General features: G+C 32.8%; 8 protein-coding genes across 10 annotated transcripts; 4 read left to right on the top strand and 4 right to left on the bottom strand.

Moving 5' to 3' along the window:
* The first annotated feature begins 1458 nt into the window (after positions 1-1458).
* Positions 1459-3213, top strand: LOC122596325 (protein transport protein Sec61 subunit beta-like). The gene is made up of 2 exons (XM_043768876.1): positions 1459-1577; positions 2810-3213. Exon 2 carries the CDS (start codon positions 2811-2813, stop codon positions 3060-3062), a length of 252 nt encoding a protein of 83 aa, XP_043624811.1. The 5' UTR covers positions 1459-1577; position 2810; the 3' UTR covers positions 3063-3213.
* Positions 3214-4485: 1272 nt separating this feature from the next.
* Positions 4486-15193, bottom strand: LOC122597177 (CCR4-NOT transcription complex subunit 1-like). The gene is made up of 25 exons (XM_043769806.1): positions 14632-15193; positions 14417-14545; positions 14121-14333; positions 13918-14016; positions 13734-13798; positions 13532-13637; positions 13352-13447; positions 13115-13267; positions 9650-9758; positions 9236-9255; positions 8763-8872; positions 8119-8269; positions 7906-8031; positions 7721-7801; positions 7323-7418; positions 7190-7219; positions 6969-7115; positions 6834-6895; positions 6572-6701; positions 6290-6481; positions 5955-6059; positions 5728-5862; positions 5250-5489; positions 4941-5042; positions 4486-4822 (listed from the first exon to the last, which is right to left on the bottom strand). Exons 1-25 carry the CDS (start codon positions 14659-14661, stop codon positions 4670-4672), a joined length of 2880 nt encoding a protein of 959 aa, XP_043625741.1. The 5' UTR covers positions 14662-15193; the 3' UTR covers positions 4486-4669.
* Positions 15193-16384, top strand: LOC122597176. The gene is made up of 2 exons (XM_043769805.1): positions 15193-15561; positions 16219-16384. Exons 1-2 carry the CDS (start codon positions 15193-15195, stop codon positions 16333-16335), a joined length of 486 nt encoding a protein of 161 aa, XP_043625740.1. The 3' UTR covers positions 16336-16384.
* Positions 16385-34149: 17765 nt separating this feature from the next.
* LOC122598086 (putative F-box protein At4g21240) lies at positions 34150-35627 on the bottom strand. The gene is made up of 2 exons (XM_043770693.1): positions 34684-35627; positions 34150-34547 (listed from the first exon to the last, which is right to left on the bottom strand). The coding sequence occupies exons 1-2, from the start codon at positions 35302-35304 to the stop codon at positions 34521-34523; spliced, it is 648 nt and encodes a 215-aa protein (XP_043626628.1). The 5' UTR covers positions 35305-35627; the 3' UTR covers positions 34150-34520.
* A 33915-nt stretch (positions 35628-69542) lies between these two features.
* On the bottom strand, positions 69543-71667 carry LOC122597885 (squamosa promoter-binding-like protein 8). 2 transcript variants are annotated; one of them, XM_043770465.1, is made up of 3 exons: positions 70954-71667; positions 69915-70066; positions 69543-69780 (listed from the first exon to the last, which is right to left on the bottom strand). In XM_043770465.1, the coding sequence occupies exons 1-3, from the start codon at positions 71643-71645 to the stop codon at positions 69755-69757; spliced, it is 870 nt and encodes a 289-aa protein (XP_043626400.1). In that variant the 5' UTR covers positions 71646-71667; the 3' UTR covers positions 69543-69754. The 2 variants fall into 2 exon arrangements, with proteins under 2 accessions (XP_043626400.1, XP_043626401.1); XM_043770466.1 differs by having other exon boundaries at positions 69543-69761.
* Positions 71668-92040: 20373 nt separating this feature from the next.
* LOC122596469 lies at positions 92041-99323 on the bottom strand. Its single transcript, XM_043769049.1, has 5 exons — positions 99175-99323; positions 97372-97462; positions 97044-97305; positions 92913-93067; positions 92041-92299 (listed from the first exon to the last, which is right to left on the bottom strand). Exons 2-4 carry the CDS (start codon positions 97453-97455, stop codon positions 92919-92921), a joined length of 495 nt encoding a protein of 164 aa, XP_043624984.1. The 5' UTR covers positions 97456-97462; positions 99175-99323; the 3' UTR covers positions 92041-92299; positions 92913-92918.
* A 3276-nt stretch (positions 99324-102599) lies between these two features.
* On the top strand, positions 102600-106081 carry LOC122597992 (malate dehydrogenase, cytoplasmic-like). The gene is made up of 7 exons (XM_043770597.1): positions 102600-102842; positions 103339-103497; positions 103590-103762; positions 104219-104496; positions 104636-104771; positions 104844-104955; positions 105854-106081. The coding sequence occupies exons 1-7, from the start codon at positions 102704-102706 to the stop codon at positions 105961-105963; spliced, it is 1107 nt and encodes a 368-aa protein (XP_043626532.1). The 5' UTR covers positions 102600-102703; the 3' UTR covers positions 105964-106081.
* Positions 106082-116785: 10704 nt separating this feature from the next.
* On the top strand, positions 116786-128991 carry LOC122595597 (E3 ubiquitin-protein ligase BRE1-like 1). Of its 2 annotated transcripts, XM_043767990.1 has the most exons (20): positions 116786-117289; positions 118112-118165; positions 118592-118753; positions 118837-118936; positions 119078-119311; positions 119397-119558; positions 120424-120614; positions 120724-120807; positions 121340-121459; positions 121535-121721; positions 121814-121974; positions 122057-122128; positions 124763-124839; positions 125008-125202; positions 125302-125374; positions 126020-126106; positions 126420-126557; positions 126689-126891; positions 128239-128404; positions 128566-128991. In XM_043767990.1, exons 1-20 carry the CDS (start codon positions 117167-117169, stop codon positions 128695-128697), a joined length of 2721 nt encoding a protein of 906 aa, XP_043623925.1. In that variant the 5' UTR covers positions 116786-117166; the 3' UTR covers positions 128698-128991. The 2 variants fall into 2 exon arrangements, with proteins under 2 accessions (XP_043623925.1, XP_043623926.1); XM_043767991.1 differs by lacking the exon at positions 118112-118165.
* Positions 128992-144179: the final 15188 nt, after the last annotated feature.

Genomic DNA, 144179 nt, shown 5'->3' with positions numbered 1-144179 from the left:
ATGGTTGGCAGAGGCCTTACAACTTATCAATTACAAGTATGTCATTGAAAGTCAGCCTAGTGATCAAATGTACTTTCAGTTTTATCTAAGGTTTTGAGTTCGATTTTTAAGGATGACGAGAGTAAGTACCCGCGCGTTGCGACGGTGAGATGGTGGGTTGATATGTCATAAAGTGTGATAGCCAAATGTCTTAACCGTACGGGTTCCGTCATCGGATTTAAAAATTCGTCGAAAGTATATTGAATGACATCTCTAATGAAAGAGAATGAAATTTTAAGAACACCCATAAAATTTTTATAATTTATCGATGTACGGTTTGTGAGATAAAAGATTTTGAATGAATTGGAGGAATAAATGATTTATGGAGGAGAGAGAAAAAATATGATTGGTTGAGATTTGAGGAGAGAGAAAGGGTATTTGATAAATATATAATTGATAGTTTGGGCATTTTGAGGAAGTAAATGTTGAAACTTAAAATGTTAAACAGAGACTTTTTGCTTTATAATATAGTATAGATAAAACTTTGGGGGTTTTCTCTTTGAATATCTGTAACGACTCATGGTCAATATCTCAGGTTCGTGCAAGGCTTCATTATTATAGGGCGAGGTTTCCCCGATGTTATATATCGACTTAATGTTAAAAAAAATTGGTGTCATAAAGGAACACACAAAAAAGTGCATCAATGCATCATGGATGGGGTTCCGGGGAAGGGATGTTGGCTTGGAGACTAGGGATTGGATCTCAATTTTCCATGGCTTCCGGCATTTACCTCTTTGGACACATGCGAGACGTGTTATCGCACCCTTGGGCTCTAAGAGTGCCTTAGGGTTCCAACCTCTAGGATACTGACCGCTTGGGTGTTACTGAAAGGGCTCGAGCCACTAACCAACTATCACGTCGTTCTAATGAAAATAATAAATAACAAGGTTTCTTTTTAAACAAATTTTAAGAATTTAAAAACACATTTTTTAATTCAAAAAAAACTTCTTATATTTTTCAATTTTCAAAATGCATTAAATACATTTTTATTGGTACCTATAGAATATATATATTAGAAAAGAGAGATCATATAAGTACCACAACTTTTAATATATGTAGTTGAGTTTGATCTTGATGGATGATATGTTTTGGGGTTTAATCCCCAAATACTAGTAACGGATTATGATCAATATCTTATTGTGTAGGTTACGTATTTATTCTAATGTAATATCACGACTGAATAGTAGGAAAAAAAAGAACAAATGGTAAGAAAAAAGCCCTTCATTTAGTATATTTATATCAAAGTAGATGTGGGCTAAATAAAATATATGGTATTGAATTACCTAATCTAATTCTCGGGCCTGAAGGCCCAAATGACTATCAAACAAAAAAATAAATAAGAATATCCACGTGGTAAATTCTAATTGGTCAGAGTGATGTGTCAACCCAGCTTTAGTTAAAATTTAACGTCAAAACTAAACCATTTACGCGTCTCTCTCGATCAGATCAGATCAGATCTTCTTCGAACGCAACGATTTTATAATTCCTTTCATCTTTCTCATTCTAATAATTCAATTCAATTCAATTGATAAATAAAGGTTAGTTTCTTTATTTATTTTTATTTGAGTTTAATTTTATCTTTTATAATTTCATTAGATCTGTATGTATGTAATCACATCTTATCATTTGGCTCTAATTGACATTTTCAATCGTTAATCGAGTGTGTGTATGTATATATATATAAATATATTAATATATATATATATATATATATATATATATATATATATATATTAATACTTGTTGATTTTTAGGGTGTTTGTATTTATCTTATGTTATTAGGTTTATTATTATATCTAAGTTCTATATAAGTTTGTCGAAACAAATAATAATTATAATAATAATAATTATAATAATGATTGTAAGGTTACATTTCTTTTAGTTTGTGGTGTTTTATGGATTTAGTTATTTTGAAATCATGGAGAAATTTGTATTTATATATTTAGCTAAAAAAGTACTATTGTGTTTTGATTTGCTATCATTGGTTTTAGGAGTTATGAGTTTTAGCGGCGATTGGCGAATAATATACAGGATATGATTTTCATTTATTTTTGTTGTGCGAAATCGCGGAATTATGGAACTGATTACTTAGGACAACTGTTTATATTGATGCTTTAGTTTGCTAATCAATTAACGCATTCTTGCTAGGGCGGGTTTATATCTAGGATCAGGTTTAGATGCTGAAATACCGCAACTTTTGTTAGTTTAAACCAGACAAAATCGTAACTTTTTCATTGTGGGATATGCGCATTTTCTTTAGCTTTTGTAGTCATAGAGATTGTAATTGGTATTTTTTAGGTTTGCTATGTAGATATACTCATAAGTCATTAGCTTGATGGGCTACATAAGTTTTCACATGCTAAAAACCAGATTTGGCAAAGTGGGTGGGTTGGGTTATGGGTTAAACTCGGTGGTTTTTAGGTATTGGTTGCAATGTGTGGATTCTGGTTGATTTGAACCAGTTATTGGTGAAGAATTATTTAAATTGTGTGAAGTGTGACTGGAACATTTGTATATATTTTTTCAATAATGATACGATTTCTTGAAGTAACGATTTAGGAGGTTGTATACAGCAAGTATGACTTTTTACCTGCTTAACTTTGATTCCTTTTTAATTATATGTTTTAATCATTCTGCTGGACCATTCAGAGTAAAAAGTTAACCCCATTTTGATCTATTCAGTAACTGTAAAAGGGGTTGAAATTACCACCTATAGCTGAAATCCTAAATTCAAAGCTAATGCTCTTGGTGTCTACACTTATTGGAACAGAATGGCTTTGAATGGGGCAGCTCCACCAAGAGGAAGTGCAGCGGCAGCTGCAGCTAACTTGAGAAGGAGAAGGACGAGTGGAACCGGAGGGGCAACAGGTGGAACCGCTGGGAACATGCTCCAGTTCTACACTGATGATGCACCTGGATTGAAGATCTCGCCAAATGTTGTTCTTGTGATGAGCATCGGCTTCATTGCTTTTGTTGCTGTACTTCATGTCGTGGGTAAGCTTTACTTGGTCCGTAAAGAGTAAAGCGAGTATTATGTTGTTGAAAGATGAAATCAGTGACTAGGTTTGGTTTACTTGGTCTAGTTTAACTTTGTGCTTGTCAAGTGGGAACAGATTTTGTATCTTTTTGTTTTTAAACCGTTCAGATAATATACTATGATATTTCTTTCAAAAACAGTTTGTTTAATTCATTAATGTTGAGGTGGGATGTGTTAACGTGCCTTACAACAGTTAAAAACATTTAGATGTTCGAGAAAAATAGCAGCGTTAATAAAAAATAAGCACATTATCAAGCGCTTTCGATAGTTTAGCTGCACGAGAATTGCATGAGATGCCGATTTGGCACATTGGTTAGATTGTGTTACATGTCGAGTTAGAACCAACCGCAAATGACAATGGATGTTTAAAAGTCACGTATACCTGGTGAACTTGCTTTCTGTCTATAGTTATCCTTTTTGAGGCACTAAAAAGTTTCAGATGGTCAACACATCAAACACTTTTTACATTGTTTGGGGAACTTGCAAGAAAATCCGAGTCCACATAGGCCTCAATTTGTTCATCATTAGAAGGTTGTCTTGGACTTGATCAACTCTTAACTATTATCTGTGAGCTTACCTGCCAAAATTCATCGATTTTTATGCTTGAATTTGTAAGAGAGCCGACTCCCCAAGCTTCATGGCTATGTCCTTCATAAGCATTAGGAAGTAGCCTAGCACAAACACTCCCTTAACTACAACTGGGTAATTGTTTTAACTTGATACAAAAATGTTTTTCAGTTAGCGGAACTAGTAACAAGGAATTTCGGTTTGTATTAGGCCATCAGGAGATGGGTTGGTTTATTATGTTTGCTGTTTGGTGTGCGAAGTAGGCACACCCCCTATTCCACTTCCACCAAATGGTAAAAGGGGCATTATGTGGTACAATAAGAATCATCACATTATAAACAATTAAACATGTCATTGCGATTTTTGAAAGAAGAATAACCTAAATATGACGAATCAGATGATGAAGACTTTGGCTGTCATACAGTAAATTATCTCTGAGTGTCTTGAAGGTCTTATAACTGCCCTGGTTTGAAAAAGGCTCAGGAGTGCCCAGGAAATAGGCAATTCTTGGCATTTTGGTTTGTTCATTGAGTTTAAATCTTATATTTTTGGTTTGAAAGATGAAATCAGTGACTAGGTTTGGTTTAAAAAGGCTCAGGAGTGCACATTTTGGTTTGTTCATGGAGTTTAAATCTTATATTTTTGCTGTACTAAAAATATTAGGTTCTCATTTTTTTTATCGACTTACAAGTTTGACTAGTCTGTTTGGTTGAACCGAAATTAGTAATCTAATCAGTTTTTAAAACATTGATTTAAACCAGTTTATTTTTAAATATCAAGATCTGCACAATTTATATACTCAGTACATGTATTATTCTCGAGCACATGAGCACACATAATCATAGATCAAAGCTCTCCAACTTGAATATGTATGTATATAAACTATTAAAAAGTCTAGAAATTTTAATGCATACACATTTGGTAAAGTAAATACGAATTTATAGCACTGCACATATATACATCATACACTCGGTTCTGGCTACCATGATATGTTTGAGGAACTACATTCACAAGTACAAATAGCTTCTAAGGCATCTTTTCAGGCACCGTTCCAGAAGTACCAACGTCGTCTTCCACTGGATTCGAGCTAACAAGGTATGATGTAACTAAGTTGATGATTCTTTTGATCTCAGGGTCACGCGTTGTAAAACTTAAGCTCCAAAACTTGTACTTAGGATCCTGTTACAAAAATAAATATACGGAGTATTACTACAACAGTACAACTGCTTTCTCATAAATTTAAACTCAATAAAGGGATGAACCTAAAGAGTGAATGAGTTTTGAAACATTTGGTTACTGTAGTAAGGTCAAGGAAGGTGACAAGAACGCCCCATGGATGTGGACGATGAGTGATCAAATAACCCAATAAAACTCTGGTTATCTGTGCCTGGATTACCTCCTGCTTAAAAGTAAACATATACTATTATCTACCATACAAAGTCTATAGAGATTCAACGGCCCAAATTTTGAACCAACGTAAATGATCATTATTGTAAGACTAATGATATCAGATTAATTATGCAATGAGTTGGCTCAAACGCTGTAATTCTCACAAAACGAATGAAGCAAACTAGTAACCGATTAATTATGGAGAGAGTCAACTTGCCTGGTTAATCTTGCGAAAAAAGTAAAGCAAAATGAATTTAAAGTAATTCGTGTGGTTGTTGGGATAACGAAGATTGTTTGCAACTGCATTGAAGAAAGCATAACGCCCTTCTGTATCTAAGTCCAGTATTAATGTTTGGAAGATATCTAAAGCCGAAGCAGCATAGAAGACGATCAATGGAGCACCCTTAGCTGCGGATGTTGAATGAGGAGTTGTACTGGGATACAGCTGCTCAATTGCCTGTCATAGCATGTAAGCATATAGTCATGAATATATCACCAATGCGTATACGAATGACTCTGACACACAAATTTTTCCTAATGATACTCATTTAATAAAATAATGCTTCAGGTCAACCCGCACACATTTTGAAGTTTGAACTGTATTCTGGAAAAACATATTACCCATGTTGACCCATCACCTAATCCAGCTAATTCTCAACCTCCAGACATATGAAGAGGAAAACTTTTGAATGTACCTTTGTTCCAACATAAAGCACAAGTGAGTTGATCAAAGGCACATCGTATCGTGTTCCAGATCTTTTAGCTTCATGTTCCCGAAGAAGAAGTTTATTCTTCAACTGAGAAAGAAATGGCAAATCTTTTTGCCTCGTCTGCAGTAAGAACCAAAAAATACATACTAAAAATAAGTAGCTTCAATCGATTGAATTTTCTATCTTCAGTTACTAACTAAAATCATACATACCGTCAGATACTCGTCCACTTCTCTTTTCATATTGCTGGCTTTCAAAGAAGCATCAAAATCGGAAAGAATGCAGGGTGGCTGATTCATCTCAGCATACAGATTTACCTGAAAAATAGTATATATTTTGCTTTTAGAACTTCGTTAAACATAAACCTTTTTACTATTAAATTTGAAATGATGTTTGACACATTAATTTCTTTAGAAAGAAAACAAAAGGAAAAACACTGTTTCGGGTCAGCCTGAACGTACATAATGATCTGTTTTAACCTGTTACCCAACCCCCTCAAATTGTATACTAGTTTACATAGTCAATAAAGGTTAGTCACAAAATTAACCTTTGAGTCAGTGGTGTGATGATCTGGATTCCTCATGTTGCGCGGGATTGCACAAAGAATTGCATTCCGCAACTCTACACATTGTGAAGGGATGACATCACACAAGCTGAAATGGTAACAACAGAGGAACTCTGGGAATTCTTCAAGCAATGCTAACAGCAGCCTGCATGTTTCTTCATAGAGAAGATTAACCTGAGCGGTTCAAGAAAAATACATGCATTCTGGTTACTAAAGGCTTAAATGGTTAATACAAGATTCATTTTGTTAGTAAAAGATACACACCGGCTCTTTTTGTTCAGGGGTCCTAAATGAAGGCTCCATGAACCGCAAAAAGTCTACCAGAAGGTTTAGGAAATATTGCCATCTACTCTGATCATCTGCATTGAGCAGTTTTGGCATGAAATCTTTGTGACTGATTAGCTCAAACATCAGAGGCACAATATATCAAAAGATAAAATGACAACACAAGTATTTACCCTCGGTTTCTAATCAGATGTTCTTTCTGCATTCATTTGTATTAATTTGATATATAAGTTGCACGAACCCAAATGCAGGAACTTTAGCAGGCTGTAGGGAACGAAGTGAATTTGAGATGGTCTTCAGAACCTGTAGAAGGGAAGGAAATTAGTAACGTAATACAAAACGAAACAATTAAGCTTTTGAAGGCAATTGAGGATACCTTAAAGTTTGTATCGTCAATAATAGACTCCAGGGTGTCAATGTGAATGAAAAAGTTGATAAATAGCCTGGAAAATGGCTTAGGTCTGAATGAGTTTTTCTTTTCCTTTGCATCTCTGATAATGAATGTCACGATCACTTCTAAGACCTGTATGGAGAAAACTGTATTATGTTTTGCAATTACAATTACCAGACAAATTAATAAAAGTTTTGAATCCATACCTTTGACAAAAGAAAGAGCTTGATTGATCCCTGGTCCACATGATAAAACTAGAAAAAATAAAGTATAGATCAAATAAACTGCACCCCATATATATAAAAATATATAATAGACTACACAAGCAGTGACTCCTACCTTCAAGCTAGAAAAGACAAGATCCGTGTATCTATCAATGTCGTGGAAAGATGGTGGATCTTCATGTTGATGACATTGCCCTGATACAGCGTGCTCCTGAAGATATTGAGCATGGTCAAGTTAGTTTCTTTTTCCTTTGTATATCTTAACATAAAATAACGCATATTGTGGTTGCTTTGAGCGTATGAAGAATAAACTGAACAGGACAAGAGTCGTAATAATCACCAGGAGAAGGTGGAAAAAGTTGCTGAAAATCTCCCCCTAGTCGTTTAAACAAAGTAGTAAATTCTCATCAATTTCTCATAACTTAGAATTATATAAAATACACTACTAAGAATCAGCCATGAAGTATCATCGCTGAAAATGAAAAGCTGACATTAAACTTCCAACTTTACTACCTGTCCATGGAATTCAGGAGCATCTGGTTCAGAAGACTCTGGACCTTTGTCAACCGTGCCAGATACAGAATGAGTATCCGCCTGTCCAAAATAAAAGTTGAAATCAGCAGTACTTACTGAAGGTTCAATAATAATATCATCCTTTCCGACAGAAAAAACCACACATTGAGAAACCAAACTCAAACCTTCTGCGAAATAGACTGGTATTGATCTGATGCACCACCAGTACTTACTGAAGGTTCAGTACTGTTGCTTGTAAAAAGATCGGGAGCTGATGGTTGAAATGAAGTCTGTTCACGGACTTCAAAGTTCTAGATCACAGAAGACACGTTTTACAGATATTAAGGCATACTTTAAAACCTATTAACTTGAATTATTGTTTAGAGAGTTTCACTTACGTTTTCAGCATTCGAAGGTGCTGAATTTTGTGGTTCACTATCAGTACCCATTGATATATGAGTATTCCGGTCTTGATTAAAACTTTGATGGTAGAATGAAGCAAAATTCTGAAAATTAGTAAGAATAAGAGGATCTTCAATTCTATAAGTACTAAAAAATGATATATAATATCAACTCTTATATTATGAACTATAAAGGATATGATTCTACCTTAAAACTTGTTGTCTGGGAAGATAAAGTTGGCCAGATTTAAGATCAAACTCTTCAGAAGTAGCACTTATGTTAAGTTGAGTAAGTTAATGAATCGGTTCCTCTTATTAAGATTAGTCCCTGCACAAAATGCAACTAATAATAACATCCTGTCACTAAAAAAAAATCCAAGAACTCTTACTTTGAAGATAACTGCATGTAGTATTCAGCAGTAAACCAAAGAAGTAAAGAATCTATACTTGTTAAGAAGTTGACTGGATTAAGACATTATTTGATTAGCATATCCTGATTAAGACTGGATCTGAACCAATTCTTTCCTCAACATTTTTCTGACACCCTTTCAATGTTTTGCTCAAATAAGATATTTAGAGATAGCTTTACGATTTTGAATTCTTATTCTATACCTTAACAGACTTAAGATCCGGGAAGATACAGTTGGCCAGACTTGAGATCAAATTCTTCAGGGGCAGCACTTATGTTAATTTTAGTAAGATGGCGGATAAGTTCCCTTCTTACTAAAATTAGCCCCTGGACAAGATGCAACTGTATATAACATGGTGTCAGTAAAACTATGTCTGAGAATATGGTATTAATTAACCGTCTGAAAATAACTGTATGTAGTATTAAGCAGGAAACCAAAGAAGTAAAGATTCTATAGTTGTTGACGAGTTGACTGGATCGAGACATTTTTTGATTAGCATATATTCTGATCTGAACTAATTATTTTCTTACTGTTTTGTGACACCCTTTGAGTGTTTTGCTCAAATAAGATATTTAGAGATAACTTTACAATTTTGAGATATCATTCTATACCTTAAAAAACTTATGATTCGGAAAGATACAGTTGGCCAGAAAATCTTCAGAAGCGGCACTTATGTTAATTTAGCAAGATGGTGAATAAGTTACCTTCTTACTAAGATTAGCCCCTGCACAAGATGCAACTAATTAAGTATAACATGCTGTCACAAAAAAGAAGTCCAAGAAATTGGTGTTGACCATTACTTGGAAGATAACTGGATGTAGTAGTTAGCAGTAAACCGATGAAATTATAGTTGTTGAAAAGTTGACTGGATTAAGACATTATTTATTTGTGTGTGTGTGGTAATTATGGGTGTCATACTCGCTTTGTGAGTAGACTAATCCCAAGAGCTGGCTCGCTAGAGTCAAAGCAGGTGAGCCTCTGTTGATTAGCATATTCTGATTAAGAATGGATCTGAATTAATTATTTCCTTACCGTTTTCTGACACCATTTCTGCGTTAAGATATTTAGAGATAACTTTACGATTTTGAATTCTCATTCTATACCTTAAAAGACTTAAGATCCAGGAAGATACAGTTGGCCAGACTTGATATCAAATTCTTCAGGAGTAGCACTTATGTTAATTTTAGTAAGATGGCGGATAAGTTCCCTTCTTACTAAAATTAGCCCCTGCACAAGATGCAACTAATTAAATATAACGTGCTGTCACTAAACAAAAGTCCAAGAAATTGATATCAACCATCAGTTTGAAGATAACTGCATGTAGTATTTAGCTGAAAACGGATTAACCAATGAAGTAAAGAATTATATTTGTATGGAAGTTCACTGGATTAAGACATTATTTGATTAGCGTATTCGGATTAAGACTGAACCTGAACTAACTATTTCATTCCTTACCATTTTCTGACACCCTATCAGAATAAGATATTAAGAGGTAGCTTTACGATTTTGAATTGTCATTCTATACCAAACTAGAAAATTATGCAATTTATAATTATATGTATATTGGTGAGATAGGATGAGTCATCCTTTTATGATCACCCTCATTTATATAATACACCCAAAGTATCTTGAATAGTCATCATTTATATAATTGTCTTCATTTTCAAAACTTTTATACCCGTTGTTGGAGATATCATCTTAGTGGACCACTGGATCACCAGCAAAGTGCCACTCCTTCCTAATGGCAAATCAAGCCATGACATAAAAAAGACTCACAAAAGAGGAGGAAGCCATTCTATTCCACCATCATTCTATCCGGTGCAACCAACATACCCTAAATTTTTCTGTGGGATCAACGGCATGTAACCATTGTGTCACTGATCAACATATTAGATATTTTGTGTCAAAATATCTAAAGAAAATAGGCAGGAAAAGTAATACCTTAGAAAATGCGGAAAAATGGATGTTTGCATGAAAAGTAAATTCTCACGTCATAAAGTACAACATAAGAAGAATGACTAGGTTGAGGATGACAGACCAAGAAGAGACTTTGTTCACTGCGCTATGAGGAAGGCAAGGCATGTAAACTTGTCCATCACAAAATATTTCAATGGGTGAAATTTAAAAGGAGACGTGATCCTTTTAAGTATTCCACCTGGATTTGAGTTTCACTTCTCACATTTGTAAGAGTGGATTGTTGGAAGGCGTTTTTCGAAAGTTCTTAGTTGCATCCTAGGCATTCGTGTAGTTTAGGAGTAGGAGTAGAATAGATAGTCGTTTAAAAAAAGACGTGATGATCAAAACAAAACTTTTCAACTTAAAGAAATATTTATTAAATTTATTTTGGGTACATGAAAAATGTATGATAGACAAAAGGTGTTATATAGTCTGTGTATTATGGAGGAATCAATATGAAGTATTACAAGTTTGTGGCCGTTATCAACATGGAGTGCATCCTTACCATGATACATGCGAATGGACAAAACAAGTGTGTAATCAAAACATCAAAATCTAGTAAGGACTTATTTGCAACATGGTACATGGATACATCATTGCGATGGAACTAGAGCAATTCACATCGATTGCCATAGACAGTGCTTTAGTTGGAGTGTTGGACACACAGCTAAAACTATCCACTATGGTGATTTTTGATTGGATTGGGTTAACAATGTTCTAACATTGATAAGATAAATTATGTTTAATGCCTCGACCTGGTGGCTGGAGCAACCGAGGTTGCAACCATAGCACACACAACATGTGGCTTTTTGATTGGGTTTGTTCAATTTTCTTTTTGTTTGTTTGTTATATTTAACTAATAAAAAAATGGTTTATCTTGGTTGCTGATGGGTATAAAAGGTTGAGTTTGGTTGTGTTGTTTAAATGGAAGTAAGAAATTAAATTTTTCTTAAAAATGGGTTAAACTAGCTGTAAGTGTAGATGGTCTAAACTAGCAACAATCTAGTAGTTTTTACTAGGATAATTCCTATGGTAACAATTTCCATGATTGTTTATGTTAGGCTGACAATAACCATTATAAGTTTGAGATTCAAATGGAAGCACAAGATAAAAACGGAACACAAAAAGAAGCCAATTGTTTTTGAATGTGATATTCATACATGACCAGGCCACCTTAACCTTTTTGGCGGACCTAGCCAAATCAATTATGGAGGCCTTTTTATGAAGACTCTAACAAAAAACCCTCCTCGTTTATCAAGGGGACCAACATAAATAAACTAAAACTAAAAATACGTGTGTACTAACGAAAACTATGAGGCGAATGTCAAGATTTACATGTTTTATTTCCTACCTAGGGCACAAATTCTTGTTCCTTTTAAAACCTAGTCCAAAACATATACATATAGCCAAAACTGAAGATATTCAAGCCTAAAAAGTTGAATAAGATTGAAGCCCTTAGCATGTAGATGCCTTAAGCGGTTGCTTGACCCTTCAATACTATTGAGTCGCCCTAACAATGATCAAGACGCTGAAAAGGAATGTAGATCTTAGTGATAGACAATGAGATTTGCATGTTTTAGTGGCAAAAACCAAGCAATATATGATGTTACAGCTATTAGTAAATTTAATACTGTAATAAGATTAGGAAAATATTAATAGATGGTTTCGGACGTGTGCGGGCCGTGTTATCGCACCCTTGGTCTCCAAGGGTACCTTCGGGTTCCAATGCCCGGTTGGATGTCACTGCTAGGGTTCGAACCACTAACAACCTAACACGCCGTTCTAAAAAAAAAGATGTACATATTAGACCAGGATTCAAGCTTTGACCTTTTATGGAACCGATTGAAGGTGTTAAAGTAAAGCAAGGGGAGTCAACACCCCATAATTGTGTATTTTATCAGATATCTAATGCTCTAGTAGTAGTAAGGGAGTGTATTTCAACTTTGTTTAATGGATTTACGGATGTAAGGATACGGGATAAGTTGAGTCTAGTTGATGTGGGGTTAAGTTGAGGAGACTAATGATTATTTAGAAAACTAAGTATAGAAAGTTTATTTGAAGTTATTTGGAAAGTAGTACATGGATTGGAAGTATGGAAAGTCATTTAGACCTATTATACAAGTAAGGAAACTTCTTGCTCACAATTCACTTGTAGCTAAAGTTTCTCAAAATTACAAAGATACTCGTATTTTGTATTCCCTTGCCGCACATGCTTTCAGGAGCCATCATACAGGACTTTATTAGGCATAAGTCACAATTCGGATCCATTCCTAACTCCACAGGGCGGTATTCAAAGATAGGTGCTCATAAGCTCATTGATTGGGGTTGCGGTTCTTGGGGAAAGGTCATTTGGATCCAAAGTACCACTGGGTCAGGGTTATCAATTTTAAACCTTCTTGCTAGAGATATAGCCACATACATTCTTGTGTCATATGGTTCTTATGATCTTGTTTATCTGTGTTGGTCTTTTGGTTATTGTGTGTACATCTTTTTTTGTGTATATGTTTGCAGATTTTTGTGTGGGTGTACTTGCTATTACCCAAATTTCTAACACTATTCAGGAGCAACCATTGTATATTTGATGATTAAAAGTTGACATATTTGTATCTAATGGTATTATATCAAACCTCCTCCATTGCAGCCTTTTCAATTGATGCACAACCCAAATCAAGATTCTCGTTAATAACTTGTTGCATGACCGGTTCAAGATATTCACTAGAAATATTCAAACCCAGCAAAGAGTTTCTTAGCTGAGTTGACATCTGACTTCGGAGCCGTTCCTACAGCAAAGGGAGAACAGAGTCAGTAATACAGTATTATACAATTATATACACAGTGACTCGATTACACAATTAACATTGAACCTTGCAAGTCACATATGATAGATTTCCAGCAAGCTGAGCAACCATGAAGCTTGATGCACTGTGTATCGAGTTATCATGTGGATCAGTAACATAGTCCTGCCATTTAACATACAAAACCTTAAGTGGTCGGAAAATTCAAAAGCATTGCCTTAAAACCATCTAACTAAAAATAACTGACACCTTTAAAACAAGGTTAATTGTTGTTTGGGTTGCTATAGAAACAATCCTTTTAACGACAGTAGAAAGTAGTTTTTCCACAGCTTTTTCCATAGCCATTGAAAGCACACTGAAAAGTACATAATAATAATAAAAACAATTAGTATATAGCGTAAGAATTATTTATTATTATTTCTATCTGAAAACGACATGAGAATAGTAGAACCTCCGCATATGCGTTATCAGAAAGAAACATTGGAACTGGGGAGCATTGAGTTCTGGTGCCGGTAGCTGCGAATACAATGACCATCTTAACTTTGAAAGTATATCAACTATTTCAGGAGTTTGTTGGATTTTCATTACATTTACACATAATACACAAAAATATGATCTCTAGTCACAAAACTGACCACATATGGATTTTGTGCAACTGGAAGTCCTTGAGCAGATGAAAGCTGATTATCGGGCACACCTAAAGTTATAGCAGAAAGATGGAGTTGACCAGGACGCTATCCACATAAACAGAAGGAATTATCAATTCAGATACTGATGGGAGTCATTGAAGGCATTTAAGCTGTTAGAATACTTTCAAAAACATAAATAGATAACAAACCTGGTACGATGTATTTAAAAGACCACTTTGATAAGATAGTCTGACAGCTTCAGGTGATAATTCAACTTGATTCACAGATGATCTCACCGAAGATATAGCATGATTAACTTGCTGAGAAAAATCAGGGTTTCCTTCGATTATCCTTGCCCTGTTGTTAAGAAGAGATGTTGGACAGACCGACTTAATATCCACATCGAGATTCTTAAACAGTACCTGAAAGAGCATACCATGAGCATATATAGAGAGACACAATTATATAATTTCAGTTTTGATTTATAATTCAGTTGAATTTATACTTCAATTTCAAACTTGAGATACAACTTGAGATTTGGCATTGCATAAACTTCAGCAAGTAATTCAAGAATGCCCATGGTCCATGGATTCGGTGGCTGATATGCTAGACTGTGTTTGCATGATTCCAGAATCTACAAGTGAAATGAAAATTAGCCATTATATACTAACGGTAGTTATTTAATTTAACGAGCAAACATAAACCATTGGAGTTGCATACCTTGGAGATAAAAGGAATCACTCCAATCATTAAACCCTTTTCATACCCCTACGCAAATAGATAATAAACTTAAGGGATGAAGGCATGGAGTGTACCCAACTATGACCAAAAGGCTATGTAATGTACCCATCTACTCGACTTGCTACTAATGTAACCAACTTTGTTTTTTGGGTTATGCAATGTGAGCGACCGGCTACAGAAGGTTTCCATCCGGTTATAAATGCCACGTCATTCCATTCATCTTCACTTACCGTATCTTATTATATCTATCTCAGACTGTATCTATATCTATGAAATTTCCAAAGATAGCCACAAATATTCATATACAAATGTGTAATTACGAAGCTGATTGATTATTCTTTACTGGGAATGGGCGATTCACTTTCCTCTTAGCAGCTTTCTTTTTTATTCAATCATGGAATCAGAATTTGTTGTTGACCGAGGAAAACCCAAGAAAATTTCAAAGAAAAAGGCAACAAAAATCTCGATTCTTTGTGAAGATTCAAACCAAACAAAATCCAAATCTGACTACAACAAAAATCAAATACTTTCAAATATTTTATGAGATCTAATTTCCAATCTGATGACCGTATGGAGGATTTCCCCCCATTAAACCCTAACTCTGTCGCCGCTACTGTTCTGCCGGCTGCCGCCACTGTTGACTGGAGCTCCGGCCTCGAGGACATCCCTCATGGTGTGACTAAGGTAACCGTAACATATAGCTCGAAAAAAGATTTGGAAGGGGTGGAGCATTCTTCTGCCGCCGTGCAACCTCCACCATCCACCTCCAGGCTGGCGGCTGACCATGAACAGCAACAACTTGGTGCGACCAAGGGAACCAACCCCTCAACTGACCTCAATGAGCATTGCAATGAAGATAGGAGGGCTGGAAATTCGCGCTTGGATGATAAAATAATTTTTGCCGTCATGGTAATGTATATATATAGAGAGATTGTGTATATATAGATATTAAAAAAATTTTATATTCTTAATATCTGTAACAAGTGACAATTTTTTTAACAAAAAGGGAATAAAATTGAAAGTGGTAACCTGCAACTTGTTTCCTAGCCGGTTCCTTACATTGCATAACCAAAAAAACAAAGTTGGTTACATTACATAGCAAGTCGAGTAGATTTGTACATTACATAACCTTTTGGTTATAGTTGGTTACACACCCGTGCCTTTATCCCTAAACTTAATATGCTTCTAACAAAAGTCAAGATATATCTCATATTAAAATGATATGATACACCTAAGTTACCTCTACGATTAAGGATTTAGGATCGATATGTTTTGCTAGTAGAACATGATTTCTGCCGATTGTAAGCTTCCCGAGCCACCCTCCAAGATTTTTCAGCAACTTACGCTCTTCCGCACTGGTTTTAAGAAGCTCAGACCTTAAAAGAACCTGTTGCATTGCCATATTATAGTACTGCAAACTTTTACAATAATAGTATCATCTTTAAGTGCAGAAACAATTAAGCTGTAAAAGAATACCTTGCAGTTCTCGTATGTTTCGTGAATGATTTCCTTGGTAAGATGTTTTATATTACATTTCTGAAGAAAACTTATATATAACATGTGCAGATTTGGTTCCATGCTTGCTCTGTCAACATAATCAGTGATTCAGAAATAGAAACTTCCCACTTGCTGCATATGAGTACTCAAAATGTAGTTCGTCGATATAAGTTTCTCACCTTGTAACAACTAAATAATTTGCAAACCAAGGATAGAATTTTGTTTCAAGAATCTCCTTAAATTCGTTTGCCTTTGAGTCTATGTTGGCAGTAGATAAAACATTGGTAACGAATAATATCTTATCCTGAATTTCTAATGGCGGGACTTCAATAGGTGTTTCTCTATTTTTGGATGCAGCAGTCAGTGTTTCGTTGGTTATTGAACCAAAACCTGCAATGCAATAACCAACATAAACCAAAATGTGAGAGGTTGTGCATGTAAACAAACAACATAAAGCTTCTTGCTACAAGTACAGGAAACTTACTGGCTGCGGAAGCAACTGGTACTTGTCTTGAAGTAGACACGTTTTGATTTGTTTCTCTGGAACCTTCAGTCCTCTGTTCAAGCTGGATTGGAGAATTTACTTTAGAATCAAGATATGCACCATCGTGTCCACTCAAACAGGAAGATGAAACCGGCATCTATACACGAAACCAAAATGAAGGATTTTTGGGTCAAACTTTGTGATATTGTGGTAATGGCAAAATATCGATTAAGGTTTACTCGCACTAGAGAGCTACAATAATAAGAGCTGACCTCAATGTTTATATGATTGTCACAAACTTCAGATTTTGAAGTATTGGGATGTCCAATACAATCCTTTTGTGGACTATTGTGTGTTGACGTCACATACAAATTTTTCATTTGTTCGGAAAGTTGATCAGTGGAGATGTGAGCACACGCCTGAAGAAACAATAAGTAAAGTGTGGATTTTCAGCATTTTATGAATCAATAATAACTGAAATTATTTGGTGATACAACCAAGATAAAATTAACCTTTGGAACGACAGGAGCTGTCTCCTTGTACACATTCCAAATTTCGCCAGTGTTTGTATGCTTGTCATTAACTTCAGATTTTGAAGTATCAGGATATTCAATAGACTCCTTTTGTGGACTATTGAGTGTTGACATCACATACAAACTTTTCATTTGTTCGGACAATTGATCAGAGGAGATGCAAGTACACGCCCGAAGAAACTATAAATAAAGAATGCATTTTCAGCATTTCATGGATCAATAATAACTGAAATTATTTGGTGATACAACCATGCATGATAAATTAACCTTTGAAACTACAGGAGCTGTCTCCTTGTACAGATTCCAAATTTCGCCTGTGTTCTCTTCGACCTCTTTTAGGAATTTAGAGCACTCCTGGGATGGTAAACATGTCTGTCAGCCTAAATCTCATATTTTTCAGACCACATATGCAGGATTTCAAAAGAATCATATTTGAAACTCTGACTTTTAAAAGAAGAGTTTATATTATTTGGACAGAGTGGGTTGGGTCCATTCAATCTGGCGATACAAAATGTTAAGTGTTTATACTTTATTCCCCTTACCCAACTCGTCTGACCCGTCCATTTTCCCGTCATTAACATATAACATCAACGAGCTGCATATTTATACCCGGTACGCAAAGGTAGAAAAGTATAACAGCTGTAATTTACCTCAAACAACTCGTCTTTAGATTCGTCTAAATTACTGCTCAACCATTGGGTCAAATCTATGAATTCCTTTTGAGATGCGATTGCAGCCAGTCTAATTCCCAGAGATATTGGTACCAGATCTAGTACATACAACAGGATCTGTAAAGCATAGATATTAGAATAAATATAGCACGGCAACACATAATTAAAGGAAATAAATCAAAAATGAAAATCTGACCTCCAACTCGTAAAATACGTCTACAAATCTATTCACATTTAGGGGTTCATGTCGGAGAATATCATCTACTGCTCTTGAAAATAGGAGAGGATTGGCATACAAAAACTGGAGTATAATTCCATTATTGGAAGCATCTTTAATTAGCAGAGGTAAAACAGTTGAAGAAACTTCACGCTGAATGAGATTAGATGTGGTCTGTATATAATAACAAAAGTTATTTCCAAGAAGATTGCCGAAATCAAAACACAATAATTATTAACAGTGAGGAAACATTACAATAACACGGGCCATCCCAAGTAGAAGCACTTCGGGGAAATTCCTAAGATAAAACTCGAGCAATGACCGAACAGAAGTAGCATGGCCTTTTTCAGCTAACTCACACAGCACCTCGAGTAAGTCTAGGCAAAACAGTGGTTGAACAGCTTGGTTAGCTTGAAAGTAATGACCATTTACGGCATCCTCATCTTCCTGCAGATAATATTTAACAGAGAAATACAATTATATCCAACCAGATCATATATAAAACCCGCAAAGCTTATTCAGCGTACCGGTCGTGTACTGCTATCTGCAAACGTAAATACATCAGGTGTTGCTGACATGGCATGTTTTAGAAACAACATCTGTGCTGCAGTATTCTCCCAAATATTACAACACACGGCAGCAACTGGAAATGGATCCTGCATTATCGTCTCATAATTACTACCAAAATTCCAACCAGTGCCACTTTTATGACAAAGTAGAGCTGGCAATTTCAAACAATTCCCTTATTAATGCGTTAAACATAAATATTTTTTTATCTCTAACCAATTAAACCGGTAAAACAACAAATAGCTTAAAACGAAGTGGGTCAGAAGGGTAAAAAGCCATCGAGACAATTAACAAACCTCTTTAGTCATTAAAATTAAAAAGTGTTTCGTACCAACATGAACAAACACGTGTTGGTCCATATAAAACCACTTGTTACCCGACCTGCCAAATTTACACATTTATTAATCAATTACCAAAATAAAAACACAACCTGACATGTATTTCTATAGCAGGACATCAATAAAGAAAATGCTACATGAGAACGAAGTTGAAATCCTTTTGCCCGAAGTTCTCTACAATGATAACAAAGCTTATTCCAGGAGCCTGCAGTTTATGGATTTATTATTAGCAAAATTGTCCTATAATATTTTCCATTGTTAGTAAAAACTAAAATTAAGTGAATGAAAAAAGATAACAGTCATGCCTAGCATCCTCGCGAAGAGTAAAACACGTGTTTCATTTTCGATTTCAACATGCTCCTGTATCTGAAATTCCACCTCGCTGATCATTTTGGAAATAAAACAAAAAAAGGGTCCCAAAGAAAAATAAAGTCAGAAACCTTACAAATTATGACTCACAAATAAAACATAAATAACAAAAATGTACATTTGAAAAGAAACGTGTTGTAAATTCACCTGTCTAACTTCCGATCATGTTCATTCTCTGAGAGAATAGAACATGTATTATCATTCAACCAAACCTGTACCATCATCTGCATAATAGAATCAAGATGCTTGGAAAACACTTCTGATTGCTCAAGAAATTGTAGAGCTTGCAGAATGCAATCAACAGATTTTGAAAGAACAGTGGCATCTGAAGAGTCAGGAATAGCGCATAATTCTTCACATTGTGACATACAAAAGTCAATTCCTGCAAGCAGCAATATACATATGGACTTATAAAGTTATAAGTTCACATCAGTGTAAAGAAAATAGAAAAGGATAGCTCACCGATCATTTTCTCATCACTGTCATCTGAATCTGATAAAACAAGACCAAAACAAAGTTTATCACAAGCAGATAATTGCAGAGAGGTTGCTGGTTCCTCTGTAAATTCGATATACTGCAAAACAGAACAGTTGCTCAAGTTTAGAGCTGGTTATTAAATGTTCCCTTTCTTATATCAAATCATAACTATATAGAAGGTTTCAATCATTAAGCCATGAATTAATCAGAATAGCTAACAAAACACACTTTGAATTATTTCGACGTCAAATACACACACACACACACACTACTATATAATTACTTTAGCATTGTATTACCATTTACTTCCCTATATCTTACACCACCACCAAGAGAAAAAAAATCCCAAAGGGGTCAAAATTAAAAAATCCATAAAAAAAAATAGATCTAAAACGGGGCAAAATGTTAAAAAAAAACCTATTGGAAAATTTTAAGAATCTATAAAATTTTTTTTTTAAAAATACATGACAAAATCTAAAATTTCCAGGGGGCATTGGCCCCCTTGCCCCCCATGTGGTACCGCCTTTGACCACCACCACCACCGGCCAACATCTAAAGCTGGCCATATTTTATCTAAACCAGATAACCACCACACATCGTGCGGGTACAATTAATAGATCCAGTACTAAAATAATCCGCTCAAACGTAATCAAACAAAACTTTACTTAATTTCCATTGATAAATAAAAGAAAGATTTTTCTATTAATTTCGCATTCTAAGAACGCGCCAATTTTTCAAAATTTTGAAGGAAAAAAAAAGTCACCATTGTTAAATTTTAAATTCACACATACATAGCTTGTGTCCCTCATAAAATTGTGCTTAATACTCAAATATAGCAGTATTATCATTAAACACACATATCAAACCCCAAAAAACCCCAAAAAATTTCAAAATTAACTAACCAAAAAAAAATATAATAAGTAATATAATTTAACAGTAAAAACCCTAGCTTAAAAATTTTTCATTTTAAAGATCCATACATACATAACGTGCACTTTCTAAGCATAACAATAGTAGTAATAATTTAATTATGGTTTTTTATTTGTATATTTTCATTTTCACAAACACTTTGCTCACAAATCCACAATCTATTGATTTGACATTTTAAACAAATTTCACAAAAGCAAATTGAATAAATGAATATATATAAATATCGGATATATATATATAAACCTCAGATAGTTGTTGAATCACTGAGTTGTAATTTTCTTTGTTCAAGCTCCCAAGTAACTGCCTAATTTCGGCGGATACGCTCTCGGGTGACAGATCCATGAGATTAACAAATGGGTTTAGTTTGATAAACTGATTATGAAAAGGATTTGAATTAAAGGTGACGATGTGAAAGGAGAGATTTTTTAGTTGAAGATGGAAATGAAAAACATATGAGTGTGAAGTCTTTGGGTGTTGACGTGTGTGTATTTATAACTAGTGCATGGATAGTGAACAAAACCATTTAGGATATACCAACTTTCCTCCTTTCAATCTTAAGTTAATACAAATTTGATCCCTCTTTTTTCCAATTTTTGTTGATTTTGATTAAAAGATTTAGGTTTTTTTTAGGTGGAAGTGATCGAGTGGGTTCTTGGAAATCTTAGTATGTTGTTTTGAGGTGAATAGAAGAGCAATGGTTTCTTATCGATCCGTTTTGTGGGATACTTTGAAGTAGTTAACGAATCTGCGCGGGAAATATGTGTTTTTAACAGTCACTTCCAACTGAGTATGTAACGATATTGAATTCACAAATTAGGAAGATTTGTAATTATTAAGGACTAGTTACTGTACAAATTGTGTTAACTATTGGATGTCACGGGAAAAAGGGAGAAAATAAGTGTTGGTGTTTACATCGGCGTCGTTTCTGCTAACATCACATAAAGATTAGTTTATTTGGTGAACGAACTCGTGTAAAATCAGGTTTATAACTATGGTGACAAATTCATGGTTGTGGCCAACATAGATATGAAAATATGGATATCATTGTTAGGTGGATGAGCTAGCCGCATTAAAAATGTATGAACTCCGGAGCTAGGTTGTATACTTGTATGATTTCCGTCCAAGTATAAGCATATATGGTTACATAAAATCATACTTATAGTTATTGTGACCAATTCATGGTTGCACCCAACGCAAATATGGAAACATGTAAATCATTGCCAACTGAAATAAGCTCGTTACTACAACTATTTGATTACGTGAAATTAGGCTTTTGATTTTTTAGAGATATAAGGAACTGTTTGTGGCTAAGAGTTTATATTTTCTAAAAGGTGCTTATTTTTAAAAGGATGGAAGCTTAGGGCTTTAAATTTTAAAAGTCTCTTAAAACCCTGATCAGAGTTATAATAAAATAAAATAAAAAAGTAAGTTCCTAGCCTAGCTGTGTGCTCTAGCCTTCGTATATCCATTCACAACTTTTTACAAGTTTATGTTAACCGAATTAACACAATCGGCTCGTTAAGTAATTAAGGTTGATTGGTAAGAAGTTATGTTAAGAATGGATATATATGTAAGATGTCAAATACTCAAAGGTTCGTTCTTGTAACTTGTCAAATGCTAGACACATATATCATAACATAACATATTAAAATAAAATAATGAATGAAATGACTATAATACAATTTACCTTGTAATGAATAGGAGAGTATTAATAAAGTTGTTATTCATCATTTATTACACACATAAAAAACATTTTAGACATTAAAAATCAAACTTTAAATTTTTGTTTAAAAAAATATAAATTTTAATGCACTCAAATAATTTATATTGATATCCTTCAAATAATTTATATTAATATCCTTAAAAACACTTATTAACAAATCCCATAATATTAACACTAATAACAATATCTTAGCCTGTTATATACATAAAAAAATACTCGTATTACTTTATATATTAAAAATCATCTCGTGAATTTTTACATTAGGTGTTGTCATTAACAAAACCCTAACAATAATAATATAACTTAATGTACACCAACTAGAGGGACATCCGTGTAGTTTAACAAGCTTGAATATGCCATGTAAGGGGGAGAGGTGTAGTCGGCTAAAATCATCGGCAAAAACCATCGGCAAAATCGGCAAATCGGCTACACTATAGCACGTGAATCGGCAAGTTTCGGCAATCACAATCGGCAAGTTTTGGCAAAGAAGATCGGCTAGTTTTGGCAAAGAAGATCGGTTAGTTTTGGCCGATGCATATTAATGTTGGGAGCGTTTGAAAGTGACCGTTTTTTTTGTTTTTATTTTTAAAAGTGAACGTTGGGAGCGTCTGTGATTTTTTTTTTCCATTTTCAACTTCTATATATATACATACACATTTATCACATATTTACTATCTCAAACAACAAACATCTATACTATCATCAAACACCAAACTATCTAATTTCATAAGGCAAAATGTATGACGATGAACTATCGTGTATATAATTCCTGAATTCTCGTCGTCGTCATCGTCATCGTCTTCTGGTGGCTTCGAGTTTTTGGCGTCTGTTGCTCTTGCAGCCTTAGAAGAAGACACTGCATCTTCTTCTACACACTCACGAAGATATATTTGGAGAGATCGGCACTCGGCTCATGAAAGATTGATGAACATGTACTTTGTGGATGAGCCGATGTTTGAGGACGATGTCTTTCGCCATTACATGTTACGTCGTGATATTACGGATGTTTAGTGATCTTGTTTTTTATTTTTAAGTATTTGTGTGTTTTATGTTTTAAATAAATGTAATGTTTTAATTAGTTGTATTGTGTTTTTTAAGTTTAATCAAAGTTTAAGGTTTGTTTTGTAAATTTTTTTCAATTGGCAAATTGGCAAGAATTGACACTATAGCATGTAGATTGACAAGTTTTTGGCTAATTTTGAATCGGACACGTATCACCTTACGATTGGCTAAAAAGTTTGTCAATTTACCAATTAGCCAAATCATTGGCACTACACCTCTCCCCTAAGAAGGAGTTGTTAAACCTTTTGCTAAAATATAGTTGCAGAAATAATTAAAAAGTTGGACTAAATATATAAGAAAACAGGAGATCGAACACTAGCTTGGATTTAAGATCTCGGAGTTGAGTAAATATACAAAGTAAAATAGATCTAAATGAGTTTATTTTAAACATTCTCTGTAAACTAAGAAATTATTAAAGTATTAGTCAATTAATTATATGCGGTATTAGAATTTCAAGGATGTAATGCAATTTTCCCTTTTTAGAATGTACGTACAATAGTATTTTTGGAATGCCGTATGAAAACATTTCGTGTAGATTAACATTAAAAGTCCATATGTTGGGTCTATTTTTTATGTTCAAAAAAACATTAAAAGTCAAACCATATGAATGTCAAAAAAATCACCGTATATCATTTTTTTTGTATAATTTTTAATTTTTTTTTCATGTAATTTACTCGTAATATTTTTGTATTCAATTTTTTTTTTTCATGTCTTTTATGTTTTTTTCTTCTACCAATTCTTCACTATAGATTCTTCTTCTATTCACAAATGTTTCATTTATATTTCTTTTTAATATTATTCTATTTACTTTTAATATATATAGATAGATATATCTTGGATTAGTATAAAATTTTTAAGCTATTTTTTATAAAGAATTTATCATTTTGACATTGTAATATGTAATAATGTAATATGTAATACGAGTAATAGTTTCAATACACTTTAGTTGTTTTTACTATACCGAATGACCAGAAATATTATACGGTTATTTTACACAGTTAATTATATATATTTAAAAAAAAATTATGAAATTCTACATATATTAAGCAAAAGCAATTTTATTTCATATGGAATTTTTTTTAACCATAAACTAATTTAAAAAACCACATATTTTTATAAGGACCGGCCTATCAACATATTCTATTTAAGTAATAAATTGAATTTGATAACATATATTAATTTTTTTAAAAAATGTTAAACACACCCCTAAAAGTAGAGTTAATGACTTAACGTGCATAAAAAAAATATGTCTAATTTTTGAGTTTTATGATAAATGTATAATTATTTTACGCTATATTTAATAAGACCTTAATATCTGCATTAATTAATTGGATATGCTACATGACATGTATTTATTTTATTTATTTTTAATTTAAATTGACAATATTTATATGCAATCAATGTGTAATATATGAGCCATATCTATATGTCTTTTAAATTTATTATATTACCACTTAGATTACAACAATGATTACTACGATTAAATTAATTAATTTAATTTAATATATGAGCTTGTTAAGATTTATTAATTTTCATATTTAGAATCCTGGAGAAATATTAACTATATTAATTACCATGTAACATATTTGATTTCTTAATATTGACTTTTGTTTTCAATTTTAACTGTAATTTACACTTTTTTATTTTCCATCACAAATTTACACTTTTTATCGAAAAAAAATATAATATAATAAATATTATTTCTTCATAATGCAGAATAAGAATGTAATACGTCATTTGTAACAATAAAACAAATAAAATGACATTGATCTATTATAATATTGTAATATTCAAATATCGATAATTATATCATAGTAAACAAGTTTGATGAAACTATTTTAAAAAAATATTTTAATATAAAGTTTAAAGTTTTAATATGGATCAATTTTTTATTAATAAAAGTTTTAAACTAACTTTTAAATTATAATAAATTAACATCTAATATTGATAAAGTCATAAACTCCTGTGTATTGTACACATGCCTAAAATCTAGTATTAATTATATTACGATGTAACATATTATATATTATTAATTACATCAAATTAACAACAACAAAAAAAATTATGTACCCATAAATGTCTTAATAGTTTTCTAATCATCCTAAATTGCATACTGAAAATTCGTATTGATTTCAATTCCTCTAACATAACACTTATTTTCCCAGGAATTTTTTTCTTCTAAGATTTTCCAATATAAAATCCATCAACATCTTTGGTAAGTTAACGACTGTGTTTTGTTGAGAATTTTAAGGATACATATATAGGTTATAGGTAAAATAAAACAAATAATATAAAAAGTTTTCTTTTACTGAAAATTACCGTGCATCATGATAATCATAGTGCATCAATTTATATACTTGTGTTTCGTTCATCAGTTTTATCATGATCTAAAGGTCAAGATCTTGTCTTATTTAATTGACCTTAATACTTACTCGTATCTTATAATAACCAACCCATACATATATAAGTGTACTAATTAATTTATTTATTTGACCTTAATACTTACTCGTATCTTATAATAACCAACCCATACATATATAAGTGTGCTAATTAATTTAGTGTAGTTCGTAGGCTACATGGTAATTTAACTAATTTTCCCTAAGTTCCTAAAAAGAACAATTAGTTTCTTTTGAGTATACAAGAGCAACCTCCGGGGTTTGTCAATCCTCAATTTTCCAAATCTTGTATGCAAGCTTTCTAAAGCCTTATATGGCCTAAAGCAAGCTCCTCGTGCCTAGTTTCAAAGACTAAGTGTTAAATTACAAGATCATTTCCAATTCTTGTGTATTTTGGACTTATGGTTTATGTTGAGGTATTTGTAGGTACTTGTTATGTACAAGGAAGAAGCAAGAGGATTGTTTATGTAGATACTGGAACTATAGATAGCTTGGGAAGAAAGAAAGAAGATTAGGGGGCTTAATGAAAATATAGGCTATGTATATATACTGCTTTATAACCCAAATTAGGGTTATCAAGTTCAATCATCCATCTGCTGCTTCTCATTATTATCTCTCTCTCACACATTGTCTGTATCAAAAGTTCATATTTATATTTCATATTTTCTGTCAGTTTGATATTGTAATCTTGGTATTGTAAACAAACTCAAACTCTATTCTTAATAATAACATCCATTCGACTTATGGTTGTGTTCTAAATTAAATCTGTGATTAGATTATCTTTGATTTGATTGTGGTTTCTTACATGGTGTCAGAGCCATGATGTTGATTATGTATTACTTGTTCGGTTTATTTGTTCATTCAATCAGATCTAGGGCGTATTCCGGTTTGGAACCCTAAATCTTGATTTGGGTTCTTTTCGATTCGATTGATTTAGGGCTTCTTCTGGAATCTCCTTTCCAAAGGTTATCCGCTGTTTCTATTTGGCTGATTTGAGTTGTTTTATCTCTTGACTAAGTGAATCAAGAGTAAAACGAGGGGTTATTATTGTGGTTCCAGATCCTGATTATACTCTTGACTAAGTGAATCAAGAGATAGTTAGGGTTCCTCTACCTTCGGCCGTATTGCACTGTATTGTCTCTCTTTTCCATTCTATCTTATTATTTGTCTTTTTAATCTGCCTATATTCTCTTCTCAATTAATTTTTTATATATATATTTATCACTTCTTTTTCTTGGTTCTATTCCTCATAAAAACAATTGTACTAATACTTGACCTACCTTCATATGAGAGATTAGGAATCCTGTCACTGGTACCTTTGTGAGGATAGGATTTATTTTCTGAAAACCTTTTTTATTGAGAAGACAATATTTGTTGATTACATGTGCTTCTTTACTTGTCTGATTGGTTGTTGGTTCTTTGTTACTTTGTTGTGTGTTTCTATTTCTTTTCTTGTTATCTGCTGCAAGTGTATGGTTATTGTTACTTGGTTGGTCTATTTCTTTGTTTAATATTTATGTGTAATTCTCTGTTGAATTATTTTTGATTGAAAAATGTCAAATCATGCGCCTGTTCATACTGGTAATACACCTCCTGCTACACCTTCACACTCTAGACAAACTTCTAATGAATCTGAATATGATGATGTAACCAGAATAAGCAAACTTGACTTTGGAGACCCTCTTTATTTGCATGCTAGTGACACTTTAAACACTCCTTTGATTGGTTTTAAACTGTTAGGTACTGAAAACTATAAGGTGTGGTCTTGTGCTATTGAATTAGCCTTGGAAACTAAAAACAAAACTGGTTTTATTGATGGTCATGTATTAAGTCTGATGAAGATCCCATTCTTGCTAAACAATGGGATAGATGTAATGCAGTTGTGTTAAATTGGATTCTTGGTTGTGTGTCACAAGAGCTATATCCAGGACAAATATATTCTAAAAATGTTGCCATTGTCTGACAAGAATTAAAAGACACATATGATAAAATTGATGGTTCTGTGATCTTTAATATACATCAAAAGATTAATTCTCTTGCTCAAAATGGATCTAGTTTGTCTGAGTATTACCATAAATTGAATTTTGAATTCTTTGTGGAAACAATTTAATGCTATTGTTAAATTGTCTGCTTGTTCCCGTAAAGCTGCCAAAGAATTACAAACTCATACTGATTTAATGAAATTGATGCAATTCTTGATGGGGCTTGATGATGTGTATGTGACTGTTAGATCTAATATTCTTATGAGAGATTCTTTACCTTCTGTGAAAGTTGCTTATAATATTGTTTCCAGAGAAGAATCCCACAGGGGAGGGTATAGTGAAAATATAAATACTAATGGTTCTAATGCTACTGCATTTGTTGCTAAGGCAGGTTTTTCAAAAGGTTCTTCTTCTAAAACCAATACTTATGATTCAAAAAGGACTTTTGATAATAATTTTGAGTCAAGGAGGACTTTTAATCCAACTCAAAGAACTTATAGACCTCCAAATCCTAATCTTAATTGTACACATTGTCACAGAATGGGTCATACTGTAGAAAGATGCTTTCTACTTGCAAACAAGAAACCTGGGCAGTTTGGTGGGAAATTATCTAATAATCATGCTAATGCTATTGCTAATACTAATAATGCTTGTTCTGCTAATTCTGCTCCGGTTCCTTCTTTGACTGCTGATCAACCATCTAGGCTTCTAAATTTGCTTGATACAAACTCTGTTCCTACTTCTGTGCAAGCCAATATGGCAGGTATACCATTATGTAGTAATTCTTGGTTTTGTCTTGTAATTCATTCTTAATTGATGCTATTATTAAGTGGATCATTGATTCTGGTGCAAATCAACATATAACTGTGTCTGAAAAAGGTCTGACTGATGTTGTGGACATTTCTGATTTGAATTTAAAAATTGGTCATCCAAATGGGACTTGTGCTTTAGTTCAAAAAGTTGGCAATTTACACTTAAAAAATGGTATTATTCTATTTGATGTCTTGGTTGTTCCTGATTATAATGTAAATCTAATGTCTGTGCATAAAATATGTAGAGATAATAAAGTGTTAGTAGGTTTTGATGTAACAAGTGTTATATTCAGGATTCACCTCAAAAGACTCTTCTGGGGACTGGTAGTGAACAAGGTGGTTTGTATGTTTATGATGATGTTCCTATGCCTTATTCTTATGTATGCAACTCTGCTTCTTTACCATGTGAGTCTAAACTTTTGTGGCATATGAGGTTTGGTCATCCTGCTAATCAAGCCTTGTCTATTATTTGTACTAAATTAAATGTGACCTCTGGTTCCGTTGGTCCTTGTGATGTTTGTCATAAGGCAAAACAAACTAGAAACCCCTTTCCTTTAAGTGAACATAAATCAACTTGTTTGGGGGATCTCATTCACCTTGATGTTTGGGGACCTTATAAAGTTTCTAGTAAACAAGGATTTAAATATTTTTTGACAACTGTTGATGATTATACAAGAGCTGTTTGGACTTTTATGATGATTAATAAAAATGAAGTGTTTTATCACTTAAGTGGTTTTTTAAATATACTTTTAACTCAAGTTGGTGCTCAAGTAAAAACTGTTAGGAGTGATAATGGTTCTGAGTTTGTAAATAAACAAGTTGGTTCTTTGTTTCATTCTAAATTAAGGTATTATTCATCAGACCTCTATTCCTTATACACCTCAACAGAATAGGGTTGTAGAAAGAAAACATAGACACCTTCTTAATGTGGCTAGGTCACTTATGTTTCAGGGGGGAATACCTCTTTATCTATGGAGTGATTGTGTTCTGACTACTACTTATATTATAAATAGGACTCATTCCTCCGTGTTAAAAGGAAAAAACTCCTTTTGAATTGGTGTATAATTCTGAACCTTTCCTAAATCATCTTAAGGTTTTTGGCTGCTTATGTTTTGCAAAAAAGTTAAATGTTTCTGATAAGTTTGAAACAAGATCTGAAAAATGTGTCTTTGTAGGTTATTCTAATGATAAAAAAGGATATAAACTTTATAGTCTTGAGTCAAAAAGTTATCTTTTTTCCAGGGATGTCAAATTTTATGAAAATATCTTTCCATTTACTATGAAAAAGGACTTGATTAATACAATGTATGACAAATCTGTTAATCAACTTAATTTCTTTAATACCTATGATACATCAATTGTTGAGGAGAATTCCATACCCTATGATGAAGAGGAAGGTGTTACTACTGATCCTAGGGTGGGAGCTAGGTGGACCACATTCCTCTGGCAGTCATCACAGAGCTACTAGGATACATTCCTCTGGCAGTTCTAAAGATTCTACCAGGAATGATGAGTCTGCAACCACCTCTAGAGATGATTCTGAAGATTCCAACTCTGAAGGGTCTAATAATAGCTTAAATGATAATGAGAATGTTCTTAGGAGGTCAACTAGGCAAACTACTTTGTCTAAAAGATTAACTGATTTTCAGATTGAGGGAAAAGTTAAATTTCCTTTAAGTAAAGTTGTTAATTATGCTCATTTGCCTGTTGACTTATTCTGTTTTGCTACTAATACTAACAAAAGTATTGAACCTACTTCATATTATGAGGCTTCTAAAGATATTCATTGGATAAATGCCATGAATGAAGAGATGGAAGCCCTAAATAAAAATAATACTTGGGAAGTTACTACCTTACATGTTGGTAGACAACCTATTGGTTGTAAATGGATTTACAAAGTTAAATATAAATCAAATGGTGAAATTGAAAGATATAAAGCTAGACTTGTAGCTAAAGGGTATAGTCAAAGACTTGGTATTGATTTTAAGGAAACTTTCTCTCCTGTTGTAAAAATGGTAACTGTTAGGTGTCTCTTACTGTTGTTGTATCTTATAATTGGCCTTTATATCAATTGGATGTGCATAATGCTTTCCTTTATGGTGATTTAATTGAAGAAGTTTATATGGACCTTCCTCAAGGTTACTTTGATCATGGTAGTAACTTGGTGTGCAAATTAAACAAATCTCTATACGGTTTAAAACAAGCACCAAGACAATGGAATGACAAACTTTGTAGTGCTTTGATAGAATTTGGATTTAGCCAATCCAAATGTGATTACTCTTTGTTTACTAAATCTGAAAACAATACCTTTGTGGCATTACTTGTATATGCTGATGACATTGTGCTAACCGGTAATGATACTGTTGAAATGGAAAGAGTTAAAGGATTGATGAATTCTAAATTCAAAATTAAGGATTTAGGTAAATTAAAATATTTCTTAGGTATTGAAGTGTTAGAAAATGAAACTGGTGTTTGTTTATCACAAAGGAAGTATTGCTTAAAACTCTTGAATGATTTTGGTCTCCTTGGATGCAAACCTATGAACACTCCTTTAGAGATGAATTTAACCTTAAAGGGTGATTCTTCTAAACTTCTTGATAATGTTACTGGTTATCAAAAACTGGTTGGAAAGTTAATTTACTTAAATTTAACTAGACCAAACATAAGCTATGTTGTTCAGTGCTTGTCTCAATTTATGCATGCTCCTACTTAAGATCACTTCAATGCTGGTCTGAGAGTTCTTAGATATCTTAAACAGTCTCCTGGAAAAGGTTTGAGTATTCAAAAATGTGAGAACCTTGTTCTTAAACGTTTTGTGGATTCTGATTAGGCTAGGTGTTTGGCAACTATGAGATCTGTCACTGGGTAAAAACACTTGTGTCTTGGAAAAGCAAAAAACAAAATACAGTTGCTAAGTCCTTAGCTGAGGCTGAATATAGGATTATGGTTTCTGCAACTTGTGAAATTATTTGGCTTGTGAACCTATTAACTGATCTGGGTATTAAAACTTCACTTCCAATTAATTTATTTTGTGACAACAAATCTGCTCTCCAAATTGTTGCTAATGCTGTGTTTCATGAGAAAACAAAGCATTTTGAGATTAATTTACATTTTATTAAAGAGAAAATCTGTGCATGATTGTTAAAACCTTGTAAAATAGATTCTAATCTAAACATTGCAGATTTGTTAACCAAGAGTTTAGGTTCCAAGCAACATTCATATTTGTGTAATCAATTAGGTCTGTTTGACATGTTCCAGAAATGATCTTGAGGGGGGATGTTAAATTACAAGATCATTTCCAATTCTTGTGTATTTTGGACTTATGGTTTATGTTGAGGTATTTGCAGGTACTTGTTATGTACAAGGAAGAAGCAAGAGGACTGTTTATGTAGAAGCTGGAACTATGGATAGCTTGTGAAGAAAGAAAGAAGATTAGGGGGCTTAATGGAAACATAGGCTATGTATATATACTACCTTAACCCAAATTAGGGTTATCAAGTTCAATCATCCATCTGTTGCTTCTCATTATTATCTCTCTTTCTCCCTCTCACATTGTCTGTATCAAAAATTCATATTTATATTTCATATTTTCTGTTAGTTTGATATTGTAATTTTGGTATTGTAAACAAACTCAAACTCTATTCTTAATAATAACATCTATTTGACTTATGGTTGTGTTCTAAATTAAATCTGCGATTAGATTATCTTTCATTTGATTGTGGTTTCTTACACTAAGCACATTTCTTACTCCTTACGGTTTCATATGCAGCCGTGCTGATCCCTCACTATTTGTCTATGTTCGTGAATCTTGCATCATGTACTTACTTGTGTATGTTGATGATCTCATTCTCACCGGAAACAATGAGTCCATTATTACCATCTTCACCTCTTGTCTCAATTGGGAATTTGCAATCAAAGATCTTGGAAATTTAAATTATTTTTTGGGACTTTAGGTAGTTTATACGGATGATGGGTTATTTTTAACGCAAACAAAGTATGCTCGGCACATCTTTTATTATACTAAAACACAGTTGCTCTAATAACTTATCGACCAATCATAGCTCTCGATTTCTTAATGTTGACTTTTGTTTTCAATTTTGACTTTAATTTACACTTTTTTGTTTTACATCACAAATTTACACTTTCTACCCAATAATTTTGATATAATAAATAAATAATAATATCTAATATATATCCGATACAAATTTATCATATAAATCCATATTAGCTTATCTCCGTACTCTTCTCTACAATTGCTAAGTAGAATAATATGTACATTTAGATACTCATCGACGTCGCGTTACACTGTTGTCTACCAAAGCAGCATCAAACATGGAATCTATGATGGGATGCTGACTCATTGCAGTTAGCAGATCAAAAAAACAGATATTGCTATTGAGATGAATTCCAGTCCCAGAGACTATACATAGTCAACTAAGAAAAGTCAAACATCTTAAATTGAACCTGAGTGGTCAAGAAATGAACATGGATACAAGTACTTGTTTTAAATATTGAAGGTGTAAATACAAAATACATTTGAAACAACACTGTTTAAACTACTAAATCATAATTTGTAGCTCAATAACAGAAACTACAACAAAATTAGGAGATATGTTGATAGCTATTGGTACTTCCTTACCAGATGTTAATCTAGCATTGTTTCTTGCCGTGTTTTCAGAGAACCTGATCCCTCTTTATTTCTTGTAGCACTTTAAACACACTACCAACAGCCGGTACATGAAAAAAATTATTATTTCAACCCCAACAAAAAACAGGCCTATGCATGTGAACATTTTTACCAGAAAGCAGCATTAATGCAGAGCAATAACTTGAATTGTTCAAGAATTGGTTCCAAAATAACAGCTAAGGAAACTGTTATGGAGCATGCCATCAGACAGGATACGCTATGTGTGACATTTCAAAATACAGACAACTATTTCACTATAAAGCTTTAAAGAGGTGTGCCAAAGGATCAGAGTGCCTTTGTGGTGAGAGAGCCGATTATAGATGTCTTTTTCAGATGGCCAATCTTGCACCAGAACCAATGGCAATGCAAATGATATCCCCAAAGAAGTTTGGGATAAAATCATAATAGAAAAAAAAATAACAATTAAATGCACATAAGCAAGCTTTACCACAGAGATGTATCATGGAACATTCTCAATCACAGCAATAAAGACAATGGACAAACTCAGAAAAGCAACATTATCATAATCTACGATACTGAATTTATGTTATTATGCAGTCTTAACTAATATGTATGCCCAAATAAATCAAAAAAGTAACAATAAGCATGCATCATTTCCATAAATTTGCAAGAAAAGACTCAAATATTAGGAATGCAACATTGACGTGTATGCACTCTGCGAGAGCAATAGTACATATCCAATGAAAGCAGTAATGAAACCAAAAGGAGATGAAAGTAAGATCTCTACCTCAATTACAACGTGGACATCAATCAGAGTCGGCATGAATATGACAATCTGCTTGATCAAGCAGTAGTAGAGTTTCCACATAAGGGCTTACAAAGAAAGAAAAGGGTTTTCCATTAATCCCAAGCTTACTGATGTGTTCTGAGCACGGTTCATAAACTTCAAGTGTTCCTTCACCATGATACTGTGCTTCCATTATAGATTCCCCACTGTTTCTAAAACCTAGAACGTCCTTCGTTGTTGGATTTGGTGCTTTAATGGCGTATCGCTTTGAGAACGATTTCGTTACAATATCTTCCATAACCCAAACGACATTAATTTCCATGTTTACGCTCATGAATTCAACCACAACAATTGAGTCTCGCATCTTAGAAAACTTTAAGAAATTGGCGTGTGATAAGGTATCTGGGAGTTGTATGACATCAAACTCATGAATAGTCATATCAAATGATACAATCAAATTGACATTCTGAGGTTTTGCAACCTTATCAACAAACCTCCATTCACGAGCATTCAAATAAATAAACTTATCTATAACTACCTGAGAGCCTACCCCAGCGGATGGCAGATTAATATTTCTACGGGACAGATTGCTCGACATGAGGCTCCTCCAAGTCCCTGAGCTCAATGTAAAAACTTGAGCTTTCCAAGGTAGGCTAATGCTGACAACAATAGGGTCAAAAGTGACGGGGCAAACCCCAAAACCAGCCAAAACTCTTGTAGCAGAAGCAGTAGTAGAGGGCGGCAAAACAACCTGAACGGATTTTTTGATTAAAGGGTTCCAAAGAATAGCAACGCTTGTTGATGGATCGTGATAATGAGAACCATATAAGCACACCAAGCCAAGAGAGCAGTCAACTACTTTAAGATCCATAAGTACTTTACTCAGACCCTGAGACTTGGGAGTAAAGTCTTGTCGGTAGAAAGAGTCGTCGTCGTCAAAAAGCGTAACATAAATGTCAACGTCTGATGGGTTTTTGCACCAAGCAAGTAGACGGGGTGGCTGGTGGTGAATGTTGCGACGGTGATGAGCGATAATAAACTCGGAACTTCCGATGTAAGAATTCCATGGTTTTGAAACAAGTCTGAATTTTACGGCTGACTTGGCAGGAAGCCTTTTGATGATTTCAGTTTGGATTTCAAAGGGAATGTATTCTGACATTTTTCTTTCCAACAAGAATATCTATATCTATATCTATATCTATACTTCAAATTTGAGCAACAAGCGAAACTATTACTTGAAAAATTAGGGCTTTTTTCGCTTAATTTGAATTATTTGGGGGGAAATTAATTAAGAACAATATACCGTGATTAAAAACAAAAGAGAGAGAGAACAGAAACGAACCTTGATATGCATACAATCGCACAACTAAATGAATGTGATAAACAGTTTGCAGCTATTTTGATGTGTTTACGGATCAATTTGGGGAGTAATCAGGATCCAATATGCTATACTGTATGTATTTGGGGTTACATGGTTTGGAAAAATCGATTTGGCTGATTTGGTTTCTAAGCTGGATGACACAAACTTGGGCTCGGGATGGCAACAGACCCCAAAAAAACCCTTAATCAGCGGATACCGCTATGAACAGGTAATTTCAATAAATTTCATCCGTGGATACATAAAGGGTATAAATAAGTATTCGTTTGCGGATCACGGATGGGTAATGGATATACCATATCTGTCAATCTGTCATGAATGTATCCGTCCCGTGAACCTGTGATACACATTCATAAGATCCGTGGATATATCCATAGGATAACCCGTCAAACACGCATACTATTTTTAGTTTTATATAAAGATTATATATATGATACATATTAGTAAACTTTAAAACTCAAAATATCAAATCGTTTACATATTATGTTTAGAATTTTGTTCCAATATTAATGCTTCATTGCTAACTTATAGCCTATTGATTATTTGTTTCCAATTTACACAACATTATTACTAATTTGATCGTCCGTTTAAAATTTTTAACATTTTACCATTATCATCTCTTTCCATCATTATCACAATCTTAAGGTGATATACAATCCGCAGGTCTACCCGTGAACTTGTATAACCGCAGATGACGGACATGGATCATATATTTTACCCGTTTGCGGATACCTGCGAATTGGTACATCAAGAAAAACCCGCAAGCATGTGTAACACCCCACCAAGGCGGAATCATGGTGTATCACAAGAAAAGCACAGCACGACATGGAAATTATGTAGAGCAAGTCTAAATGCATAAAAAGGATCAAGTAATCCATACAAACCATTCAATAATGCAAGTATCCGGATCACACATAAGCATAACCCCTAATTCGGGAAATGAATCACGGATCCAAGAAGTCCAAGTCCAAGTCTAGCATGATCAAACAATCAACCATCCAATACGTCTATGAGCTAACCTGTTCACCTGAAAAGTGTACTAACACGCATCAACATAAAGTTGGTGAGTTCGTAGGGGCAAGTAATAGGAAACAAGTGTGTTAGGATAACAACCGTTAACGATATACGAGGATTAGAATACCTAATCACGTTCAAGGAAAACCCTAAAAGGGTTTCACGTCATCACAAATCAATACAAGTCAACGTCAACGTTCAATAATCGTCCATACATATATATTATCGTCTAATAATCGTCCATACATATAATATCGACCAATAATCGTCCACATTTATAATATCGTCCAATAATCATCCATATGCAGGTTATACAACCCGAATCCACGGTTATGATCATGCCGGGTGTGGATTCGTCAATCCACCGTCCACGTCCACGTCCATATATATATAGAATAAACTTTTTAACAAAATATTGTTATAATGTGGCAATGATCATACCGGGTGTGGATTCGTCAATCCACCGTCCACGTCCATATATATATATATATATATATATATATCAATGTATATAATATAACGTCCAATAGTATGCAATAACGACTTTCATCACACATACACGTCCATTAACACGTATCACAACATATCATCCTATATCACATATAGCGTCCTTTAACACGTATCACAACATAACGTCCTACACCACATATAACGTCCATTAACAAGCACCACAACATAACGTCTCGAATCATATCATAATGTATCTAGTTAACGACCACAACATGTATTCATAACAAAAGCAAAATCTACCAAGTGATAAGTCAATACGTCCATAGAACAATCAATCAGTCAGTCAACGATCAAATAAGTTTGTACACTTTTCAACCCGAATCTCAATTGAGTAGGGGGTTACGAAACTCACCTTGAGCGGCTACAACAAGTTAACATAACGCTAAGAATGTCCAACGGTCATCAAGGGTCCACAACCAATCTTCAACAACGATCACAACCTACTTTACAATATCAAAATATCACAAAGGCATCCCAACGGTAAGGTCTAACTAGTTAAACTATGCCACAATTTCCAAGGATGATCTAAAAGTGAACCAAGAATGCTTAAACCATATTGAAGAGTTTTAGTTAAATACGATTTAATGACTTAATTAGTACCAAAATTTGACGTAAAAATCAAAGTGTTTAAGAATGTGTTTAATCAATTTTGTTGACCTTAAAATGATGATATAAGACTAATAAACAAGTTTTGGATCATTAAAAGTCGACTGATAACCGAACAAAAAACTTGAGGAAAAGACAGAAAAACTGCGGCCGCTCGCACGGTCGACCGTGTGAGCGTCTGCAGTACGGGAATAACTGGGCACGTAGCATGGCCACAAGCACGATGCGTCTGTCTAAGCGGCCGTGCTCCGACTGGGCAGATTCTTGACTTCAAGATCGACTAAGGAAGCTCCAAGACACATTTTTATACATAAATCAACATATTTTAACATCATTAAACATAACCCACATCATAATCTTGATTCATAACATCAATCTTGACTCAAATCGTTTGTTGACCTAATTTTAGTAACATAAACCCTAATTTTTGCCCTAAGTTAACTAATTATTAACAAAACTCAAAGATTTAGCCATTAATCAACAAGATCTAGCTATGGGTTACCTTTAACAACGTAAGTTAAACATTTTAAGAGTGAAATCACTTACCAATTCGTCCTACAAGTATAAAATCCGAATTTGGAGCTAGGAGGAGGATGAACACTTTGAAACTTGAGAAAATCTTGGACTTTGATGATGTAGGTTATTATTGCTAAGAAGTTTAGTTAATTTAACACTAACCACTCAATATTTGCAAGGATTTATCATGAATTTATGGTAGTGATTTTTGGTAGATGAAAATGGAATGAAGGAAGTAAAAGGGAGAGAGAGATGAGGAAGAAATGAGATAAGGAAAAGAATTGTGGGAGTGTAGTGGGGGAGTAGGGGGCCGGCCTTGGTGTCCAAAAAGGAGGCTCCCGCTCCGCTAATTCCAACCAATAGTTATTCGTTAATCATTTAAACGCTAAAACGAAACCGTTGCCCCATTTAACTCAACGTTAAGTTAAAACATGTCAAAATGTTCCATAATTCATATAAATTCACAAAATCGTTCACATTTAATCACTTTTAATTACAAGTCAAATAAGTTCAAAAATCACGAATGTTACAACATGATAACGAGAAAGCAGTATCGACACCCATTACCCGCGGGTGCCATCCCTACTTAGACAGACTTGAGAATGACTCATCAACCCAAATATGACCCGATTTGAAAAAATAACCATACCTTATTATATTTATTAGCTGTTACAAAAGATGTGACTATTTAAACTTTAAAGATAAATAAGGAACTCTTACTCAATTAACCACATATTCAAAGTATATTAGTTAAAACACAATAATGATAAAATAAACATTTTTGAAAATAATTTTATTTTTATTATTTATAATGTTATACATATCTTTAAATATATGTTATTATAATGTTAAAAAAAACAAACCTATATATATATATATATATATGTTTTTACTTTCTTTTAGATATAATTTAAATATTATTATCTAATATATTTATAAATATTTGTAATAAAATTATTTATAACATGCATCCATCAACCCCTAAATTAACTACACTATCTTCTTTACATCAATTACTTTTATATTAATAACCATACTGCTACTATCAACGTCGTCACTATCGTCCGTCTTTACTACCACCGTTATATTGTGCGGGCCCTTCCTAGTACTAATGAATTCTAGCCATAACATGTAACAAAACTAAGACTTTGTTTTTTTTTTTACTTAATGAACTTAATAGTTAAAAATTTAATCTTTCAGCTAAATTTTATGTTTCTTTTTTGACTTAATAAACAAAAATAATCATTAATTACCTATATTTTACCTAATAAATATAGATATTCACATTCAACTACTTAATACCTCTTACACTTAATGACTAAAAATAGAAACAGTAGTTTCTAATTTAAAAATTGGGTACTAAACAACAAGCAAACTAAACCTACTATTTACGAAAGTTATCAATAAAATATAAAGTTTGGACCTGGCCCCGTGTATATATATAATTATTCCTCCGTCAGAATTCGATAAAAACAAAACATCGTTTAATTAGTTTAGTTTATTTTTGCAGATCATCATTATTGAAAATTTTTCATTAGGGCTGTATATGTACGTAACCATGAATCTATAAATATTGTGAAAAGTATGAACTGTGAAATTTTTTATATATTCTGTTTACATGCATGATGACTATTTGTGAAAAGTATGAACTGTGAAAAGTATTCCCATGACCTTTTTAGTCAATTTGTTTGGACTTTCATATCCAGGTTCACACATATATTATTGATACTTAGTTAATTATTATAGTTTCTACATAATATTTGTCAGTTTGATACATCATATATAAGTGATTAACAGCGTAAACAACAATTGACAAATTACAAAAGGAAGCAAAATTTTATACTTCTACAACGCTATGAATTTGAGTATAATATATTTTAGAATTCTATGGCAGGGTTTGGGTATCCCTGATATTGAAATTGACATTTTTCCTATTGACCTACTTCTCAGATGGAACAGAATCAAGTTTCTTGTGCTTCGGTTTGTAATGGATTACCTACTCTACCGGCTAACTATCCATGGTTAGTTGCACAGAACCTGGAAGCTGACGATGACACAGGACTCCAGATCTTCCACACTGTACATGATCGGTTGTCACCTTCTCATTGTCGAATTCCTGAGTTGTTAGGGAGACGTATCCGAGGGTATTTCCATAACTGGGTGATCCTCTCTAGCCATCCGCACAACATCATGTGGTCTCTTTGGAACCCCACCACTTCATCCGTCTCCCACCTCTATTGATTCATAAAGATGGAGACTTTGATGATATTGGATATTGTTGTTTGTCGTCCCCTCCTGATCATCCAAGTTCAGCTCTTTTGTTAATGAGAACAAAAAGGCCAAACATTGTTTTCTGCAAGGTTGAGCGTAAAAAAAAGAGATCAAGATGGACTGAAATATCATACGCAAAACAACTCAAGAGGGTTTCTCGTAATGATTGTATTCTAAGATTCCCGACTTGTTCAAATGGTAAGGTATACGCCTTGGGTCTTGAGACAGGATTTATTATACTAGTTGACATTGTCGTTAAAAATAAAAACGTTCTGATAAATCTATTGCCATTCCAGAAATATCCTTTGCCCATCATCAATTGTTATCCAGACTATTATTGGTTGAAAGGATCTAATGAAGAATTATTTTGCATTAGAGTTTGTTTTGATTCGGAATCAACAGATACAGTTGCTTTTGTATTTCTGTATAAGCTAGATATGAATCGTACAATGTCAACATGGGAGGAAATACAAGACCTTAAAGACGCTGTATTTTTTGGGGATATTAGTCGTGCGCCCTCCTCAGTATTCTACAACCCTGCAATTCCCTCAGAAGAACTACGGGGCCGTATATACATCCGTGGCAGACTTGGCAACGTCATATACTCGTACAACGTCAAAGCTAAAACAGTTTCCCTAACACCTATGTTTTGTTTAGAGAGGAGAAGCCATGTGTCATTGTGGGAATGCAGGTATTACTTATATCACTATATCAGATTCATTTTTTTTTAATTATATTCTGTTGTTAGTTTTTGAGAAAGCAAAAAAAGAAAAAAGAAAAACAGTATTAGTAAATTATGATCATATTTTGTGTATGTAGGCTAGAAGGTGGTAATGGACCAGCCAAGTGCACCTTCAATTCTAAACAAGAAGCGAATAATGACGATGAGACAGTGCCACGATCAATTACTGATAGTGAGGTTAAATGCAGTAACATACTGAATGATGAATCACCTCTGCTGAATATTCCATTTCATCTTTTGGAAAAGATTATGGACTATTGTGTTGGTATCGAATACATGTACTTCCGTGCTACTTGCAAGCGCTGTAACGTAGCAGCACCTGTGATGCAATGGAGAAATGAAGCAACAATAAAGAAATTGGTGACATATTCATTAGATTCACCATGGCTTATGGTGCTAGAAGACAATCGAGGGATTATGAATTTTACAGATCCAGTATTTGGTGAGAAGTACTTCATGAAAACATTACCGGTACTTATTAATGGTTATGCAAAAACAATATATTGTTCAAAGTATGGTTGGTTGTTGTTTTATAGTAATCTAGGGAACCTAGTGCTTTTCAACCCCTTCACAAGCAATGTACGCAAGCTTCCAGCTACGTATCATCGATTTCATCATCTATGTTTCTCGGCACCACCTACTTGTCCTGATTGTATTGTGGTGGGATTTGCAATGGAAGGTCTTGTATGGCTTTCTTACATCCTCCGGTTTTCAAATGAGAACCCATCATGGCATATATATGCACAAGATGATTGGGGTAATTACAATCCACATGCCTTCTATTTTCCAACATTCTATGGTCGGGATCTTTATGCCTTGCGTAATGAAGGGGTACTACTTGTTTATAAAGACGTAGGAGAAGGAGCCTCTGCTTGGAAGGATGTCGTGGCCGAAGCCCCTAAATATGATATCAAATTTATGACACAATATTTCTTAGTGAAAGGGGATCAGCATTTGTTACTAGTCGCCATGGGCGTGAATGGAGAATTCGTTGATGTTTTTCAGCTGAATGATTCAACAAAAGTGTGGGAGCAAATTAATAGTTTAGGTCAACATATGATATATATCTGCGGTACAACATGTCTCTGTATTGAAGCGAAATGAAAAACAAGATTTTCTTCTCTCGGTTGAATTCCAACAATGGAAAGATAGTGTTTTATTCACTTGAAACATGCATGTTTCACACATTTAATGGCAAACATATCGAAGCAACAACCTGGGGGTTCTTTGAAACTCAACATCATCTCTACCCTCATGTATGGATTGCACCAAGTTGGAAGTAACAAACTTCATTTGTGTGGTTTATTGTTATTATTATGTAAATAATATAACCATTGATGGGCACGTTGGTACAACAATTCTTTTACTAGAGTTCCTACTTCTTACTATCGAAAGCTCTAATTTTGTATGAGATTTTCAAGAGGCTATAGAAGTAAGGTATGTTGTTGCTTTGATATGTCAGTGGCAAAGGAGGGAGGAAGTCAGAGGTATAGCGACCCGCCGGCCCAATTGATGAGTCATCCACGAAGTTCAGTTATATGATCGAGTAATAGCTAAGCATGTTCTTTCAGATATGCAAGTTTAAATGTGGTTTTCCTTTAAAGTTTGTGCTTTGGATTTTTAATAAATCAGATAAGAAAAGTGTCGGGTGTCTCCTTGTCTAATTTTTTTTTTTGTAAAACCTATCACCATTTGAAAATTTTCACGGTTGCAAGTGGTCTATATTTTAACGTATTTTTTGTTATATGAATATAAGTGTACTGGGAGCGGTAATTTCATATATTTGATATACGGAAACAGGGAATGTCCATTGGAGTTAAAAGATGTAATTGAAAGCATAATCTTTGCTGCTCCCAGATGGTCGGATTTACCAGATTTGTTAACTGTTAGAAATTTGTTAGCCGTAAAGTATGAAAAGGAGTTCATATCAGCTGCCACTGAGGCTCATCCTGATACTGTTGTCAACGGTACAGTTAATTTATCCAATCTAAGCTTTCCAAATAAGCGCTGAAAGAGGACATGTGTTAAATATAGTGACATTTTTTGTTAGGTAGACGTATATATTTCATACTTACAGCAATTTCCCTTTTAAGTGGCAGTTTCAGATTCTGCAATCCATGAATCTCAACATGTAAACCAATAATACTTGAGGTCCATGGGTTTGGTAAACTATATGCCCGATTTTCTTGACATAATTCTAACAGCTGCACCAATAAAAATGATATTACAATGTAGATAGCTGTCAAATATAATTAGAGTATGAACATTAAAAGGTCAATGAGTATCGTACTTTGCAAGTAAACGAAAGTACTCCCCACAGTTTACCATTCTCATAGGCCTACACATAAAAAACTCGACTCAGTATATGTCATATATAAGATGATCTTCAACAGAAAAAGAAAAGAAAAAAGTAGATGACTTACATCCAAAAGTAAAGATTTTGGATCAATGTGTATTGCAAGAAGGGGTTTGTTTCTGCCTATTGTAAGCTTTCCTAATAAGCTTCCAAGGTTCCTTAGGTTCGAACGCTCTTCTGAATTAGAAATCATCGGTAGTGACATTAAATGAGCCTTGCAATCACTATAACATTCTTGAATCATCTCCTTGTCCGGATGCATACATAATTTCTTTCCTGCAGCAGCAATGTAACTTTTAAATTGCAGCAAAGGAACACAATTAAAAAACTAAAACAAAAAAGATAACTCACCAGCCATTCTGAGATCATTGTTTTCTGAACATACCAATGCAGAACCAAATTCAAACTTTTCAAGTGCTGATAGTTGCAGAGCAGAAGAAAGATTCTCAAGAAGTTCGTCACTGACAGATATTTGCCCCACTAATCTAGTGAATGTGGTGCAGAAGGGAGACTTTTTCATTAGCTTTCTAAAAAGTGTACAAATCGCTGGTTCAAGGTGTGTGTTCTTCAGATCTTCTATATAATAAGTAAAATGTTCCAAGCATGCCTTGCCGATAAGTACACTTTCTTCTGTTCCACATTCAATATACTGCAAAACAGAACAGAAAAAATCAGAACTAATCTTAAATATAACTTACATTCGTTTATCCCTATAGTCAATAACTCAAGATCCGTATTTATCATATTCAAGATACGTATATATAAACCAACAAACCATAATCAGTTACTACCTTAGCGTATAAAAAGAAATGCCATTTTTATGCAGTAAACCTGCTCATCCGTGTTTACCGTATTTGCTTTTATCTACAATTATTTAACTGAATATCATCTCTTTGTCCGGATGCAGAAAAATCAGATACATTACAGTATTGTTCTATTGAAAGTTTCTTTATGCTAATCGGTTTTAGATTCTGTTATTCATGGCGTGGCCTATTTTATGCACCGTTGATACGTATCACTAAATTCGCTAACAATTTGTATATATTCCTAAATCATGATCTAACAACCCCGAGTATGGGATTCATCCGATTACTTTCTTTAAAACTGAAATTAACTATATTCAAACTATAAGTCTTGTACATAAATAATTTCATCATAATGGTACAAAAATTAACTATATTCAAGCTTAAAACTATATTCAAAACTAACTATATTCCATAAAACTGAAATCAACTGTATTCGAACAAAATTCTTATACATAAATAACTTCATTAGAATGATACAAAATTCTCAATTTCACCCTTATGAAGTTCAGTTGACTTTCTAGTCAACATTAGTCAAACGCACCAAATTCCGATCAATCCGCCTACAAAATATCATCAGTTAATATCATATCCCCAAAAGATTATATAAAAGAATCATCTAATCAAAAAAGGTCTTCTATTCGTCATATATATATACTTGTATATCTATATCTATATCTATCAATGTGACAAAATCAGAAATGTACAACCTGAGAGAGACGATGAACGACGGTTTTGTAATTGTCTTGACTCAAGCTATCAAGCAATTTTTGAATTTCAGTTGAAATTCTGTCCAAAGACGAATTCATGTTCGAATTTCGGAGTTTGATTTGTGAATTATGATGAAGAATTTAGGGTTTCTCGTGACTGAGTGTGGTGAAAAAGGGGGGGAATAAGAATGAAGAATTTGAGAGAAAAGAAGGTTTGATGTTGACTTGTAACGGAGAATTGAGTTGCTATAACTAACTTTCCCGCTCGATCGAAAACTGGCATATGATGAGCACGTGACCGGCCATTTTTCAAAAGAAATTAGAATTTGTTATGTTACACATCACGATACGTAATGTACAAGAGCATATCTATGTATACGGAACAAATATAAATATGAGTTTCTTTATTTAATGAATTTTATGTATTTCTAAACCCGTTTTTCCATTTTTATATTAAATATAATTTTATTTTATTTTATAACAATGAGTTAATCATTAGTAAGTAGTATTTAACATTCGAGACATTATAATGACATCCAATTATACAACCATAATAGTTATATTTGATGTTTGATACTTAAAAAAACAAATACAAGTAAATTTTATTTTCTTTCTTTTGTACATATAATACACTATGGGCATCTTTATTTTTGAACTTAATAAAATTAACAAAATATACTTAATTTATTAAATCAATTAACAGTGTTTTTCTTTACTTAATTAATAAACATATTTATAAATTACCCATTTATTAAATAGCTCCTTTTTCACCATAATCAGAACCAACGGTAGTAGTGTGTAAGGGGTGCCACCACACCGACTAATTACACCTTGAAATTTTGTAGTTTTCAAGAGCCTAGATTGTAAAAGAAAAGACAAAAAAAAAAAAAAAATCCTATAACAGATCTAACAATGTGTTATAGTAATTTGTTCTTAGTCACAAAATGATATTTTAGATCTGATTGAGTGAAATATTAAAAGTATAAACCAGCATCTTCAATGATATAATTAAAACATATGTATCTTTAATATCTACTTGTTGTTAGCTATGATGAATGACGGAGCTATGCGATGACCAATGATGGACATCATAACCCGACAATGAGTATAAATCTTTGTATCTTGTATATAATACTATTTTTATGTATTTATTTAGTTTAAAACTACTGTAAGATAACTACATAAATCTTTTGCTTAGTGACATGTAAAGTAATATGAAACATAAATCAAGATTTTTATGATATCTTTTGTTTTTAACTGTTAATTTATCTAATATCTAATATTTCTAATATTTAAAATTATCTTATAAAGCATTTTGCGTTTTTTTTTAATCTCAATTAAGTAATTGAACTACCTAAATTACTCTTCTTCTTTATTCACAAATTTAAACATTTCTATCTAATATACCTATAATACCCTTACATTTCAACAATTTATTTTTCCCTCTACTCAAATCTCAACCACTTATTTTTTTCTTTCTCTTCTATAAATCATTTTATTTCTCTAATTCATTTAAAATATTTTATCTCAAAAACCGTATATCGATAAATTATAAAAATTGTATGGGTATTCTTAAAATTTCATGCTCTTTCATTATAGATGTCATTCGATATACTTTCGACAAATTTTTAAATCCGAAGGCGGAGCCCGTACGGTTAAGGCATTTGACTATCATATTCTACCCTTACCATCGCAACGTGCAGACACTATCTCTCGTTACGTTACATACAATATAAGATAAGATTATTTCATAGAAAGTGTCGAGCATATTTCATAATCTTTAAGTACACATTTGTTGTTCTGGCGGGTATGAGAATTCAGGGGCGGATGTAGTATGTGCTTACTGGGGGTATAGCCCCCGATGGCATCCAAACATATACTAGTAATCTTTTATTTTATAACATCATTAAATCTATTTTGCAAGCTTTAAATGGAATTCCCCCGTTTAAAAATGATGATGCCCTCAACCCAAGAAATAGATTCCCTCGAAAAGCTTATTGTAATATTATAATGTAAGCTTATATGGGGAAAACCGGAAAAGATGAATTTACAGAAGACGAAGAAGACGATCAAACATCATATCTAAAGTGTTTTTTAATTTATTAATATTAGTTTTAACCCTTATGTTTATTTTTGCTTTACATATCTAACCTTTTGTTTATGAAAAGTTTCATTTTATCCCCAACATTTAGACAAGTTTCAAGTTTAACCCTCCTAAATCATTACTGATTGTTCCTGCGGGAAAAAAATGTGACTTATATATTTTAGATTTTTAAAATAAATTATATTTATTTTAGTTTATTCCAAATAATAAGTATATGAATATGTATCAGATTAAATTATATTTGGTTTTTGGTTCGGTTCGGTTTTAATAGTCGGTTTTTGCATATGAAACCAAAATCCGAACCAATCCGTTCGGTTTTTAAAAAACCAAAACCAAACCAATCGGTTTTGTTCAATTTTTGGGTTTTTTCGGTTTTCAGTTTTACAGTTCGATTTTTGTTCACCCTATCTAGTTATATAGAACAAGATGCTGATAAATTTGTTTTGTTATTCGATGTGGGACAAACTTTTAAATGCTACTCTCAAATACTCTCAAATGATACCTATTAATTTGATAGATTTCCAATTTCTTTTCCACACTCATATACATATTAGTCGAAAGTAAGTTACTACTTGGATTTCGGTTATGTTTCTTGTAAAACTTTTAAGCATATTTGATATCAAAAATTATAACTTGAACTTAACCCGATTATATTGAGAGATTATAGCAATCTTTCTATTTTGCTTTAGTTCAACAGTATAAAATTTTGTGCACAAAAACATCTATATACAACTTATATTTTTTCATGTAAGCCTATTTTTACAAATACTAGACTTGAATAATATGTAAAGCTTAGAGCATAAAACAGCAACAACAAAAAATGCTATGATTGAACGCACAAATATACAACATTGTTTAGGAGTTAGTTTGACCCGACCCGTTTTGACACACTAAAATTTGCCCCTACTATTAATTTTCTGGATCCGCCACTGTATGAGATAAAATTCCCCAAAAATCCCATTTCTTTTCGTTGGTCAAAAGGAAACATTCCTGAATAACCTTTAAATAAGCACAGTTGCATTCTAATTTCATTAAAACAAAATATTGAAAACAGCAAAATTCAAAAGAACTAATGTATTTGAAGATAGTATAAACTAACCAACCAATTATTAGCTTTAAATAAATATATTGAGCAATAAGAGCAACTAAGAATCTATAATAGATTTATAGGGGACATCTTTGTCACAAGCTCAAGCTCAGGCACCACACAACTATAATTAATGAGTGAGTCAGGCATGTCTGTTATATTATAGATAGGTGGCCGATTAGGGAGATACCAACTTTCTGGTCATCCTCGACGCCCTTAGCCATTTAGTACTATAAGGCTATCTCTTGCAATCAGGGAGTAGTCAGATAACATCTTGGTGGCTAGTGAAATACTATTGGGCTTTCAGATGATTCAATCATATAGTGGGCTAAAAGTAGATGTTGGATATCAGGATATGTTATGTATGTAGAACCTTAGTTTATTAGTCATATATAAATCATAACAGGGGTATATATATTGGACAGGAAATTATAAATCCTCGTAATATTTCTTCTGAATAATCTTTTAAAAGTCACAATTTTATGATATATGTAATCTATTAATTAATTATCTTTATGTGGATTTATTATCATCTATATTGGATATAGAAGTACAGCTATAGTAAAACTTAACTAGTTTTAAAGTCATTGTAAATATATAACAAACAAACGTCAAACCACAACATGAACATATTTAGATAATGTGGTATAAATCATAGATTCACAGTATCACAGCTAGTTTCTATATCTTGACGAAACGATTGAAAAAAAGCCCTTACATTTTAAAAATGACTATGTTTGGATCTAGTTTTCAAAAGAGAAAAAGTATACAATCTTTCAAAGATCTTAAAGCCCTCAAATAAAAGCTATGAAGAATACCTTTTTAAAAAATGTCTAGCTACTAAAAACTACGAAAAAATAACGTCTAAAAGAAAATCTAGCGGCTTCAACCACTTTCACCAAACATGCAGATGAATGATATGTTCATGGACGTTTAAACGATATAGTTGCTTAACTGGATATCGGTTAACTAGTGAGATCAGTACAAAATACTTGATATAATTAAAAATCTAATGTAGAGTATTTATAGAAGACAAACAGTTGAACAAGATTAAAACATTATAGTTATCAATTTAATAGTGTGATGTGATGCCTGCTCAAAAATACAACAGTAATAGTGATTTTACTAAATGAAAGTAAAAACATGTAAACTGAGAACTTACAAGAAATTTTACTGTAGTTATCAAGATTGTTCAATGATTTTTCCTATTTAAATTATTTTGTAATGATTGTCACCGTTTCCCTTCTAATATTAGTTTTCTTTCTTTCTTTTTTTTTTTTTTTTTCTAGTTTCATCTGCTTCTCATATGATGATTTTTTTTTTTAAAACTAGCTAACTTGTGCTAGAAACACAACTACATTTACATATGCCAATACAAACACCTCAAAAAGGTTACACAGCTAATCAAACTATTGTTAATCACCCAAATAATGATAACTTTTAATCTTCGTTATAATGTTAATCCATCACAGCTTATTTGTTTATCTATTTCGATAGAGATGACACATTGCTAATGTACTACATCTCGTTGCTTCTCATAATACTTTGATTATTTTGGTTGATTTGTTCTTGAAAATGAGGGAAAACCTATTCTTTAATTAACATTTTTTGATTGACTAAAATTTATGTCCTGTTTATTTTCCTCTAATCAATTCAATCTTAACAAAGTCCATCTTAATATAATCTTTGCACAAGAGATTAGGATTGAAAAGTCAATAAAGTGCAAATATTAACAATTTAAAGGGGCTATAAGTATAACATATAAGAATTTCACATCTCCATCAAAACTTACCTTTCCACCCAAATCTCCCCAAATCTTTAGAAATGTCCAAGACCAACTATCATGGGCCCCATCAAGTACACATATAAAGCCCATATGGACCTACTAATCACGTGCATGTCACGTGGTTGCCCTGCAAAAAACTCTGTTTCTGAAGCTTCTGAGTTGAGTTCTGTTTTCTGCAAGTTAAAAAAAGTGAAACCCCACACACCACATCAACAAAAAGCCACAACATCCACACAAAACTTTACATCTGCAACCTTTGAAATAGTAAAACCCAAACACACACCCACTGTGTGTACTATGTCTTCGGTTTATGTTGTTTTATTTGATCTCAAAACAAAAGATCCCCTCCATACATTTAATTTCGTGATGTTCAGTATGTTTATGAACAATAACATATGACTCCATCATTTGTCGCTTACAAATCCGGGTCAATGCAAGATTATAATGAAACTTAATAAGTTGATAGTGTATTGTGATATTTAATAACCATATTTAGATTATTATTTGGAACATCACATATATGATTCAATGATAAAAACAGATAAACGAATGACTCTGTTCCTATTTAAGATATTGGGACAGTGAGTCAGACACACTATACACATCTCATAACATATTTTACAAATATTTAATGCACATTATGATAGATTAATCAAATTATGTGGTACGGATATCACTGTCCTATATATATATATCCTGTGGCCGATTTTGAAGTGTTTTTTTTTTACACATCCAGGATTGTACTTAATGAGATTCAAATTTGAGGCTTCTAATTGATACTAACCACTAGGTGACCTTGCAAGTGGTTTATACGTCTAGGATAGTACGGTAAATGGCATGCAACTCTTGAAGCTCATTCATGTGAACAAGTCTTAGCATAGATTAACTATCCAAACTGATTATTATTGTTTCATGTCACATCAATTGATTCTGCAACATACCAAAACACACTTTGATGTTGTCTAAAGAATTGTGAAAATTTTGATGTTTAAACATGCACCACAAATCAAAAGTACGAGCACGGGACCTAGAGTTTTGGAAAGGGTACGTGTAGCGTGGTTCAGAATACGTGGGTAAATCAATGTGCAAACTTACTAGCTAGTGACGGGGAACATATCTGGTTAGTATTATTAGCCAGTTTGTAAATAACTAGAATTACAGTTTCACCAGTTACTCGGTTAATAGTTTGTCCTAGGTAGATTATGATTAGGATATTATAGTAGTTGGACTAAGATTGTAGTTAGGGGTGAAGGCCGATTGTAGACCTCCCACAAACAAATTAATATTGGTTAATAGTTAAGGAAAATTTGGTAAAAAGTTTATAAATGGTTATCCGCATATGATCGATATTTTACAAGAGTATCAGTTTCGTTACAAATTCTCGAATATGGAATGCAATCATTCGGGCCAAAACAAACGTAGCTTCATGGAGGCGACTAACTAGAAATTAAAACACCATGTAGGGAACTCATAAATTGTTCTAATTAGTCTATATGCAATAATAGGCAAATCATGATTTCATACAAAAATTATCTATCGATTGATAATAACCCAATTGATAAGGCCCTTTTAAAATGGAAGCATATATAGTTTTGTTTCCATGGGATTTGAATCTTTGATGGCTTAAAAGTTGAAGGCCCTTTACAACAACTTTCATGATACAAGAAAAGAAGTGGGTGGGTGAGGGTGTTTTCTGATACATGTTGGAAGGTAGAGAGACATGGCAAGGCTAAGATTTAACATGGCCTTTTTATCTTTTGAAGAATGCAAAACACCTCAAATTGTGATAGGATGATTGATTTGAAAGAGACTCCTCATTAAGTTGACGAGATTGGAATCTTTGTTTGGGCCACTCCAAATGACTTGCTGGCCGGTGATGCGTGATGAGATATTGTGAATTATATATACTTTTGTGTTAGGAAAAGCTAGCTTGACATGTAATCGAACATATTCAAAAAGATTTGATCTAAAACATAAATATAGTTTTATAGGCTGGTACTATTGTACTACCATTTCAATTAAATAAAAAATAAAAAAAAAAACTCGTATACTTAATTACTTCAAAATAAAAACGAATTGGGATATCTGTATAACAGACTTGGTGAGAGTTGAATCTTCGACACCGGTATATGCCTAATTGTTATTCCTATGGGTAATTATAGACTGTTAATATTCATCCCAAGATGTTATCTGTGAAGGTTTTGAATCTAGATCAATATTAAGATCTTTAGGCCAACTTATGTTAAAATATGATCACGTAAAATGAACGTATGTCCGGAAAGTATTTACGCCTACGGGGTCACACCTCAACGTGAATGTAACTATAAATTAATTAATATATTAAATGTAATTTATTAATTAATTTGATCACGAAAAACTAACGGAGGTCCGTTAAAAGAGTTAATAGTTAACGGTACTTAACTAACGGACTTAACGAAGAAGAGTTGGAATTAGGAAACAATTAGGAAACCCCTCTAGAATGTTCTAGGAGGGGGGGACGGTCGACTAGGGGTTTCAAAACCCTAAACTTGGTCATCAAATTTCCTAAAAACTATAAATAGAGGCCTAATCTAATGCAAAACATGACTACAAAAGATCACTTGATAAATCGAGTATCTTACGTAGGTCCCATACTTTCTAGGAATTGCACTTGTAATGCAATTATTGCTCGTCACTTACCTTTTGAGTGCAATTATTTCTAGCAGATCAACTGATGAAATGGTTGCATGTCAATTGGATCCTAGCCTCAATGAAATTAAATGTTTATTTTATAAACATTGGGTAATTAATTTATTAAGGACTTATTATCGAAAATACTGAATTTTGAATTTAATTTGTTTTGTAGATGGCAATGGATCCTTCCACAAACACCAATGCTTTTCGGCAAATGTTTGAAAGAGAAAAGCTTAATGGATCGATTTCAATGACTGGTTTCGTCAACTACGAATTGTTCTGCGAGTTGAGGAACGTATGGATGTCATTGAAAGACAATGGCCTAATGAACCGGCTGCCACTGCTACAGCAGCTGAAAAAGCTGACTATAGAGTTCAGTACACTAGATTCAATGAAGTTTGTTGTTTGATGCTTGCGAGCATGTCTCCCGAGATACAAAAACAATTCGAACTTTACACTCCATATGATATGATTAGAGAGCTAAAATATTTATATGAGAAATAAGCCAGAGTGAAACTTTTCGACAATGTCGTGGAACTCCATGATATGAAACTTGAATCTGGAAAGTCGGTTAGCAGTCATATGCTCAAGATGAAAAGTATTTTTGACAAAATGGAATCAATGGAGTATGCTTATCATAAAGATGTTAAAGTTGGCATGATTCTCAAATCTCTTCCTAAGGAATTTGAGAGTTTTGTGCAAAACTATAACATGCACTCTATGAAAAAGACTGTTAATGAACTCCATGTTATGCTAAATGAATTTGAGAAAACGATTCCTAAGAAGGCCAATGACTCTAATGTTCTTATGATCAAAGGAGGTTAGATCCAAAAAGCTAAAAGATCGCAACAAGCTAGAGGCAAAGCTGATGGCAAAGGAAAGGGTAAGCAAGTTGCAAATCCTTCCAAGCCAAAGAAGACTCCTCCGGCTAAGAAAGAGCATCCGGCTAAAGACCAGAGCTGTCATCATTGTAATGAAGTCGGGCACTGGAAGAGGAACTGTCCTAAGTATCTTGCCGAGTTGAATGTGAAGAAGAAGAATACTAGCGGCGCTAGTACTTTAGGTATCTTCACCATTGAATTATTTTCCTTAACTAAGCGTGAATCGTGGGTTTATGACACTGGCTGTGGAACTCATATCTGTAATGAATTACAGGGGCTTAGGAAAAGGAGGAAACTGAAGCCCGGAGCTTTGCATTTTATAGTGGGCAATGGTCTACCAGCAGCTGTTGAAGCGATTGGAGAATTTCATTTAGTTCTTCCTTCCGGTTTAATCATTGTTTTAGACAATTGTCATTATGCACCTTCTATTACTAGAGGTGTTATTTCAGTTTCTTTGTTGAAAGACAATGGATTCATTAATGTTTTAATGATATTGGTATTTCAGTTTCTAAAAATAATGTTCATTATTTTGATGCTATTGCTTATGATGGTATTTATGAAATTGATATGCGTGATTGAGTTTCAAATAATTCAATGTATAATGTTAGCAAAAGAGCCAAGACTGACTTGGACTCTACCTATCTTTGGCATTGTCGTCTTGCACACATTGGCAAAAATCGCATTGAAAGACTTCAACGTGAAAGGATCTTAAAATTAAATGATGAATCATTTGATAAATGCGAGTCATGTGTTTCCGGCAAGATGGCACGAAAACCCTTTAAGCATTCGCCAGAAAGGGCTAAAGATCTTCTTGAACTCATTCATACCGATGTTTGTGGCCCATTTAGACATGTGTCAAGGAAAGGAGCTAGCTACTTCATAACTTTTACGGATGATTTCAATCGTTATGGTTATGTTTACTTGCTTAAACATAAACACGAAGTCTTTGAAACATTCAAAGAGTTTAAAAATGAAGTAGAAAATCAACTCGGTAAAACCATCAAGATTCTTCGTTCGGATCGAGGTGGTGAATACTTAAGCCAAGAGTTTAAGGATTATCTTAAAGCATATGGAATTGTCCAACAGCTTACTCCTCCATATACTCCTCAGCATAATGGAGTATCTAAAAGGAGAAATCAAACCTTGTTAGACATGGTAAGATCAATGATGACCCGTACAACTCTCCCATTTTCGTTTTGGGATTATGCTCTAGAGACTGTTGTACGCATTCTCAATATGGTTCCAACCAAGAAGGTTGACAAGACACCATACGAATTATGGCATGGTGATGTCCCTTACTTAAGAGTCTGGGGATGTGAGGCACTTGTGAAGCGCGATACGCCTGATAAACTTGAACCCAGAACTACTAAGTGCATCTTTGTTGGATACCCTAAGTAAACAATGGGTTACGACTTCTATGATCCCGCCAATAACACTGTTTGTGTTGCTCTATATGCTGAATTCTTTGAAAAGAAGTTAGTTCACGAGAACAGTGGGAGGGTTGTAGAACTTGATGAGACTCAAGAGTAAGATGTGTCACCTTCTGAAGATACTAGCAATCATCAACTTGGGGGGGGGGAATGTTCAAAGTGATGAACCTCAAGTCGATGATAATGAAGCGATTCCACTTCGTAGGTCCGAAAGGACAAGACGTCCTACCGAAAGACTATGTCTGATGGTAGAAGAAGACATTGTTGGAGATCTCGATGAGCCTCCGAATTTCAAAGCTGCATTATCAGATCCGGAATCTGACAAATGGCTTGACGCTACGAAGGTGGAAATGAAATCCATGAAAGACAATCAAGTCTGGAGCTTGGTTGATCTTCCACAAAATGCTCAAACTGTTGGGTGTAAGTGGATCTTCAAGAAGAAGACGGACATGGATGGAAATGTACACACCTATAAAGCTCGTCTCGTGGCAAAAGGTTATACTCAACGTTTCGGTGTTGATTATGATTAAACCTTTTCTCCAGTCGCAGACATTAGAGCTATCAGGATTCTCTTAGCCATAGCAGCGTACTATGACTTTGAGATATGGCAAATGGATGTTAAGACTGCCTTCTTAAATGGTTACTTGGATGAAGAAGTCTATATGGATCAACCAAAAGGTTTTATTGATCAAAAACATCCCAACAAAGTATGCAAGCTTCAAAGGTCCATTTATGGACTAAAGCAAGCATCAAAAAGTTGGAATAAACGGTTTGACGAAGAAATCAAAAAGTTTGGTTTTGTTCAAAATCCCGATGAACCATGTGTATATCGCAAAGCTAGTGGGAGTAATGTTACTTTCCTTGTCTTGTATGTCGATGACATATTAATCATAGGAAAACACATTCCATTGTTGCAAGATGTTAAATCCCATCTTGGAAAGTTTTTTGCCATGAAAGATTTAGGAGAAGCGGCATTTATTCTTGGAATCAAGATCTACCGAGATAGATCAAGGAGATTAATTGGACTAAGTCAAAGTGCTTATATTGATAAGATCTTGAAGCGATTCAAGATGGAGAATTCTAAGCGTGGGTCTATACCTATGCAAGAAGGACTTAGTTTATCTGTCAAACAAGGTGCTACTACGCCTAGTGAGGTGGAGCGTATGAGTAGAATTTCTTATGCTTCGGCTGTGGGATCTATTATGTATGCGGTTAGATGCACTAAACCCGATGTGGCGTTCGCGCAAAACATCGTTAGCCGATATCAACAGAATCCTGGTGAAAGCCATTGGATTTCTGTTAAAAATATTCTGAAGTACCTACGAGCTACTAAAGATATATTTTTGGTGTATGGATGAAATCCAGACTTAGAGCTCAAAGTGACCGGATACTGTGATGCTAGATTTCAAACTGATAAAGATGACACGAAGTCTCAATCAGGATTCGTCTTCGTTCTTAACGGAGGAGATGTGGACTGGAAAAGCAAGAAGCAAACCACAGTCGCCATGTCTGCAACAGAGTCTGAGTACATTGCCGCCTCAGAAGCCGCAATGGAAGCAGTCTGGATAAGGAAGTTCATTAGAGGGCTAAACGTGATCCCCTCAAATGACTTGCCCACAGATTTGTACTGTGATAATACTGGTGCATTAATCATTGCCAACGAACCCGGAGTTCAGAAAGGTGCCAGACATTATGCTAGACGATATCACTATGTTCGTGAGCAGATCGAACTAGGGGAAATCAAATTACTCAAAGTTCACACAAATTTTAACTTAGCTGATCCTTTCACAAAATCTTTGTCTAGGCCCAAGCTTGAAAGGCATGCCGAGGGCATAGGACTTAAATTAGCTAGTTACTTCATGTAAATCTGTTGTTCGGTATTTGGATAAGGGATGTTAAACAATTTATATTTTTCATAATGAAATAAAGTACTTGATATGTTTGATTTCATTCAATATTAAATTGTGTCCTATATTTGCATGTTTAATCCTTGAATATTTTATTTAATATTTTTATATATTATTAAATATTCTAAATTGTCCATTGTCGATTAATTATATGGGAATATAATTAAACTAAGACAAATATGAGTGATTGGTTATATTCTTGGAATATGTAATGGATGGTTCCCACCAAACTCATATGGTATTCATAACGGATGCATATTGAACTACCCCACTAACGAATTATCACTTTATGGATCGTCGTCATTAAAGTGAAATTCGTAAATGGTTACTTTTATTGATCCTTTGACTTGAGATACAAGTAGGTCAGCATGTATGAATCGCACTTACTAGATGTAGTTCTAACTCACCTGAATAAGGGGGTGCATAAAGAGCTATTTTCAGAAAGCGACGTGAAGTATGATGACTAACACGTGTAGTAAATATAGGATTTGTTCCTTCAATTTAAAGTTGAAGCATGATACCATTGGCGCCCTCATTTGACTAATTAAGATGTTTGCATGCCCATGCCCAAATAAATCCAGATGGTTCTCGATTATATTTGGTAATCATTAATTAGTTATTGAATGAGAAACATAATCGTTAAATTATGAAATGACCTTGATCCATATTCATATTTAACAAGGTATCTAAAACAAAGGGATAATAAATGCTTTAACCGTTTAAACTATACTTAAATGTTTTCGGGAGCATTGGCGTGTTGCTAGACGCTAACCAATGTTATTACCTTCATTCATTACAAGCTCAAGTGGGAGCTGTTAGAATATGATCACGTAAAATGAACGTATGTCCGGAAAGTATTTAAGCCTACGGGTTCACACCTCAACGTGAATGTAACTATAAATTAACTAATATATTAAATGTAATTTATTAATTAGTTTATAGTTACATTCACGTTGAGGTGTGACCCCGTAGGCTTAAATACTTTCCGGACATACGTTCATTTTACGTGATCATATTCTAACAGCTCCCACTTGAGCTCGTAATGAATGAATGTAATTTATTAATTAATTTATAGTTACATTCACGTTGAGGTGTGACCCCGTAGACTTAAATACTTTCCGGACATACGTTCATTTTACGTGATCATATTCTAACAGCTCCCACTTGACCTCAACGTGAATGTAACTATCAATTAATTAATATATTAAATGTAATTTATTAATTAATTTGATCACGAAAAACTAACGAAGGTCCGTTAAAAGAGTTAATAGTTAACGGTACTTAACTAACGGACTTAACGAATAAGAGTTGGAATTAAGAAACAATTAGGAAACCCCTCTAGAATGTTCTAGGAGGGGGGGGGGGACGGTCGACTAGGGGTTTCAAAACCCTAAACTTGGTCATCAAGTTTCCTAAACACTATAAATAGAGGCCTAATCTAATTGTTATCAACACACAATTCATTAGGTTTTCTAAAACCCTAAAAATCTCTTCTTCTCTTTCTCTCTTTGGTTCGATCGACTACATCAAGAAAAAAAGGGTTTCGGGTTTTTGTTTGGGTCGAATTCAAGAGCTAGTAACAAAGGGTTGTTCGGTTCGTGATCAAGTACTAGCATACATACATTCCAACGTTGTGTGTGCAATCGTAGAGAGGTTTAATTCAAACCTTATCATAAAGGTTTCTTGCTTTATTCTCTCCAATTTAAGGTACACGTTTTCTATCTTGGTTAATTAATTAAACTACAAAGTATCTTGTCTTCCGTTCCGTGCTTTGTGATTTGTTTGATAATAGTTGTATAACCTAACAACTTATCGCTAAGCACCTTCAAGATACTTACTAGCTCACTATAATAAAATCGTAAATTATGCCCCCGAGAATGTGGATGAGTTGATCGAGCGCAGTGTAGTCCCAATGTTAACATCTAACAAGATAAGGTGCGGTGTTCCATCCTTGTGGTCGACAACCATTTTAATGATTTTTAGGTGATAATATGACGAACTTTCAATAAGAGTTAATTTGTGCTTACAATAAAAGTGTAGAAACAATAGTTTTTATATATATATATATATAATATATATATATATATAGCATACTAAATTTATTTTAAATCTTATATAAGTAGACCTTTTGGGTGACTATTTATCAAGATTTATATGTGTGTGTTGGGGGATGGGGAGTCATATATTCATATGTGGAATGTGTGAATGTAGGTGCACATGTGCACACATGTATTGATTATGTATGTGTGTGTAATGAGCATGTCACAAGCCTTGTTTGTATATGTACATAACTTTGTGTAGTTTGTATCTTTGTGTCGGCACACACACGCATTTTGAGCTCGAAAGGTGCCTTTCGGTAGGCTTATGAACTTTTTCGACATAAGTAGAATTATAATTCCCAGAGGTATGAGTTTTATCCTAAAAGTAATTAATACCATGACACACTGAATTGTTCTCTTGATATCATCATAACAAATTTCAATACAGAAGAAGATAGTTTTGTTCTACATTTCATTGTTGCTACACTCCCTTTGAATTTGTGTGTAGTTTTTTTGATACATACATAACATGTGCGTGTTTCTTTAATATGAATTATGACAAGAACGAAAGAGACTCAAATAGTTAAGTAAGATCGATCTTCGATCTGTAATCCCAATATTTTAAAAAGGAAATATAACATATAGTAAGATCTTGATGTGGTCAATTATTATTGTAAGAAGTATCACTTTTACATGGCTTTTTCAATCATTGTAAGAATTCATTACAAATTTTGTCAAAAAAAATTCCAAACAATTCAGGATTACAGAAAAAATTAGCCCCATTGTTGTAATTCAAATAGCTTTTAGGCGGTGTTTAACAAAAATTGTAATTATATGAAATGGCTTGATTGGCAACTTGATCCCTGTCTAGCTATCACCCTCAAGTTTTGCAAGTCCAAATGTCATTGTCTTTGATAAAAGAGTTCCCTTCCTATATAATAACTTAACTTTATATTATATTTGTACACCGACACTATACACAAGGCATTTTTTTCACGCAACTAACATAGAGCTTTTCAATGTAAGGCTTTTATAAAGTTTAAGCTCAAAAGTTTTAATTGTCTACTAAATATTTTAGTAGTTTATGGTTTCTATTAGTTTCTCAACCTACTTAGCTGTTAGATTAGTTTTTCAAAAGTAGCTTGAATTTATGAAAAAAATAATTGGATGAAATGCCATTTTAAGAACCTTTAAAAAGACAAGAACTTTTAAGAACTTTTTAAATCAAGTTTAATCCTTAATTATTCTTTACATGATAATTATTTTTTGATTGTTTTTGAATTGTTTATATGAAATTTTAGATGTTACAATTATGTAGAAACATGGATTGTCATCCATTATACAATTTTTGGAGACATGAATTTTATGATCACATGTGCACGAATAACATTATGATCACATGTATGCAAGTATTTTTATAAAATAATACTTTCATGAGATTGGTGATGATCAAATGTATATAGATGGTTATATGAACATTTTTAAGCAATTATATAGTCATTTGAACATGTGTAAGCAATCATATAGTGAATAATTTGAATTTAAAAAGGGTTCCTAAAAGTTCCTGTCTTTTTAGAGGTTCTTAAAATAACCTTACCATATATATATATATATATATATATATATATATATATATATATAATATATATAGGGATGGGAATATAAGGTTGTTAGGTACCTAAGCTTAGATGTCGGACACTCACATATTAATTTTTTAAACCATAAAAATTATGGGGGCCCAGACAATTATTCATTAAACAATAAATAATAAAATATTAGTATGTGAGGGGTTCCAAACCTAAGCTTAGATACCGGACAACTTTATATATATATATATATATATGGGGAAGTGAATGTGTGGGACAACACCTCTCACATGCATCTTGATTTTTTATTCCATAAAATTCAGGGGGCCATCATTTATTCATTAATATTAAAATATTAATATGTGAGAGGTTTTTTTACCCAACTTAGGTGTGTGACAACCTCATATTCACTTTTCTCATATATATATATATACTAAAAAGAGCAGCCGTTGGAACGCAATAAGCTAGCCTCTCCCTCTAGACAATATATATATATATAATATAGCTAAAAGAGGAGGTTGGGGGTACACTTGGCACCCCTAATATCCCTCTTTCAAACTAATTCTTTAACGTAATTAATTCTCTATTTTTCTATATTTTTTAATTATTATTATTCTATAACCTAATTAATCCTCAATTTTTTTATATTTTTTTAATTATTATTGCTGATTTTGATTAACATATCGATTGACAACATATCCATTAATTTAGATAACATATATCCATTGATTTTTATTTTACATAAGTAAAATATATTATAGTTCCTAGCCTACGATCGACATTACTATTATAGATCAAATTATTTTATATTCTATAAATATATTATATAATTTTTTGTGTGGCTCCATAAATTTTATTTTAATTAAGAATTATGACTAAGTAAATTCTAATTTGATGAAATTGAACCTTATGATTGGTTAATAAGCTATTAGGTCAATTGTCTTTTACTATATACATTAGTTCATCTTAAATATCTTAAGTCAACACATGTTAACCATCATCTACGATTTCGTGTTGTGAATGTATGGATTGTTTCGGAGTGGAACAATCCAAAGAAAATCAAAACGTTTGAGATGGTAATGAATTGATATGTAATTTTCAAATTATATACTATACACTTTTTGTTTCTTTTTTTACTTAACTAAAGTTGAAAAAAAAGGGTAAATTGTAATCAATATTTATATGAAGTTAATTTCCATATGTTTTTCTTTAACTTTCGTATTCATTAAGTTGTGATAATGGTAATATACTTTTTGTTTCACAATTATTATAAGATTTATATATATCTTGAAACTACTCGTCCAATAGACGAGTCTGAACACTAGTATATATATATATATATATATATATATATATATATATATATATATAGCTTAACAGCACGAACATATTGTAGAACTTCGATCAACTTTATTGTAATTTAGTGAAAACTCCGAAAACTATATCAAATTTGAAGGAAGATACGTCCTAAAAAAACATAATTGAAAGAACTTGTCTAACAAATAAATAAAAGAAAGACACACATTCTTGTCTGCATTAAAAGACAGTCTCAAACAAACCTATGATTTCGACTTCTCCTTGTTCTATCATCATTACATGAGACAATATATATAGTTCCATCTTTAATATTTATAAATAGACCAAAGGGTCAGCCAACTAGCTATTTATTGTTTAATCTAATAGTTAGGCTATCTCTAACGGGGATGTTTTTAGGCGCCTTAGGTGTCATTGGATATTCTTTACCGTTGAAACTTGTCTAAAAGTAAGGATTTTTTTAAGGATGTCTTTACCTAAAGGCATGCCCTTACTTGTCCTTACCTAATATATTTTTGTTTTTAGTTGGAGGTAAAAAGATATGTAAGGATATGTAAGGATGTTTGTATGGTTGGATATAAAATTATATGATTTGAAGGATTTATAAGGATGTATAAGGATTTGTAAGGATATGATATGGCAGACGTCCTTAGCATTGGAGATAGCCTTAGATCTCCATATATAAAAAATGGTGTGGTGGTGGTCAGAGATGATAAAAAATGAATGATTGAGAAATGTCCCTAATGGTCCATAAAATAAGGAATTCCTAAATTAACTTTTCCCTTTTGTCACAAATTTATATATTGTAACTAGATTATTGTCCCGCATAATACGCGAGTAAATATAGTTTTATACTTACATACATCAAAAATATAATTTTTTTAAAGTAATAATTAACGAATTAAAAAATTTAATTTCACTTTATTAACATTTGATTTTTTGATCTTGAAAATTTCACAAACATTTATTGTATTGTTCATTAAGTCTTACTGATTCAACAAATTATTCAATGTCAAAAGTTATTGTTTATCCATGTCATCACAAATATCTCGATGTCATTCAGATTTTCATGTCATGTCATGAAAAATGTGACACATGACACATTCTTTCGATAGTGCCAAGACATACAACCTTCTAAATTGAGTTGCAAGGTTGCCACCATTAAGGCAATGATCATTCCAGAATGTTTTCTTATTTTCACTCCTTCTTTAATAACATCTTAAGGGGTTAGCAATCGAGTGTGTCTCAAGGAATGAGGAACATATATTTGTCCATGTATTATTACCATTTGTTTTACATAGGAACGCAAACTCAGAAACATGAATCACATGGATGATTTTAAACCTCATGGCATCCAAGTTTTGAACCATATGTCATATTCATGATATATAAGCATGGATGGAGTCCGACTCCAATTTGGTACAATGTAATCTTTTTTAATGGTATATTTGTATTTTTTTTTCCTACAAAATATTAATAAATAAAGAATACATACAAACGTTGACTTTCATGTCATAAGCCTCTTATTTGAAAGTACATCACTTGGTTGGAAACATTAATCTTGAGATAGACCTCTCTATTGGTAGAGTAAAAATTTTGAAAGTTTTGATTTTTAATAGAATAGGGAAAAAAAAAATTTTTTTTTTTGTTTGGGTAAATGTACACTACATTGATAATATAGTTGTATGTAAAAACGTTATATTTTTTCAAATTCTTTTATAACAGTAATCACAATAGTCATGCATATTTACAAGCTAAATCATACATCATTAATTTCGATAATTTATTTTACTTTGTTAAAAAGAGCGCAACTTCTCCGTCACCACATGCTCCAAAATTGCTGATCAATGTTAAAAGTTGATGTTCCCAAAATTTTCATTCACCTAAGCTAAAATTGGCCTTCTCAACACTGTTGTTGATAATTTGACTAACCTGGACATTAGATATCAGGTGCTACGACATTATTAATATTCAATTTTACTTTATTATGATTTGAAATATAGCTTACTATTTTTATTGGTAGAAAATTAATCTGTATATTTTAAATGAAACATATCTTAGATATTTCAATTAAAATATGATTTGTTATATATATATATAATATTAACTATTATTCTATTGGATAAGATATAAGATAAAGAGTATTATTTTATTATTATCTTTAAAAATATATTAAAGAGAAACCTTAATTCATTTTTAAAGAAGTATGGACCATTATATGAATTTTAACTTTTTATTTACATCTATTAGATCAAATGATGATGATGATGTATACCTTATTTAACCCTTTGATTTAATTTTATTTTATTAAATTTAAGTTATTATTACTTTCTTATATAAGTTGTAGACATTAATAATTAATGTTTTTAATGATATAATTATGAGAACTAATATTTTTGTATTTTACATCATTTTTTATCTTTAAAATTAATTTTTAATGTTATTTCAATAAAAAAAAAATTTTTTTAATGTAATACGTTTCTATTAAGTTATATTTTGTATAAGATTTTTATCATATAACGAATAAAGTTTGGTTATAAGGATTTTTGTATAAGATTTTTATCATATAACGTTTTTATTAAATCAATGTTTTAAAAAGTGGACTGGAGTCAAACCGGCCTTCTTAATAAAAAAAACTAAAAAACATATATGGATTCTATAATAAGCTATCACAATTATATATCAGGAAAATAGTTTTATGAAAATTGCAATGATATTATGAATAATTTTAAGTTTGATTAACACAACATGCGATATATAAATTGATAATTAATTTGCTAAGTAATTTTAGTGTATAACTAAATTATCATTATGAATGAAAGATATTCAAAGAAACGAAAACCTCATTTAGCGAGACCTCTAATAAATGTTGTATCCAATTTTCAAAACTGTGGTTAAATAACGCACAAATATATATGCGAAACAATGACTAAGGTTTGTTACAAAAGCGAACTTTATGCCTAAAAACGAACTGTCTGATAATTGTTAACCAGAATTTAATCGAAGACTAAAATAACTTCATGTTTTCTAGTTGTTTAATTCTTACCTGGTTAAATATTTGTCAACTTATGATATTTTCAAATTTTAACATGTCATTTATTATGTATGTTTCCCGCGTATTATTCGGGTATTAATCTAGTTCGGATATATATTAGTTATTAATATATTAATATATTGAATATATAATAATTAAAATTATTGGGTAAAAAGTGTAAATTTGTGATGGAAAACCAAAAAGTGTAAAACTAAATTTAAAGGGGTATTTTTTGTATAATCATAAAAGTATAAGTATTAATATTGTCATTTAAGAAAGATAAAATTATTAAATTTGATCTAATAGTTCTAAATCAAAGATGAAATTCATCAAAGGGTTCTTGTTTGTTTAGGAATGAATTTATCACCTATATATTAGCTATTAATATATTGAATATATAATAATTAAAATTATTGGTTAAAAAGTGTAAATTTGTGATGGAAAACCAAAAAGTGTAAAATTAAAGTTAACGGAGTATTTTTTGTATAATCATAAAAGTATAAGTATTAATATTGTCATTTAAGAAAAAATAAAATAATTAAATTTGATTTAATGATTCTAAATCAAAAACGGAATTCATTTAAGGGTTCTTGTTTGTTTAAGAATGAATTTATCACCTTATTATATATATTGGTAGATTATAATAGTAAAAGTTTTGCTAATTATTTGCCCACGTGCGACACATATATTGTTGATTATTGTTACGTGTAATATCAATTGACCAATCAACTTAATAGCAAATCATTTGTGTCTTTTTCTAGATTAAAATCTTATTTATAAACCTCAACGTTAGTTTCAATACTTTTTTTGCTTACAATTTCAACTTTATCCAACTTAAAATTCATTTTACATAATTGGTTTTTTGTTAAACGTTATCATTTTGTATAAATTCACATTTTTTAAAATAAAAAAATTTGTCCTTCACTTTTGTAATTTTTTTTCCCGTCTTTCTTCGTTTTTTGGATTACAAATAATATTTACGTATACATGCTTTTTAAGACAAACGAACCTATTGTATTTCCTAGCTAGTTCCTACAATCGTCTAATGAGGTTGACATGTGACAAATAACGTTATAGTTTATTTATCCACTTAATTTTTTTATTGTAAAATATTCATAATTTAAGACAACAATCAAATACTTTAGAATATAACATTGGAGAAAATCTGTATTTTCTATTTTTTTTTATATAATAATAAAAGGGTTAAATGGGAATAACACAACACAATTAATACAAATGAGATGTAAATATGAAAATTTTAAAATAATTAATGTTGTTAAAAAATGCCCCAAAGACATTTGTTAGCGATTCCCTTACTAACAAATCCCTTTTTGCCTTTACTAAACATCAAGACAAATATTTCTTTCATTCCTTTAACTATAACTAACATGGTACTAGTACAAATACGATGACACTAGTAGGCACCATCCTGGTCCCGTTTTGATCTCGATACTGATGGTACCGGTACTGAAAATCTCTAAAACTTGATTCCGATCCTGATCCCATATGAGACGGTACCGTACCGATACCAAATCGGTACGGGACTGGAATTTCAGTACCAAATCCCGAGTAGCATCGAATTTTAAAAAAAAACAACATTCAGACTACTAAGTTTATTTAAGCGTAACAAAGGAAATTGTAAGACTATTTCAATTTTGGTAATTTTAGACTCCAAATAACTTCAATTTTTGCTACGTGGATATCATGATGTTTTCTGTTAAATTTTTGCTACGTGGATATCATGAAACTATATCATTATGTTTTCTGTTATTTGATTAATGTAGTCTATGCATAGAAAGTTGCTCACTAATTATCTTCAGCAAAACATATTAGCTATGTACTGCAGTATTGCACCAACATGGAGTTTAGTTACAGCTCCATCAAAAAATTTCAATTTGCCATGACATAAAGAATTTGTATGAATATAAACTTAATTCATTTGGTTTTATGTATGGAAGATGCATAGATGCTGAAGTAATATGAAAGATCTTTTGAAACTATCGGGACTAGTCAGGACTAATTGGTATTTTCGGGATTTTTCCAGTACCAATACCGATTGATATCGGTTTCGAAAACTCTCAAAAGTGGGTACCGGTCCTGGTCCCGATCGGGATTCGGTACCACTTTTCGGTACCGGGATGAGGACGATACCGGTATGGGATCGGGATTTGGGACTTTCCGCTCATCCTTAGATGACAAGGATGACAGTCTGGTGGTGACGAAGACAAATGATATATGGTGATGGAAACTATTGGTGGTGGTGAGTCTTCTCTAAGATTAAATTAACCTTTTGTTTTTCAAAAAACTATTATAGGGTTTTTTCTGATCAAATATCAAACAATTCAATTTGTTTTTTTAAATTTCCTATTTAATACAAAGTATTTACACATATGTATAAAAAGAACTCTAATATAATAGACATGCATAAACTAGTTTTAATCCATTATCTATCTATCATAGAAATAAACTGCTAAATGAATCTGAAAAAATTAGTATTGTGAAATAATACTCGTAACAAAATTCAGTATCTAATTAGATTTTGACATGTAACATTAAAATATACTTTAAATAAATACTCAATTATCCCTAAGCAGTGGACCACATGAATGCATCTTATGGGAGACCCCACACAAACGAATAATAACTTTGATCAAATATAGCTTCCATGCAGGAGACAGCTTGACTTTTTGACCTCTTCTTCCTTGACCCCTTTTCTTAGAAATCTTCCTTTCTCCTTTTTCGGTTTTTAATTCCTTTTCACCCTTGATCGTTCTAATCTATTTACATTTTGAAAACACCTTACTTATATATATTTTTTAATGACACAAGTCATATAACAAGTTACGTCGTTATTACACTTAAATAATTCCACATTGACCGTACACCAAAGATAGGTCCCTTTTACATACCAAAAAACAAAAACTTTTACTAGTGAACCAATGGCTAGACACTTTAATTGAAATAATAAACGTGTGATTTTGACATTACGAGTAAATGAAACATCATATATATCCCTTAATTTCAAATACAAACAGCTTAAATGCCGTACGTTAAACAGTCGAAACCACTTTAAATCTAAGATACGATACCAAATGTCGACTAAACTAAACAAATTTTGTCATCTCATGCATCCTCGTCACAATATTAATATTAATTTATATATGTGTGTATATATATACACTGACACACTCTCTAACATCGTTAACTTACTCGATCTATAATTGTAGAAGTACTATACTTGGAACCTGTAGTAAATTCTAATAATCTCGATCAGCTGATAATTAAATACTTGGCCTTGTTTACTTTTTACTTAATAAACTTAATAGTTAAGAACTTAATCATTCAGTCAAACTTCATGTTTTATTTTTTTGACTTAATAAACAAAAATAACTGTCAATTACTTATATTTTACTTAATACATATATAAATTTTTAATGCATTCAATCATTTAATACATTCAGCACTTAATGATTAAAAAAAAGAAGGGGCCTTAGAGATCTCTATCTATTACCAAGTACATACTTCATGTAAATATGTAATATACAATATATTCATATATATTTCATCCATCACAAATGAATTATAGTCAATAATCTAAAACAGCTTTATTTGTTTATTTCCAAAAGTCAGGTGGTTACATATCCAAGTTCTTCAGAGCAGGACTACTACTGCATCAGAAAGCCTTTTTCATTTTGAATGAGACAAAATCTCTGAGGCATATATATATATATATATATATATATATATATATATATATATATATATATATATTAAAATAAGAATGAAATTAAAATGAGAACACTTAAAAACTATATTTTGATGCATTAAAAGTCTATAAAACTGACATAGTGCTTAACTAATTATCATTATTTGAGTGTTTAACAATACATTGATCCGTCAAAATCGAAAAAAATCACGTTTTTTGTTGGATGCATCATTTTGATGAATATACATCCAAGATGGATGCACAAAACAAAAAACGTGATTTTTTCAATTTTGACGGATCAATATGTTGTTAAACACTTGAATAATGATAATTAGTTAAGCACTATGTTAGTTTTATGGACTTTTAATGTATCAAAATGATGTTTTTAAGTATTCTCACCGTTCTTATTTTAAAAGTGTTCTCACCGGAGTGCTACCCTATATATATATATATATTATACCTTTAACAAAAAGATGTTATTTTGTGTATACAAATAATAATACAATAGCTAGTTTTTTTTTTAGTTCCCAAATTAGTAATTAACAACCTCATCATTATTGGCATAAAGTATAGATAATATATTTAGCACTTAATCGATTGTGATTTGCAGGATATCGTAATGAATTATTACTACGCCGTGCCAACAATACATTATACGCACGGTCTAGAAAAACTACGAATCATCAAGACAAACTGAATCACAAAAATGGTAGTTTAAAGAAGATAAGGCATGTGTAACATGTTTTGGCTTTCGACTTATAATTATGATGGCAATTTCACAACATTCATCAATGCGCATTGCATATATATATATATATATATATATATAGTAGTACATGCCCTTACATTCATTGAATTGAATCAACCAAATCGAATTGCATCAAATAAACTGTGGAACTAGTTAGTACTTAATTTTTATATTATTATATAAATATAGTACGTAATTAGCTAGGCCTAGCTTCCATTCATCGATCAATTGAAAATTAAAATCCGAGGAAATCAACTTTTTGTCGAACCAAATCTAAAAAAATTTAATTACAACAACGTTATTTATAACTAATTAGCTAGCAACCTAGGCAAGGAGATACGATAAAAGTTTTGGTGAAACTTCCATAGTCGATTTAGTAACCGCTTGCAATCGTGTCACGAACCAAGATTAACCTCTGGAATTCGATTGATACCCTAAATTAGATACGAAGTTATTTGACAAAAATTTGTGTCGCATAAAAATCATATATATGCAACGGGAACTTAATTAATTAATAAAATGTACATAATTATACACGACGAAATTAACGTGCTAAATTAGGACTTACTTGATATGACATCTGAAGATGAACTTTGAGTACTCGAAACAGACTTGCTACGATCTTGATTTTGTGATGATTTTCTACGTCGACGATTGTGATCAGCCAATCTTTTCCTACAACTTCTCTTCCCATTATCGAATTCCGACAATAGATGGAACCTATTCAACATTATATATATACATTCACACACAAAAAACATTAACATTTTTGGTAAATCACAAAAAAATGAACTAGGTAATTCTTATTAGTATTAGTACTAATTTTAATTAATAAATGTAACAAAAGAAAGGGTGTTTTTTAAGTATGTGTTACTATAAGAAGCAAATGCAAATAGTACCTAACAAAGTGTAAATCCGCAGCTTATATGGGAAACAGAAATTTTACGGACCCAAAAATGCCCTCGGGATCACCCCCATGTACACCAATCATTGTCTTTATCAACCTTGTACCCCTCGAGGGCATTTTCGTCCTTTCCATAACTCATTTCCTAATTTAGCTAATTCATTTTTTCTTACAAACTACTAATCAACAGTTGGGGATACTAGAATAACTTCAAGCAACACTACAATAATAATTGTACATTCTGTTATTTTATCGTACAAACACTTAATACATGTCATTATTATCCATTTAACACTTTGAAATACTACTTTTTCTATCATGTTACATATATATACATAAGTTTATACTTATAAAAAGTACAAGATTTAATATAGATAATGTTGAATTCTAGCTAGCTACATGCTCAGAACATTTTCTATATGTTTGAATTTTACATGGATAATGATATACTTAGAAAAAGTACATATATAATTATATTATATATACTTATAAAAAGTACTAGTTATAATATATGTATAATGTTTGAATTCTACTATTCTAGCTACATGGTCATAACATTTCTATATGTAACATTATATATAACAAAAAGTAAATAAAAGTGATATATAATGTTGAATTTTACATGATTATGAGATTTTTTTTAAGAAAAGTTTTTTATAACAAACTTCTATTCTGTTACGAAAAATAAAATAAAAAAAGTTACCTGCTACACTGTTGACAGAACCGTTGGGTCAGACCAGCGGTGACAACAGTGGAAGCTTTTGAATGAAACTCACAAACTTTATGCCGACGATGATAATGTTTAGCATGAGTAAGATCAGCATTACACCCTTCAGCTTGACATCTTGGTGAGCTAACCAAAGCCGCTTCAAGCGGTCTAGACCGGCGGTACAACCGGTTCACAAAATCATCTTCAGCTGAAGAAAAGTACGTCCTCCCACCTAAGTTTAACCCAATACGGTTATTAGTAAAATCTATAGCACAACCGGCCGGTTCTGTTTTTGGCATGAGCATAAACCCGGTTTGATGATGAGCAGCAGCATGGTGTGAACTTTCCGGTTCAAGTGAAGGAGTGTAAGTACACTCGCCGGAGTAAGCGCGTGGGTCATAAAGAGAATTGAAGTGAGGATGGTTATGGGTCGGGTTATGGGTTGAGTTAGTTATGTAGTGATGATTCGGGTTTGGGCTATGGTTATGGGTTTGTTGAAAGTAGTCATTTGGGTTGATGTAGTGAGTGGTGTTGTGTGTGTGTGAGGTTTCATTGAAGTTATGTGAGTAGTGATCAAAGATATGGTGACGGGTCGGGTCGGGTTGAGAAGTGGGTTCTTCGACGGCGACGGTGACTGCGCCGTTGAGTATCATGGTTGATGGGTTGCCCCATTCATAGTCCAACATTGTTTGTTGTTAGAAGTGCAAAAATATATGAATGAATAATATGAAATGAAAAGGTTGTCATAAGTTTGAGCAGTTTTTAATGGTAAAAAGTGAGAGATGGATAGTGTGGATGTTTTGATGCACAAGTTTATATGCGTAGTTTACAAGTGGTTTCAATGTGTGGTTTTGGATTTAGTTGTTTTGGTTTTGGAAAAAGGATTTACTATAATGAAAGGTTGAGAACTCACCTTAGATATTTACATAAAAAAAAATATTTATGATAAATTTTGGTGTTATATGTTTATCTTATAAATATAAATATTTTTGCTAAATTTTGGTGTTATATTTATCTTATCATGCATAGTACTTATTTAGGCTTTATGTATAAATTTAGTCAATTAAACATTTGTAGTTTATTGTATATCTATATATGTACGTATTTGGATGTTATGATTTATGAACTCTTAATTCATGTTCAGTTATAGATTCTTCTTTACTAAAAGAATGATATATTATCCAAGAACAGATTAATTGCACATGGCATTTTAATTTTGTTTCTTATCTTTATTAAATAAAGACCAAGATAATTACTTCTAAACTATTAGATAACCTAAATTTGGTAAATGTATGAGACTTGTAAAGGTTGGAGAAATTTATTGTCTCATTGCTTTAATGACGCTTGTGTTCTTTTTTTTTTAAAAGTGAATTTTGCTGAAAAATTCATGTCGTGATTCGACAGCGAGAGGTCTAGCATACGTTGTTTTAACCGGATCCGTGCTATAGAGTCCCTTCAAAGTAGAAATGTCTTTTTCAAATACTCAATTGGGGAAAACCCTCTACTAATCCGCCCAAAAACACAACGTTTAATAAGGTTAAACTATGCCCCTTCAAACTTGAACCTAGATAAGCCCAAGTCAAGATCTAATATAAGAACTTTCTTATGTCCTTCAGACACACTTGTGTTCTTCTGAAATATCATCAAAAAAAACAGAGGATAAATCTTCAGGTTACCCCACATGGTAATTTCAGTTGATTAGTTCATTTTTGAAATCTTTATCAACTATATATATAAAAGAAAAAAGTTGTTAAATATAACTCTTAAGGTTGTATTTAAGGTGTATAAATTATTTATAAATTACCATACAATTCAGGAGGTGAGCTTTTAAATATAGAATGTGCAAGTTTTTATGCACGTTAAATACAGTCCTTAGAGCTGCATTTAACATATTTCCCATTAAAAGAAACATGATTTGTTCACATCGAAATCAAACAAGTATATGTATTACGGTTAGGCCGTCCATGATGTCCTTAATTATAAGATGTCTCTAATTCGAATCAATCTCTAACATCTTAATAGTGGTGATTAAAAAGAGTTCGAAAATGATGATTATGGGGTTAACGTATATCATTGATTAATATAAACTCACTTCTATTTAAATATTCTAGAAAGAAAGAAAAGAAAAGAAACCTAACTTGTTTATGTAATAAAGAAGTTGATTTTTTTTCTTTTTTTTATGTACTCGTATCAAATAGATTTTGTAGATGTGTACAAATTAAACTACATTTTCAATAGCAAATTTAAAGTATTACCATTATTTTGTTAAGTTAAATCCAAATAACATGTCTAGTGGCTAGTCCAAGAATTTGAGTTTCTAGTATATCCTTAAAAAGAAACTTTTCAATATGTCCTATTATGTAGTGTTTTTATTTCCGACCCCTTTTAGCCACATATATCAGCTACTTTTTAATTAAAAAATCACCTCCTTCACTTGATATCTTTTATATAACCCCTTTTGCTTAAATGTACCACCATCGAAATCCTCTTTTCTTTCTCATTGTTTCGGACTTTCGGTACCGCTTTCAGTTCTAGAAGCCCAAAAAATTCGATACTAGCTAGAAACTTTAAACTCATACGAACATTTTACGATATACCTATACTAGATTGTGAATCTTAAGGATACGATAGGTTTGAGAACCATCATAGCCCGCAGACACATCGCAGGAAATTTTGATTTGCCTTATTTAATGTGACCATTGATCTAAATCGAATGTTCTTAGACCATTCATAACCACCATATAAATTTAGTTATGTGATGATATCAACACAAAATGTATTATAATCCATACGATTTATGTGAAACCTTCATCTATGTAGATTGGAAATTTGGAATCGTCTCCAAAACATTCATGTTGATTATTTCATTCTAGTAGTTAATGCCATTATGATTTGATTTGACATCAATTACCAATGCAAAATAATTGTTTGTTTTTATATCCAAATAGGGGAAGCAAGCGAAAATAATGAAGGAATGTCCCTTAATAACCACTAATTTTTTTTGTCTAATCAAACATATCGTTTCATTTCTCATTATGAGTTAATGTGACATATATCTAAATCTTATATAGTAAATGTTCCAATATTGATGTTACATAAATGTGTATCTAGCATTCGATCGAAACAGTCAAGAAAACAACTTATCTTTCTCTTTCTGATCACTAGCTGGCTGATAGATGTATCATATCAAGACGTACGCTTACATTGAACGTGCCCATTATCACGAGTTCGAACCTCATGCGAGGGAATCCGGCAAGGATCACTTTAATCGGTATTTATCAGTACACCAACTTTGATTGATAGAAAACAATTATCCAATCATTAAATTTAATTACTCAAGTTGCGTGTACTTTTTTAAATAGATTATATCCAATTCGTTCCAAAAATATCATAGAAACTTCTTTTATACCGGACATACACTATTTAAAAAGGAAATAAAAGGTTCAAGGAGTGAAAGAACAAACATTAAAAATTAAGGAATAAAGTACAAGCTAAGTACTACTAGGCTTGTTTTGATTTGTCTCAATCTCAAATAACCAATTAAGTACCATTTGAGTATTATTTTGAAAAAGATTTTTACCTTTTTTTTTAAGTTCTTTTCAATAATGACAAATATATATAAGATAACTTAAAACCAAAACCAAGTGGTTAGTAGTGATATTAGACTAGTATGTACCAATTGGTCAAATGTCTATAGGCCTTTGCGTACTTGTGATGAGACAAATAATGTTTCCTACTTTTATGTCAAGGAAGTGGACATGCTTTATTATATAGACCAACTAGTCATCTAAAGGGATTTGCCTATGAAGATTGAGTACTCTTACCTGTGACTTGAAATCCATTGATAGATATCTTGACTTGAAGTTTTTAGCCGATCGACATGTTAAGTTGTCTCAATATCTTTAGACCATAAAAACATGACACGAAGTAATTGAACAAGTAGAAGACCGCCCTCAATGGTTTTCCCCAAAACCTTTGATATATTGTCATATCAGTACCACATCAATAAAATTGATAGTCACTACATTTAATTTCACTCCAATACACTCCCAATACGGAGCACACCTAATAGTGTATCATATTCAAAATCCAAGACGCTTGAATACACATTGGGGGTGCTGTAATAGATATGAAACGTGTAATAAAAGTTAAATAGCCTTTTTACACATCATTATTGAAAAATGAATTTTTGGAAGTCGTGTGAGATATCATAAAATAGTTGTATAGTGTGAAAGTTTATAGCATCTATAGAAGAAAATTCATATGACGTATTGGTCCAGTGGTTAGACATCCCTTCGGGTTTAGCCTCAACAAATTGCAAAATTTAGTTTGCACCTATTAATTGCAACGTTTTTTATTTAGCACTGTTTCTCGGCTCGTGGTAACATGGTCCACTTTAGATAACCAGTTATTGTCAGCAAAACTAAGACGAAAACCTAGATTCATCGACCGTCGTGTTATTACTATGCATAACTCATTGTATCCTTCTAAGGAGTGGGCCAATTAATTACTACATTCATCAATTGTTGCGTCATAATATTACTATTCAAAAAAGAGTGGCGGCATAACTTGTTGCCCATTTACCTTCTATTTATATGTAAATTACTACTTATTTAAAATATAACAGATTTACCGTGATTGTCGAGTTAGAATCAGGATATGTTACTATGACTATGGCCTATAAAATATCTTTATATATATACTATATTATAAAGCAAATAATCATGTTTAACATGTTAAGTTTCATCATTTCATTAAAACCAAATTATTTCAATAACCTACAATATACTCGTCATCGTCACCATCCTACCAATCTCCGCCGCCACCATCACCGCCGCCACCGCCGCTTGCCACCACCACCCATCACCGCCGCCATCATGACATCACCACCACTTTCGCCAACTTCACGGCCGCCGCAATGCGCGGGTACCATTCTCGTATCTATAAATAAAAATATATTATAAATCTTTTTACAAACATATAAAGACAGAGGCTATAAGTCAATTAATATAAATCATCGCCATCAAAACAAAGAAATATTAACCACATCTAACAAGTTGAAAAGGTTATAATTTTGATCATTATTAAATAGTGATATTTTCTAACATATTTCAAAACCTAATTTTTGATTAATTGAGCATTTTAGATCAATATTACTTTAGCAATTACTTGAGTAAATATATATTATTACCGGACTACCGGTTCCCAGGCTTATTTTGCGACATTATATACACCATTTAGTGGTGTAAATGTATAATAACAAAATAATCTAAACATCTTTGATGCTAGTCTTATAAATCATCCACTACATGGCCCAGTACATTGATCATTAATCTTTTGTTTGCCTGGGTATTCTATTAAATAGTAAATATATGAGTTAAGTGCACAAAAATGTAATCAATTAAGGCTGAAAAGTTGTTGTGTATATGAACTTACAAAAGGTTTATTGTATACATGAACCCTACTAATTTTCTATTGTATACCGAAACCGGCTAAAGGCTTGATGTGGGCCGGTTAAGTGCATGAAAATGTAATAAACTATGCCCAAAAAGTTATTGTGTGCATGAACTTACAATAAATATTTATTGTACCAAGACTTTTACAATTTCCACTTTTTTCTTTTTTTCATCTCCCACAACATCTCTCGGTGGCGGGGTGTAAAAGGAATTACTTGTTTGTCGATTTCATGATGAAATACAGAAAAAGGAATATCAAGGAGAAGAAGAAAAAACAAAAGACAGTAACAGTGGACGACCAACATCTCCCACAACATTTCTCGGCAATGGGGTATAAAAAGAATTACTTGTTTGTCGGTTTCATGATGAAATACAGAAAAAGGAATATGTGCGGTGGTTTAACATCGTTTTTCATCAGTAATTGTATTTGTTATTCATTTATTTGACATCATCATCATCATCAAGATATAAGATCTGATTTTTTTTAAAATTCTTATGGTTCTAAATTATGATGAATGTGTGTAGTTAGAACTGGTTTTTTGACCCCGGAGGACGTTGCCCAGGATCGACACTACGTCATGCAAGCATTTATACATACAATAGTACCTAAAAGTTTAGACACTTAAAATTTACTATAGTTTAGTTAGAAACCTTAAAATAAGAGATAAAAGGTAAAGAAAAAAAAGTTAGACTAAAGTTAAAAACCAATAAGTTAAGTGATACAAATAAGTTAAAAGCTTTAAAATAAAAGATAGAAAGTAGAAAAAAAATTAAAAAAAAATTGATGATTAATGTTAAAATCCAAACTTAATTGATAAAAATTAAAAACTTTAAAAGTAAATTATACTTGTATATAAAAAGTTAGACTAATGTGATAAAACCTAAAAGTTAAGTGGTAAAAATATACAATCGTAAAAGGGGAAAAAAAACTGCAGAAAATGACAAAATAATAATAAGACTAAATTGTTGACGTCATGCTGATGTCAGCATGTAGCTAAGAATTTAAAAAGGTTACCGGCTAAGGGAATAGCAGGTCAATCATGTATTCAATAACGTTTTTTATTTTGTTCATGTATACAATAAACCTTTTGTAAGTTCATATATATATGTAAATAAAATTTTAGCATTAAAAGTACCTCCTTTTTCTTATGGCTATATGTACATGTACTTGAACAAAACTAATTGTTTTGAGGCTCCAATCATCTTTACCCACGGACACCATCATAAATGTTAAAACTGTAAAACGCCTAATTTGTCACACTCATGAATACATGGCTTGCAGGAACGTACAAAAATACTCAATTATTGATTAGTACGTACTACTCTAGCTACGGTACGAATTCATTTGGTTATCCAGCTAACACTTGTGATATAGTATAAAGTTGAAAGTCAGATATCAAAAACACCATATAAGATGTGTTGTTCACATACCAAGTAATCATGAGTTCTATGATCTCACAATAAAACTAATCCTAATTACAAGCTAATTATAACTAGTAAACCGTCAATGAAAGTTACTGGTTACAAATCTTAATGTTTACTGTTGCCTTGGCGTTCCATTATTTTCTCCTAGTTAAGTAAACTAATTAAAGCATACTTAACAATGTTATGGAACCTCTTTATCATTTCTCGCATTCCATCTACACCAACAAGCCATCTATTTATAAATGCATAAATGTCAATGTGAGAGGTTAACACTTTTGGTAGAGGCTTATGTCTCTTAGACTGTGGTCTCGAATTTTTGTTAAAGAAAGAAAAAAAAAAGAAGAGAGATGAATGGAAAAGAATGAGTGGATTTTTTTTCTTTTCAAATCATCCCAAAAATAAAAGGAAAATATTATTAACAAAATCTATTAAATTCTCCTTCTAATTCTTTTCCTTTCTTTTCCTTTCTTTTCTCTTATCCTCTTAGATAAAACTCAAGAACAAGAACACAAAATTTTAAAGATCCTTCACAATCTTTTCCTTAGCCTTTACAAAAATTTAAAAACATAGCCTTAAAGGAGAAAACCAAAATTCAAATTTGACATAGAAGTTTGAATTGTAGCAATAGAATAAATTTGATGTAATATTTAACTATTTTTTAAAAAATTATGAATAAAATAAATGGTGCACACTTTAACGATTGAATATAGAAAGGGGGTAATTGGTAAATATTGTGTAATTGAGGGTATTTGTAACAGTAACAAAAAAAAAGGAAGTAGTGGATGGGAAAGAAAGTAGGTATAGGTTCAGGTTAAGGGTAAATAAGAGACAAAACAGACCCGATAGTCTTAGAACAGGGTAAATCACCCACGCGCATAGTACAACACGTGCATTCCACCTCATGCTGCTATTGGCTACTTATTCACGATGGAACAGCTTCAATTAATGTATAGGATTGGTCACCGGATTGCTGGCACTTTTGTCTAACTGATTGGATTGTTAAATTACATTAATACCCTTTTCATCTATTTGAAAAGTGTGACATCAAAAGTTCAAAACAAATGTATTATAATTATTAGAACTCAAAACAAACATAATTGGATATACAATAATTGTTCAATTTGAACCTTTTTGGAAGTAACTACAATATTTAAAGGGATAACTGCATAAAATATAAAACATCTTTCGATCAATTCACGAAAATAGCAGTGACCTTTAAAAGTTTTATTAGCAATGAACTTTATTTATTTTCGAAAATAGTAACATTTGACACGTGTACATGATGACATGGACAAAATGACGTAGCATTTTTTAATAACATGGCATTATTTTTTATTTATTTATTATGTAATTTTTATCAGCCGTGTCATTTCCCCCAAAAAATGGTATGGTTCCGTTTCAGTCTCGGTTTTGGCAAGATATTTCATCTCGTCATTTTCTTCTGAAGCTAATTTCAGCTTGATTTTATTAATTTTCGTTGAGTTTCTTCCTATTTCAAGCATTGAAAAGCTGAAAAGCTGTGTATAAAAATGTTAAAGGATACATAGATCTAGCTCTTCTTCATCTATTTCGAGATTGAAAATCTTTAAAATTAGATGCCAAAACGTCGTCGTTTTATCTGGAGGGAGATCCTAAGGATGTTCAAGGTGAGGCGAGAGTTTCATAAGCCGGATCTGCACCTTTTAAGAATAGTTCGTCGCAGATAACATAGATCCAGATAGCGGAGGACCAGAGGTTAGCTCGAACTCGAACAGATCGCCGACAGTTTCTAAATAAGTTGAAGAAATCGAGAAGAAACCACTTCCACCTCCAACACCGTTGTCGTCGGTGTTGGAGTAATCCGACAATAAATGAAAGTTTATTGCTATAAAATAAAACTTTTAAAGGTTATTGTTATTTTCGTAAATTGGTCGAAAATTCATTTCTATTTTCTGTAGTTATAAAGTATGTCACATCACTAAAAGATGTCACGTCATCAAAAAATGTCTATGTCATCATGTACACGTGTCAAATGTTACTATTTTCGGTAATAAATAAAAGTTTATTTGTAAAAAGTAAAACTTTTAAAGGTCGCTGCTATTTTCGTTAATTGGTCGAAAGGTGCTTTCTTTTTTCTGTAGTTATCCCTATTTAAAACCAATATATTAGTACCTTTTACGTTTATACTTTTCTTTTATAGCAGATCTTGTTTATGTCTCTAGATAACTAACAATTTTTACGTGAATGACCAACTTTGAATTAAATCTATCCTCAATGTACATAAATAAGGATGCAAACACGAAAACTACCCCGATCCTAAACACTAGTTATACAAGCGTTTCACTTATGGGCTTTTTCACCCAACCCAAAAGCTTCCGGTTTCTTCTATCAAATAAAACATTTTTTTAGCATGAATTTTTTTCTAAAGGCTTAAAGCTAGAAATTCCTAAAAGCTTTTTGCAAAACATAGTCTAAGGGAATATAATAAACTTTTTAAAGAGCTTTGATTTTAGACTTTTAGTAGCACATGAGATGAGACATTTGTAAATTTAAGTATTAGACAAAATTGATAATACTGCGTAGCTTATGTGTTGTGACAATTTTATCATTTGCATTACTTATTTCATATAATTTGCTATTGTTGTTTAAGTTAAAGTTAAAAAAGATACAAGGGAAATAAATGAAAGGAAAGAGGGGTAAAAGTGGAATTGGAAAAGGTGTGATGTATGGAATCAGGTTGTGTAAGAAAAGGCTGACACCGACGTTGACTCTTATTGTACGGAATGTATTGTTAGTCAGAGAGATATGTTCCCAAGAGATATTTCTCTTTCTCTCAATATTATATTATAATTTTAATTATTTTATAATGGCCCGTTTTATAAAGTTTTGGTAAAGTTGATCGAAATTGGTATGGACAGTTTCATTAACATAGTTTTAATTTGGTAAAGAAGTTAATTAGGTAGGAGTTACTTTATAAAATAAATATTAAAGTAAAACAAATAAAATAAGATTTTGACCCTTATATCATAATAAAATTGATACACGAAGATTCACATATATATTGATACACGATTATTTTTATGATGCACGGTAAGTTATAGTAAATGAAAACTTATTGTTTTACATGTTTTACTTTAATATTTGTTTTATTTTATCTAAAATCTAATTAGGTAATTTTGTTGGTTATCATATATACTCATAACTAATGTTGCTTACATAGTTTTTTCGTAAACAATTCATAAATTTGTTTACTTTGATGCTTTCTAGCATTTAATGATTAAAAAGAACCGAGAAAAAATATCTTCAACCTTTGATGATTTCAAATTTATAGATAATAATTGCTTTTCATAAATAACGATCAACGTTATATATTTTATAAAACTTTGTGTCTTTAAAAAAGTGAAACATGAATAAGGGCAGATTTCCTTTTCCCAAATCCTCCCAAACTTTTTAATAATTAATATGTTTCAATGGGGTTGATGACTTACTAGTAAAATCTTTAACATTGGGAGTATCCACCAAAGTGTAAGTTTCAAATCAAACATTTGTAAGGGTAGACTAATAAGGGTTTTTCAAAATCCATGAATTCTATCTAAACATTCGTGTTATTTAAAAGTAAAAGTGAAATAATATTCATTCAAAACAATATATTAATATTTATGAAAGTTTTTTTGATAAAAAATAAAAAAGAAGCTTTGAGAACATATACAACACGATAACGGTTTTAGACTAAGTTATGTCAAAAGACGAACAAATTTCGCCCTCAATTTTAAATTAATTGGCTTAGAAAAAGATAAATATTAATAGAAAAATGTTAAAACAAAATATTAAAGACACATTAGCAATATTCATAATAGCCTATTTCCTCGATTGTAAATTATCATCCATAAATATATATATATATTATTTTGAGAAACTTTTTTTTTGCGATAACCTAGCTTTGAGAACTTTTGAAATCAAGCCCAACCGATGAATGTCATCCTTGTCACCACGTGACCAAGAAAGTGGACTTTCTTCTGTCATAATTGTAATTGGAGAATTTCGTATACAACTTTATCCTTCCAGTTAATTCTAGCGCTTTGTGCACGTGCTTAATATGTTCCTCTTTCATTTTCAAGTGAATGGGTTGTCATTAATAAAGTTAGGGACAACTTGTTTTAACTGTGACCGACACACCCGGTCCATCAATCCCATGAACACCGCCGGCGTATTAATCAACCTGCAAGGCGAACTGGGGGAAATTCAAAATGTCCTTACCCGGTATGGGACACCGTTCTTGGAATGTCGTCCTCATATGCTCGGAATCGATGATAACTCAAGTGAAGATCAATATCGGAGAAATACTTGGCACCTTAGATTTGATCGAACGAGTCATCTATGCGGGAAAGTGGGTGTCGGCCTTTTGCCATAAGCTCATTCAACTCCCAGTAATCAATACACACTCTAATCGTCTCGTCTTTCTTTTGTACCATAAAACAGGAGTCTCCCACGGTGGTTAGTTATGACGAATAGGACCCCTTTTTCCTTGGAGTAAACTGAGTTGTGTTTCCAATTCTAGCTTTTGGTTACGACAAGCCTATAAGAGCTCTAGTTACGGGCGCGATAGGGAAGTTCAAGAAATACAGTGGTCGGGTTGCCAAGATGGAAGAAATCCCTGTAAGTCATTCCGAAGATATCGAAAGATTCACCAACGGTAGTAACGTTCTTAATTTGTTTACCCTTGGGACGACAATACTAAAGACTTGAAGCTAGATATATTGGATATTTCGCGTTGGACCCTAAGAATCTTACCGTTAAAAAAAATACTTTTAAACAACTCTTCGCCGCACTTACTAATCACATTACTCACAGTCATACAATCCATGATTGCAATAATATCAAAGCTCCCAATGTCGAGAGGCATAAATGCCAAAGAGAATTCGATATCGTTTAAAGTCAAGCAAATATTATCTAGCAATTTAACAAAATCCGACTAGCACATCACAATTCATTTAAAGGTCGGAATTTTAAATCTAGGCGTACGGATAATTATCAATCAAGAAAATCAAGTAAAAGAAGGAAGGTTATAGTCGGTCCTAAAATCAACTAACATCGCGTTGTAGGGGTTGGAATGTGCCTGTCACCGCTTCCAAATCGTTGCGGGCCTCATTAGCATTATCTCCTAAGGCTCGTCCTCGAGGTTGGACTTGTCGGCTTTGTTGGTCGTGGTTTTGGATATGGGTGACAACTTGGAGTTGATTACGAGGAACCAGTCTAGGACAAGCATTTCTATAGTGATCAGGGCTACCACACACAAAACAGTTACCCCGTGAGTGATTTGTTTGGGGAGGAACGACTTGGAGGGGAATTGCGTTCACGAGAGTCGTCCTCGGTTTCCTACACTCCATGGCGAAATGCCCCTTCTTATTACAATTAAAGCATACCCCACAAGGAGAGATCGAAGCATGATGTTGGGAGCACCTCCCGCACTTAGGAAAAGGACCCAAATACTTCTTTCTTGCTGGCTTAGATGCCATAGACGCCTTTCCCTTACTAGCACACTTAGAGTCAAACCTACCAACTTTCTTCGTCCCGCTAGACTCCCCGACATTCCTTCTTTTGGTTATCGACCCACTTATCGCACCATCATCACCCATATTTACTCTAGCTTCACTTGCTTCATTGTTTCCTTGAAGGCTTGATGTGACTTGAGCTACAATAGTAGGTATAGCATTTGCGACTACTTGGGCGATCACGGTTGCCAAATCCGGCTCATCTCTATGGTTAGTCGTACTCCTTCTTGGTCCCACCATTTTCTATAAGGTAAGTAATACGTTGACTCGATGGTTAGCCTCAAAATGCACACATGTTAGTCACACAAGTAGTTAACGCTTCCATGCCGACATAATATACAAAATTCTTATCGTTACGCTAAGGCAAGAGTACTAGTGTTCTAAGGGAATCATTATCTATCATGCCATCCTACCAAGTTTACAACAATTGTCTACCATTTTCTCATACCAATTTCATAATAGTTACCCATTACCAAAACCAATACTCAAATTCAATACAAACAAGCAAGCAACTAAACAAGTGGTTTAAAGTATAATCCGAATTCGATATGCTCTCTAGTTATCGTCCGGGTATGTATACAGGGTGTACCAGCGGCTAACCCTCCACCCATCCAACTCCCATTAAGCATATCGGTTCCTTATTATACTCTAAGCCCACATGTGCAATCCCGTGATGTCATTAACTTCTTATAACACCGGGTAACCATAAAATAGTTGATCAGACTCTTTTAGGGTTGCCACAATGTTACATCAAGTTAACGCCATAACTTCATTTTGCCCTAAATCATCAATTAACACCAATCAACAACAACAATCCAAGTCACAATCAACAATCAAGTCCACATCAATGTACACATTAATCACATTGTGCTCATCATACATTCATCACATTGTACTTGTCACAATATAACACATTGTTCATCTAGTACGCATCACAAAACAACACGTTGCCCAATCGCACTCATGTTGTCACATAAATGGTCTCGTCTACGAACTCACAATGCTTACTTTTTCCGGGTTCATACAATTTTACGTTGCACACAAAATTCCTAATCATGCATGCTATATGAAGAGTTTTAACTTAAGTCGTAGTCTAGATCAAACCGCCTAATTCACTACGACCACGCATGGGCCACCATTCTGTAACACCCCGAGCTAGGGCTTGAAATATTACGAAAATTATATAGCACACGGTGGAATTTTCGTAGAACATAAACTACATGAAAATAAAGGATTCGGTGAATCCAAGCCAACATTTAAGGTGCAAGATACAAAGTAAACAAGAAGTCACGAACGAGAAGTAAAACGAGTCATTACAACTAATTTCATAGGTACAAAAACATAAACCTAAATGGACAACGGATCACGGATCAATGGGTGTCCCAATCCAAGCTCTAGTAGAAACGACAAGTAGCCAATCAATACTCCAACTTCACATGAATACCTGAAAAGTGCAATAAACAAAGTCAACACTAGGTTGGTGAGTTCGTAGTGATGGTTCACAAGGAGCCATCGACAATAATCACAATACATAAAAAGAAGATCAAGCATACAAGTAGCCTTCACGTACCACACTATCAACCCATCAAGATTTCACGATATAACAAGCGTGTAATGGTAAACACTCACAATATCAATGCCAAATAGGAATCATATACATGTCAAAGTCAAATGCGTATGATATGCATGCCGATGTCGTGATGCGTATGATATGCATGTCAATGTCAAATGCGTATGATATGCATGCCAATGTCCCAAGTACTCGTAGAGTGGCCTTACGGTTCAACAACCTGCCTTTAGAACCATTACTCGTAGAGTGGCCTTACGGTTCAACAACCTACCTTTAGAACCATTACTCGTAGAGTGGCCTTACGGTTCAACAACCTGCCTTTAGAACCATTCGTGGCCTTACGGTTCAACAACCTGCCTTTAGAACCATCAACAACCAACCAATGCATCCCAATGCATTTCCCCAAACCGCCCCAAACCTTGGTTTACCACAAAGTCCCACAAACTAGCCAATATCCATATCGAAGCTTAAGTGTGTTGCCTCTATCACAATTCCATCAATAATCATCCATCAATCCAACCAACCGAAACCATGCGTACATACACTTAGGAGGATTCTACTTCCAACGAGTTCTTGATGCTTATATATAGGGTCACCCACAGCCTTCCCACCACATACCAAACTCTTTGAAAGTATAACCGACATCCATGTATGCACAACTATCCTAATAACTACTATAATCCAATCATATGCATAATCAATTAATCAATTCATCAAACAATCCATCGATCAATCCATAATTCAATCAACGTTCAACACACACTATTTAATCATAACTATTGCAAATAGATAAATTAGAACCATCAAACCATCAATAAATCAATCAAATAATAAACATGTATGGGTGCACTTTCCAGCCCGAATCTCAAGCGAGTAGGGAACTACGGAACTCACCTTGGCTTCCAAGCTACGATAAAAAGTTAACAAAGAGTTATAAACGCTCAACAACCGCTACGAGTCCGCAACCTAGCAATAAATATCATATTATCATCAAAGTCAACTTCTATGATCCTAAACAAGTTGGTTTGGTAAGATTAAGGTCGAGTCACAACCCCACTAACGCTTAAACAACTTTCCTGAGTGTAAATAAGACAATTAGACTCGACATTTTTTTAGAAATGTAGGAAGATTCATTCCACATAAATGACACCAAAAGAAACTAGACTCTCTTACGGTTCCAACGATAGGTCATATGACTCGATTGGATTTACGGATCAAAAGTTTTAAGTATATGCGTTTATATAGTTTGAGTTAAAATCTCAAGTTTGATTCCAAAAGTGAATCTCGACTTTGAACGAATGGTTTGTCTTCTGTAGGGCACCAATAAGGTCATAAGAGTACATTCCGAAAAGGTCGGGACGATCCTAGGACACTAGAAAAGAAGCTAGGAAACGAAAATATGAAACAGGTCCCCAAATGCGCCGCATCTTAAGACTGCGCCGCAGTCCAAAAGTCGAGCATCTAACTGCTTCGCAGCTTGCCTTTGCTGCGTCACAGCTTGCCCAGGTCTGCACTAGTTGCAGAATTTCAAGCCAAACACCCCAAAAACACCCATTTTGACCCCATAGTCGACCAAGGAAGATCTAGGGCTCGATTCCAAGCTTGAATCCACACGTTTGGACATAAACAAACTCAAATGAACACAACCCATACCACAAATCCAACTTATAACATCAAAATCACACCCAATTCACTCTAACCCAAACCAAAACCCTAGATAACCCTAGGTTGAGTTTTGACCCAATTTGTGACCCAAAATTGCATAAGTCTCACTAGAAACAAGTTTACAAACACAAAATAATTGATTTGAGTGAAGTTTTACTTACCAAAAGTAACCAAGATGCTCAAATTCGCAAATTGACCCGAATGGAAGAATTCTTGAACTTTGAAGACTCAATCTTTTGATATGTTGCAAAGGAGATGATGAAGATGATTATTCTTAAGAGATTTGAGTTTGAACAACCATTTATGATGCAAGAATCTAGAGTGAGAGAGAGAAGAGTGTGTGTGTGAGTTCTTGGGGTTTTTAGAGAGAGAGAGATGAAAGATTAAATGAATGAATGGAATGAGTGGGTGGTGGAGGGTTGGGTGTAAGAGTTGGGTCACGGGTCATGGGTTGACCCGCTTCACACATTACTAGCTCAAATAAATCGTTGCCCTTTTGTCGTCTAAAATCATACCTTCCAACGAGTGGTCAAGTGACCCATTAAGTGTTTTGCCTATCATTTAATCTCAAAGGAGCTAAATCCATCATTAATTCAATTTAATAAGCATTTTTTATAGAAGTTAGAGGGTCAAAATTCACGGATGTTACAGCCTCATACACGATTCGTGATTATGAAATAAATGGTGGTACTTACAGTAAATCGATTATCGAAGCTAAATTATATATATATATATATATATAAAAGTAATAATAAATATAATATATGTTTAGTTAGAGTTTTGGATTTATCTTAAATTTTTAGAACCACATCAAAATCAGAACTTGTAAGCATAGTGGATGACAAATAGCCTTGTGATTTCGAATCGTAATCTCAAAATTTTGAATTTTTCATGTTAATAACTTATTATAATTAATATAAGTAATAGAAGATGAATACATGAGAAAGAAAAAGAAACAATTTATTAATAGGAAAACGATTAATCAAATAAGGTTATAATGTTTTTTTATTAATAAGGCAAGAGTTATAATTTAATTCTAAATATAATAAGAAAATTGAATTTATATACAACTAAAAAAAAGTTATTTAACAAAATAAATAAATTAAAAGGACAGGTGTCAATCAAAAATTACGTCACGTATCGTTTTAAAAACATGTCAATCCTATTTTAATTTTTTAGTAGATAATACATAATTCCCATTTCATTTCATGAACCTTTTATATTACAAACACTAAGCTAACCCCTTCAATTCGAACCTTAAAACCAATCTTTTCATCTTTTATTTTGAACTACCAACACTACATGATTATAGTAATTACTTACAAAAAAATAAAGGAAAAAGGAAAAAAAAAAAAACATGATTATAGTAATTAATTTATTTTTAATTGCCAAAGTATTGCCAACAGTCCAACACTACGTGATTTTAGTTGCTTCTAGAAAGATGAGAATTGTCGACACAGTCTTTCATCAATTTATAGTTCCATCATATAGTCCTCAAATTAAGACAACACAACTCCATTTGTAGATTGGAACCACTTTTGACTAATCATATCACATTCATAAACTCCTCGTATCGAAAAGTAGCTTAAAGTTTAACTTTTTTTTAAACCGAAAATAAAAATCAGATTAAAAATCATGTTAACATCTTGATTATATTTTACATTAATTTCTTGTTACTCAAATCAAAGTGGATCTTTCAATCAATTAAGGTCAAATACTTTACCAGTGAGTCATCATTAATAGATTAATCATATGACAAGTGTAATCCATTAAATTGTTAAGATCAAATTGTTAATAAAATTATGGGCTTATTACATAATATGAAACATTTTCCTAAAACTAATAAACTGATTTGTTAGAAAGATATATAATTTTTCTTTTCTAATGTATAATAATAAAATGACTTTGACATCATCCACACGCGATGATAATTTATCCAGCTAGATACATATACTTGCTGTCCTACAACCTTGGATTTAATTTCTCCAAGCTTCATCATCTACAAATGAAGACCCTTGTATAAAAAAGCTTTACACAAAAGCTTTTTATTAAAATAAAGCTTAACCCTTGCACGAGTTCTTTTTAATCTTGTAAACATTTTAACCTAAAATGAGTTACAAAATAGTCTGTTTTTGGTAGTGAATGTGTCGACATCCCATCTGTCCTTTGCCCGTTGGGCGATCATAGTGTGGAATCCTGCGACCATGTTTCTGTTAATTGTATTATTGCTTGCAGAATCTGGAATTTTAGTTTCTTAATGGAACTCAATCTTACTCGTGGTACTCTCCTTGTAGTAAGAAGAAGCAAATCTCGTGGACGGATTGGATCAAAAATCCATTACTTGCTATTTAGACTCTCCTGTTCTACTAAGGGCTTATATGGGGTTGCATAAAAAACAACGCAGAGTGAAAACTAATAGTTCGGCCTCTATCGTTTAAGGATTTTTCTCGTGTCTTGGGTCCTGGCACGAGTTTTTTTCCATCCTTTTTGTAACCCTTTGCAGTTCAAGCGCCATTTGGTATTTAGGAAAACGTGCTGCTTGGTTCCTTGTTTAGACAAGCTATATTGTAATTGTATGTGTCTGGAACTGTACTTTTTTTGGGCTGTAAATACTTTGTTGGTGGCCTTTTATATTAAAAAAAATTTTTTACCATTCAAGAAAAATAAAATAATAATTTGTTCAAAAAAAACTTATAAAAAAAATAAGTAAAAGATAAATAACTAACTAATCAAAGAACACTTGTCTTAACTAAAAAAATTATCTAAAAATTAACTTAACAATATGATAATGACACATAATAAAAAAAAAAAAAAGTAAACAAGAGAGAAGATTAATGGATTATATTTTTCATGTGTCAAAGACTGAATTATTATCACACATTGTATATTTCATAAAATGAATGGGCTATATGCTTATATCTAAATGGACTTTGAGCGATTGAAAAAATATAAATGGGTTAATTCAACTGATCACATCGCATTCCCATGACATTTACTTGGCAATATTTGCAATGAATGAGGGTAAGGGGAAAGCATATGCATTGTCTTGATCAAGTTTCTTTTGATGGTGAATCTCCAAAAATACAAGTAGAACAAACACATAAAGTAGCTAATAAAATCACATGCTAGTATCTCTTTTGCCTTGTCAACATCCCCATCTCTATGAGATTGGAAAAAATTGACACTGAGTTTTACTTCAAATGGTCCAACTTGATGGTTCATTGTACTCTTGACACCTTCACATCTCCTAAAAAACTTCACCCTCAAACTATAAAGTAGCTATTATTGGCAATGTAGCCCAATGGGCATGTAGCACGTCGACGATGCCCTTAAATTACACAAATGTTTCTAAAAAACCTACGTAATCCTCGAAAGGGACTAGCAAAAACTTGATGACCAAAGATCCAGCTGAAAGAACAAACACGAGCTATCTGTATTCCCCGGAAGCCCCCAACCACATCCCCATCCCCATTCTATCTAAAACTCTAGGAATTCTTTGATTAGACTCAATCTCATCGTCATATGGTGGATATTCTGGAGATAAGTCCCAAAAAACATATGTTTGTTGTTGCTAGCGAACAAAGAAAAATTACAAACAAAAGAAAGACAACCTTGAGGAAATATCCATGATGTTAATACTTACTCTTAGGCTCGTGGTATTCCACTATTTCTAATCTAATAAAAAAGAATGTGGTACTTATAGAACTATTCTTTTGATCCATATCTTAGAATGGTACATCAACACGTAGAAAACTATTTTACCTAATGCAAGTCTCTTTTGTGGTCAAATGTGAAATAAACATGGGACCTCAAAAGTCTACATATTTTGTCAACATATGTTACTTTAGTTATAGAGCGACAAAGGTAACGACATGTGACATTACATATGTCTAAGAGATATATGAACCGTTGGAGTGTGGTTCACAAGTACATGGCATATCGATATCGATACACATCCAAGAACATAATGATGATAAAACTTGTTTTCATAGTTAGTACACCTTAGAGCCAATATTAGCATATTACACTACCTTTGGGCCAATTTGCTTTCTTGTTTCGAACCAATTGTATTAGTTATAATGGGCACCTATACAAGAAATATGTGTAATCGTCTACATATAATTCACATAATGGGTTGAACCTTAACCACTTGCTATACTTTTAAGTCATGAACTCTAAATTGTGTTTATTTTAGGAAAACCAACATTTATACATAACGCTGAATACCTCTGACTAAGAATGAGGCTTGGCAAAATACGCAAGCTAGATCTTCCTACAAGTCGGGTCTATGCACTAAGTCGTACTTCTAGTGAAGATTGCAGCTCTTAACATAGGGGTACACAATAGTCATGATACCACAATTGGATACCTATTTACGAAATAACATCAAATGATTAGCCTTTTTCTCTTTCACTTCTTAATTCATCGTTTTAGCATTCTTATAGCTTTATATATATGTTTGTATCAGCATTATGAATTATTTAATTAAAAGTAATGTGAAAGTGTGAAACACTCTGGTATTGTTATAGTGCGAAAGTTATCAGACCAATATAAGTTGCATAATGCATACCGTTGACACTTAGGTTGAGATTAAACAACTCATGAAATGCGGTGCATAATATGTATTATAAAGCCTTAATATAAGCATAATCTAATACAGTAATAATTAAGTATTAATATAAGCCTTAATATAAACATAATCTGCAGCGTTTGACCCAATTAACAGAGTAACTTGTTAAACCAAGAATTTAAGGCCTGGTCTTATTATGCATAACTGTATAAATAACTAGCCCAAACAAGAGCCAGAGTATTCTAGCTAACAAAAAGAATGGAGGTTTCATTTTTTTTACTATTATTATATTTTTTTTAGAACGGCATGAGAGGTTTCATTTCTCTATTAATGGTTAATTTAGGTTATATTTTATGGGTTTTGCAAATTATTAGGATTATTCGATAACATGTAAGATGATATAAATCATAATTAGTAAAATTCTTAAGGATATTATCTAGCTATAAAAATGCTATGCTTGTGATTAAAAAAAAAAAACAACTCATAGAAAACTTTCAAATATTTTATTTATGGATTTGGTATTCATAGCCTTTAGAACGGTATATAAAGTGCAAGAAAAAGTTGTACAAGTCAGCTTGAAATTATTTGTAAGGGGGTGGTTATTTTTATGTATTACATTTACAGCGTGTTATTCGTAGCCCTAAGGATTACCAATAGCAAAATCTTTTATTTATAACTTTTACATGGATTTAATTAAACTACAAGAGTAGCCAGAAAAAAAGGGGCCAAACTGTCGTTCATTTCTTGGAAACAAGTCTTTTCCAATCACTTTGTTCAAAATATCAAATGGTGGCCGCAACCTACTCCTTCCGTTCCATAATTATTATCCAAAACAAAAATCACACAGTTTAGAAAAAAACTGTATCAACAAAATAACATATGATATTTACTATTGAAACGAGTATTCGCATGTCAACCAAATTAAACCTAGACGTAGAAGTTACTACCTTTAGTTCATTATCCAACCTTCTCTTTTGTCACCTAAGGCTTTAATAACAAGTCTTGGGAAAGTTACATATTTAGTACAAATCTATTTGCCAATACACAAGAATGCATCCCCAGACCTCTTCGCAATTTCGCACACCCTGTTGACTTTCTGGAACAGGTTCTTGAGTCCAATTATCTGACAGGTAGACAAGTCAAAATGATTTTGTACTACAAGAGCAACCAAGAACATAAACATACATGCATTAAAGGTTGACACAAGCAAATAAAGCACCATATGAAATATGAATACTCTGTTGGTCTCTGCTCAGACATTAATGTTTTACGTCTAAGGATTGTACAGATCAACTTGTACCATGGATCAATGATTCAAGAATGTAGCAGCAAAACATAGAGAAAATCTTTTGTGATTTACATCACCGTTTACCATGTTGCCACATACACTAATTGAATCCATTCCAAGAACAACAAAGAGTTTATCCTTGGTCGAGAGAACAATAGAGTTATAAAGTTACAAGTGCCTCATAAGTGGGTGTGTATATTAGATTAAAAACTGAATGATAAAGCTTTGTACTCATGCTTGACAGCTCAGCTGAAATATTAGAGTACTGAACAAAATGAGTTTCAGGTTACCCTACCCAACACCATTCGGCACGTATAAAATATTACCAGCTTTGACATGATATCTAATGACCTGGCCATTTTTCTACGTATAAGAGAATTGCAGCAGAAACAAATAAAATAAACTTACACTGTCCTGTCAAAAGATTAACAACTATATCATCACTTACAGTGAGTTACTTTGGTTTGTCTTGTAACGTCACCAATGACTTCAAAACGCCTGGACCAATCTTGTCAGCTAGAACACCTTGTTCCGAGATTAAAAAAGACTTCTCTTTTACATAACTTTGTAGTTTCTTAGAATCATAGTCCAGCTTAGTTTGATCTAAATTTCAAAATAAACAATACAAAAGTAAATCTCTTTTACAAGCATTAATTAAAGCACAACATGTTTCACATTAGGACAGATATAGAGAAACAAACAGTCTAGGAAATCATATTATTGCATTATAATCATCAGAATAGCTCTACTACTTGCTATCATGCATTTGGCAGGGTAACTATTTGGACATACTTTCGACACAATTACTATTATTTGATACTTTTTTTCTACAATAATGCTCCTTCTGGTTACATGCAAAACATATGTTGATTACAATCAATGCATAACACGTCTAGGATACCATTAAATGGTACTGTTGAAAAATCATTTGACAAGACTACTCACTAATGAGCCCAAACCCATATTATTGATACCTGTTCTTAGGCCTGTATTTTCGCTGTGGGCCAGTTTCTATACTTGGAAAAGGTAGTGAAGCATCTCAAATGAATTTTGTTTGGATTAAATTATTAGAATTTATGAGTGGGCCATGACATCCTTGAAGGTATGTCCTAAAGGAAGCATAATTTCTACGAAAACATACCCTAGTTTTCAAACAGATGCCATATCCGTACGCTTACATGTTGTGGTGTAGACAAGCTGAACTCATATACTATGAGATGACCACACATGGAAATATAATTGCTTAAGGTCATTTGCAAATAATCACTAAACAGGGACATAGACACTAGTTATTTTACATCATGAGTGTAACATTCTAATACAGTAGGTGTATCACTCCACTTCCACTGGTTTAGGAATTAGGAGTGTAAACAAGTCAATAGTGTGCTACTCAAGCTCGTCTCGTTACAAAATCAAGCCGAGCCTAAACGAGCTCGAGCTGGGTTCGACTTTAATATGGAATTTCTTAATAAAGAAGATCCAACTTCAAACACCAAATTCAATTAGGCTCGCAACCCTAAACGAGCCTTCTTGATATATTACATAAAATATTAGGTTAACTTATATATTTCTATTTTTATAATAAATATAACTTAAAAGATTTACAATTCTTGACATAATTATAATTGAAGTACTTTAAAAAACAATGATAGATAAAAAAATAATCTAAGTAAAAAATAAACGTATTTAATAAACGAGTAGTATTGTATGATTACATGGTAAATACTAAATACTTCCTTCCTAAATGATTAATTTCACTGTTTTATTGATAAAACTACAAAGAAATAAAGCAAAGTACTGGGCTGAAAAACTTTTACTACTATTTATTCGATTGAGCATGCTACTGATTTGAACGAATTTCTTCCCGAGATCATTAAATTGATTCGAGAACGCATGTCTAAGGGGGTGGGCTAGGTTTGGTGCTTCTATTTTAGATTCTTAACTACTATGTTGTTAATAACGTTGGTATAACGGTTATCGGTCCTTCTCTAAAATACCGGTCAAAATAACGGTTCCGTTATTAACGGTGGTATTTACCAATATTTTACCGATATTTAGCTTTTAATGTTTCGGTTCTGACGGTGCTATTACAGGTTCTTTTTCTTTTCCTTTTTTTTGGACCCAAAACTAATAAATACTTAATAGTCCATACAAATTTAATAAAAGCCCAGCAGCTCCCATCAGTTCATTTGTATGAGCTATCCATCTAATTTTTTAACAGAAGATATAAAAAAGAAAAAAACAAGTCCAACCCTAACTTTTCAATCAATCGATCGATCTACACACAGCAGCTCCCATCAGTTCTCAAGCGATCCATCACAGCAGCTCCAATCAGCTTGACTTTTAAGTTTTAAATCTTTAATATAAGTATTAATTATTTTGGAATTTATATATATATATATATATATAGGGAAAAGTGAATATGGATCTAAGCTTAGATGAGGAACAACCCCATACTCACTTCCCCCATATATATATATATATATATAGCATAATATTATAATAACCGTTATACCACCGGTATAACACAATAACAGATATATCAAATATCGGTTCTCCACCGTTATAAACGATATTCAACTATTAACAACATAGCTTAACTAAAAAAATGGTAAAGGATGGGATGAGATCTTAACACATGTGCACTCCTTAAAGCTCCTGATGCATGGATGATATTCTTGATAAATTTGGATAATGGGCTAGGTTTGGTGGTTCTGTGTTAACTTCTTAACCAAGATTAGTTGTAAAAATGATAGGCATAAGAGATCTTAACACATGTGCAATCCACTCCTTAAAGCTCCTCTTTTAATCAAACACTCTAGCTAAATACCATGAAGTGTCAGAGAGTATACAGAAAATGGCTGGTTGTAGAAGAAATTTGTGCCCAGCTTCAAGTGTTATCTTGAGCTGGACTTACAAATTTGCATATTGGGACTTAATCTCCGGGGTAGTTTGGCTTTGACATGAAGGAGGCTCCCTCCAACTACGTAGCTAGCTTTGACGCTAGTAGCATTATGAACAGACACCGGTGTCTATTGAGGGCATAATATATCAATCTACTTTATAAAAGATGAGCAGTCGACCATGCAATGACAAATTGATTGATACTTAGACGACATGAAAAGATCAGACCAACCAAAGCCACAGAATTCATAAGCCAAAAAAAATATGTATCAGCAGTCCGGTTTTAGAGGTTGAATCATCCGGTGTTCTTGAATCGATTGGGTTATCTATGTAGTATGTAGCACCGAAACGGGTATTGCAAAGGGGTACGCGAATGATACGGGAACGGGGAACGGCAAAACTAAAAAAAATCCAAGACACGGGTAAGGCAATAAAAAAATATACAAATATAAATTATATCGATTTTTATAGAGAGCCTTGAGATTTGAGAGATTATGTATAACTGTATAATATATGCTTGATCAGTGATCACTCATCGAATGTTCAGTGTTTAATAACTGGTTTTGGAATAGAAAAAATTTAAATGTTGATCAAATTGTATATAATATAGCCTGTTTGGGTTTGGGGATATGTATAATCGCTAAGATGGTAGTCGGTTTTGGAATAGAAAAAGTCCATTAAAACCCTGATATTAATTAGAAACACTATGGAAACTTCAAAGAAACGTTAATTCAAGGAAACGTTTCAGACGTGTTTCGTACACAGAAACGTTTCCATGGAGTTTCCGGAACGGGTACACCTACCTGTTTGGAGTTTTGGTGCATCATAGTGGGTTATTGTAGATTGACTTACATAACACTTAAGTTGAAGAAGCCAATATAAAATTTTGGATCACAGGCACCAATGACGATGCTATGCTGGGCCAATAACAAAGAACATACAAGACCAGATCAAAACTGAAACAAACATGTTGTGCCAATGGCGAGGAACAATAAGAACGTATGACCCGCCAACTGAAGAATTAATATCTAAAAAAAGGGTTAATTGATGGGAACCCTTAGGCCCATGTACCTTTTTGGTACCCACATATCCAGCCCATAAATTGACCGACAAACAAAACATTAGAAAGAACAAAAGGAAAATACAAAACCAGCAACTAGATATCCCATTGTATTTCTTAGAAATCTGTGTGTATATATATACATATATATGCAATTATGCATAGAAAACAAATGCCAAGATCTACCTTACCCTACTCTAAGTTGATCTTTAATAAAATATTCATAAAACCTTAGGTAATGACTCTCCAGGTATTAAAACAATCATAAAACTAATAGAGAGTAATCACCAACATAGTTGATTCAAAGGAAAGCCATTAATTCAGAAATTCAAGTTGCCACTTCGTTATATATTCATTACTTACAACATTAAATGCAAAGTTATCCCTTTTTAACGTGTCAACTTGTTTTTTTTTTAACACAGCTAGAGCTAAACAACCCTATTGTAACTGACTATAGACGCTACAACTGAAAACATTATTCCATGTTTAGAGGCATACGTACACATGATAGAGGCTTATATAGTTATGCCGATTTGGTTAATCCAACTTTGGCCACTATATTAAGCTTAACTTGGGTAAAATTACTAGGAAATGATCTAAAGAAAACCATGTTACCTTTCTCCAAAATGGTATGAGCGGCGTGAAACGGAACCCGAGCAAATATATCAGTTCCAGGGAACATCATCCATGTTTTTTCCTTAGAGTCGTGATTCCCACAAGTTGCACACATCTCCTTCACTAGAGGCCTTGATTCATCAATTTCTTTCATCACCAACTCAAAAGGTGAAGGAACGCTTGTTTTTGTAGTACGAGCCCGCTTCCTTAGTGCTGTCAAAGCTTCTCTGTTCCCATTTCTCAATCTATCATTCTCAACTAGCTGCCATCAGAAAACCATCAGTTTGCTTTTGTGGAATTCAAAGTGATAGAACATATATTGAGTTACCTCATGCCTCGCAAGTAGAAGATATTCTGCTTCAGCCTCAATCTCAATCAGCTTTTCTTGGAATTGCTTCATAGTATCATCCATTTTAGATCTGTTAAATATAAGAAAAGGTCTAAACTTTCATTTTAGATATTAAATAAATTAATATGAGATACCACAATAAGCAATTAGGCTTCTCAAGTGTTTGAAATGCAAATTGTACTATGAAGACTAACTAAAAACTGTTAAAATCCATCAGATTCAAGTTGTACAAGATTCAATTTAAAGTCTTTTTTCCAAATTCAAAATACCAATGACAACATTCTCACTAGAGACAAGTGTTTGATTCCTCAATGAAAATTCATTATCAATTGTTATTAACCGAAACAATCAAAGAGAAAGTGAAATCAGAAAAGTTTTGACACGTATAATCTTTTCATTTCAACATATACAATATTTGCGTCTAAGACCAGAGTCCTCTGTGATAGTAAATGTAGGCACATGAACGAAAAATATTTGGAAACGAGAATGTGACGACTCGTAAAAAGTTAAGTGTACGCGGATGCTAGAAATACTTAAGATTAAAATTGAGACAAAGTACGTATTACTGTAAAATTAGTTAATTTTAAGAATATCAAGGGCATAAATGTATGGCTAGCGATGTACAATTGTTACTTAGTGATTATGTTGATAATCTCTTCCATGCATTCAGACCATGTGAGATGTTCCCCTTCACAAAACTCATCTCAAAGCTTTGAAAGGTTAGAGCAAATAGAGAGGTGATGAGATGAGTCGTGGTTTAGGGTTAAGTTTGTTGGCATGATAAGGACCTATCGAGGGCCAAACATCTATTCATAACTTATAATTAACCGAGGTAAAGTTCGAATTCACCTCAACTTTGGCCAATTGTTCATTTCTTATTGCTGAACAGTTTGTATAAGGTCCTTCTCTTTTTAACTACTTTTTAAACCCAAGACTGTTGATAATGTTAAGATGCAAATCTATGTATAACTTACTAATACATCCTTTGGACATGGGTGAAATATACTCGTCCCAATGGGTTAGCAGTTAGCCTATGGGACAACAGAACTGGCACAAATATATATAGAATATACATATGAATGTGCCCGGGTGGAACATAGGTATGGGGACTCTTATGAAGAAACCACGGGGTATTCTAAATGATTGTGACTCCGAGAGATACCAGTAAATGTTGAGTCCTTAGAAGACTATGCTTTTGTAAGAAAAAAAACTTACATTGCTATTTCTTTGATGACGCCTATAATAAGTAACTTAACCCAAGTTTGTCTGAATGTCAATGCGTTAACAATAAGTGATTTTATATTCTTATGACATTCCTCACCGTCTTGACTATTCTACTACGCAAATATGTATCCTTTAATATCGATCTTTCCTGAAAACTTGCAAAAATACATCCACACTCATATGCAGAAACCTAATTTACTCTATTCCTAAACTACCCAAATAATCATAAAATCACCCATGCTACAGATTAACCTCTACCAAGTGACCTAACCCCCGCAATCCTTAACGACGTGTTAACGAAAACTAGCAGCTCTCAGTGTCAAAAAGAACCAACAAATTAGGACTTCCTAAAAATGTCAAAAGCTGTACGATTTATTTTAGTTATGCAGAAAAAATCTACAAGTAATAGTATTTGTGGGCGGCTAAGCTGATAGCATTGGTAGTTACATTATCACAAAATCAAGTAATCAAAAAAGAGATTTTCATAAGAATCAGTTGTTAAGAAGAATACCCAACAAAAAAAGTTGCAAACTTTTTTGATGGGATACAACATAATACCTGATTTGAAGCTGATTCTGGTAGGTTGAAGGTCAAGCTACTGGTGGAGCGGCGGCTTCTTTTTATGTTAGAACCAGCTTTTACCGCTGGAAGAAAAAAAAATATTATGAATACCACTGACCCGAAAAGAGGAAAGAGGTTGTTAGAGGGTTTTCCACTCTCCACCCAAAGGGATGTCAATATGTCATGTAAGCCTAGTTGTCAAACTCGTACGAGTCACGAGTCGACTCGTTAAAATCAAGTGAAAACGAGGCGACTCGGTGAATGACTCGTTTTGCTCCAAAATCGTAACATGACTCGTGTTTTGTTTTACGAGTTGGTACGAGTCATACTCCGAGTCACGAGTCACAAAAATATTTTTTTTATTTTTAGTTTTTTTTTCTATTTTTTTTAACATAACTCTTTTATATGCTTTCAAGTTTGATTTTATTTTAATAATGCTTACTATTTTTAGCATAATATATCAATAAAGTACTATATTTCTACAATAAAAACTTATATATAATCATAAAATTATATTATCAAATATCCTAACTTTTATGATTCGAGTCACGTTTCGATTCACGAGTCGAAAAATCAGATTTCGAGTCGAGTCAAAATTACCAAGTCGATAACTATGCATGTAAGTTATTATTTGTAAAAGGAAAGTTTGACTTGCTAATGATTCCAACGAATCGACTTTAAATATCTTTGAGCTGGGCTCAAAGCTCGTTAAAAGTAAATGAGTTTGGGCCGTGTTTAGGCGAGCTCCAACTTATAAATTTCAAGGAATCTAAGTAAAAAGTAAGAGGATAATTGTAATTTTGTCACTTAACTATACGATAGTTAGACATCTCAACTTTGTGTATTCTTCAAATGGATATTTATGTTGAGGCGAAAGGGGTATATAGATTTCAAAAGTATATCTATTACTAATTGATATTTCACCGAGTTAACTCCGAGTTTTGACATAGATGGCTGATTAATGTCCAAGTTCATATAGCAACTACTTAGATATATATTACTCAACTTGTCTCGGTCATGTCTTTGTAGCAAGTACATGATTGGTTAAATCATAACCTTTGTCCTGATATGTATAGGCCTAAGAGTAACAACAAGTACACATGATTATTTACGTTTGGCGCAACTTAGTTATACATATTATTCGAAAATATTCTAAATGTCTATATATGATAATAGTTTTTTTTTTTTTCCTCAAAGATGAATATATATTACTCCAACCGTCCCATTAAAAATGTCCAATTTTATTTTGTAAAAGTCTTCTTTTTTTTATCTTTGACCGTAAATATTTTTTATTGCATTATATAATATTTGATGAAAGTTATACTCAATGAAAACATATCGAAACCTCTATCAACTCATATAACTTTCATCACATATTATATATTATAAATAAAAATATCTAAAGTCAAAGTTGCGACACAAAGACTTTAAAAATTCAAAAGTGGACACTTTTGATGGGACGGAGGAGTACCACACTATCAGACGAGTATTTACATATGATTACAATGAGATGAGTTGGAAAAACCAACTTATCATATCAATTAGCAACTCATTCACAGTTAAACTATTTTACTTTTAGGGTTTAGTGCGTCGGAATGCAACAAACTATGCCCAAAAGGTTATAGTGTGCATGAACCAACGTTTTTCTTTATTGTATGCATAAACTTAATAAAAAAGTTTATATCATGCAACTTTTTATGACCGACCAATAAAAACTTTACACGTGGCAGCCCATACAGGGCGTCACGTAGACAAATTGCATGATTTGAACATTTTTACTAAGTTTATGCATACAATAGAAAAAAACGTTGGCTCGTACACACTATAACCTTTTGAGCATAGTTTATTGCATTCTGGCGCACTAATCCCTTACTTTTAATACTCTATTTAATGACCAATTCTAAGGTCAAAACAGTCCCCCTCGATCTTCTTAACCATTCCACTATCTCACCATGACCAAATTCATTCCTTTCACTTCATAACTATGGTAATAGTCTTATAAATGTTGTAACATATCTTTTATCTTTAGTATTTATATATATATAAGAGCTATTTAAATATTGGTTTTGTTAAACAAAGTTCTAAAGTTATTAAATAGTTGTACACGGTTGCATTTAGATTTTTCTTGTGGCAAACTCTTAATAATTTAAAGTTACTATGAATAACCACTTTCATAGCTTATCATCATTTCAATTCATTTTCTTAAACGAACATCAAATATTTCTTTAATGACCATCGTCTTGAGAATTAGAAGTTTTTGTACGGATGAGAAGTTTTTGGAGGCATTTGGTGTATATACGAACTTTGTTTTTGAATTTTGTAAAACTACGAAGACCGGTGTCTAAGACACTGGTTTTAACTTTTTGGAGGAAAAGCCGGTGTCTTAGACACCGGTCCTCCTTCTATACATTCAAAACCGGTATTTAAGTGACCGGCTCTCTGTAATTTCTGTCGTCCCTGCATCTTGTGTCTCATTCCCAGCCTTCTCTTTCTTCTGTTTTCACATGACCTCTTTTATTTTACAAGCACTTTGATTTGAAATGTATGTATTTGAAATGTCTCTTTCTTGAGAGAGCCGGACTCTGAGATACCGGTTTTGGATGTATAGAAGAAGGACCGGTGTCTAAGACACCGGCTTTGCTCAGAAAGTTGCCACCTCGACGAAGACTGGTGTCTAAGACACCGTCTTTTCCTCCAAAAAGTTAAAACCGGTGTCTTAGACACCGGTCTTCGTAGTTTTACAAAATTCAAAAACAAAGTTCGTATATACTCCAAATGCCTCCAAAAACTTCACATCCGTACAAAAACTTCTGAGAATTATGGCTAATATGCAATACAGTTGTATATAAAGATAACATCACCTTTAGTCAAAAGATAAATATCAACCATCAATGTATAATATTCTGTAAGATTTTAACTGTACACCTAAGTGACACTACATTTAGCAAAATTCTTAACAAATACAAGTAAATAACTAAAAAAACCAACATTTAGGATGATGCTAATTGCCAAAGTCCATGCATATTCATACTAGAAAGTTGAAACCCGTGTGATCAACCAATTTGTTTCACTTTCCCACCAATCTATTTCACTTTTCAAAATTCTTATCATATATTCATCATTCATATATTTTATGACATATATAACTTATCTCTACTTCTAAGACTCATGGCCATGAATCCAATCTTGGTTGTGTCACATGACTTTTAATATCTTTTCTTCATATCCATCCAACATTAATGCATATGATCATAAATTCACAATATCATAAAATACTTTTCTTTATAATAAAGTTATCTATATGTTTTTTGCAGAACACAAGATTTCATTATTTGTGTTGCATTGCTTATGGGTTTTGTATTAATATTCCTAGTTTATTTGAGGTTTCTTTGCCTTGCATACTAGGTGTTTAATAAATTCTTTCTTACAAAGTTGGGTTGATTTTTTTTTATGTATTAATAGTAGATGTTGGTTATGGAGAAGCAATTGCATTGGGTGTTTATTGTTTAAATTTCTTGATCAAAATATGGAGAATGTGGAGGTGGTTCAAAAAGTTGTGATACTTTTGGGTTGTTTGTATTTGTCATGGAAAATTATTAGATATGTTTGGAGCTTTATGGATGTTGAAAAAGAACCTCTAGTTGTGCTTGTTACTGGAGCTGCAGGCATGTCATTTTTTTTTCATTTTTTTACACGCAGTTTGATCATATATTGGTTCATTTAGTTGGGCCTGAATTGTTTAAGGTTGATAAGTATTGTTCAAATGCTACTGAAATTGGGATTAATCATGAAAAAATTCTTATAAGCAACATACAGTCTATACTCTATACTTTTAGTACACTAATAGTGCCTTTTCACAAAATCTTTTGGATTAAATTTCATTGCTTTCTGAAAAAAATATAGATTGACTAAAACTTTATGGGGAGTGTATTTTGTGATTCATGGTTTCTTAACAAAATGGGTAAACGGAGGTGGTTTTCTTCGTTCAGTTGTTTGGTTACCCGGTTATCTGGGCAATTATTTTTACACCGGATAACTCATAGCCGTCTCCAAGCCCTTTCTAGACCAACCACAAGATGTTAATTGGAGAAATTTAAACTTCGTAACTGTTGATAAATACAGTGCACTTTTGGTACTTAACACAAAAATATTATGTATCAGGTCAAATAGGCTATGCTCTAGCTCCAATGATCGCAAGAGGGTCCATGTTGGGTTTAGATCAACCCATAATTCTGCACATGCTTGATATCGAGCCTGCTGCTGAAATCTTGGAAGGGGTAAAGATGGAACTAATAGATGGAGCATTTCCACTTCTCAGAGGTTGATATAAAAAAAAATCAGCATTCATGTATCATTGTTTATACGTAGTTTAGTTGTTTGACATGTTCGGGGATTCATTTTGTATCTTGTAGGCGTTCTTGTCACAACTGATGTCAATGAAGCTTGTAAAGGTGTTGAAATCGCAATCATGCTTGGTGGATTCCCTCGTAGGAAAGGCGATAACAAGGCTCTAATATCTAAGAATGTAGGAATATACAAAGCACAAGCTTCAGCTTTGGAGCAACATGCTGATTCCAATTGCAAGGTTTGTGCATCTACTGTTATTTAGCTAGAGCTTCTAAGATGGATGGATTAGGCCATTTAGGGAAACACGTCAAAATGATTTTGGGTTAAAATGTGCCCTTTTTAGCATGTCCCAAAGCAACCACGTCGAGCTGGGTCAATCATCAAACAACTTTTGGAATATAATTACACAAATAGTCTAAATATTTGAATAAAAACGATATGGAAGTGTAAGCTAAAATTACACTTTGAACAACTTTTAAGATGTTTCCCTTTTAGCTATGCTATTTTATCTGACCAGTTATGACAAAAACATAACCCACATTGACAAAGTCATAGTAAATGGTTCGAGATTGCTATCTCTAGTTTAAGCCACTAAACGTTTCCATTTGTTGGTTACATTTAAGAAATAAAGGATGTGATGATGGGTTTCAGTTATTCAAGCTAACCTTTGAAAAATCAAATGAAAATTACACAGGTACTTGTGGTTGCTAATCCTGCAAATACAAATGCACTAATCTTGAAAGAATATGCACCTTCCATCCCAGAAGAGAATATCACATCCCTTACAAGACTAGATCATAATCGTGCTTTGGGCCAAATAGCTGAGAGTCTAAATGTCCATGTTGGGGATGTAAAAAATGTTATCATTTGGGGTCATCACTCATCAAGTCAATATCCAGATGCTAATCATGCTGTTGTGGACACTGGCGTTGGACTTAAATCTGTGACAAAACTTGCTACTCATGAAAATTGGTACCAATTTCATAAAATTTATTTTATGTAACCTGCTCCTTTCAACTAGACTTTTTTAGTTGACCCATTGATGAAACACAACCCAAATCAGCCCAACAAAAATTTTAACTACTTTTGACTTTATTGATTATGATTTCAGGATCAACACGGATTTCGTCACAAATGTGCAACATAGAGGCGAAGAAATAATTAAAGCTCGGAGGTTGTCTAGTGCATTTTCTGCAGCAAGTGCTGTGTGTGATCATATGAGAGATTGGATTCTTGGTACTCCTAAGGTCAGGCATCTTTGTCAGCTTCTTCCTTTTTTTTTTTTTTGTCATCTCTTAAATTTTATGTTGGGTTTATAGGGAACATGGGTGTCAATGGGAGTTTATTCTGATGGGTCATATGGTATCCAACCGGGCTTAATCTACTCTTTCCCAGTCACTTGTGAGAAAGGCGAGTGGTCTATTGTTCAAGGTACGTTTTTACTGAGCATCAATGTCATAGTGTCATGTGCGTATGCTCCAAAGTTTATTAGTTTTACCTACAGTTTTGGAGGAGTCATGTGAAGAAACATCTGATAAAATAAAAGTAAAAAGACTCTACTAAAGTTGATCATAATCAGAGACGGAGCCAGAAATTTTTGTATGATGGGGAAATTTCAAAAGTTATTTTTCATATTTATAAGAGTCGTATCCGATAATATAAAAAAATTGGGTCCTACCTCGGGAATAGAAAATGGACCCTCAAAAGAATTTTGATCCTCACACCGGGTGTAACACATGTTTAAAACTACAAGTTTTTTTTTATATATATAGACCACACATAACGGACAAGGTCTTATTAAATGAAAACGTAAACCACAATGCATGAAACCCGAAAAATATATCTTTTTATGAAATAATTAGCTTATATATATATTTCCTACATATCTATTATGATTATTATATTAATGTATTACACTTTTACATACCTAAACAAAGAAAGTTTTTTTTATAACTTTCTTCATTATTTCGATTAAAAATTAAACAACTCAAGTTTTTAATATCCCAATGGAAAAATCTATCTCAAAATTAATATTTCGATGAGCAATCACTTCCAAAAAAAATGTTTATGACAACGAAGATCGTATTTGTATGTATGCCTATTTATTTTTCCTTATCTTTTAAAAAAGACTATAAATATATCATTTAAATTTTAAAAAGTTACATTATACCAAAATTGGAGTGGGGTAGTTGACCCCTTTCGCCCCCATAGTGTATCCGTCCCCGGTCATAACGACGCTAGTTTTTATGTATAATCACAATTTTGCGACTTAAAACATGCAAGAACTTTCAAATGTAACAATTATTTTTGTAAATTTGCAATGGTGTAGGGCTTAAGATAGGTGTGCTCGCAAGGGAGAAGATGGATACTTTAGAGAGAGAGCTGAATGAAGAGAAAAGTGTGGCCTACTCATGCCTTCATGGACAAGCTTATGTATAATAATAAAAATAAAATTTTTAGCTAATGTTGATATTAACCCATATGTATATAAATCAATTTCTATTATTATTATTTATATTATAAATCAATATAAAATCAATGTAATCGTTTTATTCTTCACCTATAATTCACTTAACCCAAAGAAAGATTGATCAAGAATGTAACTTAAGTAGTACTTTTCTTTTGAAAAATCAATTCTTTTAACGATAAAATTATATTAATAAAAGACATCTAGTATGATCGTAGTCACCTGATTGTGTTTTGCTCGCTTCAAGATCGCAATTTGCTCCGATTCAAGATCGCGGCTCGGGTTCGCAACTTGGTAGGTCCCGTGAATTCAGTTGGAGGGGGTAGACTCATTTCGGTTGGCTTCCTTTCGATATGGTTAACTCGATTAATTAGCAAACCTAAATGTGAAATTATAATGAGGTTATGCGGCAATGTTAGCTAATAAGTCATCAAAGTCTTGCAGTATGAGTAGTCCTTACAAGACACATGTAGGAAATTGGTGCGAACATCAATATATGAACATAATGTAATGACTAGCATGGTATCCAAACAATGCGACGGTAGTTGTCGTGGCCACGGTGTGGTGGTAGATGTGATTGTTAGTGGCGAAGTCGGTGTTGAGTAGTGTAATTTATTGATGTAAAACTAATTAATGTAAATAGTTAATTGGGATATTTTGAAAGATAAACAATTCATAGTGTAATTAAATTATTAATGTTTAGTGGGTAATGTTGATAAAAACATTTTAAGGGGTGCTATGTGTAAATATTACACAAATTTCAACATTTCCATATATTAGAAACTATTTTTTTTATAATATAGTATAGATACAGTCAATTCTATTATCGTTCTCTAAGGAGTGTGACACGATGTGAAACTCCCAAAAAAATAAAACTATAAAAACATTGTTTAATAACATATTATTATGATGACATATGTAAAAAACAAGTCCCGACTCTTGAACTAACTAAAAACGACAATGAACTTAGACTGAACGGAGCAAGGCGTTTCACACGCCTTCAATTTTACTTTTTCCCCCTCGGAACGCCCCAGGAACGCCCGGAACAGTGCCCCGAGGGGCGTTCTTGGACAAAAACAAGCAAAGGCATTAGAAAAGCGACGAGCAAAAAATGGCGTTAATTCTTGTTGGGCCCACTTGGCGTTCAAAGGGGAGCCTTGCTCTTGAAAGCCTTAGCAATAACTTATAGGTCAAATTTAAATCTGATATAGACTTCAACATAGTAACCATTAAAAAGTAGATTTCTTCCCCTTTTCGTGGACAACTCATTTGTTAAAAACGGAGTTACCATTTCAAAGTTATGCCCATTTTAAATTCAATCAGCTTACTACCAAACTGCTCCAACGGGCTGTATAGTGAATCAGTTTTAACCCACTTAGGCATGCATATTCGTTTTGAGCAAATGTTATATCTTTTAGAAGGCCTAACATTATACTTTACATGCCTACGTTCAGATTTTTACCAAAACAAAAGACACATAAAGTAACAAGCCTTCAAAAACTGCCCAGACACACATCTGGTTGCTTAAACAATTAGAAAATAGTTGTTGAAATAACTATTGACAGCCCTGACCGGTTGTTTTATGAGTACTTTTGAACCACTTTTTTTGGACAAACCTAAAAATTTTCTATACCATTTTGAAGTTCTTAAAGTCTACTTTCCAACCCAATAAGCCACTGCGACTAGAACTGAACCATTGCTAAAATGCATGCCTCCAAAATTGTGACTTAAAACATGTAAGAACTTTCAAATGTAACAATTATTTTTGTAAATTTGCAATGGTGTAGGGCTTAAGATAGGTGTGCTTGCAAGGGAGAAGATGGATGCTTTAAAGAGAGAGCTCAATGAAGAGAAAAGTGTAGCCTACTCATGCCTTCATTGAAAGCTTATGTGTAATAATGATAAAAGTTTTAGCTAATGTTGATATTAACCCATATGTAAATAAATCAATTTATGTTATTGTTATTTATAACTCTTATAAAAAAGTAGTTAACTAAGCTTTTTAAAGCCCTCTTACAATTTAAAACTATATTGAAAAAATGTCACATAGGATTTTATCCTATGTGTCAACTCCATATTTTTTTTCAAAAATAAACTATATATTTAGAAAAAAAATGAACTTGTATATATATATATATTAATAAATAAATAAATATATTGTAGAAATCTAAGATCTTCTCATTAGATAAAAGGATATTTTCTCTTTAACTAAAAAATCACGTCTATACCTAATGATATTTCATTATATTTTTTATTCAACATTACATAAAGTTCTTTTTCTTTTTTTTCTTATGATAATTATATGGAAGTTTTCAAAACTATATGAATATACAAAAGTAAAACAAATAAATAAAACAAATTAAGTGTAAAAAGTAGATTTAATTAGTTAAAAGATAACATCGAAACTCATAAATTTTAACATTATATTAACTACACCTTGAATATATGTTCCAAATTTAAACTTTTTGTTTTAATAAACAATATCATCTTTTAAGTATAAAAACTACCTTGGTGTATACCTTCTTCTTTGCCAATAGCCGGTAAGTACAAATAAAATGGGTTTTATGGTAAACGTACAACTAATTAATACACTTTAACAAAAACCCTTAGGGTTTCGTTTAGCAAAACCCCAAAAAAAATTGAGTTATATAAATTCAAGTAATTGTAAATCACCCGAAGTCCGAGACCTACCCCACCCTTAAACCAAATTCTACATCCTAATTTTCTTTTTCTTTCTCTTTTAGAACGGCACATTCTACCTCTTCTGGATTAGTCAATTAGATTAAAAACAATTAAAACCACCATGGTGTTGATAATCCATTTCTAAAAATCGCAGCAACACCTTCAAATGAATATAACTGTTTTATTTTTTGGATGTTAAGAAGAACATTCAACACATAAGGCATAGTCAAATTATCCTCTTTGAATTATATATCCAGCCAATTGTAATTTTTCATGTGACTTATAACTTTTTTGGAGAGAAATATAGTGGAATTGTCACTTTACATTAAGGATCAAATTGTATGTCTTTGAGTTCTGTTGTAACAAGACGACTACATGATACATGTTCTAGATGTAGATCATTTAGTGGCAACAAAAGGCAAATTACTAGAATTACTAGAAGAAAAACATATTACTAAATTCTTAATGATAATTTAAAGTATAGCTTAATAGCTTAAATCTTCTATCTCTTTAAGTTCATATTTTGTCAAGCTTTTGGTTGAATCTATTTGCTCAACCATATGTTTATATGTTACTAAACTATTTATATAGTTCACATCACGTAATTATAATGAAATATGTTCGCTATTGTTTCTTCATATATAAAGTGTATTATATAGTTTTTTATACAGCCCGAATATTGCGCGGGTCAAAAACCTAGTTTATATTATAAATCAATATAAAATCAAATCGTTCTATTTTTCGCCTATAATTCGCTTAACCCAAAGATAGATTGATCAAGAATGTATATTAAGTACTACTTTTCTTTTGAAAAAGCAATTTTTTTAACGATAAAATTATATTAATAAAAGATATTGATGTGTGAAAATCTAGTTAAATTAAAATCCTTAAAAATACTCCGAATCGAATACCACACACAATCGGGCAGTGGACCCGTTCGTATGCAATATAGATTAAAGTAATTAAAGGTTCGTTCCACGGAGACTACAAAGAGCTAGCGAGTTTTAAGTAGTTAAAAGAGTTTGGTTTTTTAAAGACACCACGTCGTCTTGGTTTTTATATTAAAAGTTAGTTGATTGGAAGAATTAGAAATTCCTAAAAAATTATCGAAAAGAAAATTGTTTTAAATCAAATGGGATGAGAAGATCATCCACTTCGACTCCATGACACACATTATTTAGGTTGCATTTTATTGAAGAACCAATTCAAATATGTTGATTTATAACCGAGAACTAAACAAAGACTCACCCCGTACCCGTCAAGCTCGTTACTTTATTCAATTCCCTTAATTAACTAGTTCCATTACTAAAACCGGTACCCCAAGACGCCTTTCATAACTTTCCTAGTCAACTAATTGTTTTGGTTATTTAGATAACAATTGTGTCTATTGATTGTACCCAACCATTAACCCGTTAACTCTTATTAACTATTAATTACTTTCTGCCGTACTCGTCATAGAAACAATCGCTTCTAACCAAGCAATCAAAATAACTTCTACACAACCTAAGTTACCATTGAGATCATGCAAAAACTATCCGCAATTAAGAGTTAAATAACAAAGAATTAATAAGATAAGATTACGACACAACGTTAAATCAAATCAACTTGAATTCAAAAGATTATGCAACCATTATTCAATGTATCATTTCATCTCAGTGGATGACGAATTATTTAGCTACTCATAATCATAAACAAAGCACAAAGAGTAGAAATATAGAAGAACATATTGTACCAATGTGTAGAAAACAAGTAAACGCTAAGAAAATCGACAACAGAATGTCTTGAAGCTCACGAACAACCCTTAGACCTTGATGGACGAAAAAGCTGCTGAGAATAGCCCCAAAGAACCCTAAAATCGACTAGAGGTGATTGTATATCGAATGGGAGGGTTTTGGTCTTGTATTTATAGTGTAAAAACAAAAGAAAATCTGCCGACCTAGTTTATGCACCGCACAAGGAATCTGTGCACCGCACAAACTAGAGTTTCCATATTTTGGGCACCCGTTATGCACCGCACAAAAGAGCAGTGCACCGCATAAACTTCACTTATGAACAGTAATTGCCCGTTATGCACCGCATGCCATTTTTATGCCCCGCACAGGAACTTTTGCCAAATTTTCTGATCAAAATTACATATTTCCATGCGCCGCATACGATTTCTATGCGTCGCATAAAGCTTCGAAACTCACAAAACTTGTATTTTTCAACTCGTCTTCACTCGTACTCGTCCAAGAATCATCCTAATGTATCTTTTAACCTTCCAAAATCTATTTCTAGCCAATGTACCTGTTCTAAGCCTGAAATCACTAACAATACCATCAAAGCATCGAATATACATATAATTTGCACATAATTAAGCTTAAAACGACTTAGAAACGATATGAAAATATGCATATAAATGGACATATCAGATATCTAGTGTGATCATAGTCACCTAATTCGTGTTTTGCTGGCTTCAAGATCGCAATTTACTCCGATTCAAGATCGCGGCTCGGGTTCAAAACTTGGTAGGTCCCGCAAATTCAGTTAAAGGGGGTAGGCTCATTTCGATATGGTTAACTCCATTAATTTGGAAAGCTAAATATGAGATTATAATGACGTGTATGCGGCAATGTTAGCCAATAAGTCATCAAAGTCTTGCAGTATGAGTAGCCCTTACAAGACACATGTCGGAAATTGGTGCGAACATCAATATATGAACATAATGTAATGAATAACATGGTATCCGCGCAATGCGACGGTAGTTATCGTGGCGACGGTGTGGTGGTGAAGGCGATTGTTAGTGGCGATGTTGGTGTTGAGTGGTGTAATTTATTGATGTAAAAGTAATTGATGTATAAGGTTGGTTGAGATATTTTGAAAGATAAATAATTGACAGTATAATTAAATTATTAATGTTTAGTAGTTAATGTAGATAAAAACATTTTATGGGGTGCTATGTGTAAATATGACACAAATTTCAACATTTCCATAAATAAGAAGCTATTTTTTTTATAATAGTAGCACGGTACCCGCGCAAAATGCAGCGGCGTTCGTGGCGGCAACAGTTTAGTGGTGGGGACGACTGTTGGCGGTGGAGGCGGCGTCGAGGGTTATAGATAATTGATGTAAAAATAACTGATGTATAAAATTAATGGAGATATTTTAAATAGATAAAGGACTGATAGTGTAATATAATCATTAAGGGCATTTTAGACATTTCCCCGATGTAACTTTCAACATGGGGGCTATTCATTTTATAATATAGTTCATTAAGGGCATTTTAGACATTTTTCCCATGTAACTTTCAACATGGGGGTATTCTTTTTATAATATAGTATAGATGTATAGAAGTATAGATATTATACATAATAGGGATGGTTTACGGTACGGAACCGTACCGAAACCGATTAGTACCGAAACCGAAAACAACCCAAAGTAAGAACCGAATACCGTACCGATTATATAGGTACGGTACCGGTTCGCTACCGGTATCGGTATTATCGGTTTTGTCCCGATTAGTACCGAATTTTGTTAGCTATTTTTCTTTCAATAATGACTCGTCAATTTGGAATACTAATTGAGATCAAATGCAAGGCTACCTAAATATGAAACGTATGGATTTCTCTAACCTGACTTTTGTAAATTAGACACAAAACTTGAAGCTCCAAAAGCGGCAGAGCCATCGACAACACTTACAATAGCAACCACCATCTTCTCTGGTTTTTTTTTTGTTTGTAGCTTAATTAAGTCATTTTACATTTGTTTCTCGTGGATGTATTTTGTAGCACAAGTGATATTAACTGAAAAAATGACATTAAACTGGAGCATGTTTTAGTTCTTTCACATGATGTGCAAAATTATTCGGTATTATATTTGGTATTACTGGTACTGAACTGATTAGTACCAAAACTGATTTCGTCTCAAAATCAAAACCGATACCGAATCCCTATCGGTATCGATTTTCGGTACCGGTACCGGTTCGGTATCGGTTTTTCGGTTTTTTTGCTCATCCCTAATACATAAGGTCAATTCAATTATCGTTCTCTAAGGCCATCCCCATTCGCAACCCAACCTACCGATATTATTCATTAAAAAAATTACTTTTTCTCTCTAATATTTACCCAACCCAACTAATGCCAATTTTTACACTCCCATCAACAACACAATTAAACTAATTTTTTAATACATTATAATGTTTTTTAATTAACTTCTTTATTTTAAGTATTTATTTAATTAAAAAAAATACTTTTTATATAACAAAAATTAATTTATTATATCATAAAAAATAAAAAATAATTAAATTCCCAAAATATTTCACATTCATCAACATATAATAAACAAAATTGATACCTCATTTTACAATCCTAACATGAAAATAACATATATGTAATATTAGAACATAAAGGTTATATACTTATCCATTAGTTGCAAGTTTTTGTCATATGTGCTCGATCAAGTCATTTTTAGAGTGTTATGAGCTTATCTATTGCGAAGTTGCGTCAAATTGGTCATTTAACTTGAAAGAAATGCAATTCGTTCGGTTGAGTATCCAAGAGGTTGATCCTCATCTTCAGCTTGAGTTGCATCATATAATTCTTTTACTTTTGGCCAAAGTGATCCTTTTTTTTGACCTTTGCCATGAATACTATCTTTACTAGCCATACACCATGCTGACATTAAAACTATATCTTCAGTAGCATCTCACTTAATGCCTCACCGCTTATCAATATTTTGTGAGGTTTGAGGGTTTTCTTTGATGGTAACTTGATTTGGATTTTGAAAAAAAGAAAGTTGTTCATGATGTTGAGAATTCGGATAATCTTCTGGCTCTTCAAGATTGAACATATAATTTGGATTCATGGTAATAAGAAACTAAGATAAATTTGTATTATAAAATGAAAAAGATGGATAGAAATTTTTTTAGCATGTAGTGTATAAAAAATAAAAACATTGAGCATGTCACTTGCACATATTGGAAATTAAAGAAACTCCAGCCACTTGCATATCTCGCGTACTACAATTAGCATGCCACGTCTACTTGTTCTTGCCACAAACATGCATTGTTGGAACCACTTAGTTGGTTGGTTTGGCAATTGTTTAATGTTATATTTTTCCTTTATGTCCGACCACCCCTTTCATTCACAAGCCGATGGGGATGGTCTAAGGAGTGTGACACGATGTTAAACTCCCAAAAAAATAATTATATAAAAACATTGTTTAATAACATATTCTTATCCTATATGACAGAATGATGCCATATGGGTTATTGTTGATAGACTTACGAAAAGTGCCTTATTTTTACCAATTCGATAATCTTCATCTTCTAAAGTGTTATCAAATATCTATCTTCGAGAAGTGGTGGCTAGGCATGGAGTTCCGGTTTCCATTGTCTCTGATAGGGATACTCGTTTCACTTCTCGATTTTGGAGAAATTTTCAAGAAGAAATGGGCACGGAGTTGCATATTAGCACGACTTTTCACCCCCAAACAGATGGTCAGAGTGAACGTACCATTCATACTTTGGAGGATATGCTACGTGCATGTGCCATAGACTTTGGTGGTAGCTGGGAAACTTATCTTCCATTAGCAGAATTTTCTTACAATAATAGTTAAATTCCTCCATTCAAATGACGCCTTATGAGATGTTGTATGGTAAAAAGTGTAGAACTCCTATCTGTTGGGGTGAAGTGGGTCAATGAGAGATTGGAAGCACAAATTTGGTACAACAAACGACCGAAAAGATTGATCAGATTAGGATGTAAATAACAAGTCCCGACTCTTGAACAAACTAAAAACGATAATGACCTTAGCAACAACTTATAGGTCAAATTTAAATATGATATAGACTTCAATATAATGATAGATGACCATTAAAAAGTAGACTTCTTCCCCTTTCCGTGGACAACTCATTTGTTAAAAACGGAGTTACCATTTCAAAGTTATGACCGTTTTAAATTCAATCAGCTCACTACCAAATTGCTCCACTGGGCTGTTTTGTGACTCAGTTTTAACCCACTTAGGCATGCATATTCGTTTTGAGCAAATCTTATATCTTTAAGAAGGCCTAACATTATACTTTACATGCCTACGTTCAGATTTTTGCCAAAACAAAAGACACACAGAGTTACAAGCCTTCAAAAACTGCTCAGACACACATCTGGTTGCTGAAACACTTAGAAAATAGTTGTTGAAATAACTATTGACAACCTAGACCGGTTGTTTTATTACTCCTTTTGAACCACCTTTTTTGGACAAACCCAAACATATTCTATACCGTTTTGAAGCTCTTAGAGTCTACTTTCCAACCCAATAAGCCACTGCTACTAGAATTGAACCATTGCTAAAATAAACGCCTCCAAATTTGACTCGAAAGTCATTTTTAAATAATTTCCCCCAAAGTAGACAACGACTCCCAATTTCACCAAAAGTCAACTTTGAAACACCAAAACTTCCCAAATTAAATAAATATTATATGTGACTTGATTGAGCTTTTCGTTCTAGAATTTAAGCTCAAACAGGCCAAAGGTACTAACCTAGACGCAATATGACTTAGACTAACCAAAGTTTATACCAAATGACTACACATAGATCCACTAAAGTGCATATATCTTTTGTACCATAATTAGAATGCAATCAACTAAAAATTTCTCTTTTTACTCATAAAAAGCCTAATTGGAGCATTTCACCTAATCACATGCAAAATGGATTAAAAAAAAGACCTTTACATACATAAACTACATGACCATGTCAAATGGCCTTAAACTTACATGAAAATCTTTTAGAAGTGTTCAAACTACCATAATTTACAAACAAGACTCTTACTTATCGTCGACCAACAAAGTTAATCAAAGGAGGGACGACCTATTCCAATACATACTAACTCAAAATAAAGGGCAATTTAGTTCAAATTAAACATCAACTCGACAATCCAAAAAATGACTTTCATATACCTATTGGCACAAGTAAATCCACGCTATGCTTCCTCACCAGTCTTCCCTTCCTGGTGTACATTCTTAATACTGACCCACTTGCATCTACCAAGTTAAACAGCTAAAGAAATAAGCACAAAGCTTAGTAAGCAATATATGTAATTAAACAAGTGTATTAACATCTTATCAATGACAACACATAGGGATTTACAACTGTTGTCTTGCAACGGACATGTATGCAACATATAACAACTTATCGCATAACAACTTAAATTTAACAATAAACTAGAATATCCCTATGATGCAAACAACTTTTACAGTTGGTCACAAAACATTAACATAACTATTATATGACCATATCACACCTCAAGGTCATATAGTCTAGCTTTAACTATCACATGACTACATGACACCTCGAGATTATATAGTCATGTGACCCGTCCTCATATCACTCACCTTAGCTGCTTACTAACAATTCAATCATAATAAGGCTTCCAACTTTAGCACCTATACACTTAGCATATACACATCATTGCAATTACGATAACAACTTTTGTTAAACAACTTTTACCACTAATTCTAACTTAATCATAATCTTGGCTAGTGATTTTTTTTTCTTACCATAATCCACTTATTTAAATACAATAATATCATCATATAAACCTCTTAATTGATGAAAAACTTCTATTGTTTCACTAACCATGATTTTTCATATAATCATAATAATTAGGTCATAAAATCTTTTACAAATTTTTTTACAATTATTAAAATGGATGATTAGTAGATATTTGTGAGTATCATAAGAACATTTCCCTAAATTCTAGTAAAAGATAAGCACGTTAATTCAAAAAATATTGCCAGCCTTATCCCAATCAATTGAATTTTATTTTCCCACATATTTGAGTTTTTTCATATCACAAGAAATATGCTAAATCTAAATTCATTTGACAAACTCTTGGTAAACGACTAAACTCTACTATCAAACTAGATAGCTAAAAATATCTGGATTTACACTTTTATCCTCGTACTTCCATCACATTCCCTTTAAACCCTCTCATCAAATATCATACATGACATCATCAGAATAGCATGAGTGTTGGCACTTGGCACGTGCAATAAATCTACTTTTATGACCAAATTACCCTTACAAATTTCCCCTAATTCCTTTCGCCCCCTTTCTATCAGAAATCCATCTAGAGAAAAACAGAACACCCTCACCCCACACACACACACATACATACACAAACTCTGTATCTATCTATTCCATATCACAAACCACCGAAATACACCCAAAGTTCACAACTTTACATCCAAAATCCATCCAAAACTTCTTTTAATTCATTCTTAAGCTTCTTATTTCACTCAAAATCACCAATATTCACCCATTTACCGATCTTTTAATTTGTTAGGGTTTTTTTTTAATAAAAGTTTTGATCAATACCCACAAATAATTTGTTGATTTCTGAAGTGGGGTTTCAAAATTAAGCCCAAATTTATGTGCTTTTTTTAATTATAAATTGTTATATTTTCAATAAATAGATATAGATATAGATATATGGTGTAGAATTAGGTTATTTTGGTTATGATGGGAGGAACTGGTGAAGCTGATAGAAAACGCCAGTTTAGTTCAATATCATCATCACCAACTTCTGCTGCTGCTAATGCTAAGAAACACCCTTTTGTGCCTTCTTCTGAAGAAAAAAAGGTTTATATTATTGATCATATTTTTTTATATGAATTATATTTTGTTGAATTTGTGTTTTATTGGCTGTTTTGTTGAGGTTTAATAGATTGTGGATCTGTTTGTTTAAATTCTTGATGATGCTGTTTAAGTTGATTGCAAGTGAATATGTTTATAACATTTATGTGATTTAAGGTGTTGTTGGATAAGAAGTTTGAGGCACTTTTTAGAATTTTTATGCTTGATGAAGTGCCATTTTTAAATTTTAAGTAGTTGAATTATTATTAGTATATATAGATATGGTGTGTTAATTGTAGTTATATGGAGGTACTTTGTTTGTTGACTTGAGACTGTCGTGCTTTATGTATAGAGGAGTTATTTCGGTTTTAGCTTATGGATTAAGTGGATCAAAGTAGATATGTTATCTTGTCTGGAGTACGACATTAGCATTTGATACTTTAGTGTGATGCCTATGCTTGGATCTTAACTCTGGCGTTCTTAGTTTATCTGAAATTCTTATTTCTCGGCACCACATCAATTGTTCGGCCTACAGAATGTTGCATCTATGCATCATTTGTGAACAATAACAGCTGAACTTTGGTAGAAGTAGGTCACTCTATGCGCATAATCAAACTATATGGAGTAGATTCAAGCTTGTGAAGGCATGGTGGAGGTCACTAAAGCCACATTCGTGGCAAGGGAGGACTTAGAGACACGAAAGGCCAGTTTAAAGCCTGGAAGTTTATTAGGGTTGACCACAGAAAACTGTGTGAAGTAAAATTTGGAGTTTTAATGCTTTAATGTTCATGTTTAAGCTTTATTTTTATTTTTTTTTGTTTCTTACAGCAGCAAAGCAGCGGTGCACCAGACCATTTTGGTAGTGCAATGCCAAGGCAACATGTAAGATCCCAACAGTAAGCCATTATGACGGGCCTTTTCTAGTTAAGAGACATTAGGGGTCACCCTTTGTTCGTACGTCTATTTAGGCAGAGTAGATACTAGTGGTATACTTGGTACTCTTTTTGGGGCATGATTGAGAGATTGGTATTCCATCATAATCAAATGCTACTTTGTTGACAGTCAAGATTTTATCTTAGATTTGGTGTCATAAGACTGTCTTAGACTTTCTTGAGTGAGTCATGGCAAACTTATGTGATTGGCCTTATAGTATCTAAATTTTGTGTACCTGCCAGTAATGATACAAGAGTTGCATAACCTTTTTGAGTTTGCTACATTTTCCTCATTCTTACTTGCTCGTATGCCAATTATGTTTACATTTATTTTTCTACTTTGCCTTCTGGTAATGTTTTTTTCTTCGGCTTGCAGCTTGACACTGTAGTACTCAAATTTCAAAATCAAAAACTCGTTCAGAAGTTAGAATCACAAAAGGTTGAATATGTTGCTCTAGATAACAAATTCAGTCAACTGAGGGAGAAACAATTGCCATACAACAATACTTTAGCTGTAGTAGATAAGTCTTGGGATGAGGTAGGTTCTTAAACCCTATTATTATATATTCAATTGGACACATATCAATTTGGTTGACCAAAGCCTGGTTAACTTTTTCATAGCTCGTTGATAAAATAGAGTCATGCTCTATCCACACAAAGGAGTTGTCAGGTCATGGTCATGATCATGATCATCATAATAGGAACCCTCCGGCTGCAGGAGGTAAGAATGGTCAAACCTTTCTTCTTTCAATATGTTCATGCTTATGTATTTTTGCTCTTTGAATGTATTGACCAACAAAAAGAGTAGCTTTAGCTCCACCTTCATTAAATATTTTAATCGGTTTTATGTATATTAATCCAGTGTCATATAATGAATCACTACGTCCAGAGGATGTCTTTCTTCACCGGCTTTTAGATAAAGGTGCAACGGAGAGTAGCTCTGAAACTAATAGCAATCCAAGTCAGGGGCAAGATTTTCGAGAATCTACTGGAAACAAAGTTCAGAATACTTTAAGAAATATTGTTCATGCTATCGATGCCATATGGACTTTGAAGGATGGACTTTATGCCGAAACCGTAAAGAACTTTCCTGAAGGTTCTAACTTCTAATACTAATTACATTGCTGTGTGAGTTGTGTATCGTTTTTTGTTTAATGTTCACAAAGTTGTTGTTTGTGTAGTGTCATGCAGACCAAACACGTCAATTGAGTTAGAGAATGAAGTGAAGAGATTGAGGTTAGGAATAGGTGATATGCATCTGAAGCACAGGTCTCTAGCAAGGCAGATGCAGTTCCACCGTGACGCTGATGCCAAGAATAAATCCGAGCTCAGACAATTGAAGGGTAACTTACTGTTCTCTATTTTTTTACAAAGTTCAGTGCCAGTTATCTCTTCTGAGCTATGATGTACGCTGCTAAAATAAAGTTCTAACCTTTAAAGCCACGCTGTGCTTTGTTTGTTGGCTCGGAAGTTAATTTTGCTTTAGAGTTATGTGGCTGCTAGGGGTGTTTTGGTGTGTGTTTTCCGAAGTGATCAAGGTTGTAGAACTTGTGGATTAGGATCGGGACGGCCGGACGGGGAGGTGGGGAGACGGGATATTTTGAAACATCGGGGAGATATCGTATTGGGTAATTTATATAAAAACATTTTAATTTTATGAAATTATATGTCACAGAATTTTAAAAATATCTATAAATTTCAGCCTTATCCATAATTTTTTGAAAACATTACATAATTTTCAAACTTTAACATAATTGTATCAAAACATTAACATAATTCTTCAAACTAATATATAGACGGTTTGTTTAATTGGAATTGGGTTTCTTTTAAAGACTTGTGAAGGTAAAAAAAACTAAAAAAAAAAGACTTGTTGACACTGACCGAGTTTGACCGATCCTGGCTGATATATGACCGAGATTCCCGATATTGACCAAGGTTCCAATATTTGGCCGATATTCATTGGTTGACTAGCGTTGGCCGATATCTGAGCTGATCCCACCCATTTCGTCTCCTTGAGAGGCCGATCCCGAGACCGATACCGTGCTATCGGCCGATACAGCCGATATTTACAACACTGGAAGTGATTATGTGATATTGAATAATCATAATTAGATAATCAACCTTAATAATATGGGCTATAGAAGTTGTAATAATTAGATGGTTAAAAGTGATATTTTTTTATATCCTTCTTTTTTTTAATCACTTCAGGGGAGCTGGAGTGCACCATTGCCGAGTTGGAAGAAAGTAACAAGAATTTGGCAGCCCTTAAAGCAGAGGCTGATGCAGCAAACGGAGGAATTTTCCCTGTACTTCTTGGAAATAAGCGTGTTGCTAATGATAGGGCGAGAGAAAAAGATAAGGATGTACATGATATGGAGTTTTTATTGAAGGAATTATTGGTACCTTACTAATGCTATGCCACGCGTTTGTTCTATTTTTTTTAAAGAAAATTATTGTAGTGGCACAGTAGATTGTTTACTAAGATGTAGTGTTTAACTTTCTGAACAGGAACAAGCTTCTTCCAGACAACTAGATCTCAAACGTTTACACGAAGAAAGAATGGACATATTAAAAAAATTATCGAGTTTGCAGGTTTGTTCTTTGAATTTTGATTGTATGACATTTAAAGAGTTGAATCTATTTGTCTTTTGGGGCCTTTTTGGTTTGTTGTACAGAAAGACAAGGGAACGGAATATGATGGTTAATCATTTTGGCAAAGTAATGGACAGCACATTTAAGTATCATGTTTGGTTAGCCTGTAGGAACGAATTGCTTTGTTTGTATTATACAGGAGGCTGTATAATTGCATTCTCGCTCTCTATTTATTTTTGATAGAAGCTATTGTAAGTTTATTAATGAAGAATACCAATCAAACATAATAGATGACCTTCAAAGTTTGGTCATAATGTAAGTTTCTTTCCATCCCATGATTAAATGAGAAGAATATCTGTGACCTTGAAATGAAAATCAACCAAATAGAAGGATTCACATTCCTTTTGAATTGGTCATTTTCATTCCATCACACCAAAAAGGCAACTTCTTTTTTCACTTCAATGGGCTTTTGATGTTGTCATTGATCTTTTTATGACGCTTGGATTCCTGACTGTTAATATTTATGTGACAGGCTACCTTAAAGAACGTGAAGGGCATTTTCTCTTCTGAAGCTTTTGTCTTGGTGAAAGATCAAATTGCAAAGGCACGAGGAGAGATAGCAGAATTTCAAGCTCAAGTCGAGAAATTGCAGGTTGTTAGACATTGGCAGTTACATTAGTTACTTTTCTTTCTTTTCTATTAACCATACCAATTACCATAAATTCAGGTGGAGAAAGATAATCTTGGGTGGCGGGAAAGGGAGTTCAACATGAAAGTTGATATTACGGATGTTTTGCGCCAATCTTCTGCTTTTTCCGACTCTAGAATTAGCGACCTGAAAATGGAGATACAAAAACAAATTGATGGAAGAAAGTTGATTGAATCTAAATTGGAAGAAGCATCAAGAGAACCCGGTATATAGTGCATAACTATTTGGTTGATTTTAGTTTGTTTAAACTTTCATATATAGAGACTAATAGATTTCTTGTTATCATCTTTGTTTCAGGCAGGAAAGAAATCATTGCAAAATTTAGAGCCTTTGTGTCTTCATTCCCGGAGGATATGGGAAGTATGCAAACTGAACTAAGAAAACACAAAGAGGCTTCTTCAGATGTTCACTCATTGCGTGCCAATGTTCAATCTCTTTCCAACATTCTGGACAGGAAGGTAGGGCACCCGACGATGTAGGTTCTTCTTTCTGTAATAGATTAAGCAGCCACTTAGTTTTCATTTAAGTTGTGTTATACAGGCAAAAGAGTTGGAAGCATTATCTGGTAGATCAGCTGCAGAATCTGCTGAAATACAGAGATTACGAGCAACAGTATGTTTATATATATATATATATATTTCGTATTTCATATATTACTTTGACATATTCTGAATTGCTGTTCATTTTGTTTCTGAAATTTCGTATTTCATATACAGATCTTTTTGTTTTGATTATTCTACGACTCCATATTCAAGTATTTCACTTTAAAATGTTCAGTAAAAAAGTTGATTTAGGTCAAAAAGTTTTGGCCACGATCTAATTGTATTTGATTCTATATCTATGTTAACCCTTGACAACCTTTGGGCTTTGGTATCTGATTGCCTTTAGGCTTTTCAGGCGACTTAGGGTCCCATCAGTAGATAGCCTCTGCTTTTAAGTGTGTGTGTGTGTTTTATTTGTTTTTTTTGCAGCCTTTGTGCATAGACTTATATAGTCATATATGCTTACTTGATTATATGTACATATATGTTTAAATGCTTTTATGCTTTGCATGTATGTTTGATTTTGCGTTTTTACATGTACGCTATTTGAATATGTTCACATACACACACAGAGTCTCTCTCCATCCCTGCTTTCCATACACACCCATGGCGCTATTTGGGTATTGTTGCTGTATATCTAGGCCTGGTTAGAGTTATTTATTTTGTTTATATTCCTTGATAATTCTTGTTTGTCCATCTCTGTTAGTTTACTCAAGGTTGTCAATGTGGAGTTCTTACACAGGATCTTTTAGTGTCTTTTAAGTTCGTAGTTTGAAGACGTAAGGGTCTCATTCATGGATGTTTGTCTATGCTTCAAGTATAAAATCACAAATACGTATTTACTATTTAGTATATGTATCATAGCTGCCTTTGTGCATAAATTTATATATGCTTTTTTATAACATGTCCATTATGTTTAATTGCTTTTATGCTTTACATGTTTGTATGCTTTTTGACATATACGCTATATCTGCATATGTTCACGTACACACGCACACTACACAGAGTCTCCCTATTCTTGGGTATGCAAGCTTCCCATACCGGCATACTTCACCCCCTCTCCCTCAATGGTGGGATCTGGGTATTGTTGCTGTATATCCAGGCCTCTTTGGATTCTTTTATTTTGTTTATATTCCTTGATAGTTTTTGTGTGTCCAACTATGTTAATTCTACCTAAGGTTGTCAAGGTTTGTGTCTCTCATAGGCGTGTCTTAAATTTATGTCGAAGGTTGATTGTATGACAAATTAGGAAGAGTCTTAACTTGATCGTGGTAGTAATATATAACTACTGATTAGTTTGTATTACTAGTGTTATAGGTTTTAGGGTGTTAAATTTTTGACGTTGAAGAGTAGCAGATATGCTATTTTGGGGCCCCTTCATTTTAAAAAGTTCACCTTAGGCTTGAGATCGTGTGATTCGTCTCATTTGTTTTACATATCATTTCAAGTCTCTCTCTATCCCTGTCCATTTCCCACAAAAGGAAAAACACAAAAATATCATTATTATAGATTGTAGATACGTAAATGGAGTATTTATACAAAATCCTTCTATCTTCTTTTCCATTAACCCGTCTTCTTTGTTGGAAAAGCAAGGCATGTCAGCCAACAGATTGATGTTTAGAAGCAACAGATCTTAAAAGTCTGATCTAACAGGTTAAATAGTTTGACCGAGTTTTGACCAAGTCACCTGAGTTTTGACCGATTCACTCGAGTTGTGACCGAGTTTGGCTTATGTTGACCCAAGTCTGAACTGTTGACCGAGTTTTAGGCCGATTCGGGCTGACTCGATTCGTTTACCAACCGAGTCACCAGTCTATGCTGAGAACTCATCCGACTCGGCCGAGTTTTACAACCCTTGAAGTAAACATTCTCTTCAAGTTTGCTGGATTTGAGTCATTTGATATATTGATTCATTCACTTTTGTGATTTCACAAAAATTGGTCTCGAACTCTCGATTATACCAAATGATATTGGCTATATGTTATTCAGGTTTGGTTTTAGAATATTATGAAATGTCTGGTTTGGTATGAGTATCAAGTCAGTGTTATTTTTTAGAATTACATATTCATCATACTCTTAAGCCCGAGTTTATATTCTGTATAGGGTCACACTTGGGACCAAACAGGTTTAGACCAACTCTGTTCTCTCTGCCAGTTTTCTTAACAAGTCTTTTCTCTTGATTGTTTTAGTATATGGTGGAACAGCCTAGTTTAACACCAAACATTCTACAGATGGTATGGGTTTTCATTGGCCAATCACATCATCTGTTACCACATCCATGAAATGCATATCTGGCAATTTCTTGTCATTGTCGTTTTACTCTCGATCAGCAGAAATCTTCTGAAAGGTTCTGCCCGGGAGATCTCTTTGTAGCTCACATTTAAGTAAACTAAATGAAGTATAAATAGTCTTTGAACGTAGAAAGATATGTTGCTGACTTCATGCTTGCCACTGCACAGCATATTTGATCAGCAGAATAACTTTGATGGGTTGAATTTGGTGTTACAAATGTTCATGGGTTGATACTGAAAATTGAGAAGAAGTATGACTCTGTAGGTTCACTTGATATATGTGACAGCCTATTCCTACGCTATCACCCTGTTTATTATTTGGAATTATTTTTGTTCATGTGTATGCAGATGCATCACGGTAATCTAAGTATATAATCTGTCTGCTCGGTCTAACTCGGTTAACATTGGTATAGATACATGACTTAGAGGAGAGTGACTTGGAGTTGAAGGCCATTATGGATGTGCACAGGCGCGAAACCATCTATTCAAGGTTATACTAACTATATAGATCTTTATAGATTACTTGTTAATATATGCTTTTTGCACGTAATAGATTTGAATGTGGTGGTGTTATAGAAAATGTGATTAGGCAATGAAAACCTTATATATGAGTTATGTTCTTCTATAATAATTTGTCGAGGGTTATTGGTAATAACAGGGATATACTTGAGGCTAGGAACTCAGAATACAAGGCTTGGGCTCATGTTCAAAGCCTGAGTCATTCTCTTGATGAACATAACCTAGAAACACGAGTCAAGACAGCAATTGAAGCTGAGGCAGCATCTCAGCAAATGTTAGCTGCCGCAGAAGCTAAGATTGCTGATCTAAGGCAGAAATGGGAAACCTCTAAAAGGTGCTGCTTTTGGTTTCATGAATTTATCTGTATCGCAAGATAGTAAAATATGCCTTTTAATTTATTTTGACGGTGTACATTCTTATGATCTGCTTTCAGGGAAAAATGTAGACTTTCTGATGTGCTGAAGTCCAAGCATGAAGAAAATGAAGCCTACCTTTCCGAAATAGAGGTTAGATAATGGATGCCTAGTCTTTTAAGGGATGTTTGGGTTCTTATCGAATATCTTGTACGTCTATGTTATATGAAATGCTCATTTCTAACCACAATCTTGAGTGGTCATATAAATGATTGTTTTATCTTCGACAATGTGAAGCAACAAAAATAAACCTATAATATCTATTATTGACTAATGAATGGGCCACTTTCACCCCACCCCCACCACTGATAACTCTCTATTGCAGTATATATAAAAATGCTTTGAATGGGCTTGTGAATCTGAAGTATGATGTTCTAAAATCCATTCAAGTCTGTAATTGTTCATTCCAACCCATTCATGGAATGTAGACAGACCCTTGGAGCTTAGAAATTGCGTATATCAACCCGTTTTTGGAAGGTTTTGGTGGAAGTTTCCTGCTCTATGAATATTAGTGTTTGTTCTGGTCATTTTTACCAGAATCTGGTGACATTTTGTCTGAAAGTCTGTATTTTGAATGTAAACGATTCTAGTTGGGTGGCCTGAGCAAAAAATTAAATGGGTTTCCTGTTTGATGTAATCCCCAAACATGGGCTGCCTACTTGACATAATATCCATTCATTATTTATTGCTAACTTACCTGAAAAGCAGATTATAATGATGTTAGTTTGCTTTATGCAGACTATTGGCCAAGCGTACGATGACATCCAAACTCAAAATCAACAGCTTTTGCAGCAAATTACAGAGAGAGATGACTATAACATTAAGGTACTAGATATTTTCAGTCGATATGAAATTAAAATATGGATCAAATCAACTATGAATCTATGATCCACTTCTACCAGATTTACCTGTTTTATCTTTTACGGAATTGAATGGTGCATCTCTTCTAAAATTTATTCTCAGAGCTTTGTTTCTTTTATATATATATATATATATATTTCATTTATTGCTTACGATTACCATCAACTTCCTTATTACGTGGTAATATGTGAATCTTTTTGTTACTATAACCTGATACTCATTTCGGTATTATGTAATACAAACGTATTAACCCTGGGATACTACCATCTTTTCTCAGCTTGTTTTGGAGGGAGTGCGTGCGAGACAGCTGCAGGATTCTCTTCTCATGGACAAACAAACTGTGGAAAAAATGCTTCAACAGGGAAATGCATTGAAAGTTTTTTGCGAAACAAAAGCTGAAAGAATTGAGGATCAGGTACTTTAAAACAAGTGATTTGACATTTCCAACCCCTCACCAAGTAAATCTTTTTTTTTTAACGGTGCCCAGCATTTTTATGTTAAATAAGCTGCATTGGTAGGTATTGAGTTAAAAATTGTGATTTATAGGTGAGATCATGCTCGGATCAAGTACAGAAGCTATCTGAAAGTAGGGCTCAAAAGATGGTTTCCTTGGAAAATACTCAAAGGAGACTACAAGATATCAGAAGAACATCTCAGCAGCTAACAGACTCGTTAGATGAATCACAGAGTAAGGTCGACAGAAGTCGGATTAGTCTTGTGGATTTACAGATCGAATTCGAAAAGGAAAGGTAAACAAAACAGCTTCTCTCTCCTTCCCGTTCATACATTTCATCTGTACCAAATAAAGGCAACAATTTCCTTTCTGGGTTGTACCATATATATCACTATCAACTTTTTTCCATGCACCACTAAAATGGCTGATTTGACCATTTTAGCCTCCTTTAATTGAAAAGAGCTCAATAGATAACAATGTAAAATCAACTAGTATAGTAGTGTATCTCAGAAAATTGGTGGTGTACAGGATCACTACTCATGTCTAATGTGGCAATCTCGTCCCGTAAGAATGGGACTATTCGGGTTATATGTTTTATCTGTTAACTGGTAGAATGGGAAAATAGCTAGAAATTAAACAGGTCGGATGACCTAATGCATGGATCCTATCAAATCATCTTATTCGAAAGATTTATATCATTTCTCTGATTATAATTGGTACACAATAGATATGAATTAAAACTGGAAAAGGTATTTGGCAAAATATGTTTTCAGCTGACTTGAACAAAAACATGTCTAGTGATTGCTTCAACTAATTCTGAACACCTAATTATATGATTTGGGCATTGAAAGAATGGGCAATCTTGTCCCGTAAGATTGGGACTATTCGGGTTATATGTTTTATCTGTTAACTGGTAGAATGGGAAAATAGCTAGAAATTAAACAGGTCGGATGACCTAATGCATGGATCCTCTCAAATCATCTTATTCGAAAGATTTATATCATTTCTCTGATTATAATTGGTACACAATAGATATGAATTAAAACTGGAAAAGGTATTTGGCAAAATATGTTTTCAGCTGACTTGAACAAAAACATGTCTAGTAATTGCTTCAACTAATTCTGAACACCTAATTATATAGTTGGCAGCATCTTCTAAACCCTCTATTTTTTATTATATATTAACTAATGCTTCTGTGAAGTTTCTTATCCAAAGCTTACTTTTTTAACACATTCAATATGTAATAAATGCCTTTAAAGATTGCCCAACATACCCATTGTCAGATTTCAAGCTAAAGATTAGGAGATAAAAAATGCATAAGCTATGTGCCAATCATTCAATAGATTAGGCATGTTTTTAAGTGTTCGTTTTAGGCATATATATTATCCATGGTATAACCTTATATAAATTTGTTATGTTTAATGTATATATTAAACTAGAGACTTTCTTTGTCCGTATATCATTACCCATCCCATTCATTTTACTGCCTCTAGTAAATGTCATTGTCCCTTTGGGTTTAGGTTTCAATTGTAACTTGCTTTTTTACTCATGAGTAATCAATACAACAGAATTCTTAGTCAATAAGATTCTTTTTTTTTTATCTTCACAAATGGGCATTTAATTTTCACTTGGTTGTCCACAGGTTTGACAAAAAGAGAGTTGAAGAGGAGTTGGAAGCTTCAAGAAGAAAGCATTTACGTCTAACGGCACACTTAGACGGGTCATCAGTAGTTGAAAAACTTCAGCAGGAGCTTAAAGAATACAAGGAAATACTCAAATGCAGTGTTTGCCTTGACAGACCAAAAGAGGTACATATGTTTGCAACTTGGTCCTCGGTCTAATAATGCAAGTTTTTATTTCCAACGGCCCTTGTATGTTACAAGTGTTCTTTTGCTCTCAACTTAGTCCGGTATAAAGAAATATTATATTTTCAACTGCAAGCTGTTGCTTATAGGAATTCTTTTGGCAGGTGGTGATTACAAAATGTTATCATCTCTTTTGCAATCATTGTGTCCAGAAGATTATTGAAAGTCGGCATCGGAAGTGCCCTCTATGTGCTGCAAGTTTTGGTGCTAATGATGTAAAACCTGTTTACATTTGACACGATTTTTTTGGTAAATGGCCCAAATAGACTGCACACATCTTCATGTATAATATGAAAAAGGTTTCTAGGGAACGAACACGAACGATGTTTTCATTCCCGCACAAATCTATATTGGTTTGCTGCTCCTGGTTTTCAGATTTTGTCAATTTTGCATAGTTTTTTTTAGATTTTTTAGTGTAGCTGTGAAAGTTTCTTGTTATGATTTCATATTCATGTATTTAGCTATATGGTACCTTATAATATGATCATTGACTGATTTCTTGAATCAAAAAATTTTGATTTCATTCTCCACTGGTAGTTTCTTAGCAGTTTCAATATCATGTTATTGGACTACGTTAAATTAGCGATGCATGCTTTAATCATGTTATTGTAACAGTAGTGTGACACTGTGACTTGTATTTTGCAATAATCACTGCATCTTATTCAAACATGTCCTTTTGCACATGGCTTGCTGAATTTCTGTTGATGAAACACGAGCCAAAATTCAATTCAGGTAGTTGCACACCCCCGTGTATGTTGTACTTTTGGTGGTGCATTTAACTTGGATCAAAAAACGAATTGCCTGGATTGAATAAGAATGTAAAAACACGTTGATCATGTGTGATTACGAACAAAGTTAGTCATCCATTACTTTGTCATAAGTTGGTTTTTTCATTATTGAGATCCTTTTGGTTCTTTTTAGACTGTCGTGGTCATTGCTCTTCTAATGCAAGCCACCCAATGGTTCTTTGGTGATTCATGAGGTTCGTTGCAAGCAACAATTGACAAAGTTTGGTAAAAAGCATAATGCGGGTCAAAAGTTGAATTCGAATGCCTAAAACGTATTCAGTTCTTTTGGATGCTGTTTCTTAAATATGCTGCATCTTGATTTTCAAAATTTTATCACACAAAGGTTAAACTCAACTTCAGGAAACATAGACACAGTAGTCAAGTAGGCGTGGTCTTTGAAGGCAATATAATTTGAGCTATACTGTTGAAATCTCTCGTCGGTTCCTACTCAATGGCCTAGGGCTTTAATAAGGTGCGTTAGTAGGGCCCTGGTAGAAGTGAAGCATAATTAACATTTAACGAAGAACATGAAAAGAACCTTGTTCATATTTGTTTGTTAAGCTTAGGGAACGATTCACAAACAAAAAAAATAGGCATAAAGTTTATGTTCATATTTGTTTATTAAGTAAATTGTGAATCACAAAAAATGAGCATAAAGTTTATGTTCATATTTGTTTATTAAGTAAATTGACTTGTTCAGATTTGTTCGTTCACAACAAACGCTAATGAACAAATACATAATTATAAGTATTAAAACTAAATTGAGTATTACAAAATATCCACCACAAAAATCTTTATGCATAACATTACTATTTATGGTTCTAATATTATGTGGGGCTCCAGTTGTCGTGTTAAAATTATTTCGTTATAGTAATCTATCTGCGTTAAATCTACTTAGATACCCAAAAGAAAAAAAGTGTGAAAAAAACAAAAAATGTTTGTGTGAGAAAATCACATAAAAAAGTTTGCAATATTGAATACATACATTTAGTTTGTGCAATAAAACCGAAAGAGTTAATTGCAGGATTCGTCCCTGTAGTTTACCAATTTTTGTGGTTTACATTCCTGTTAAGTTTTTTTAAACAAATCCATCCAAAGTTGTCATATTCTTTGCAAGTTACGTCCCTGTGGCTAACGACGTTATTATTTAGCCGTTAAGTCGATGCACGTGAGTTGCATGTGAGGGCAGTTTTGTAATCTGCCCTCACCAACAACTTTGTAATTGCACGATTCGTCTCTGTGGTTTGTCCATTTTAGTGGTTTACATCCCTACTCAAGAATTTTTGTGGAATAGATCCAAATTACGCAAATTTGTTGCATGTTACATCCCTACTTTGTATGTTGTTTATATATATATATATATATGAGATTAGTGAGTATGAGGCTGTTATACACTCAACTTAGGTGAAAAACCTCTCACATACCAATATTTTACTCGTAATATTTTTAATAAATGATTGGCCCCCCATGACTTTTATGGATAAAAAAAGGTATGTGAAAAGTTTTTCACCCAACTTAGGTGCTTAATAGCTTCATATTTCCTTCTCACACATATATATATATATATATATATATATACTTAGGATTCTAGGCCTTCTGACTTTATACGTGGATGTGTATTAATATGCAGTTTCTTTTTGTTTTAGCCTTAACAACCTAAATATCACAAGAATTAATTTAAAAAATAATTGGATGAGAATGAAATTAAAGAAAGAGGAATTTGATGATCTGTGAAAGAAAGGTGAAAATAACAAGGAAAGAAAAACTGAATTGATTTGCTGGAGTCGTAAGAAGTAAGAAATAGAAAAAGAATAGGTGTAGGATTGGGGAGAATGTACGAAAATACCTTCACATGTGTGGCACGTGATTCCATTTAACGGAAAAAAATTGACTACATCAACCATAGGGATGGAACATGCAACAAATTTGCGTACTTTGGATCTATTCCACAAAAATTCTTGAGTAGGGATGTAACCACTAAAATGGACAAACCACAGGGACGAATCGTGCAATTACAAAGTTGTTTGTGGGTAGAAGATTACAAAACTGCCCTTACGTGCACCTCACGTGCGTCGACTTAACGGCCAAATAATAACGTCGTTAGCCACAGGGACGTAACTTGCAGAGAATATGACAAGTTTGGACGGTTTTATTTAAAAAAACTTAACAGGGATGTAAACCACGAAAATGGGTAAACCACAGGGACGAATCCTGCAATTAACTCAAACCAAAAAGACAAAAACAAAGGAAAAACAAAACGTTGAGTAAAAGTTTTCAATATTTTGAGTAAACAAAAGCAAAAAAACTATAAAAAAACGAAAGAAAAAACCTCAAACGGCTTCTGATATGACAAAATCTAAATAGTAATGTGAGGTATAAGATGAACCAATACAAATGAATACAAAAGCAAAAAAATTGTGCAAGAAACCTAGAAAAACCGAAAGAAAAATAGACACGAATGAGATCTGATATGACAAAATCTGAGTAGTAACGCGGGGTATAGATTGACCAATAGGGTTTGGTTAAAAAAATATTTATATATATTTTATTTTATTTTATTTAAAGAATAAATGGTTAGGTATTAATTAGTATATGTAGTGTAATCATAGATAGAAATTATATTTACATATAAATAAACATATAAAAATGAATGAATATAAACATAAACAATCGAATGTTCACAAATATAAACGAACGAATGTTTAAAAACATAAACGAACGAACATTCATAATTAAATATATTATCGAACGTTCATGGACATTTAATTATGAACAAACGATAGCTATGTTTCGTTTAACTCAACGAACTGGGTTTTGTGTTCATGTTCGTTCATTTAGCAAACGAACACGAACGAAATAAATTCTCGTTGAACGGTCCATGAACTGCTCACTGAATGCTCATTTCGTTTACCACATACAGATATTTAACAAGATCAATAAGATGATAATTAAGTGTGGCGAAGATATACTCATTCACTTGATCTTGTATACATCAAAGTCATTTTTTTACTTAACTTTGTTGTTTCTTTAATTAGCTTCTTGCTTCAATTTAGTTCATTAAATCCTAAACCTATTAATATGAGACTAACACATACAAAACTTTTGCTAATGAAGTTCCAATGCATCTTCACTTGATCTTGTAAGAGTCATTTTCCACTTATTTTTGTTGTTTTTTTTAATTACCTTATTCATTCGACGACATCAATTGGCTTTTCACTTTGTAGATATGTGATGATGCCTAATACTGTAGTTTATTCTAATTTAATTCATCATATCCTAATTAACCTTTTGAGACTAACATATACACATTTGATTAGCTTAAACCCTAGTAGTTAGACGTATCTTCTAAATCCATTATGTGAGTCCACGGGTTAAGTTTATCCAAGATCTCGGGTTCGAGTCTTGGGGTTCTCATCTCAAAGATATTTTTCATGAAGGGTTAGAGGTTCAGAAACATCTTGTTAAAGTTGCCTTCAACACCTCTGAATCGAAACTCACTTTAATAAAATAAAATAAAAATGATTACCGTCAAAATTTTACGTACCAAATTGAATGTCACTGACCTTTTTTGTCGGGTGTATGTCCCATCAGAGTAGTATCATTTTTATATCGGAAAACTACAAAATCCATAGTTATTTGCTTGTTCATTATCGTCACTATAGGCTAATTGACGATGGCTATTTGAGTTCACAAAATAAGGTTATTTTGTTTTTGTCCATAAAGTAGCAACATACCTAATAATAATAACAACAAAAGTGTTTACTTTTACTATAATGTAATGATAGTTATAGTTATTGACTTATTAATTCGGCCACCATACTTGTGCTTTATTTCGGAAGTTAATCATAAAATTTGCAAATTAACATAGCATGCAAATATCAACCTTTCATATATAGTCTTTTTGTTTTCTTACAAGAATTATTTAATATTAATTGAAAAGGAAAATATACCAAACATAATAATGTAACAACAAAGAGTGATGAACATATTTATTTGGAGAGAGATGGATCGGATGTCATCGGACGATAGACAATAATTTAAACATGTGCGGAAATATGTGTGGTCTAAATCGACAGAAATGACACTTTCTAATTAATACAGGTGTCTAGCCTAGCTCATGGTGTATAATGTATATGCATAACAGTGTTCAAACTCGTTCAATAAATACGTAGTTTCAAAATATATTAATTAAAGCTAAAAAATTAAATTTAAATATATAAATAGATATACCGAAATCAACTTAGAAATTTGCTAGCTGAATAGCCACTCTATCAGTCAAAATATTCCTAAAATTTTCCGTTCATGCACCATTGACCGAACCATGTATCATATTGTCCTGCAAATGGTAAAAAAAACATGGAAAAAACTGGTAAGTTCTATTAGTGTGTTTCTGTGTAGTTAATCCAATTTTAAAAAATAAACCCCAAACAAATTAACCATAAGAATCGAATAAACATCTTTACATACAGATCCATGAAGATTATTCAGGATAAAAAAGGAAACCCCACCAAGGACATTCCAAACGTCGATCAAATGATTTTATCCGCTAATGCAAGAAAGACAGGGAAACAAATTATTGATAAAAAAAAAAAGAGTCGAGCCAAAAACCTTACAAAGCCATCTTCTGTTATGTTAAATCATAAACATAACGTGGATCAAAGGGTTTTATTTAAAAATATTATTTAAAATTAATATCATGTTTTTCATAAGATCCGAAGTATATCTGTCATACACAAACTAAAATGATGAATTGTTTCACCATGCTAAATAATCATACTAAAATATTCAACACCATCTCAATATGTAACATTTTTCCCTGACAAAATAACGGCAGCTAAAAAATTACACCATTAATGAACTAGTTTCAAAACAGATTTAAAATAATCATAGTCGATATATTAAAATAATCATAATCTTACTCAAAGCAAAATTCGACTTTTTATCTAAAAGTTTATAAAAAGATATAATCGTAAATCTTATGTATACACCACTAATGAGCTACTTTCAAAACGATATCAAAATAATTAAAGTCAATATATTAAAGTAATCAGAACCCTACTCATAACAAATTCTGACTTTATATCTAAAAGGTTACAAAAAGATATAATCGTAAATCTTAAAAGTTAATATAGGTTACAAATAGAAAATTTAATATATAATATTTAGATTAGTTAAGTCATATATCACAACTAATCAATACGAAAACTAAAAAAGAAACATACGAAAATTAACTCCATATAAGTATTGATTCTAGTTTACTCTTCTTTTTTTTTCCAACTTTAGTTAAATAAAAAATTAACTCCATACGAAAATTAATATACGTATGCTTTCTTACATACAATAAACATTATTTCGAGTCGTTTACATACAATGCACCCGACTTTAGTTATTTCCTACTATAGACATTCGTCCAAAGTTTGTTACATTTCAGGATACTTATCACTTAATTATATTATTGTAGATAGATATATATATGAACCTTTCATCACTACAAACAAAACCTTTTTTAGCAACCACTAACTTTCCTCGCTATATATTTTAACTTTACTAGATGGGCATTCACGTAATATGAAATATAGGTAGCCATGCGCGGCGATGAGTGATAGCGGTGGTGGATGTGATGGATACGACGGGTGGGCCGAAAAGAGGGGGGAGGGGGGTTAAGAATGTAAAATAATTGATGTAGTTATTTTTATATACGGGGTTTTAAAATAACCATGAATAATTAATTTTAGATGAATACTACAAAAAGTAAGATTAATATTCATGTACTTAACCCTTAAAAGTTCGAGTATCACGTACTCTTGGCAATTATAGGAGTGGATCCTTTGAGGTTTTTCGGAAGTCCTCGCTTCTACCGTAGACATTCGTATTGGAAATATAATTAGATTACTATGCCGTTAAAAAAAAAAAAAACTTAAATCATAATTTAACACATTAAGTGGGTGTTTTTTTTTTCTTCTAAAAGACGAATTAAGTGTTAGCTAAAAATTTACGGTAACATGCGAACGAACCTTGAATCAATGCTCCCACGCTATGGTGCCCCCCGCTCCCCAATCAAATAAAACTCTCGAGATTACAGTGAGCAGGAAAATTCCTGAAATGAGGCTCGAACTTAAGATCTCAGTCAAAGGAAATAACCTTTACCACCCAGGTATATAGCTAGGCATGAGCACGGGTCAAAACCCAACCCGACCCGTGCAAATTTGTAACCAGGCATAGTGCAACTAATTAAATCAAACCCATGACCCTGAACATTACCTAGCTATTTGGTGGGTCGGGTTCAATTTGGTTCTCGGGTTTAATTAACAATTGTTCATCACGTGTCAGAACCGTCCGAGATCGACCCAACCTGAAACCTGACAGTGCCCGTTACTCTATAAGGCAGGTCCGGTTCGGATGAGCATGAGATGGGTTTCGAATTTTTGAGTCATTCTGCTCATCCTTACACCTAGGCCATCTGAAAGCAAGTGGCATGCATTATTTGTTTACATTAAGAGGGTTAATTAATTAGTATACAATTTTTTTGAGACAAAGCGCATGTGAAATATACTGAAAAGATTTTCATATGAATTTCTATTTGATTTGATAGGAAAGATGGCATGACGGAAGATCTCTTAATATTATAGGTAGATAGATGTGAATAAGCTTGATATGTTTGTCGTCGCAATAATTTATATGTAAGTTTTACAATCATATTTATAATATTTTCAATGCATGCGATAGCTAATTTTTTTAAAAGGGTTGATCATTTGCTCGCAATAGAGGATCTAACTTACGTTGTTTTAACCAGGTTCGCGCTAGAGAACCCTTTCACCCTCAATAATCATACTTTTGTTAAGTTATTATTATTATGTATATATACTGCGCGTAAAATATTGTTGTTAAATTATTCTACTGTTTTCTAAGAAAAAATGATGCGTTATGCATAGTATTAACTATATATTAAGTTCGTAATTAACTATTAAATATCAATGTCAATTAGCATGATCAAGAATGACAGGGTCGTGCGTGTGTGAATGTAATAAGATGATCTTTAATTAACCTATCGCATTCGAAAGTCGATCAGTGTATTAACTCCTGTCTTGTCTTGGATCATTCGATTAATTAGAAACAAAACGTGTTCATTGTTTTTTCCTTGCTACGTACTCTTTACAACCCAATGTCATCTAATAAGAGGACAAATTAGTTGTTATAATGAAATTTGTAGGTTTTTAATACTTGTGAATATGCATGGCCATATTGTCTATGTATGTCCATTTGATTTAATTAGATGATCATATATCGAAGTCGACAATATTTAATATTACTTCTACTTGTTTTCCTGTTGGAGGCTGGCCTTCGGAGTAGTACTTGTTTAATTTTTATCATATTTTCACTCACTTGTATATAACAAACCATCTCTTCATTCCTTTTTTGATTATTTTCAATCTTTTAAAATAATTAAATTATCCCTCAAAAAAACAAAAAGTATAATCTTTTAATTTTTAACTCACATACTAGAACTACTTAATATATATATATATATATATATACATCAAAAGTACTATCAACCACTATCTACTCATATTAACCCTTTCATTTATCAATTAATCTAAATACCCGCTAATATAGATAAAAACCTTTAATAAACTTATTTACAACATACATTTTTAAACCCTTTGATAACTACAATATAAACTTTCACATCAATTACTTGTACACTAATAACCATACCATTACCGTTACCTCCGTCTTGCGTGAATACACCTTTATTATATCGAAAGTGAAGATTTATCCTCCTATTTATATTTACTATATTAATACCCGTGCACGTTGCACGGTTGACTAATAATTATGTATCAAGAAAGATAATCTCAAATGTTTGAGTTATTAATGGATTGAAAAAGGAAGGTATTTTCCACGTTCGAATTATGTGCAAACAAAAAGAATAATCAATTGCTTTCAAAATGATATCCTCTACCAACATGTCAGTTATAGTCACGGTTTACTCGTTAGTAGACATTATGTTTGACTAATGATAACAAAAATTATAATGTATAATCACGAATAACATGGCATAATATATAAATCAATCAACCTAAATTAAATTATTTGGTTTCAGCATAACATAATTATAAAAAATTATAAATAAATGATATGCAAAACATAAATAATTAAACAGAAGATAGTAGCATGAATCTTTTCAACAAAAAGCATTACTACTATTTTGCCAACATAAATAAATGATTTGCAAAACATAATCACAAAAATTAATAGTGGAATAAATTTTGAAAATCAAGTAAACAAAGTCAAAAAGATGATATGCAATTAAATTCACCGTCGAATCATTAAGAAGTTTAGTTAAAAACTTTTGAAGGGAAACATAAATTCAGATAGAACGATTGCATGTTTAGCAATATATATAGGATTACTAATACTAATTACATTACAATATCATTAAGGCTCAACTTTATGAACAATGCCACGTGCCACGTGGCGCTGTTTCATTGGTCCATCTGTACCCCGCGTTTTTTCCCAGATTTTGTCATATCGGATTCCGTTAAGGTAATTTTTTTTCGGTTTTTCTTGGTTTCCTACATAGTGTTTTTTGCTTTTGTGTTTTCTTTCTATTGGTCCACCTATACGGCTATACCCCACGTTTTTTCAGATTTTGCCATATCGGATCTCATTAAGGTTATTTTTCTTTCGGTTTTTGTTGGTTTATTACATAGTTTTTTTGCTTTTGTGTTTTCTTTCTATTGGTTCATCGTATATCCCACATCACTATTTAGATTTTGCCATTTTGGATCCGTTTGGGGTTTTTTCTTGGTGTTCATCATAGTTTTTTGGCTTTTGTGTTCCCAAATAATATATTGGAAAGTTTTACTCAACATTTTATTTTTCCTTTGTTATTTCTATTTTCTTAAAGGTTATTTATCTTTCGGTTTATCTTGGTTTTTTATACTTTTTTTTTTGCTTATATGATCTCCATTTGGAGTTTTTTCTTTCATTTTTTTTGGCATGGTTATCAATAGTAACCATGCTTATTAAAACTTGACACGTGGCATCGGTTATAAAGTGACACATCGCACGTTTCTTATAGTTTGGATTTTGCCACATTGCATCCTGTTCGGATTTTGTCACGTCTTTTTCTTTTTTAGTTTTGTTTTTCTTTTTCAGATTTTTTATTACGGGTTACTTCTGTTGTTTTTTTCACACTTTTTATTTGTCATTCAACCTTATTGTGATACACCCTGTACCACTACTTGCATTTTGCTATATCGCATCCACTTGATATCTGAATTAATATATTGATATTTTTGTCATATCACATCCCGTTCAGTTTTCTACTATGGGTTACGTTTTGGTTTCTTGCATACTTTTAAACAAACATATTAATGACAAAATTATTTCTAATTAAGCTGTTGAAAATTCACGGCATATATACTAAAATAACGAACCGTTTCAACAAAGGAATTGAGACCCCGCAACACGGGGTCCAAAATTTTCTAGTATATACTAATAGTAAATAGTAATACTAATATTAATTGGATAATAAGGAAACATGGTGTTATTATTATTGTCAAAACTAAAACGTTGATGTCGTCTTAATAATTTAATTTATTTAACCAAAAGGACACTTGTCGCTTCAAGACAGTGTCACGTGTCATTAAATAGATGCTACAATACTGTTTTTGTTTATCGGTAGATATCTATAATACAATTAAAAAAAAAGTCACCGTGGGGTACTATTTTTGGTATGTTTTAAAATTAAGATCTGGAAGTCCAGAATATCTTTTCAGATAATATAACATTGTTCCCTACAATACGCACAAGACTTTTTCAATAACATTTAGAATACTTATTCACATATTAAATCTATCGAATAACACCATTTCACCATCTCACTATCACCACCACCACCGATCGTCACTCCATCTTTCACATTTTACCATTGTCACTATCACCGCATTGTAATCTAATATGTCGATGTCATTTCTTTCTTAACTTGTGACACCTGCATAGGATTTGTATTTAGTACTGTAGTAAATTTGTACGCTTAGAGCACCCCTAATGTATGAATACTAGGAGCGTATTCGAGTTCCAATACGGGACACACCATTGGGTGTGGACCATATTGGATTGTATTCGGCCGCGTATTGGAGGAACCATGGTGGTGAATACGGAGGATTGCATGTTTGTTTTTTGTTTTTTTTAGTCATCAACGGCTAGTTTTTTTTTAAAAATAAAAAATTTGAATGTATGCCACAAAAATTTCAAACGGCTACTTCTCAAAAATTTCAAAAAATCAAGCTTTTTTCCACCATTTATTCACTTATTTAACCCACTTATTTCATTCATTCAATTAAAATTCAAACACTTTCATATCCAAATCCAACCCATTCTTCAAACTAAAAATCACAATGTCTTTCTCATCGAGCATCCATACATACACGGGTCCATTGCTTAGCGATGACGACAGTGATGAAGAGATCATTGCTATCATGAAAGATTGTGTCGAGCTCAATGAGGTCGAACCGTCCCAGAAATTAACTCGGGAACCGGTTTATAGAGATCGGTATGGGACTTCTGACCGACTCATGATAGATTATTTCATTGAAGACTCAAGGTTTGCGCCACACCATTTCAGGCGGCATTTTCAAATGTCAAAGAACTTGTTCATGCGCATCATTCGCGATATACAAAGCTACTCTTTGTCTCCAAAACCAAAGCTTTTTACCCGTATGGAAGACTTACGTGTCGATGCAAGAAAAGTGGTTGGTTTTACTACCATCCATAAATGTGTATCTGGCATACGACAACTGGCGTATGGCAAATGTCCGGACTCACTTGATGAATATTTGCATATGGGGGGGGGGGGGGGGGGAACAGCTAGAATATGTCTAGATGATTTTTGTAAGTGTGTTTATGAGCTTTATGTAGCCGAGTATTTGCGAAGACCCACGCCTGATGACATACAACGTTTGCTAAGAAAAAAACGAAGAACTTCATGGGTTTCCGGGGAAGTTAGGAAGCATCGATTGTATGCATTGGCAATGGAAAAATTGTCCAAAATCATGGCAAGGGCAATACACTCGTGGTGATAAAGGACGTCCAACCATCATGCTTGTAGCGGTTGCATCTTATGATTTATGGATATAGCATGCATATTTTGGCGCTGCAGGATCTAACAACGACATAAACGTCCTGAATCAGTCAAATTTGTTTAGGTATTTTTAATATAATTTATCGCTTTTTAACATAATTTATCGATTTTTAGTATATTTTATCACTTAATTTATAATACGTAACATATTTATTAAATATAGGGAAATAATTGAGGATACGGCTCCCGATACTTCATTTACCGTTAACGGGACCGAGTATAAGAAGGCATACTACCTTGCTGACGGCATTTATCCAGAGTGGTCTATGCCCGTAAGACGAGAAAAGGAAAAAGTTTAAGAAGTACCAAGAAAGTGCTCGAAAAGATGTTGAGCGGGCATTCGGAGTTCTTCAAAGTCGTTGGGAGATACTTCAGGCACCGGCAAAAAGCTATGAGTGTTAATAAGATTCGCCGAACCATGTATGCGTGTGTTATATTGCATAACATGATTGCTAAGGATTCGGGAAATGCCATAACCTCTTTCGAAAGGGATTTCATTAATGAGCCACGTAACTTACTACGGCGAACATTTGAGGAGAGGCTAAAGTTGCATGAACGGGCCATCAAGGAACTTCGAGACCACACGTCCACCATTCTCTACGTCATAATCTCGTCGAGCATATTTGAAGTCTTCCATAAGCCTTGTTGCGTTTAAGTCATTTGTAGGATTGTTTTTTTATTTTAAATGCATTTTAATAGTTTTTTTTTTCTTTTTATGTATGCTACTCGTTTTTTATTAATAAAATGGTATTTTAGGATTTAATATAATATTTGTGTTTATTTTATAAATTATATTTGTGGTTTTATTTATTAAAAGTTTGAAAATAAATATGTTGGAGTGTATTGAAATGTATTGGATGTATTTGGTAGTGAGTGTGAATTGAGGAAAATGTATTAGAAAAAGGTTTTGCTAATATGGCGCTGATATGACACTGTATTGGTTAGTATTGAAGCAACCCATTGGAGGTGCTCTTAGTTTAACTTTGAAGTAACATTACATGGCAAACTGTCATTCGGTTGACCAAGTTGCCACTTAGACTCATAGTTTAACTTTGAAGTAACATTACATGGCAAACAGTCATTGGCTCAACCAAGTTATCAATTAGTTATATATAAAACTAGCTTATCAACCCGAGTTAATTGATAGACGTTTTGTAAATAAACTGAATGATAACTGATAGTTTAAAATATGTTGTCATATTAAAATGTATAATAACAGCATTAATTAAATAAATTAAAAAGTTGTGATAAATTATTATGTTAAAAACAAAACTAAATTAAGGTAAATTTAATAAAGTTAGCCATATGTTTAGACACATTTAATAAAGTTTCTTATAATATACTGTAAAAATCAACATCCTAAAATGGTAAATTTTGTGTTTCATTAAAACTTTGTTACATGTATCTATTTGTATTTACAGTAAATATTAATTTAAATGTGTGTCTTGTAAGCATATGTTGAAAAATCTTCTATTCTATTGACGGAGACAAAATTAAGGTCGTTATTTAGCCAAAATGTATTTTCTATATTGAATGCTTTAAGTTGGATTTTATTATTGATTATATCATTTTTAGGAACTGTAACTTAAAGATACCAAAATGTACATGTTGCAAATAGTATAATTATTTTTTCACATGTGTGGATATGCTAATTGATAGAATCCAATGAAAATTAATTCATAATGATAAATTTGGGTTTAAAATATGCTGATGGTATAGTATCTTTTTCCTATAACACTTATGCAGTATTCGATATTAGGGTACAATCACATAATTATGAAGCTTACATGTATTATATAGTACGAGATGTAAATCACGAGACGTTATAAGTGGTTTTAGAAAAAAAACCAACAGGCTTGTCATATATTTTAGAAAATCGAATTCAAGACCCGAGAGAAAAAAACCGAAATCCATCTAGCAGTTAAGCTGACTTCATTTGTTATGATATAATATTTATTTGTACTTATATATATGTGTGGTAAGTGTATTTATTATAATAATTAAGCTTATTTATTTATTCAAAAATGATAATTAAATCTTCCTAAATATTAGCTAAAAATATTCCTAAAACCATGATGACATGTGGATTTCTAGTGAATTTCTTTCCTAATTTTTTTTTTTTACATTAAATAAAGAATCTTTACATTTTTCATCATCATATAGTTAAAATGATTTTTAGGCTATTTCCTAAAAAGAATTTATTTTCTTTATTTATTTATATCATCAGTCTTTATTTCTAATATACATTCACTATATTCTTTTAAATTAATTATCTTTACATCAATTACCACCATCACCACCGCCGTTATCACCACATCATTGCCGCATTGCGCGGTTATCTTTCTATCTAGATTTTAAAATATTTTCACCACTATCTTCATCAATTACATTTACATCAACTTACACCACTTAACCCCACAACCACGTAACACCACTAATAGTTGCTGTCATCACCATCCATTGCCGACAACACCAAACATACGTTAAAATCATCACCACCGCATTGAACGTGTATCGTGTTATAAATAGTGATATATGTACGTATAGTTAACAATTAAGTGAATTAACATTAATTACAGTTTTAAAGTTTTCATTTATATATGTGTGTGTGCACGCACGTGCATTAATGCATAATATATTGTTAATTAAAAACTGGTACGTACGTACTACTTAACCAAATGGATAGATCTAAACAAATATCTTCGGTCAATAAATGTCGTGTAGGTTCGTTTGTCATGCTAAACGTACACAAACGAACACGAGCAAAAATAAAAGCTCGTTCGACTAGGACGAACATGTACAACTGTCCAAGCCATGTTTATACTCTCAATTAGTTTCAAGTCTTGGATAGTAGTATACTATTAAAGTTCTACCACTTGATCGATCTTATGTTAATTGCATTATATATGGCATTCAAAATATCATTATTTAAAATGTAATTGTTTAAAACAAATATAAGAAAGTTTGGAACTTTAGAATAACTTAGGAAATAAACATGATGAAAATAATGATAACGTGCATATTCAAGTGGTTTATTTATTTACTAGGGAAAAAAATACGTTAAATATATATATATAAAAAAAAAGTCGGGGCGGGGGAAATAATAATATAGTAAAGAAGAATAAAAATGATGGGAAAATTATGCTTCCAATTTCTTTTCCTTTTTTCTTTTTTCCCTTTTTCTCTTTATTTTTCTTTTCCTTTTGGGGTGTTTTTCTCTTGTTCCCTATTATGTACTCCGTCAATATTTAATGCGTGTAGATTAAATTACTTTTAACTAGCTTTAAATCACATAGTTCTTTTGTTGCTTTAATGCACATAGTTGTATAGTGCTTTAACAAAATTACATTATACAGTGTGAGTGTCGTGAAACAATTACTTGTTTTCTTGTTGGTACAATATCCACCAATATATTAAAATAGAATTTTGTATTTTATTTATCGACACTTGGCGCATTCCTTACACGACATGTGTCACTTTTGATGTAATCAAAAAAGATTATTCATAATTCATAATTATCTAATTGTAATCAAATACTAATTCTATAATCTCTCTATATATAATTAATAGAGGATATGAAAATGATTATGTGTTTATGTTAATCTTGTGCCAAGTCAGCTTTATGCTTATTTGGAATGTTCTCATAAGTTGTGTGATAAATCATAATTAAATTTAAACTTTTAAGCTATTATTTAGGAGAGATAATAAGATATTGTATCTAATTTTGAAAAATATATTTCGGATTTAGAGTCATAATGCTCTAACAATTGATTGGCAAAAG

The sequence above is a fragment of the Erigeron canadensis genome, chromosome 4 (genome assembly GCF_010389155.1).
Source record: "Erigeron canadensis isolate Cc75 chromosome 4, C_canadensis_v1, whole genome shotgun sequence".
NCBI classification, from domain to species: domain Eukaryota; kingdom Viridiplantae; phylum Streptophyta; class Magnoliopsida; order Asterales; family Asteraceae; genus Erigeron; species Erigeron canadensis.
This window is presented reverse-complemented; position numbering and strand designations above follow the sequence as displayed.

Coding starts and splice junctions, on each gene's coding strand:
- LOC122596325 (XM_043768876.1), top strand. CDS start 2,811: ATGGCTTTGAATGGGGCAGCTCCACCAAGAGGAAGTGCAGCGGCAGCT.
- LOC122597177 (XM_043769806.1), bottom strand. CDS start 14,661: ATGATTGGAGTGATTCCTTTTATCTCCAAG. Junction 14,546..14,631: donor TGATTCCTTTTATCTCCAAG/GTATGCAACTCC, acceptor TTTCACTTGTAG/ATTCTGGAATCATGCAAACA. Junction 14,334..14,416: donor ATCTCAAGTTTGAAATTGAA/GTATAAATTCAA, acceptor ATGCTCTTTCAG/GTACTGTTTAAGAATCTCGA.
- LOC122597176 (XM_043769805.1), top strand. CDS start 15,193: ATGAGATCTAATTTCCAATCTGATGACCGTATGGAGGATTTCCCCCCA. Junction 15,562..16,218: donor AAATAATTTTTGCCGTCATG/GTAATGTATATA, acceptor TAACATGTGCAG/ATTTGGTTCCATGCTTGCTC.
- LOC122598086 (XM_043770693.1), bottom strand. CDS start 35,304: ATGTCAGAATACATTCCCTTTGAAATCCAAACTGAAATCATCAAAAGG. Junction 34,548..34,683: donor CCGCTGGGGTAGGCTCTCAG/GTAGTTATAGAT, acceptor TACAACTCCCAG/ATACCTTATCACACGCCAAT.
- LOC122597885 (XM_043770465.1), bottom strand. CDS start 71,645: ATGTTGGACTATGAATGGGGCAACCCATCAACCATGATACTCAACGGC. Junction 70,067..70,953: donor TTCTGTCAACAGTGTAGCAG/GTAACTTTTTTT, acceptor AATGTTGAATAG/GTTCCATCTATTGTCGGAAT. Junction 69,781..69,914: donor ATCTTCAGATGTCATATCAA/GTAAGTCCTAAT, acceptor TATCTAATTTAG/GGTATCAATCGAATTCCAGA.
- LOC122596469 (XM_043769049.1), bottom strand. CDS start 97,455: ATGGATGATACTATGAAGCAATTCCAAGAAAAGCTGATTGAGATTGAG. Junction 97,306..97,371: donor TTCTACTTGCGAGGCATGAG/GTAACTCAATAT, acceptor TTCTGATGGCAG/CTAGTTGAGAATGATAGATT. Junction 93,068..97,043: donor TCATACCATTTTGGAGAAAG/GTAACATGGTTT, acceptor TTTGAAATTTAG/ATCAAACTAAGCTGGACTAT.
- LOC122597992 (XM_043770597.1), top strand. CDS start 102,704: ATGGAGAATGTGGAGGTGGTTCAAAAAGTTGTGATACTTTTGGGTTGT. Junction 103,763..104,218: donor ATGCTGATTCCAATTGCAAG/GTTTGTGCATCT, acceptor AAAATTACACAG/GTACTTGTGGTTGCTAATCC. Junction 104,956..105,853: donor CGAGTGGTCTATTGTTCAAG/GTACGTTTTTAC, acceptor GCAATGGTGTAG/GGCTTAAGATAGGTGTGCTC.
- LOC122595597 (XM_043767990.1), top strand. CDS start 117,167: ATGATGGGAGGAACTGGTGAAGCTGATAGAAAACGCCAGTTTAGTTCA. Junction 121,460..121,534: donor CTCAAGTCGAGAAATTGCAG/GTTGTTAGACAT, acceptor CCATAAATTCAG/GTGGAGAAAGATAATCTTGG. Junction 128,405..128,565: donor GCCTTGACAGACCAAAAGAG/GTACATATGTTT, acceptor TTCTTTTGGCAG/GTGGTGATTACAAAATGTTA.